Here is a 143,794-nt window from a genome sequence, read left to right as displayed (position 1 = left end):
CTGAAAGACCCTTCATCTATAGAAGCCCCCGTGTTTGTGGCTCTCACTTGCTCCACATGATACTAGCATCTACTACCTTGGGCTTGAATCGGGGGCACCCAAGCAAGGAACGCCTTCTCTGATGGATTGTTGGTGGAGAAGGCCACAGAGGCCTCCCCTCCACTGCAAGGGTTAACTGTGATGGTCTGATTGGGAATCGGCTCGTATTTATCAAGCATCTACTACGTGTCAGGCTCTGTGTCAGGTGCTCCGAGCTCATGTCCTTTGATCCAATTGGTGGTCTTTGCACCACACCATGCAGCTAGCTCCTCACATCACAGGGCTCCAAATACACCCTCTCCTCTCGGGGATCATGCAGAGAAGGCGCTTCACAGACAGGAAGGAAGAAGAAACAAGGCAGGAGGGGAAACTTGGCTTCCAGCCGGACACTTCAAGAGAATGCGAGTCATAAGGCATGGGAGAGCTATTTCTTGGCAACTGTCCACATTAATCTGGGATTATGGGTCTAGGCCTAGAAGCATTTAGCAAGACATTAAAGAAATCAGACTGAAATCAAGAACAGCTATAAGAAAAGTAGAAACTGACTTTTTTTTTTGTGTGTGAGGAAGATCAGCTCTGAGTTAACATCCATGCCAATCCTCCTCTTTTTGCTGAGGAAGACTGGCCCTGGGCTAACATCCATGCCCATCTTCCTCTACTTTATACGAGACGCCACCACAGCACGGCCTGACAGGCGGTGCATCGGTGTGCACCTGGGATCGGAACCCGGGCCGCCAACAGAGGAGTGCGAGCTCTTAACTGCTATGCCACGGGGCCACCCCCCTGACGTATGCTTTCAAGCTGTTGGTGATTCCTGGCACCAAAGTCTCTGTTGGCCAAATGCAGAAGTTGGTGAGCATTAAATAGCCAGAACAGAACAGATAACCTCCATTCCAAGTTAAATCTGATGAAAAGCTGGTTGTAGGACATTGATAATGCCTGGTATAAAGAGTGACGGTTCATCCCAATTTGCCCAGGACAGTTCTAGTTTATGTTTGTTGTCCCAGCATAATTACAAAACACACTCCTCTTTCCACTAAAAAGTGTTCTGTTTTGACAATAAACTGACTATACGGTCACTTTGCTTACGTAGCAGGTTTCAGCTTACTGTTCCGTTGGCCTGCACACAATAAATTGGGCTGAATGTATTTCCAGGGTTCAAAGAAGTTAGTCTGCACAGAAAAGCCATTTCATCAGAAAGAAGCCTGGGCTGCTGATAAAATTTCCACACTGTGTCCTCTCAATCTGCGGCACACACACTCAAACACACACACACACTCACACACAGTGTCTGGTGTTAGTCGGCATTCTTAGAACTGTCTTGCAGTTGTGAATCTCGATTCTATGACAAAGTGTCTACTGGAATCACAGGAAGAAGGTGCAAATATGGAAGCTTTCAGTAGACTTGCTAGTCATGCACCAAATCTCTGCACTGGGCCTCCCGAGTATAAAGTAGTCACAAATTGGGCCATTTGCTGTCAAATGGGGATAGGTTAGCTGTTCTTCTGCCCCTGCCCCGTCCCCCTCCCCCACTGCAGATGACTCATTTCAGGATCGCTTTCCTATTCATTCCAAAGCAGGATATTCAGTTTCCTCAAACAGCCAAGACAAACTGGCCCGATAAACTCTGGCCAAGAAAACGGGTTCCTTGGCGAGTTATTGAGGAGCTCGGCCTGGCAGGAGTCAGAGCTCTGTCGTGGAGATGACAGTGCATTTGGAGTCACACCTTAAGTCTTAGATCAGATCATCTGCAGCTGTGCAGGCCAGTCAGAAGGATTTGGGGTGCTCCTCATTTCCCGTGAATGCGAAATGTCAGATCTTTCGCTGACTACAGAGAATAACAGCAAAAATAAAAGAGAGGAACAACACTGTCACCTAGTGGCAAGAGCACGCTTTCATTCATGTCTTTCAATAAAGTCGGTCCCCAGAGCCCCAGGAACGTGTCCAGTGCGTCCTAAGGATTATTTTATTTCATGTTCTCAACACGGAGGTGCTTTGAAATCAGGAATTTAAAAGGAATGGTCCTGTCCTCAAAGAACCCAGAGTTGATGGAGCGACAATGACATGTAAACACAACATGAGGATAGAGGGTGATAACTGCTGGGTAGAGGTAATGAGGGGTGTTTCGGAAACACAGATGAGGGACACTTTCTAGCGGAGTCAGGGAATATGTTGAGAGGTGCCTTGAGCCCACGAGGAAGCGGGAATTAATTAGCTCCACGCTTGGCTGACTGGTCCCTGCGGCCAACTGCACAAGTGGAAAAACCAAGAGGGTGGAGCTCAGCACCAATCATCCCCCGCCCTCGCTGTCCCGTGATGTGCGTGTCCATTACGGTAGCCTCTCGCCGTGGGTGCTATCGAGCAGCGGAAATATTAAAATGTAGCTAATCCAAACTCAGATGTGCTGTAAGGACAAAATTACACTCCAGATTTCGAAGATTTAAAATTTTAAAAAGGAGTGTAAAAAAAGGCCATTAATAATTTTTTATGTTGGTTACATGTTGGAATGATACTATTTTTGATACACTGGATTAAAAAAGGTGAATTAATAAAATTAATTTTACCTGTTTCTTTTTAGTTTTTTGTTAACATGGCTCTAGAAACCTTAAAATTAAGTATGTAATTCAAATTCTATTTCTCCTGGGCAGGGCTGGTCTAGGTGATTGGTTCACCTCCAGTGGGAATGAGAATGTATTTGTTTTGATGGGATTCCTTTAGAGATGGACTCGTGGCTCTGGCTGTGAGCACGGATTCTGGAGTCAGCCTTGCTCCACCACTCAGTAACTAGGGTAAGCTTGAGCAACTTTACTTAAACTCTCTTAATGTCAATTTTCTTGTTTATAAAATGGGGACCATAATACCTATGTATTGTGAGCATAAATACAGTCTTTTGCTCCACATTTACATATAAGCTCTTAAAAATTTTAAACAGCTTCGTTGAGATGTTATTTACACAAAATAAACTCTTAATGAACAGTATGAAGACTAAAATTTGCTGAGTGCTTCCTACAGCCAGGCCTTTGGTATGAATTCTCTCCTGTAGTTTGTGCGAGTCCTAGTTTTAAACCTTTGGCGAACCACTTCACTTTCTAGATCCCCATTCTCTCTCCTCCACACTGCGATGCCTGGTCAGTCAATGATTTCTAAGGTAATTTCCAGCTTTGACATTCTATGTTTTGCCAGAAATTTAAAAAATTTTTAGCTGTCATATTTGTAATAGCCAAAAGATCTGCCCTCCAATGGCTTCTTTTTCTTTATAGTCACTTGTTCTTGTTTCATGGATATATTTCTTCCTTCATCTCTCTGAAGATATGTAACTTCGTTTTTTAAATTTTCTTCCTCTCCCTTCGTTTTTCTGTTTCCTCTGCGTTCCTTTTCTCTATTTATGTAATAAGTCTGATTCTCTCTTTCGTGTTAGAGGCTTTCTCCTCCCACGCCCGGTGTTCCTTGCTCGTCCATTGAGATTCAAGCATGAGGCACTAAATGTTGATGGGAACTTGTGGGTGGGAGGGGCGTGTTGACTGACAGGTGAGGGATGGAACCTGTCTGTTTTGTTGAGACGCCTCAATGTCAGTATCTATAGGGCTTTATTTGAGGCGAGGGGCTGTTTTCCCGGAGAGGAAGCCTCTTCTTTCCTGCCTGATGCGAATAAGCTCTGGGGACTGACGGAGGGGTCAACCCTGTGGAGTCTCGCCATTCAGGATGGTTCATTACCTCAAGTTGGATGTCAGGTGAGCTGATTCGCTCTTTTTATCTTCCCCTGCTTGCAGCTGAGGTCTCAAGTCTCTGGAACGACAGCAGTAATAACAGTAATAATACATATAATGGCTGTATTTATTGAGCACCAATTCCATCAGGCATTGTCCTAAGCAATTAGCATGGAGTATCACTTACTTCTCACGTCTGTGGGTAGGTACCGTTATTTCCTCCAATTTATTCTTGTGACATGGAGAGTGTGACTTGCTCAAAGTCACAAAGTCGTGGATCTAGCACTTCCACCCAGAGCCGTGCTCAGAGCAGCGTGTCACTTGCCCATCTGCTTTCTACTTCCCAAATACTAACGTCTCTCGTCCACTGTCAGTGCCTCTCCTGTTCTCCTTGTCTTTGAGGACTTAGGCCTCCTTGTTTCTTTACTGTCCATTTAGCAGGGTTTCAGGACAGAGGGGAGACAAATGTGCAGGTTTCATTCACCATATATAACCAAAGATGGGATCCCTTTTTGGATGTAGGTAGCTATCTCATCCGGTCACACTGACTGACAGATGATCAGTGTGAGACAGAGACCCACTGTATTGCCCCAGCTTCTGCTTCTAGCCCCCCGTGGACTCTCTGTAGCCACAGAAGCCCCGGGGAGCCCTAGCCCACATATGTCATGGTGTCATAGTCAAGCTACCTCGAGCTGTGGCTGACCCTCAGCACCCATCACTGGGGAAATGACTGGCCGGGTGGTAAGATCCAGGGCATGAGAGCATCAGCTAAAGAACTGGCAGTGTTGCAGTGTAGGAGTGAAAAATTGCACATTTATATGAGGCCAGAAGGATTAACACCAAAAAGTCAGCAGTGGATTTTGTTGGGTGAGCTGATCACAGGTGATTTACATTTTCTTTTTTATGCCCATCAGTTTTCCAGTTTTTCTATAGTGTATGTTTTTTAACAAAAAATTGTTAAGATATTTAAAAACATTCACTTTGATTCAGCAATTTTACTTTTTGGAAACATCCTAAGGAAATAATTAAGGATGTGTGTTAGGATTTAGCCACAAGAGTGTTCATTCCAGAAACGTTTACACTAGCATTAAATCAGAAAGTGGAACTGTCAAAAGAGGAGATTAAAGTTGGACTATGCAACCATTAAGAATAATGAAATGACATAGATGGTATTACTATGTGGGAAAAGAAAGCTTACAAAGCATTAGGTACAATATAATCCCACTTTTAATAGATGCACAGAATAAATAGTCAAAAGATACACATCATACAGTTGAGTGGTTACTATAGAGCCAGAGAGAGGATTGAGGTGAATCCTGCCCTGCACCCCCCAGCCCCCAAGGGCCCCAAGTGCTTCTACCTTGCCCTTTACTCAGGCGTGAGAGAGGACCGGGGAGGAAAACGCAGGAGGGGAAGAGGAGGTGAGTCCACATGTTGGTGCTCAGGCCAGATTCCCTGTGAGGACATCTGAGCACTGTTCAAGCAGGAGATGAAATGCAATTTCTAGAAAATTTTTCTTGTTTTTTAAGAGCTAGTCTAGACACTGCACTGCCAGCTTTCCATAGTTTCTAAAACATCCAAATAGAGCAAAGGAAGGACATTTCCTGAAGTTAAAAGGCTTTGGTGACAGGGTTTTCAGAGGACGGGAGAAAAAGGTTACACTGTAAAAACTCCTCCTCGTTAGTTATCTTTGTGTTAGGATTATTTTATGTTTTGAGTCTCTGAATATTCTAATTTTCTCACACTACATATACATGCATTAAATTTTAAATATACAGAAAATGTAACCTGAAAAAAAAATGATTGTTTTCAGCTCCAAGCTAAATAGGTGAAAGCTGCTTTCTTGGTCACAAGGGAACCTTTGAACTTGGTATCCACCGGCTGTTTCCAACAGGTCATCTAATCAGGGATGATGGCAAAACAAGTCTCCAAATTCCCCTTTCCTTCGTGATTGATTTTTCTAGCTGTATTTGACCATGTCCTGATCAGATGTTCTATCAACTTGTATATAAACATAACAGCCGTATCATGAAGAGTTGCCTTGTCTCAGGCAGGTTGCTTCTTTCTCCCCCTTCCAACTTGAGGAACACATCCTTCTCAGGATGCAAAAAGCCGACCTAAGTAGACCTCTCCTCTCTTTGTACACACACTGGATGTTTGGTTTTCATCTTTAACATAACATGTATTAGCTTTTTTTGTTTCTTTGGTGAGGAAGATTGGCCCTGAGCTAACATCTGTGCCAACCTACCTCTATTTCATATGTGGGATGCTGCCACAGCATGGCTTGATAGGCAGTGTGTAGATCGGCACCTGGGATCTGAACCCGTGAGCTTAACTGCTACACCACCTGGCGGGCCCCACCTATTAGCTTTTTAAAAGATCTGTCCCATATTGAGTTGCAGGAACTTATGAAGTGTCTTTTGATCTCAACATGAATTTGAAAGCAACTGTGGCTGCAGATGTGGATTTCTGAAAGTACATGACTTTCTTAAAGTACTCGTCGGCAGCTGTATTTGAATTGCCAACATCTGAATCTGGTAGAGCTCTGAATTTAAACACTAATAGTATTGTTACTAGGGACGTAACACACAGTATACTCGGTGGCTGGCTCTCTCCCACCTTGAATGCTGGAAAGAGTTAGGCCTAGGTTTACATGATCCTCTATTGTTCTTTTATGAACAGAAATGACCAGTTGAACATGTTGAAAAGTTCACTCTTTCTCATTTAATGTCATCCATTTGTAAGGTGCCCAGATGAGGTCAGAGTATGATATCTATAGTCTGCGGCTGCAGATAAAGACCAATGATGAAATGAGGCAATGATTCTTAAGCTTTCACTGGCTACTCTAGGCCTGTTTATTATCCTGACAATTGAAAAAGGCCATCCAAATATATTTTCTTGAAAGAAACGTTTATTTATGATCTTTATTGGTCAAAGAGTTTCAAACAAATCCTGAACAGGTTTTTACATTTTGAACCTTGAGTGCAAAGACACTATGTCATGCATAAAAGAAATGCTTACCCAGTGGAGCTCTCCCCCCTGACGCATTTAAATATTGGGATGATCAGGCAGAAGATTTATGTGACAGAAATCTGCTTGAAAAAGAACATGATTTAAACCTCATGAGGTTTTTCACAACATAAATGTGCTTCAACAGCTTAAAATTTCAACTTCTTAATTTCAAAACACAACACCCCAAGAATCAACTATCCCTTTAAATAAAAAAAATAATCAATTTACATTCTTCTTAAAAGAATTCCAACAATGTAAAATAAGTTCCAATTCCATATATATATATGTACATTTATAACTTAGGTGGCTCTTTTGCTCTCTAAACTTTTTTTCATGCAATAGTGACAGAGGACTGGGCGGAGGCTCACAGAGGCCTCTCGGAGAAAGCAGTGTAGCTCCTCACTCGAGCGAAGAACAAGGGGGTGTACATCTTGTCAATCTCAAAAGCAGTGACTGCGGTCTCGCCAGTTGATCTGGAAAGAGAGCACAGAATTACTAGCTACAAGGAAATTTCACTTCACTTAAAATCCTTGCATATTTCTAGGGGGGAGTTTATTTTTTAAAAAGCATAAAGAAAAACCACTCATAATTCCATCACCCAGACATAGCCAGAGGAAGTACTTTCTTCTAGTGTTTCTTCCAAGCACTCGCACCTCTGCTGAGCTTCACTCTGCTAGTCATGCCGCTTTTTCGCATTTAACATTATGACATATGCATTTCTTCACATCATTAAATACTCTTCAGAAGCCATTTTTAGTAGCTGCATAAGATTTCACTGTCTGCTTGTATCACAATTTACTTAATTCCCCTTTTGTTGGAGATTTAGGTTGTTTTCAATATTTGGCAATTAAAAATAACACTGTGAGGGGCTGGCCCGGTGGCGCAGCAGTTAAGTGCGTGTGCTCCACTTCAGCAGCCTGGGATTCACAGGTTTGGATCCCGGGCGCGCAGTGACGCACTGCTCGTCAAGCCATGCTGTGGCGGTGTCCCATATAAAGTAGAGGAAGATGGGCACGGATGTTAGCCCCGGGCCAATCTTCCTCAGTAAAAAAGAAAAAAGAAAAAAAAAAAAACAGGAGGATTGGCAACAGATGGTAACTAAGGGCTAATCTTCCTCACAGAAAAACAAATAAATAAATAACATTATGAAATTTTTTATTATGTCTTTTGAACAGATTCCTAAGAGTAGAATTTCTAAATCAAAGGCTATAGACATTTTAAGATTTTATTAAAATGTATTTTAGAAAGAAGTATAATCCTAGAATCTATTCTAGGATGTAATGATTTAATATTTGCATAACCGACTGCATAATTACAGGTGGGAGGGGAAAGCAGGTGATGAGTTATATTACCACAGCCTTTTATTTTTCCTTAAAAAAGGAGAAATAGACAAAACCAGAAAACTCAAGTGACTTTATAAATATTATAAGGAAGTCAACATGATCATCAGTTCTTACAAATGACGCCTATTATAATGTCCTTTTTCTCTCCTAAAACATAATGCTTTTCATTTGATTGGTCCTACTTTTGGGTTTTGAAAACCACTACTTGTGGTTTGAAAAACTACTTCTTGGGGGGGAGGAAAAAAAAAGTTCCACTTCACAGATCGTTGAGAGAAGCAGGAAGACAGCGGGCCTGGTAAACAAAGATGAGAAGACAGAAAAACGCCCTTTCTCAGCTGTCAGGACCTTCCACACGAGTGGGACAGTTATTTGTAAGGTACAAATGTGACCAAGCAAGTTTTCAACCATGTGGCCAGGATTGTGAAGCAGGTTAACGGAAGGTGACCTCAAAGCTTGTCTCTCAGAATTCTGGATTCAACTGGAACAGAGAGCCCTCAGTCACACACCAACGTTCTTTCAAACCTAACAGCAGCTGACTTCAATTCCACACGAATTGATGTCTCCTTTCCTAATTGCTTTTTTGATTTTATTTCTGTTCTGTTCTTTTCTCACACACACTCTCCTGTTTATTGTTTCATACAAGTAGGTCCTAACTCATAGGACAGAGAGCTTTCAATAGGACCGCCTCACAGATTTGGCTTTGGGATACCTGAGATCTTTTCAGCAGACTCACTTTCCTAACTACAATTTTACTAAAATCAGTGTATAATCCCTGGGGATAAACCAAATGGAACTAAAGTAAAACATGATAAGACTGAAGCATGGGAGAAGAAAGAGGATCTGGCATTTAAAGCTGCTTTGCATAAGGCACTGACTGAGCCACGGCTGGACGGCTGCGAGTGGCCGAGCAGCACCCTACTCGCGGACCGCTGCTTTCACGGCCACAGCGCCAGTGCCCACTCCCATCGCACGCGCACTGAGGGAGACGCCAGCGCTCCGCTTCCTGGGCCACTGTTAGTTTGTTTCAGTTTGGCCATTTTCTGGTCTGTAGTAGTATCACACTATGGTTTTGCTCTGTAATGTAACATTAGCTCTGTGGAGTTCAAAACCTGCGAGTTTCCTAACCTGACAGGAAGTACACATTTATCCTCCAACCTTGGTGTTTTTGTCGTGTTCACCTACTTGTAAGCAATGTGACAAGAATGATGAATCCAGATGAGTTTGTTGAACCTCTGGTGGCCACTGGAACACAGCTGTAGCCCCACGTGAAAACTCTGTTCTGCTTCTTGTACAGGGACACGACGAAAGTATCTGTATTTATAGTCAAGTGGTTTCTGTAAAAGGGTGCATGAACAATAATGAAGCACCACTTCACTGATATTCATATATATAAAAATATTTATAGGTATATATTATGCAAGAGTGACACTAAAAGTAACAATCTCTGCACACAGTAAAGAGTTGTCTTGGATATCAAATTAGAAGGCATAAGAGTGGCACCAGCCCCGTGGCGTGGCAGTTAAGTGCTTGCACTCCACTGCTGGCAGCCTGGGTTCAGATCCTGGGCACGCACCGATGCACTGCTTGTCAGGCCATGCTGTGGCAGCATCCCACATCAAGTGGAGGAAGATGGGCACAGATGCTAGCCCAGGGCCAGTCTTCCTCAGCAAAAAGAGGAGGAATGGCAGATGTTAGCTCAGGGCTGATCTTCCTCACACACACAAAAAAGAAGGCATATGAGTGCCTTAAAAAATGTTAAGTATTCTAAAAATATAACGTTTGTTTCTCCGTCATCATCACAATAACCCCATGTGTTAAATATGATTGCATTATTGCTATTTAATGGCTGAAAGAATGAAGACCCAGGAAGGTTGAAAGGGTTAACTAAAGCTACACAGCAGTTTCAGAGGTAGGAATTACAACTTCTGTCTCCTCTCTCTCAGCCTATTTCCTTCTAATTGAAAACATTTGGGAATTTTTAAAGAGGGAAAGTGATAAACTGATAAAGGCTGCAGAAAAAGCAGAGTACAACTTATCTTTTGCAATAACAGTGTAATAGTCAATGGAGAAACAGATGTGATAAAATTCATTAGAATCACACTTCTCAAATACTGCTGCTAAAAACACAAGAACATCAACGCTGCATATGGTTTCTCTATACCATATTCTGAAGAGAAAACTGGTGCTCAACATGGGAGTTCCTCAACTCTTTTATTAGATAAAGTCTAAACAACTAGGGCCTGACCACTCCCCAGTTCTGACACTCACAGACAAGGTCACAGTCAGAGCAACTATCTGTGCCCCTCAGATGCTGCCCCAGATTCCAGGAGCCTCCCTGAGGGAGGTGGAGAAGCCAGCAACAGATGGCCACATGGTGACAGGACTCCCACAGGAAACCCTGCTATGACTATCTCCATGCGTGGTGGTAGCGAAGAGAGGCAGATTTAACACAAGGGAAACTTCTTTCAAAAACTGTATTAATCAGAAAAGCAATAGGTGAGTATTTATTCCAACTATCTCACAAATGACTTTTGGGTATGTTACGGTTTTTAACCAAGATTGAAAAAAATGTACACGGAGAAAAGTTGTGAAAAAAATTAGGCCCTCAATCTGTTAAGAGAGTTTAAAGTACTCTGGAATGTAATAATTCAGCAATCATGTTTGCTTGGCATTTTTTTCCTTTTGTGAGAAGAGGAAGAAGGAAATTAGCTTACTTTAGTTTATGTCCAGTAGAAACTGAAATTCTCTCTAAGAATATGCTTGTGAAAGAAATATCTATATGAGATAATTTAGGAAGAAAATCTCCTATGATTCAAAATGAGAAAAGCCAAAAACATATTCAGGTATAATTTTACCAGTTATTTCAAAGGAAATTTGGTTTTATATTTTCACATGCAAAAAACCTGGACCAGAAAAGAAAACCATTTGGAGAAAAACAAACAAGCTGATCTTAAAAAAAAACACCCTACATTTTAGAAAACCCTCCAGCTCTCTTCAGAGATATGCTGTAAGTCAACATACATTTTGTGTAATAATATAAATTATGAAATAGTATTTTTTTATCCTTTCTAATCAAGAATGCTTGAATGAGTAGGGCACTGAAATAAAAAGAAAACGAATTCCATCTTGCATACTCACTTCTTCTTTTTTCTTAGTTATCACAGCAAATACTTTGGTCTGATTGTCTGTATCTTGTGACAAGCGATAATGACCCAGTAGAATTGCCTCAGTTCTAAAAATCAAAAAAAAAAAAAAAAAAAAAAAAAAAAAACCACTTTAAATCTAAGTCTACTAATCAGTTTTATGTATTTAAGTCATCTTTAAAGTAATCAGTTATAAGTGTTTACTCAACTTGCCTGAGAAGAGTCAGTTAGGACGTGAGTGAACCTGGTTTCCAAGGCCCCAGAGCCCTACTGAAGCACACTCTCTGGGGAGGGGCCCGGGAATCGTATCTTTCACAAGTGCCCCTGATGATTACTTTTTTAACCATCCAGCAGCAGTAAGTTAAGGAAGCAGTGGCTTACATTCATCTGCACGTTACCACAGGAAATGTGGACTGGATAGAAAACCACACACAAAAACCCACCTGGTGTTCCTCGTTCTCAAACGAGGAACGATGGACTGCGGCTCCTCGGGGGTAGTCAGCATCATCACGTGGCCATCAGGAAAGAACCGTATGTACCTGGGTAAGAGAAAGAGAACACCAAAGAACACCACACACGCACAAGGTATGAAACACGTATGTCCTTTCTCCCCAGTGCCTAAACCTCTTCACAGCTGGGAAGCCAAAACAGAACTACCAAGCACCAAAGAACTGGCCAAACATCATTAAAACAAACGTGACTGACAACCTGTGAGGCCAGTGACAAAGAACTAAAGGACTTTTATTATCTTTCTTAGAGGGAACTGCTGAACTTTTAGTTTCACTGAATAAAAATAAATTAAATATTGCTCTATTAAAGTTCATCTGTTTTTTCTTGAAGCACTAATTAATGACAAACAAAAGTGAGATCCCATGATAATACACAACAGTTAACGTGTCTACTCATTTCTCTATGACAGTAATATCTGATGAACAGGCTGAATAAAAGCACAAGCTATTTATAAAGGCAAATGAGTACACCAAAGGCACAAGACAAGGAAGAGCTCTAAAATACAAAATAATTCTTAGATTTAGAGGCTAGGAGGAATTAAATAATTTGTATTAACCTATTGGCTCTTTGAGTGTAGTTCCTATTATAATAACAGATAAAAATATTGAGGGCCATTTTGTGGGTAAATGCAAAGGCCACAAAGAAAAGATGTCCAATAACTAACCAACTAATACTTGGAGAGAGAGAATTTTCCACTCACTCAGTTCACTACAGTTGTACCTGTAATATTCCACTTGGTGCCAGGCTCTATAGAAACCATCAAGAGACTGTTCCCCTTGGCGAATATATGTGGTTTTACTGATATACACTCCTATAAAAAAAAAACAGATTTTTTTTTGTTTGTGATGAATATCAGCCCTGAGCTAACATCCAATACCAATCCTCCTCTTTCCTGCTGAGGAAGACTGGCCCTGGGCTAACATCCCTACCCATCTTCCTCTACTTTATATGGGATGCTGCCACAGCACGGCTTGACAAGCGGTGCGTCGGTGCGCACACGGGATCCAAACCTGTGAACCCTGGGCTGCCGCAGTGGAGCGCGTGCGCTTAACTGCTGTGCCACTGAGGCGGCCCCAAGAAACAGATTTTTTTAAAGTAACAACATAAAAAACTTTAAAAATTACAATCATATAACACATTTTCAGCTTTATTTTTATTGTGGTTTCCTTTAAATATGCTCAGAGTACTTATCTCTGTTACAGAAAATTAAGACTGTATTTACCAAAATCAGCATGACAAATCACTATTTCTCCCGAGTGCTAACAACTTCAACTTACCATCAAACCGAACACGGGGCCTTTCTAAAAACATCTCTCTCCAGGATGTGTATGGAACAAGTTTAATACAGCTTCTACCCCAAACTTTCAAGCAGGCCAAACGCCATATTTCAGGGTCTCTAGGCAATGAAAGCACATCATCAATTTATATAAAGGCTAAGTGCCTACATGCAGACATAAGAAATACTCCTGCTATGAGCCATCTTTTATCCTGCAAGTGCTTGTGGAGCCCCTGCCAGGCACTGTCCTGGGCACTGGAGATAGACTGATGGATGAGGCAAAGGCCCTACTCTTTTACTGGTGGGAAAGCAAACAAAACTAAGAAAAGAGAGAGAGAAAAGTTCCACGTTGTGTGCTCAGTACAAAAACAAACAGACAAAGCAGAGTACCGAGATAAGGACGATGGTGGTGGGGAATACGAGACTATTTCAGATACGGTGGCTGGGAGAGGCCTCTCTGGGCAGCTGCCTACAGTGATGAGGAAGATGGTATCCTGGGCAGAAGCCACAGCAAGTGCAAGGCCCTCGGATGGGAGTGTGCCTGGTGTGCTCCACAAGGAGCAAGAAGGATCACGTGGCTGCAGCAAAGCAGGGCGAGGTGGAGACGACACAATCTGAGAGGCAGTCAGGCCAGGTGAGGTAGTGCAGGCGGGAGTGGCTACTGAAGTGAGAGGGATGCCCCTGTGGGGTTCTGAGCAGGACTCGTGCTCCTAAAAGATCACTCTGGCAGTTTACAGAGACTACGTTCCAGGGCTCTAGGCGTGGAAGCAGGGAGACCACGCAGGGTGCCGCCGTAATCCAGACCTGGCACGACGGCGGCTGCGGCTCTATAGTGTACTTGGAGAAGTGGCGAGACTGGACGTAGAGTATTGTGAAGGCAACACCAACAAGACTGTTCTGGGATTAGTGCAAAAAGCGAAGCAAAAGATGTATTGAATACTGATACGATTCTGATACAGCTCAAAATATTTTAACTCCATCTGTAGCTTGAAATAGTCAGTTTTAAAGATGTAAAAACTATTTATATCAGAGCCAGACTGTAAAAAAAGATAAACCTGCTCCAGATTTGTTGCAATGTATATTTAAAACTTTTCCTTTTAAGGATTACTTTTATATTATAATAACACATGAAGTTTTTTCCCTGAAAATTTGTTTTCTTAATCAATTCCCTCTTTATAATGTTTTCTCTTGTATAGTTAAAAGAAAAGTTAACAGAATAACAATGCTAGAGACCCCAATTTCAAAAGGTTGGTGGCAATCCACCAGGTGCTTAACAGGTACTTGTTAAATAGAATAGCATAAAGAATCACCAAAAAACGAAGGCTTCAGGCAATTCAAATGTTTCATCCCAAATATAAGACTCCAAATGAAATTAGGTTATTTAAAAATAACCTAATGCATCTGAATTTTAAGAACTACAGTTATAAAAAAGTTCTAGATGCGAAGGACTAAGTAGATATTTTTATAAAAGATACCCATGCAAGATTACCAATTTCAAATAATCTTATACTAACTAAACTATGATTATTCTTCACATAGCAAGATTTTAAAAATACAGAATAACTTTTAATAACTCAAAAGAAAATTCCAGCACAATCTAAATTTAAATCATTACCACTTAATAAGTTTAGAGTTACTGTGAAAATGACTTGAGCATATTTTTCTAACATCATTCTTTTTCCAAATCAGCTAAGCCAGCATGCAAACTACCCTAGGGAAGTAATATGTGTGACTACATCTGACCTACATATTATTCTACACCCTGGAAACCTAGTGCATTCTAGCCTTTAAATGCTAAGCTGTTTGAGAAAATCACATAAGTACAGTGTAGCAAACTGTTCATTCTAAGCTTTTACCCAGAATGTCAATCAAGTTCTTTTATCAAAATTGCCAAAAGACCATAATCTTTTCACCACTGCCTGAGTGCTTTAAAAAAGTACGTACCTAGCACAGATATAGAATCCTCTGCACACCTGTGACAACTGCTCTAATGACCTGAGGTCCAAGTCACTGGACACCACCCATCGGAAGATGTACATCAGGACCTCCATCGGCAGCACTACAAAAGAAAACCATCCTCTCAGCGACTCTCCCAAGTTGCTCTGCTCTCACGTTCTCAGTGCAGATATCTTTATATATCACTAGAAATTTATAAATCACACCCTCAGTATCACTCAGAGCGACAGCATGAGTGTATTTAGCTACCCAAAAGTAATAATGGTTCCTAACATCAAGACGCAAATATCTTTGTTTTTTCAGTACAGAACAGATCTGAAGCTACTTTTGTAAAGCAACCCCTTCCCTCGGAGGATGATTTTACCAGCAAGACAAATTAAAACGAACGTGTTAGGAAAATAGTCTACTATATCTATGTATGTGTGTGATCCTTAGTGCATTTGTTAACACTCAAAAGTTCCTTTCATCTCCTTGAAAATTTTCCATTACCCTTCTCTGAAAAGTCCCATAACTAATTAAACGTTTAACATGTGAAAAGAAAATATATTCGTTTTTAACCCTTCAGCCTATCTCAGGACGACTGTCTAACTTGGCTGAAGTGCCTGATGCTGCCGGTACTCCTCAGTTTTCTGAGGGTCGCCCCAGTAACTCAGACACACACCCTGCCGGACCTCCAGGGAAAAAGGAGGACATCCTGAACAACCGCCCCACAAACTGCTCTACTTCAGGTTCTGAAAGCGCAGCAGTGGACGCGAACTACTTACAGCGAGATCTCCCCCCACTCCGAACTAGACTAATTGGCCGGCAAGTTATCTGACCTTGTAAGTTCGGGAACCTTAAATCTAAGGTTCAAGCATTTCTCACTGGGTGATCACAAGCATGAATTCTCACCTGATATGTGCGTCTGACTGCTCTCGAGTTCAGGCTGACACAGTTTGAGCACAGATTCCTGAAACGTGAGCTGCTGCTGGAAGTAGGACAAGAGATCTGCCATCTTGCTGTCGTCATCATTGTCTTCAATGCTGAACAAAGATGGGGGGGGTGAATCGATTGCGGGCCTCAGTCTACAAACACAGAGCTTAGAAACTGATTTTTCATAGCACTTTCAAATCTGCTTTAGAAAAAGTCATCTACAAGTAAACTTACTAGTTTTATTTTTTTGCTGAGGAAGATTCGCCCCGAGCTAACACCTGTTGCCAGTCTTCCTCTATTTTGTATGTGAGCCCCCAACACAGCACAGCCACTGACGAGTGGTCTAGGTCCCCACCCAGGAACTGAACCCAGGCCGCCGAAGCGGAGGGCACTGAACTTAACCACCAGGCCATCGGAGCCGGCCTCTATTTTTTTTTTGATGTGATAAAAGTTTATCTGCTTTGTAAGGAGTACCATACGAAGTCTTTTGAAGACAAAAGCGTTAGCAATTTTAATTACCACCCAGAAAGAATTAGAATTTTTGGATACAAATGTTGAGATTTAACTAATTAGTTTTATTGTAAAGTAGAGATTTCCTCAGGTATTGGAAAAAATAATTTCAAATAACTTAAAAAAAGTTAGGTAAATATATTCTTTTAAGTGACCTTAATCTATTCAAATTGGATAAAAATCAAATATACAGATGCCATCTGAGGTACTTACTTACTAAGGGGTTTCTAACAGACGTGCATTATCACTCTACCTTTAAAGAGGAAAATATGTAATTTAAAAAATCTTAGCAGGGTCTACAAATCATCTGTCAATATAAACAAACGTGCAGTTAAAGTTCTAGAAAAATATCTAGCTTTCCATTTTTGTTGAAAGTAATCTAAAAAATGATCAGACTTAAAAAAAAAGGCCTGGATGGGGATGAAGTTACAAAACCAGGAAGCGCTTCTTTTAATACAACAAAGGGCAAAGGTGATTGAGGCTGTTCTACCAACCTTTTACAGAACACAAAAAACAGCAAAGAAACTTCTAGGGATCATTAGACCTGATAAGAAAAAAAACACTGTATCCTTCAAGAACTTTCACAGCATCTGGGTTGGTATAAAGGGATGGGAGAGAAAAGATATGCTTCTTTAATGTTTTAATACAATCTTTCTTAACAGCATCTGGTGTCCATTTATAAAACTGGCTAAAAACTGGGTCTAAATGACTCTACTCAAATATAAAGGCTTGGAAAAGCCCAAATGATTCCTTTGGAGCATGAACTACCTCACACTGTTAAATCTAATTTGGTGAACAACACTATCAGCCCAAAAGTTCAAACAGGCAATTAATACTGACTTCACTAGGATGTTTTTAATATGGCTTATCCAAGGCCTAAGTGTTAATACTATAAGCAGTTAAAAAACACTGGCAATAAGCATACTTTATCAATAAAATAACTTAACTATTTCATGACAGAGGTAATATAATAATATAATAGCTAATATAATATCTCATTACCCAAATTCTATTTTTCTATGTATTGCTCATTTTAAACCTGACATTCTCTCATGGGTACAGACTCCCTTCCCTTCTAATATCAGCAAATTGGGCTTGTGGGGATAGGGAGATTAAGCCAAAACAATGTTATAATAGTCTTGCAAATAGTTTCAAAAGTATTGGTTTAACAACACGTTCTCTTACTCTTTGTCCGTATAAATCCATCAGTGCTACTTTGTGACCTGGATGCAAGTGTCATCTATACAATAAAACACGGTTTCTTTTAGGAGTTGGTTATATCCTGAACCTGTGCTTTTAAACAAACGTTACAGTCTTAGTAATGTTCTACCCACAACAAAGTCTTGCTATAGTTCAGTTTTATTTTCCTAAAAAATGGAAAGCCTTTTTTTTTTTTTTTTTAAATGTATAGTTTCAAACATATACAAAAGGAGAAAGACTACCCATCACCCAATTTCAATCATTATTAACATTTTTCAACTTTGGCCTACATTTTTTTTGTGTGTGTGAGGAAGATCAGCCCCGAGCTAACATCCACGCCAATCCTCCTTCTCTTTTTCCTGAGGAAGACTGGCTCTGAGCTAACATCTATTGCCAATCCTCCTCCTTTTTTTCCCTTTTTCTCCCCAAAGCCCCAGTAGACAGCTGTATGTCACAGTTGCACATCCTTCTGGTTGCTGTATGTGGGACGCGGCCTCAGCATGGCCGGAGAAGCAGTGCACCGGTGTGCGCCCGGGATCCGAACCCGGGCCGCCAGTAGCGGAGCGCGTGCACTTAACCGCTAAGCCACGGGGCCGGGTCCTGGCCTACATTTTAATAGTTTTGACTTTAAATAGGTTTAGAAAGCTCAAAGGTGTCCTTTAATTTACTCCTTTCAATAATCAATGCTTTTATTAAACTCTTTCATCACTTCATTTTTGTTAGGTCTGTTTAAAATGTGCAGGTCTATATTTTAACCTTAGAATTTCCCTAATTAAAAATTTCTACGACTTTATAAACAAGTCTTTATACTAAAGACTATAGAACTTAGCAGAACTGGCATAACCTTCTTATCATGTTAAGAGTCAACAGGACAAAGATGCTTCACTTTAACAAGCTCTAGGTATTCCTGTCTATCAAATCATATACGCACTAGCTGTTTCCAACGCCATCACCATCTGGAGACCGCGTATAAGTAATCTTGAACTCTATATCAGGTACCAGTTGCATGGCCCTACGATAAAACTTGATGGCTAAAAGAAGAAATAAAGAGAAATTAGGTACGACCACACATTTTCGTCATTTCCTTTGATTATCCTTAATTGTGGTTTAATTTGGTAACTTTCTTTAAAAACAGGCAAATTCCCTTTTTCTACATGCAACAGTAGTTCAGTGAACAAACTTATTTCCAAACCTTACTACTCAGAAATAATCTTTCTTTTTTCTAAAGCTAACATGTTATAAAGCTTAAGATGCTACATTTTACTCCCATCATTTAGCCCTTCCCATCTTTTTCCTCAGCCTCTTATGCATTGTCAGAAGTGAGCTTATGTGGTTACCTTTCTTCAGGCCTTGAAAATGCTGTAGCCCCAACAAAAACATTTTTAAGCAAACTTTTCTTTCCAGGACAGAGTTGAGGAAAATCAAATGTATCTTACTGGGTGGAATAAAGAGAAGAGGTTTTGGGATTTATCCTTCAAATCCAACTTCCTTTAGTCTGGCTGCCTCGTATTTAGCTAAATAACCTTTAATATCATTTTTTTCCCCATAAATCTGACCAGGTGGTTCAGAGCTATAACGTTTATTCACGTCTCCCACAGAGAGATACCAATAGAACTTGGGGCTGTAGAGGCCCACTAGTTCCTTTTGCCCTAGATGAGGTCTATTCAATTCAATATACACTGCCATGTTCTAGTACTCTGGTGAATCACTGTACACTAAGTGGAGATGGCAATCTCAAAACTAATGAAGACTGTGGAGGAATTTCACCCTTTGGGCCCTTTCAATATGTCAGAGTAAAAATATCACTAGCAGAAACTTGCAAATAAACGCAGTAATTCTGACAATGTTATTTTGGGGGCATTTGCAAATGATTCAAGCACAAGCATTTTTCCCATGCCCCAACTATTAGCTTTACTACCAAAAAATGAAAGCCTAATTACAAAACAGCCCCACCACTTTGTTTACTTACACATTTCTACTGGGCTAATAAAAGAGACAATTAAAGCTGCAGGGTATTCCTTTTCATTAATGCAAATTAGAACTTAGAAAACATATATTTGTCCCTCAATCTATCCTTTATATTCCCCTCCTCTGAAATAATTTTCACCTATAAAAGGAGCATATCCTATTTTTAAACAAGTAACAATATTTTTAATATTTTAATAATGAGGAGTTAATAAATACTAAATCTAAATGTAGAAAATCATCCTACCAATATGATATTTCCCAGCAATATTTTTTGGGGAAGAGAGAGGTTACATAGAAATACAATTTTTATTTTTGATTTTTTTTAAAAAACAATTTCAAATATAGGGAGACATGTTCTATATCACATATATTCTAGTAAAAAAAAATTGGTTAGTAACAAAGAGTGGTTCTTCAGAAATGTCATGACAATAGATGCTGGGCCCTGAGTTTTTACCTTCATAGAGAGCTCCATTTTGTTCTTCTTCTACTGCTTTTAGGAAGAGTTCTCGAGCCTATAAAAATAAACAATGAAAAACAATTTTTGAAAATCTGTATTAAAAATGAGTATGGATGGTGGGAGGACAGCCTTTTTTTTTTTTTTTAATAATTTTATTTATTTATATTTTCCCCCTAAAGCCCAAGTAGATAGTTGTATGTAATAGCTGCACATCCTTCTAGTTGCTGTATGTGGGACGTGGCCTCAGCATGGCCGGAGAAGCGGTGTGTCGGTGCATGCCTGGGGTCCGCATCTGGGCCGCCAATAGCGGAGCACACGCACTTAACCGCTAAGCCACGGGGGTGGCCCGAGGACAGCCTTTTCAACAAACGGTGCTAGAACAATTGGACATCCATAGCCAAAATAATGAACCTCGACCTAAACCTCACGTCTCACATAAAAATTAACTTGACGATGGACCATGAACTTAAATGTAAAATATAAAACTTTTAGGAAAAAAATAAAGAAAATCTTGGAGACCTAGGACTTGGCAAAGAGTTCTTAACACTTGACACCAAAAGCACAATCCATAAAAGGAAAAGTTGATAAATTGGACCTCATCAAAATCAAATACTTTTGCTCCGTGAAATACCCTGTTAAAAGGATGAAAAGACAAGCTGCAAACTGAAAGAATTTACAAGAAAGATTATGAATTTACATGGTCAACAAAGGACTTGTATTTGGAATACATAAAGCGCTCTCCAAACACCACTAAAAACATGAGCAATTCAATTAGAAAAGACAAACAGACATTTCACAGAGATGAAAAGACAGTCAACATCATTAGCCATCAGGGAAATACAAATCAAAATCACAATGAGGTATCACTATACACCTATCAGAATGGCTAAAATTAAAAAGAAAGGACAACACCAAATGCTGATGAGGATGCGTAGGCACCGGACAACTCATACATTGCTCAAGGGAACATAAAATGGTGAGGACACTCTGGAAAAGTTTGGCAGTTTCTTCTAATGAAACATGCACTTACGATATAACCAGCAATTGCATTCTTAGGCCAGAGGAATGAAAATTTATGTTCATGCAAAAACCTGCACATGAACATTCATAGTAGCTCTATTAACAATAGCCCAAAACTGCAAACAACCCAAATGTCCTTCAACCGATGAATAAACTAATTGGGGTATATCCTTACCATGCAACACTACTGAGCAATAAAAAGGAACAAACTACTGATAAAACAACTTAGATGGATCTCAAGCTCATTATGCTGAGTGAAAAAAGCCAATCTTAAAAGCTTACATACTGTATGATTCCATTTATACAACATCTTTGAAATATGAAAATTATAGCAATGGAGAACAGATGAATGGTTGCCAGTGATGAAGAATGGCTGGGGAGAGGGGAGAAAGGGAGAGCACAACTGTAATGTGTAGCAAGAGGGAGTCTCGTGGCGATACAGCAGTCCTGCATCTCGACTGCGGTGGTCATTACATGAAGCTAGACATGCATTAAGAGTGCAGAGATGGGCCAGCCCCGTGGCTTAGTGGTTAAGTGCACGCGCTCCGCTACTGGCAGCCCGGGTTCAGATCCTGGGTGCGCACCGACACACCGCTTCTCCGGCCTTGCTGAGGCCACGTCCCACATACAGCAACTAGAAGGATGTGCAGCTATGACATACAACTACCTACTGGGGCTTTGGGGAAAAAACAAAAAAAAGGAGGAGGATTGGCAATAGATGTTAGCTCAGAGCTGGTCTTCCTCAGCAAAAAAAGAGGAGGATTAGCATGGATGTTAGCTCAGGGCTGATCTTCCTCACCAAAAAAAAAAAAAAAAAAAGAGTGCAGAGAACTATTTATATAACACACACACACAAAAGTGCTGGGAAATCTGAACAAGCTCTGTGCCTTGCACCAATGTCTAATTCCTAGTTTTTAACATTGTACTATAGCTATCTATGCAAGACGTCACCGTCGAGGGAGGATGGGTGAAGGCGGACTTCTCTGTACCTGTGAATCTGTAATTAATTCAAAATTAGAATAAAAATTAAACAAAATGGAGCCAGCCCCGGTGTCCTGGTGGTTGAGCTTGGCACACTCCACTTCAGCGGCCTGGGTTCGGTTCCCGGGCACGGACCTACACCACTTGTCTGTCAGTGGCCATGCTGTGGTGGCAGCTCACAAACAAAACAGAGGAAGATTGGCAACAGATGTTAGCTCCAAGTGAATCTTCCTCAGCAAAAAAAAAAAAAAAAAAAAAAAAAAAAGAATATGGAAGTTTTTAGTTACCATGGTAATGTCAATTATTTAACAGCAAATTGTTTGTAAAGAAAAACTTGGATCTGATGGTGTAAAGACAACAGCCTCCATGGAATAGGAAAATAATGAAAAGTGAAATGGTGTGCTGTGCCTTATTCCTGTAAGTACAAGAAAGAGGTGAATAATTAGCATTCAAAATCTTTTCAGTGTGAGCACTTTCAAAATTTTTCAGAATAAGAAAATGATTAATGCATCATTATAAATTTGTTCAACTCAAAATATAACAAAATATTGCATTAAGACCTTTGGAATGGTGTTAATATTTGAACAATTTTTTCCCCTTTTGGGCTTTTGTTAATAAATCTAGAAGCACTAATCTTTTCAAGACGAACCGAATCTCAGGGGGTCTATAAATTACCAAAGACAGTTCCATGAAGACAGTGCACCTGTAGGAGAGAAGCCTATGAGGATGGTGGTACCATCCAAAGTACCTAGAAGAAGTAGTGAGGGATGGACAGACTGGTACACTTGTCAAAATTCTTCCAATACAATATCCATAACACTTAACTTTTCTTCTTTTGCCAGTTCTTGCTTTCCTCTGGTGTCCGCTGCTTTCAGTAAAGAGCCTCTTGCTGGTCTGCAAGGTCGAGTTTCTGAATTGCTGGAGCCTACGCCCGGGGCAAGTTCAAACATCCACTGAGCTCGGAACATCTGGAGTTGGGCCTAGGGGAGAAAGTGTGTCAGGACTCATCGAGAAAGAGCAGCTCACATCTGGAATAATTTATCAGTAAGTCCACCATCAATTCATATAGATACTTATTCTAAGACCAGAAAACACTGTCTTTTCAATTACTAAATTAATACTCATTAAACACCTATTAGCTTCTAAAATAATTTTCTGCTGAAAACTTTAAAGAAATCATGAAAATTTACCTAAAATAAGTTTGTGTATACAGGAAAAATCTAATGGTATTGGAAAATCAAATTTTAATTACAATTGAAAATATAAGCTATCACTTAAGGGCTCAACTTAGAAGCTTTCCAACATGGGTTTATTTGGAATACATCATCTAGCAGATGTTAAAAGTGCTGCTAAAGGGCAGGCCTGGTGGTGCAGCAGTTAAGTGCATGTGCTCCACTTTGGTGGCCTGGGGTTTGCAGGTTCGGATCTATCAAGCCATGCTGTGGCGGTGTCCCCTATAAAGCAGAGGAAGATGGGCATGGATGTTAGACCAGGGCCAATCTTCCTCAGCAAAAAAAGAGGAGAATTGGCATCAGATGTTAGCTCAGGGCTGATCTTCCTCACAAAAAAACAAAAGAAAGAGTGCTGCTAAAAACTCTGTAGGTGAGCCCAAGTCTTTCTTTTAATAACTATTCATTTTATTTAACAACCAAATTCTTTCCTTTTTTTAAAAGGGAAATACTTTTTCTAACACACATAACTTAAAAATTATACATATAATTAAAAAAATAATTTTTTTTTTTTTTTTTAAAGATTTTATTTATTTTATTTTTTCCCCCCAAAGCCCCAGTAGATAGTTGTATGTCATAGCTGCACATCCTTCTAGTTGCTGTATGTGGGACTCGGCCTCAGGATGGAGGGAGAAGTGGTGCCTCGATGCGCACCCGGGATCCGAACCCGGGCCACCAGCATTGCAGCGCGCGCACTTAACCACCAAGCCACAGGGCCGGCCCTAAAAAAATAATTTTTAAATATAGAAAACGTGAAGTCCCCCTGTGTGGTGGACTCTGCTGAGCTGCCCAGATCCCCCTTCAGGAATAAAGCACTGATTACCCCAACCACCGGGAGTGCAGCTGAAAACAGCCCTCAACTGTCAGTCCTTCTGGGGCTAGTCGCTCCCCTTCCCAGGGGATCTCTATGCAATGACTGATCAGTGAAACTGACCACTGCCTGCTAAGGGCCCGGCTCTGGAAGGTTACCCCAGCCTCAGAACCCCCACAGGACTGGCTACGGTGGCCCATGAAGACTGCAGAGCAGCTTGACTTCTCCCTCTGCCCACTCTGCCTCCCTGCCTTCCTTCGCCAAGAGCATGCCCTAATAAACCTCCCACATGCACTGAACCTCCTGCACCTCGGAACCCAACCTGGGATACCCCTCCTCCCAAAGAAGACCACTGCCAATAGGACTGTGGATATTAGTCCTGGTTTTTTTAAAAAAGGCATATGGAAAATACGTAAGTTTTAAAAATAATTTTCTCTACATTTTTACACTGCATTGGTTCCCACCCTTCTACTTCTAAGACAAAACACATATACCTCTGACCTATAGAATCTCTAGCAGCTCTCAATGTCCACTAGAGGATGCACTCCAAATAAATATGCATCATAAAGCTTATAAATTCAGCAAGACACACTTAACTAATTACAATGAATATTTTTCTATTTCAGTGCACAAAGATTTACCCCATCTCTTTAAATGGCTGCAGCGTATTTACTGTATAGATGCATCATTATTTAACATAAGTGTGGATATTTAGGTTGTATTCCATTTTTCCATATAAATAATGCTACAACAATTTTTGTACATGTATATTTACTCCCTTTCCCTATTATTTCCTTAGGATTAATTTCCTGGAAGTACAATTGCTGGATCAAAGGGAATGTATGTTTTTCATTTTGATCCATATTGCTAATCTGCCCTCCAAAAAAGTTGAAGCAATTTACACTTTCATGTACACCGCCTAAGAGTTCTTATAGCCTGGAAGGCAATGGGCGTTATTCACCAATTTGATTGTTTAAAAAAAAAAAAATCTCGGGGCCAGCTCGGTGGCACAAGTGGTTAAGTGCGCGCGCTCCGCTGCGGTGGCCTGGGGTTTGCCGGTTCGGATCCTGGGTGCGCACCGAAGCACTGCCTGGCAAGCCATGCTATGGCGGCCTCCCATGTGGAGTGGAGGAAGATGGGCACGGATGTTAGCCCAGGGCCAGTCTTCCTCAGCAAAAAGAGGAGGATTGGCAGATGTTAGCACAGGGCTGATCTCCTCACAAAACTCACTGTAGATTTAATTTGTATTTTTTTAATTATTAACGAGGCTAATTATCTCTTCAAATATTTAGTAACCATTTATCTTATTTTTTCCATTAGTTGTCCATTCATATCTATCTTGTGTTCCTCCCGCTAACGTATAAAAATGATATATATACTGAGGATATCAATCCTCTGCCCATATGTGGTATATAGTTTTTCCAGCTGATTATTTCCCTCGGTTTATGATGTTTTTTGCTATACATAGGTTTTAAACTTTTCGGTGGTCAAATCTGTCAATCTTTTTCTTTAAGGTGATGGGTTTTGCGTCATGCTTAAGCCTTGGTCTGAATACTTTACACCCACATATAGAAATACATAGCAGCAATTACTGATATCTCCTTTTACAGAAAAAGAAATCCATAACACAGTTATAATTTAAGTATTCTATAAATAAGCATGAAAATACGGTTAAATGCAATGCAAATAAAAACCTACAAATCGGGGCCAGCCTGGTGGCACAAGTGGTTAAGTGCACACGCTCAGCTGTGGCGGCCTGGGGTTCGCCAGTTCAGTTCCCGGGCACGCACCGATGCACCGCTTGTCAAGCCATGCTGTGGTGGCGTCCCATATAAAGTAGAGGAAGATGGGCATGGATGTTAGCCCAGGGCCAGTCTTCCTCAGCAAAAAAAAAAAAAAAAAAAAAAAAAAAAGAGGAGGATTGGCAGATGTTAGCTCAGGGCCGATCTTCCTCAAAAAAAAAATAAAAAAAAATAAAAACCTACAAATCTTCATAATTAGGATCAATTTCTGCTCATGTATAGAAAGCAATGGAATAAGAATTAAATAGACAACTGCAGAAACCTGCCTGCAGATCGGCTTCAGCAGGGCTTTCATTTTCCTCATCTCCTGCTCTGACAGTATCAGAATGACCATCTTCCTCAGCTTCTGCCTGAGGGGAAAAACCCAAAACAAGGATCAGGAATATGCAAACTTCAGTTCCCCACTGGAATCTACATCTCCTATTCAGCTACTCGCCCAATGAAATATATAGCTGCTTCTCTCCAGATGCCTTCTTCACTGGTAAGCTGCATGATTTCAATCAGATAAAATTTGATACTTTAATTTTTTAATACTGTAGAATAAACAACTTCACTGGCCTCCAGTTTAAAATATTTTAGTAGGTGGTTAAAAAGAACAACTTTGCTTCGGAAAATAACATTTAGTTGTGGTACAGATTCAGCAAACAGTTTTTGTTTCACAGATCACTTAAAAGACCATACATAATCCACATATGGATGCCACTTCTTTTAAGGAACTGGCATGTTATTAATATGCAAACGTATTTTGTCTGTTTATTAATATTTTAAATGTAGTAGGAAAGCTCATTATCAAAGACAAGTAATACTGAACGTTTCTGTAAAGAAGCCTCTTTTATTTTATCTGTTTTATAAGTCTAAGTTTTTATATATTAAATTGACTTAAAGTGGAATACAGCTGGACTGGAATTATTGTGCGTGGCTTGGGACTTAACAAGTCTCAGGTCAGATTCCTTCCATTTTATCCTTTTATTCTCAATAAATGTTAGCTAAATTAAACTGAATCCTACCTTCCAGTGAAATGAAATGTTACCTCAGTCCACTCTGTTAGCTAACAGACTTATTAGCAAATTGGACTTGCTCAATATCTAATGTGTGGCAATCAGGGAAATGATCTTGAAGGTTAGTCAGAAATAAAAACAATAAAATAGTTAATTTTACTCACTCCAAAGATGGTAAGGTTTTACAAATTTTAGTTGTAATTTGTTTCCAGGACATAAATGTTTGTATCAACACAAATTTTTGAATGCAGCAACCAGATATACTTGCACCACTTTACAGCACAACATAAATAAGCCTCACTTCCTATCTTATCTCTGGCACCCAGACTTAGAGCAGAGGCGCCGCTCAGACTTGAACTAGTTAGTAAATGCTGAAGTGCTTGGCACACTGTGGAGGCTAAATTGCTGAAGAAATAAATGAGCAAGGCCAAGACTCTGGATGAATTTCCAGAAAACTGAAAATTTAAGCATTAATGTATTGTCAAATACATTTTTTTTTTAAATCTCTTCAAGCAGGCACTTTTCCTACTAAGAACATCACTAATGCGAAAATACATAATAAAGGATTTTGAATTTATAGATGGCATTGAGAAGTATTTCTCTCTCCTCAAATGAGAGTCTGCTTTACTACTGTAAACTCTAAGTACAGCCAACAGGAGGGACCTGAGTTCCCTGGGGTAGCCTCTTAGTGACTTAACCTTCTAACTCTTGCCTGGCAGTCTGACTACACTGACTTCATTTCAAGAGCTGCCCCCCACTCTCTCCACTGCCCAGCTCTTGCACGTGCTGCTTGCTCTCTCCATTTGGAATGACTTCTTCCTCACTTGGCTACTTCCACTCATCCTTCAAGATTCAGCTCAGGGATCATCCCAGCAAGAAGTATTTTTTGATCCTTTTAATTGCCTCTTTTGTTTTCCCATAACACTTCTGCTTGTATCACAGCACTAAAAACTCGTATTGAGATTCTTTTTGTCCCCTTCCCTCGAGTTAGTGCACTGGGAACATTTCAGTAATCTTCATAAACTTAGGGCCAAACACATTGCTTGATTTGTAGTAAAGAAGAGTCCAGGCCTCAGCTGTCTCATCTATAAAGAGAGGGTGTTGGATTTGGTGACCTCTGATGTCCCTTTTCATATATGACATTCTATGACTAAAAGTTTCCCATAAATCACCTTACAGGTTTGGTTATATTGAAAATCTAGTATTCTACAAGGGTCTAGCACTATGCCAGGTTGATAACAGGTGCTCAAAAAAACTGGGTGAATTAACAAATAAAATGCCACGTGGATATATAATGCATACATATCTCAAGGATAAGGAAAGGAAACCTATAATACAGACGGCACTTTTCCTCTCCCCTGAGTTCCTGTGTTAGAACAGGTATAACCTATTATTACTTTGATTTTGACAGTATGACAAAAACAAGACACAATTAGATTTGGGGTTTTGCTACATTTTGTCAACTCAAATACCACTTGAAATAAGTAGGTCCCCAGCTGTCACCCAGAGATTTTCACTTTATTCTTCACAACTGAGTTTGACCTCAACATCACCTTTTTTTTGAGTAGCCCATGTCATCATTTTACTCCTGTTTTACACATGGGAATAATGAAACAGAAAAAATCAGGTGCTTAATCCTGGTCAGAGAACTACCTCTGAAAGTTTAGCGGTGTAGACAATTAGTGCCTTTTTCTATCCTCCAGATTAACTTAATAAAATAAATTCATTCAGCATTCATTTATTCGATAGATATTTGAGTGCCTACTATGAGTTAATTAGTTTGGTGTCATTCCACCCTTGATTCAGGCAACCCTAGCAAAAGAAAGTCGGCGTAGGGCAGAGACTTCACATTCCAGCATGCAACAGTCTCATGGAACTTGCGTTGGCCATTTCTGGAGCTTAGCTCAGTCCCTCCATTTGGACCGCAGACTCTTCTCGGGCTCTCACTGCTGGAAAGTGAGAGATAATCCCTCCAACCCCACGCCGCCAGGACCGCCTGCCAACATCCTACCCAGGGCAGTGACGCGTCCCGGGGCAGGTGCGTCCTAAACCCAGGACTCCTAAAGGCCAGAACAGCCTCTCCGTGGGCAGGGCTTTGCAGAGGGGGAACAATCAACAAGTGCCTCCACTGGCCACGGCTCCCTCCCGATTTCAGATGCTGCGACGGCTCACCTCCATCTCTGCTCACTGCTTTTGATAAAATCCCTCGAAAGGGGCGAGATTGGTTCCATGTCCTCGGCGAGCTAAGAGGCATTTTCCTCCGCGGTCCTGCAAACTCGCTCTTAGCAGAAAGGAACCCCGGGAGCGGTCAGGGCCGGCACCCCCTCCACTGCCTCTCGGGCCAAGGGCCCCATAATGGGCGGCGGCCATGCAGCTCCTACTCCTCCCAGTCTCCACTCCCGGCTCTCTCGGGGCTCCCCGAGGCCTGGCCCCTCCTGCACACCGCGCCCCCGCCCCGCAGTGTCCCCCGGGCCCCCTCCCCGGTTACCATGCTGGCGGGGTGGCCGGCCGCGGTCGAGGGGCTCTCGGCGCCCTCTGCACCGCCCCCCGAGGAGGTGTGCTGGTGTCCGGTGTCTACTCCTGCCCGTCTGCTGCAGCGGGGCTTAGCAGAGTTCTCGGTCGGAGAAGCGCACCAGGCAGCGGCAGTAACTGCGGGCCCGGCGTACGGCAGCCATCTTCGCGGGGGAGGGGGCCAGACTGGGGCGCGCTGGAGCGGCGGCCGGGGACTCGCGGAGCGAAGGGGCACCCGCTGCCAGCCGAGGCCGAGGACTGTGCGAACACCGGAGCGTCGGCCCTGCTGGAGACCCCGGACGCGGCTGCGGAGCTGCCCGCTCTGCCACGGGAACCTGCGCCGACGCACCGAGCATGCGCAGTGCCGCCGCCGCCGCCGCCGCCGCCGCCGCCCGCATGCGCACACGGCCGCTCGGCCCGGGCGCTGCCCAGCGGAGGACGAGGGGGCGTGGCCCGCTGTGTGCGCAGAGTAGGACCGCGGGTGAGGTCGCCAATTTGCCCAACCCGAAGCTCAACCCACCTATTGGGCTCAGTGAACACTTATGCAGACTCTAACAAGCGTCATCTCAAAAGCGTTTGTAACTCAAATTTAGGATTGAGACCTTAAGGCAAGCGTCGAACTGGGCGCTCGGGACAGTTCCCAGCGACTCTGGCTGGAGTCCCACGCCAGGAATGCAGGGAATCGGTGAAACTCCACTACAGTCACAAGCTGTTATAAAGACTAAACTTTTTTAAAGCACGGGTCCGAAGGTTGAGGAAAAGATGTGCTTAGCAGAGCAGCAGGGGGAAAGAAAACCCAACGCAACCCAAGGCTTGTCTCACTACAGATCCCGTCATGCAACGGGGGAAGGATGTTGCGGCTCCAAGGCCCAGAAACCCGAGTCTTGCGGAGACGGCAGCCGCGAGTCACTCTGGGATTTGTAGTCCTGTGTTCCGCGTAGAGCGCCGGAATTTATACACGGTCGTCGCCCCGCCTTTTAAAGCCCAAACACCCGATTTCATTTCTACAGAAGGCTCCCGTATTTATCGGGCGGTATGTTATTTTTCCACATTTTACAATGTTTTAAATGCGGAATTTTGCGTGCTCTGTGAAAACCTACAGTCTTACAGCCTACCTTCATTCAGCAAACATTTACGTAGTTTCTAAAATTTCTACTAGTTGCCAGGTATTAATAGTCATCAGGATTCCAAGACCTTACGTTCAACGAGTTCACGGAGTTTAAATCTCTTATCCATTATGTTATTCCGGAGATGCAGTACATCTTCGGCAGAAAAATAGAAGCAAAAAAAAAGGGGTGGGGGCAGAATGGTGAGCTACAATAAGGAAGCCCAACTGCTGTCTTTTAATATTAGGGTCTACCCTTGGGATGGGTACATTTTTATTTGCATCCTAAATCAGCTATCTATAAAAAGTACCTTCTTGTTTAACGGAGGCCAAAAATTTAATAGTTTTTTTAGTTTTTAAAGGAGACTCTAGGGCTTAGGTCTTTTAAGGGTGATTTTCCTCCCGATGACCTCTTTAAAATTGGATTTTGAAACTTAAATTGGGAGAAAGAGTAAGATGTAAGGATTTATAATAGAAGAAAATGGTACATGTGACTCAATACAAAATATCAGTTTTGCAAATGAAGAATGAGGTATTGAAATATTTTCAGAACCAGTCTATTTCATTAGATGTGTTGAATGCTAATTTAAGACAGCTTGGTCAGTTAGCCCAGATGATTTCTATTATTCTAGCAAACAAGCTTAATAAAATAATAATTAGATTTGTAACAATAAATTGAGCACCTATTTTATTAAAACGCTATGTTTCACAGCTACTTATTTTCTATTTTAGATCAGCATCCACTAGACCTCTTTACAGGGTTGTATTATCTCATATTTTATTGACAGAATTATAGTTTTCCCCAGGCTAGAGCTACTGACCTAAGCCATTTACTAGCCCAGTGGACCCTTGTTAAAGGTAGACCAAGACAGTCCCTCTATTTGCCAGGTAGACTTGCTTGGACAACTAATTTGACTAAAACTGATAATTTTAGACACCTTAAAAATCACTTTTCATGGGAACAGTATAAGATTTGTTAGACTGCCTCTTGTCTGCTTATGTTTTCATTGACAATGACTTTCAATTTTCATTTGCCATATGGTTTGGGTGTTATATAGGTAAACACAAAGGCAGATAAATGTTATACATTTGCCAAGTGGCCAGATGATTCTTTCCCATTTGGAACAGGAAGTCTAAGGAAGCTTGACTGTCTGGTATGTTGCAGGTTTGTTCAACAGAAACAAGAGGAGAGAGGGATTCAGTCCTTTTTTATAGATTCTTTTAGAAAAAAACTATCTTCAGTTCTTAGAATTCAGAAATGAAAATAGTGAGAGAAAATGGATACGGTGATGAACTGGGGAATTTAAATTTGGAGAAATATCCAGAATGTGTAAAAGAGTTACTGCTTTATTAATTAAAATTGGGTTGCGTAGGGCTGTGGTTCCCCTAACCAGCAGCATCAGCACCAGAATTCTGGGGATGGGGCCCAGCATCTGTTTCAACAAGCCCTGCAAGTGATTCTGACGCCTCCAACTAAAGTTTGAGAAACATTGGCTTGGGGCAATTATGTAAATTTAAGTCAAGGACCTTGAAGCCATTTCTTTTTTTAAAGCACTTCAGAGCCAGTCTCTTATGTGGATGGTTTAAGGTAATGTATAATTTGTGATACAAATGAGTGTGTTTAAAAAGTATTGTGTTTGATTTCATGTAACTAGTTACAATTTTGTGGCTCATAATATAGTTAGTTTCCCGCCTGGATAACAATGCAGTCTTTCAAGCTAAAGTTGCTAACAATATAAAACCTCTTAAAAGTTCAAATGACTGCTAACAGGCAATCAGTTGCGTTTTTATTTTAAATATTTTTTATTGTGGCAAAATATACATAACACCATTTGCCATCTTCACCGTTTTTGAGCGTACAGTTCAGTGGCATTGGTTTCATTCACAGTGTCGTGCAACCTCTGTTAGGTTTTTTAAAGTCAGGAAAAGGTTTTCACCATGATTATCTTTAATGAGATGTTCTCAGAACGTGCATCCACGGCCTCCGTTTCTAAATCTGGATGCCTGATGCAGCTGGTCCGCAATAAGGCGTGCGTTTTGTGGAGCTGGAGGCCGCCTTGGTGGTCAGCTCGGCGCAGGGACCCCAGGGCTGGGTCGGGCTCGGCGCCCCCGGCGGGCTGGCGCGGTGCAGGGACGCGCAGGGCCAGCGAGGGGAGCTGCAGGGTTACTTTTCCCAGGGAAAGCGGCCGGTCGTCCCCACGAGCAGCCGCCTGCCTTTTGTTTGTTTTCCTGCCGGAGGCTGGAGAGCGGCCGGGTCCCTGCTGCTCCACCATGCGCCGCGCGGCCCGTGCCACTCGCCGGACCTCCCGGGCGTCCCTGCACGGCCCCCTCGGGCTGTCCTAGCAGGGATCGCCCCCATCCCCGGTGCCCGAGCGCACAGCTGCGCCCCACTCGCCGAGGAGCTGCGCTCGCCGCAGGGGCGGGCCCCCGCCTGTGTTCGCGGCGCCAGTAAGTGGGGTCAGGGATTTAGGGGCTTCCGCCGGGCGACCTGTCACTCGGGGCGATGGGCTGCAGCGGCAGAGGGACCCCTGTCCGGTGGCCCCGCGAGGGATCGGAGGGGGAGGGAGAGGCTAATGGGCTGTAGTTTCTCTTCGCGGTCATGTGGGTCTCTCCCTCTTGGCGTGAAAACTCCCGTCTCCTCGGAGTCTGGAAGACTTTGAGGGCTGTTTACCTTTCGTGTTAAAGAGGGAAAGATACCTGGCCTGATTTGAAGCCCCTGTCTTGGGATGCGGAGGACTTGCTCTTGGAATTTTCCTGACTAGGCCTTTGGCTGTCCCGCAAGGGGTCTGAGCAAGAATCCTCACACGCTTCTGTGCAACCATTTTTCACTGGGTTTCTTTCTGCTCTGATTTCTTTCTTACTAAGCTGAGTAGATGTTATGAGAGAGATGTTGAAGGATTTTCCAGAACAACCGTTTCTTTTGTAATGTACCTTTTCAAGTTTAACTTGGACACTATCATCTAGGGCTTTTACTTTTACTTTTACATATGAGAGTAGTTGAATGCCTCATTCTGCAGAAAAGAGTATGCATTTCCACTTACAACTGAATACAGATCTGCTGTTGCTAACGCTGGACCGTGCTGAGAGAATACCACCCTGAATTGTGCACGCAGGGCTAGGTTTCTCTGAGGTATTGGCACTTGGGTTTTTTATTTGGGACTGGAGCACTCTTTGTAGTTATAGAAGTTTGATAGCTACAGTTTTCATTTCTCACATTTTCCAGTGAGTGGGCTTTCAGGATTTGCCCCCAAAGTGAATTGCACTATTGCTGAATATAAAATTAAAATGAGCTTTAAATATTTGTAGTTAACATATAAATTATTAAGAAGAATTTGTGTCTCAACCATATGCTGGCTGTGCTTGGAGTTAATATATTCATAAATATGCACATCTGAAATAGTTTCTGAACAAAAGCACTGCGATTTGGTAAAGAATCTTCAAGGCCTTCCTATCTATTTGAGGACAAGTAACTGTAAAACACTAGGAAGTGGGCGTAGAAATGAGAGCAGAGCTGGGAGTCTTTATTTAAAATGATTTCCTGAACCACTGCCCCCTCCCTAAGGTCCAGCGCTCTACAGTGACCCTGCCCACTTTATATTCCCCCCGTCCACTTGGCCTTGCCACTTCCCCAAAGTCAAAACTGGTGGCTGGGCAGGAGTGGGCAGCCACGTTTCTGAAGGAGATTGGTTTAGTTTTAGATGATGGAGGCGTGTGGGAGGGTTGATGGAGCCCTTGTGAGTAGGCAGCATTCTGTCCTCCTTGTCCAGGGAAATGGTTTAGTTCAAAGAAATGGTTTTTCTCAATGAAGAGTCTTACCTCCAAACTATATGTGGATAAGCTTCCAGGATAAAGAAGAGGCCTTTGGGGGGTTTATTTGTTGAGTATTCTACATCTTCCAAGCTCTTTTTATACTTTGGTTTATTCTCATTGCTTTTTGAGGTTCCTAGTAAAGGTGGAAATCATGTCAATCTTGAACCTTTGGAATTATCCTTAACCATCTGTTCTTTCATCCTTTATATCAATGAGTCATCCAGACCTTTGAGATGTGATGTGTATAGATCCCTCCCTCCACATCCTAGTCCGGAAACTCGCTCTTCCTCTCCTGCAGACTGGAGCAGCCTCTGAGCTGGCCTCCCAAGCCTGGCTCTTAGTAAGTCCTCAGTAAATGTTTGATGAATGAATGAATGAATGAATGAATGAGACGCCTCCTTTCTGGTCTCTTCAGTATGTTTTGCCGTCTAATCTTTTTAAACTATCACTTCCTCATGTTTCTCCTTGCTTTGTAACCTTCACTTCCTTGCCATTCTCTACTATCTCAAGTCTGAAATAATTTGCCGGATTTTTCAAGGCCTTTCGTAATCAGGCCTCACCCCTCCTATCTAAATCCTATTTTCAGTTCAGCATACATCTTTTTGCTCTGTGCGGTTTGGTCTTCTTGCTGTCCTGCTAAGGGGGCCAGGCTCGTGCCCACTGCAGTGTCACTGCTCAGATTGCTCTCCTTAGAAACTCCTTCCCTTCTCTCCACTGTCCTGTACAGATCTTACCCATCCTCCGAAGAACAGCCTAGGTCCTACTTCTTTCATAATGTCTTCTCTAACTACTCATTTCTCTCCTCTTTCTTTACAGTCTAAAGTACTTGCTTGCGGGGCCTTCATTATCTTGGCTGTATCGATCTGTAATTGGTTTAGGTTATTTTAGGCCTCTTCAGGGCAGGAGCCATATTTTATGGGTGGTAATGTGGTGTCGTGGGCTTTGGAGTCAGGCAGAATTGGAGTCAGGGCTGACTCCACTTATTACTCACGTGGTCTTGTGGAATCTCCCTGGCATTGGTCCTGTCACATGTGAAATAGGGGCAGTGCCTCCCCCAGCTTGTTGTGTTGTGAAGATGGTCTACAGTGCCTACACAGTGCCTGGCATACGCCTGACAAAGGTCTGCTCATCCCTGGACAATGACTCACAGAGGCTTGAACATGTAGCAAATATTTAGTAGAGGTTTGTTGATTGACTTGTGGTCTACTACAAGTACTCCATGGCTCAGCCTGGAGGCCCAGAGGACAGGGCAACCAGGTGGTGAATCCTCCATGAGTGTTATCCTGCCCTTACTTAAAATGGCCTGGGCTTTGGTTATTCCTGGCTATAGCTCTGCTTCTGGGATCTGTTGCAGTTTTTCCATCTGAACCTTGCCAGGAACAGTACTGCCTTTTAATTTTTTTTTTTTCCCCACTGCTTCTCTTGTGGCAAGCTCCTCCATTACATTTTGCAGGATCTTGTTGAGCTGGAGCTGTACCTAACCCTTCTATTTTTCTTCTTGTGGGGTATGTGTGAATGTGTGTATTTATGGCAGGACTACTTGCCTCACAGTTTCTTGGCAGAATTCCGCGTACAGTGACCTTTCTGTATGTGATGATCTGTCAGCCTGTGAAGAGTGTCTCACTTAACTGTTGGATCTCTCATCAGCAGTCTTTGATGACCACGGCATTCTGAGAAGGGCCTATGACTAGAGTGTCAGAAATCGCCCGTCTGTGGACCTCAGTGTTTGCGGGTGATGTGGTTGACGGGGAGAATGTGCAAACAGAGGTGTGTGCCAGATGACTTACACACAGTGTCGTGTGGGGGTTATAGTGTAACCATGTCTGAGGCTGTGCTTGTGCTCACCTTTGAAACACAGTTTTAACTTCCTTCTCAGTACAGTCATGCGTCGCTTAACGACGAGGATGCGTTGTTAGGTGGTTTTGTCGTTGTGCCAGCATCATAGAGTGACTTACACAAAGCTAGAGGGCGAAGCCTACATAAGGTATGTGGGACCGCTGTTGTATATGCAGCCCGTCATTGACCGAAACATTGTTATGCGGAGCATGACTGTACACGTGTTCTAGAAAATTACCTCCTAAAAGAATTTGGTGAAGCAAATCATTTTCTGGGCAAACTGCATTAAAATGTTAAGAAAGTGTTGTAGCAGGAAGAAATCAGATGCCTTGACTTGCAGCCGAAGAAGGAGTAAAAGAAGCAGGACAGATTCGTCTCAAGATGGTCATGAAGGTTGATGTGGGCATTCACGCTCAGTCTCTGCTCCTGTGAGGTGCTGTCGGATGTTAGGAGAGTATTACTAGAAAAATACTCAGTCCAAAGTGGAAAGCTCCCACTCCTGGTTTCCTTCTAAGGAAACGCAAGCAACCTTGCACATTAAGTGCCTGACTTGCTATGCTTTGCAAGTTGAAACCTTCATAGAAAGAGTGTCTTGTGGTTGGACTCACCTGTGCAGCGGGAAGCAAGTCCTTTGGGCGTTGACTTGTGAAGTTGTTTCAGAGTTTGCAGAAAGCACATCTTCAGCGATCTGCCACTTTTTTTATTACGTGTCGTTCAGGATTAGCAATACTTTCATATATACTTCTTGCAAAAGAGGAAATGGGGAACATTTGATACATCTTTAATAGACTATTAAAACATTTCTTGTATTCACACGTTAAAAAATATGCTGATCCCTGGGGCCGGCCCGGTGGCGCAAGCGGTTAAGTGTGCACGCTCCACTGCGGCGTCTCGGGGTTCGCCGGTTCGGATCCTGGGCGCGCACCAACGCACTGCTTGTCGGGCCATGCTGTGGCGGCGTCCCATATAAAGTGGAGGAAGATGGGCACGGATGTTAGCCCAGGGCCAGTCTTCCTCAGCAAAAAAGAGGAGGATTCTCAGATGTTAGCACAGGACTGATCTCCTCACAAATAAATAAATAAATAAATATGCTGATCTGGAGCTAACAAGGATTCTGTTCCAGTTAGTTGGGTTTCTGGATCTCGTCTGTAAAGTGAGGGTGTTGGATAATCATTAAGGTCCCTTACAGGAAAAAAAAAATCTAGTTCTATAGTCTGGATTCAACATTATGCAACGTTATGCTATGCCCACGTTGAACTTGGGTCCTATTGAACTTAGCATTCGATCTATACGAATTAGCATTAGGTTATATATTATCTTACTTTAAATTTTTCCTATATTTTAACTTGGTCATCCTAACTCAATTTTTTAAAATGGAAGGGCCACAATGGTACCTCACGTTTCATTTGGTGCTTTTTCCACTGGGCTGGTGGCTCTTACTGGCCACTTGGTAAATGTACAGTGATGCCCAAGAGCTTGTGAGAGCCACATATTCTTGAGGAAAGATCGATGTGAGTCATTTTTCACATTTCTATAGGTGTAGTATGACCTGTGATAAAGGACTGATGACGTGTGACTGCCCTTGTGGTGACTATAAAAGATAATGGCCCAGAACCAGAAAGATAAACTATTATGGTGTAATTTCCAACTACATATTTGACAATGTCATGAAAGTTACTATCTGCATGAGCTGTAGTTCCCAGAAGACAACAGTGAATGGTTTTGTCCTCTTGGACACTGCCTTTGCTTTGAAAGAAAATCTATTAAAGATTGATTTAATTCAGACAAAACTGAATGAGAAAAAAAGTAAGAAAGGTATTCCTACATGTTATCTTTGCTGTTAAAAAAAACTTGTTTTCCTAAATTAGTGTCAAAATTTTAGAAGGATCATAATTTCTGTGTCCCAGCCTCCATCTAGTTGGCCAATTTTGTGAAGAAGGGGGGTGTGAGGGGATGGGATGGCAGTGGGAGTGGGGTTGGGGTACAGGAAAATCACCCATAGTCAAAATTACCCTTGACAAAGCCATAAGCTGCTCATTCATTAATTTATTCACCCAACAAATCTTTGTTATGAGCACCTGTTTGTGCCAACTGTATGCAGGTACTCTTCTTGGTGCTGGGAATCCAGTTGTGAATATAACAAAGTTTCTGCCCTCAGAGACCGTATATTCTAGAGATAAACGTACTTTGTGTATGTAACCCTGTAACCTAGGGGTAAATGGGGGTTATGTGGAGAGGGCTGAAATGCATCTTCTGACTTGCAGGGTTTCTTCTGTCTCAGGGGTCGACAGACTGTGCTCTGCAGGCCTATCCTGCCTGCTGCCAGTTTTGGTAAACAGACCGTACTGGAACACAGCCATGCCAGTGTTGTCTGTGACTGCTTTTGTGCTCCAACAGCACAAAGAGTTCAGTAGTTGTCACAGAGACTTATAGCCCTCAAAGCCTAAAATATTTACTGACCCTTCACAGAAGAAGTTTGCTGACCCTGCTCTATTTTATCTTTATGTTAAGCCTTTACTTCTGATAGGTTTATTGATCTGGTGCTGGTTGTACGTGGCCGTGAATCGTCATACGTTGGGTGAGATGAGCTCCTGAGTTAGATGTGCTGTGATATTTGCATAGCGCTTGAATGTGTATGTGCTCATTCACACCCCCATCTTCCCCTCACCCTACCTTGTGCACCTTTGAACCCGGGCTGGCGGTCAGGCAAGCAGCTGGACCCTCAACAGCCCTCAGTAGGCTGGGGACTCTCACCCCAGCGCATCCACAGTTTCACACAAGTCAGGGTAAGTTATTCTTCCTCTCGCTGTTTAACATTTTGCTCTCTCTTCAGTTCTTCACAGCCCACGAAAGCCACACAGAATGATGGGTCCAAGTTTAGAAATAATCTGCAAGAGATAGAAGACGTTTTCCAGGTTCGGGGCATGAGCCCCCTTTGGTATTGCAGCAGAAGCGATGGAAAGTTGTGGACCCTTCTCATGGGATTAAGGACTCGGGTGCATGGGGAGTTCTTTTCTCAGAAGCTGGTGTTGGAGGAGGAGAGAGAGGTAAAGACAGGGAACAGTTTCCGGGGAATAGAAGAGGGCACATGGAGAACTGATTTTCTTCTCCCATCACTCTAGTTGATGCCATAGCCGAGAGCATCTTGACTGCACGCCTTCGTCAATGTAAAGGCAAAGCAAGTTCCACACAGAGAAGGTTCTTTTGGCCCTGTAGCTGCTGCCCTAGTGCAGAAAAAGGCACTCCTCCAAGAGGGATAATAATTAAAGGACATTTTTGCTAAAATGCATATGGGTAGAAGAATTAAGCCCCAGAGAGAAAAATATAAACAAAGGTACTATTTTTAGTACTCTTTAAAAGAAATTAACAGTATTAACTTACTCATGTGAAGGTCTGACAGGTTTGAACCTGGAATACGATGTGTAATCACATGCCAGCTGGGCTAAAGTGGAAGTCGGAAGTGTAGGGAGATGGGCCGATGAATGACTGCACATAATCCGGTTTTCCCATGAGGACAGATGAAAGTCACGGAATCTTCTCAGTGGAAAATGATTAAGGCTAAGGGAGACGAGCTCCTCGTCCAGGTCTGAATGGTGCAAGTGGGGCTGATAAACCATGACTCCCAGAGAAGCCCACAGTTGCACATTTTTCTGTCTCCTATCCTAAAAAATGATTAAATGTGGCATTTATTCAATGGCTATCAAGGTTCCAAAATAAGAGTGGACTACTATTGTCCCTGTACTTGTTGTCTGTTTTCCAGGCTGTGAATGAGCAGGGAGCCCATGTGAGCCACTGAGTGTGAGCAGATGTTCTTTGCTTCCACTGAGGGTCAAAGCTGGGGGGAGGGAATTGGGGCAGATCGTAGGAAGATTTTGCCCAATGTCACCCAGCCAGAAAAACTGTAACATTTATTTCAAAGATTGGCTGGAACTCTTTGAAAGCGAGATAAAGCTGTATTTCTCTATTAGTTGGGTACAGCCATACCCAAAGGCCGAAGGCCTGATCTGACAACATTGAGGGGACCCTGCTGTGATTCCCTGAGACTCAGTAATTCCGGCTCTGCGGTGGGAGGGCCGAGGCAGCCTGCCTGCGTTAGCCTTTCTATGGTATTTACTATTCTTCCATTTGAGAACTTCAGAATGTTTCTGGTCAAGTCCAATGATTTGATTATCATTACTTTGCACATGAAGAAATAGAAGTACCAAGAGTTTTGAGATACTTACCAAGGGTGGTACAGAAAATAAATAGCATAGACTAAAGTTCAAATTTTGACCGTTCAGACAATCTTCCAGTACCTGCCATGTGCAAGTGGAGTGTGAGGTGTGAGAACACAGAGATGAAGGAAGCGTGGTGAGTGTCCTGGCTGATGCAGAGGGAGGCCTACATGTCTCTGACCACCGGGAAGGGCTGGCAGTGAGGTGGGGACAGGGCTCTGTGGCGTCTCGGGGAGAGAGCCGTTAGCTGTGTGTGTCTGTGTGGTTGGGGCGGGAGGCTCTGAAGAGGTGATGTTTGAGCTCGACTGGGAAGGAAGAGAAGGGGTAGATTCTGAACTTTGGTGCCTGGCTGAGGCGGGGGGTGCTTGTCCCTCTCCGAAAGAGAGATGACGTATAGCATACAGGGTTCCTCTGGGGCACTGTCTTCTCTTTGCTAGCTTTGTGCATGTGATGGGAAAAGTGGAAACACAGATCCATTATTTTTCTTAGACAAATGCGAGGTTGATTCCTGACACACAGAGTCACAGAATCACAGAGCAGTAGAGCAGGAATCTGCCTCACTTCATCAAGTCCAACGCCCTAATTTCACAAAAAGTAAACCTGAGGACCCGGAGACACTCTGAGTTGACACTGGGACCATTCCCTCTTCATCTGCATTCCCTTTGCCTCCACTGTAGGCGTTGGTGCTGGCGAGGTCCCTGCTGGGTTCGCTGATGTTGGATTGCAGAATGAGGCCAACTAGAGCATGGCCACATCGCTGGTTTCCATTTTTGGACTTTGAGCTACAAAGTGCTGCTTCCAATTCCTCTCGTTCTCAGATCCTCAAAAGAGTTCGTGATCTTTGGATCTTTTGCAGCCTCTCCCTTAACTTGGGTGCAGTTGGCCTGGCTTCCTGTCTCAATTCCACCACTTATTAGTTGTATAACCTTGGACGAGTAACTTCTGTCTCAGTTACTTATCTATAAAATGAGATTGATGATGAGAACAGTACTGTAGACAAGTTGCCTTGCCTTAGTTTCTTTATCTGTAAAATAGGGATAATAATAATAGTACCTACCTGGTACAGTTGTGACGATTAAATGGATTAATATATGCAAACCACTTATAACAGTACTGTACACATAGTAAGTACTAAAATTATTATTATTACCTTTTGGGCTTATTTGAAATATTAGGAAGCAAAATATGATTAGTTACAGTGAGTGATTTATCCAAGTTAATTCTTGGAGTCAGAGCAGGATTTAGAAATACTGCCCATTAGCATGTTAGCTAATTCCCAAGTTAATGGATAGGTGGCTACATTCCATTCACTTCTTAGGCAGTGTTGACTGCCTGTACCAGGAGCTGTGAATTCAGATGCAGTCAGGGCAGAGGAGGGAATGTAAAAGACTCAAGGAAGCTGGGTATGTGCTTATTAAACAGGAAGGAATTGCTCTTCTCTTTTAAAAAAAGAAGAATTTTTCTTCTAACATGAGGTTTTTTTTCAGGCTGTCTTTTACTTTGTCACTTTTGATAGAGGCATAGGAACAGAGAAATGTTTGTCTTCGGGTAAAACAAGTGGCCATGAAGATGCAAAAATAAATGGCAACTAAAAAAAAAATTGGCACCTGACAAAGAGACCTTTTTGGGAACAACAGTGAGGATGGGGACTGTGATGAGCTGAAGAGCCCATGCTCGGTCCAAAGGGCTGGTGACGACTCTTCTCATTTTTTATTACCAGGGAGGGCTAAGGATCCCAAGTTGTTAGCTCTTCAGTTTTTCCAGGGAAGCCCCAAATCTCGATTTTTATATAAAAGTTCCTATTTTTATATAATTTTTTTTTTGAGGAAGATTGGCCCTGTGCTAACATCTGTTGGCAATCTTACTTTTTTTACTTTTTTCTCCCCAAAGCCCCAGTACATAGTGGTGTAGCATAGTTGTAGAGTTGTAGCTCTTCTATATGGGACACCACCTCACCATGGCTTGATGAGCGGTGAGTAGGTCTGCGCCCAGGATCTAAACTGGCAAACCCCGGGCCGCCGAAATGGAACACGTGAACTTAACCACTATGTCACCGGGCCGGCCCCTGAAGGTTCCTATTTTTAAATATAGACTCAAAGCATACCTCTGAATTCAGTCTTCAGGCTGCCAGTTTGCAACCTCTGGCCCACCCAGTGTGGAATCTCCATATGCTAATGTCATATACTCAGAGATTTCAGCCAGAATTGTGACGTCTTCTCCACTGTGCAAAATTGAAGAGAAATATTCTCTATATTTCAAAAACGAATACCCTTGTTCATTGGGTAAGTAAGCATTGACTTCTGATTTCATTCCTAAAACATTCAACTTTGGATGAATGGAAACCACTGCTGTCATAATTAAGATGATTATATGAAAGTCTTTGGGAAGTTTCATTGGACAGGGGTGGGCTAAATAATATCCCCCAAAGATATTAGGTCCTGGTCCCTGGAACCTGTGAGTGTTGTGTGATATGGCAAAATAGACTTTGCAGATGTGATTAAATTAAGGAATATGAGATGGGGAGATAAACCTGGATTATCCGGGTGGGCCGTAAATGCAAACACATAAAAGAGAAGCAGAGGGAGATTTGACACACATGGAAGAGAAGACAATGTGACTACAGAGGCAGAGGTTGGAGTGATGTGGCTACAAGCCAGCAGCCACCAGAAGCTGGAAGAGACAAGGAGAGGATTCCTCCTAAAGCCTCTGGAGGAAGTGCCTACACCTTGGTCTCAGCCCAGTGATACTGGTTCTGGCCTCTGGTCTCCAGAAACATGAGAGAATAAATTTCTGTTGTTTTAAGCCACCACATTTGTGTTAATTTGTTACAGCAGCCATGGGAAACTAATACAGTTGGTAAAGAAAATTTTTACGTTTTAAAAAAATTATTTTTTGTCGGTGATACATGGAACAGCATATGAGTTAATGACATGTCTTTAACGAGAGAAATTAGCCATTATTTAGAGATTAGTGGCCCAAAGCCTTCCTTGAGATTGCTGGCCAGTGATCCACAAAGTGACTTCTCCTTACTTGTGCACTGTGGATCTCTTGTTGTCTCCACCCCTCTCCAGGAACTTACCCCAGCCACCGTGTCTCCCCGTCATTGTGTGTGTTCCACCTCCCCAGCTAGAGGGGAGGTTCCTAGAGGCCAGATCCACCACCCGCACCTCTTTGGATCTTATGTCTCAGTACTGAGCATAGTGCCTTGTGCGTGAGTTTTCACTTGAGTGATACTTTGTTGATATTTTAACTTCTTGAGCATATTTCATATCTTCCTGTATATCTGAAATAAATATTTTTATACTTCTATAAAAATATATATCTCACTTATTTCTATATTGTACATCCTAAATGTGGGGAAACCTCACAACTGTAGAAAGACAATAGTTGGCTTTATTACCAAACTATAAAGAACTCAGTAATAGAAACTGTCTTCTACTTATGGAGTGAGGTCTCAGTGGAATGACTTATAGGCAAAATGTTGTGGAAAGAAGCAGACACGAGGTACTTGAGAGGAACCACAATGACATGATGGTGATTTGTTTTTATACTGAGTTGAGACTTGAATTAGCAATTAAAGACATGTGATAGCTTAGTGACTGTTGTTTTAAATGAGCATTCTAAAACACTGAGTTAATCAAGTATATTGAAGTACCCAACTTTTTACAAAGGAGTAGCTATTTCACATATGCATTTTACACCTTCAATATTTGGTTGCTTCTTTAATCTTTACAGAACTGACCTGAGGATGTAGATGTCTCTGGTTAAGTATCAAGGAAGAATGTACAATAAAAATAGCATTAGTGTGCTGAAACGTTTTTCCTGCTGAGACTCAGACTGAGAGTTCTGTAATTTTCTTGGTTGCCTTTAATTTAAGCTCTGTTGCTACATGTGGTAAGTTTCACATGTGGTAAGTTTCACACATGGTACGTTTTGTGAATTTGTGGAAAACTTCCAAATCAAGAGACCAAAAAAGAGAGGCATGAATATCCCAATTTCTCACCTTCTCCATGGAAGCCATGCTGGGCGAGGGTGCTCTGTTGAACATGCAGTGTGGGTGTGAGAACGGTCTTGTCTGTGGGGGCATAATCAGACCATTTGCAGAATGGGTTTAGTGCCAGCTGTAGATAGTAGTTGTCTGGGAAGCCATCCACCTAGCATGTGGGAACCTTCAAGGCCCAAGATAAGTGGGGTTTGGATAAACCCTGGGGAGTAGAGGGAAGCCCCAGTCCTAGCTGGCTAGTTGTCCTGGCAGCGTCTGGACACTCATCTGTGTTGCACCACAGTAGATTTGTAGTCAGATGTTCTTCCAAAATGGAAGCAGATAATGGTGGATGGAAAATGAACCTTAGGCTAATAGAATTACTTCTTCTAATTTGTCTCCAGCTATACACCTCTTTCAGTCTCCAAAACCATTCTAATTACAAAAGAACTGTCTGTCTGTCTGACTATCTATCTATCTATCTATCTATCTCACCTCCTATAGAGAATTTTGTATCTAGTCTCTTCAGTCAGTGTAGCCTTAGTCCACTGTATCAGGAATGCTTTCAGTTGTACTTGATAGAATATCTAACAGTGCCTTCAGCAGCAGAAACCTTTAATTAGGTCATATAACAAGAAATCTAAGGCAGTTATTTTCAGGGATCATACAGCAATCCAGTGAGATCATCAAGGACTCAGCCCCTTTCTTTTCGTCCATCTTCAGCGCATAGGGTTCTTATACATTTCGTAGTCCTCAGAAGGCTGTCTCAGCCCTAAATAGTGCAGCTTTATACAGCTATGTTCAAGGCAGAAACATGGGGCAACCTTTTTGTCAACTGCCTTCATCGGGGAGTAGAGTCCTTCTCAGAAGGCTTTCTCCTCCCTCGCCAGCCCACTTTTCTTTCCATCTCGTAAGTTGGAGCGGAGCCATAGTCCCACTCCTAAACAATTTTTAGTAGGAAGTGGAATTGCTTTGCTTGGCTTGGACCGATCATAGTTCATGCCCTGGGGCGGGCTGTAGTGGGTGGCTGCCGTCCCTGCTTATATTGAATCCTGAATAAAATGAGAGTTCTGTTAAGTGGAGCAAGAAGAGGGGCATAGCTATTGGTAGATCAAGAATGGCATCTGTCGTATCTCCCTTCCCTTTTCTAGTGCATTGCCCATCACCCTGTTGTTTTCCCAGAGCAACAAGAAGTTTTTGTTCTTCCCTTTCAGATTGTGACATGAGTCATCATATTCAGGCCACCACAAAAATGATGAACAGCTGAACAATACTGATCTCAAATGAACTGAACCACTTCCTGCTGGGATATGCTCAGAATTGACTGTGTTGAACGATACTCTCGTCTAATGCTAAATTGAATAATACCACTTCATTTTTTCACTATAGGAAATCATTCACTAGAGTAGGGAGTAGAAAGCTCAGACGGTGGTCATGGTTCTGTTCTCTGGATCCCTGCATAGAGTAACTAATCCTTCTCTCTGATACTCCTGTGTATACTGGAAACAATTACCATGGCTTCTTAAGTGTCCTTTGCTTCATCTAGTCTGTGTTTTTTCAACTACTCTTCTTGTGCTTTCATTTAGGCCCATCATTATGTTCTTTAATATCTCTCTTGAAGTTTGTCGTCCAAAGTTGAACAGTAATTCAGGCGTGTATTGAAACTATCACTATTGAAACTATCACACTCCAGTGGGCACTGTTCACATAGTGTTCTGTGTGACTGGGGTACCCAGAGTTGTGCAATGTATCAGCCTTGTCTGAATGCTATGCTCCTAATAAGAACTCCAATAATGCACTATCTTTGGGAAAAAAATACGACAACATTAGAAATACTTGTAGCTGCCTACTGAGCATCTCCAATGAGAGGTTTTATACATACCTCAAATTCAGCACCTTAGAAATCAGAACCCATTGTCTCTGCACACTGTCCAAATAATACATACCCACACATTCCCTGTTCCAAACCTGTGTCTCCTCCTATCTAAAACTCATCCAGTCCAGTGCCTTTGTTCAGGCCTTCGACATATTTCACCTGGACTATTGCAATACCCTCCTAACTAGTCTCTCTGCCTCTAGGCTGTCTATTCTAACCTCTGTTTGGTCTCCAGCGGGACCTTCCTCCTGTCATTTACCTGCTTAAAAACCTTGGAGAGCTCCCCTCTGCATGATAAAGACCAAACTCCTGCACGACAAATATACCCCTTCACAATTGGCCCACCCTACATTTCTAGCCATTTCCTGCCTGCTCTCCATGGGTTTTATGCCCTACCCCTGTACTTCACAACCCTGGTTGTACATTAGAGTCACTTGGAGAGCTTTCAAAACTACTGAAACTCATTCCCCACCCCTGACCTGACTCTTAGAGGTGAAGCCTGGGATTCAGTATTTGTTAAAAGTTCCCTAGGTGATTCTTTTTTTTTTTTGCCTGAGGAAGATTCGCCCTGAGCTAACATCTGTGCCAATCTTCCTCTATTTTGTATGTGGGTCACGACCACAGCATGGCCATCAACAAGCGGTGTAGGTCCACGCCTAGGAACCAAACCTGGGCCACCGAAGCAGAGCACACCGAACTTAACCACTAGGCCGTGGGGCCAGCCCCCCCAAGTGATTCTAATGTTCAGGTACTGAGTACAGGGAACCACTAGGCTTTTGCCCTCTTGTGAACGTACCAAGCTCTTGTACCCACCAACCTTTTGCATACAGTTTCCTCCATCTCTAATTCCTTTCTCTCCCTTTTCTGTACAATAAAACTTTGCTCATTCTTCAGTACCTCAATACTACCTCTTCTCTGAAGGGTTGTCAGATCTCTGCCTTCTCCCACGAGTCCCACAAGCGAGTTACTCTCTACTACGTTCTTACAGCACCTTCTGCATTTTTCACATACCTGTCAATTGTGAGTTATTTAAAGGAAGGACCCTTACTTTATCCATAATGTGCCCCAAAAGCCTTGCATAATGCTTAGCATCTCAGTAGAGGTTGACTAAAATTATACACTGTCAAGCTGACATCAGTGCCTGAAGAGACACTAGTCCGGTCCATTGTACAATCATTATGTAATTACCTGAAATAACAAGATTGAAAAGTAACTACCATGCATGGTGAGAGTCACATCTTGCCAGAGTAATTGAATTTTGTTCTACGATAATATGGCAAACTATAACAAGGAGAAATTGTTAGGGTGACTCTATGTTGAATGAGTGAGCCACTCTATCTTGATTTCAATGAAGTTCTGAATACTTTCACAAATAGCTTTCTCAATGGTAATCTAGCAAAGCATTGTCCCAGTTATACAATTTAAGTAGATGAGGAAGTAGTAGGATATTATCAAAGAAAGGCTTCTGTGATTAATAATAAATAGATATGGATCAGTAGTATAATGCCATTGCAAAAAAAAAAGTGGGGGAGAGCCCCCATGCTACTGGAATGTAGATCGTTATTAAGTTTTGGCCTTCACAGTTCATCAAGGAGATGGAGAACTGTGTGAGGATTCGGAGATGAATGCCAAAGATAATGAAAGGAGTAGAAAACAGGTCCTATGAGGAAAGCTTCTGTAATTAAAGCAAGAGAAGGCTGAGAGACACACGTGTGACTACTAATTTCATGTGCATACGCATTTTTGTGAGTTAGTTTATATCCAAAAAAACTAAGCATGAAGAAATTAGCTTAAATTGGAACAGGTGAGTTTTGGTTGGACATTAAGAAAAATATTCTAACTCACTGGATTACAAAATGCAAATCTGATCATGTTATTCTCTAGTTTAAAACCTTAATTGACTTCCCATTGTCTCTAGGTCAAAGCTTTTTTTTTTTTTTTTTTTTTAAATAAAGCATGTAATTTATTAGTTAGCTGATTTTGACAAATCAAAATCCAGTGATTTTTAGGAAGATGACATACAACAATGGTTTGGGAATTTTAATCTGCTGGAAAATATTATGAGTGATGTAGCAAACATATATGTCCTATCAAAAATAGGTGGAGATAAATATGAAAAAGAGAGGAAAACTAACGCAGAGTCAAAAATTGCTTATGTTGTGGTCCAAATGTTCTTTCTATGTTGAGGCACAGCTAGAGTCCAAAACAGTCAGGGTGTAGTAATCATAAAGTGGGGGAGCCATGATGTATGATAGTGTTCTGTCTTATGAACAAGTTATTATTAGGTTTTATTAATCACATCTACATTTGTATGTTTTAAGCTGAAATAAAATGTTTAAGATATGTATGTATCTTTTTAAAGATTGCCTTCCTTTACCATTTTCAGGAGAATTTTTAAAACTATTAATCTAAAATAATTTCAAACATACAGGAAAGTTGCAAGAATAATACAAAGAATACCCATATACCTTTTCCCAGATTTACCTGTTGTTAACATTTTACCCTATTTGTGTGCACGCTCTCTCTCTCTCAACACACACACACACACGTGCACATGCGCTTTTTGTTCTACCCACTTGAGAATAAATTGCACACGTCATGGCCCTTTACTTATAAATCCTTCAGAGTGTATTTTCTAAGTATAAGACTATGCTATGCTCTTACAGAACCACAGGACAGGCATCAACTTCAGCAAATTTAATACAGGTACAATACTTGAATCTCATCTACCGTCCATATTCCAATTGTTTCCATTGACCCATGATGTCGTTTATAGCGTTTTCTTCTTTAGTACAGGATCCAGTCAAAGCCTGTGTTTTTCAAAATGGCATCTGAGGCCCTTGGCAAACAAAACTCTCAGGTTATCTCTTTCTATTTCCAAGCTCCCCACTTTCCCCTTTACCCCGGGTTCAAGCCCCTGTGCCTCTTTTTCTGCTCCTTGGAGTGCGAGAACTCCTTACCTTGCAAAACACCTCCTTTTCTTTTTCGTTCAAGACTCAGTCTTTTCTGAAGACTTTTCTTACTGCCCTCCTAAGCCCAGATGGAATTGACCCAGCTGGAAACCAGGGGGCTTTCTCCTTAACCCCTCCCAACATCCTGTCTCTTAAGTGTACTTGAAATATCTTAGTGCACATTCATGAGTACATAGCTGGGTCCCCTTCCCACCCACCGTCCTCATCCGATGCCATGAGAAGCTAAGATCTTTGAAAAAAGGGGCCATATTTTATTGGTCTTTATATTGCCAGATGTTAACATAGGGTCTGTCACACAGGAGGTGCTTTATAAATATTTATTAATCAGCAATGAGAGACATCCCTGCAAAGAGCTGCTGAAGGAAGTTGTAGGGAGTCTGATCCTGTGGAGCCTCAAAAGGAAGGAAACTGCCCCGCTAACCAGGGGCCTTAAAATGGCTCTAGGGGGGAGGGGAATGAGTTTGTGTTTGTATGTCAGGGGTGAGGGGAGCTTGATCTCCAAAAGCTCTTCTAGTTACATGATAGAGTATGGTGAGATCAGCCGTAACCTTGCATTTAAGGTTTCTCAAGGTCACGCACAGCTTCACAAGAACATAGACTGGATTTAACTTTTAATTTTGAACTAACTTTAGACCTCCAGAAAAGTTGCAAAGATAGTACAGAAAGTTCCTAGAAATCTTTTACCCAGCTTCCCCTAATATTAACATCTTATAACCGTAGAACAATGATCAAAACCAGGAAGTTAGCGTTGGCACAGCGCTGTTAACTCAACCTCAGACCTTCCTCACATTTCACCAGCTCTTCCAGTAATGGCTGTTTTCTGTTCCAGGTTCCTGTTCAGGATCTCACATTGCACTGAGTTGTCATGTCTCCTTAATTGCCTCCAATCTGTGACCGTTTTCAGTCTGTCCTTGCCTTTTATGATCTTGACCCTTCTGAAGAATATTGGTCAGTTGTTTGTAGGATGTCCCCCATTTTGGGTTTGTCTGAAGTTTTCTCATGAATAGATTGAGGTTCTGCATTTTTGATAAGAACACCACGGAAGTGACGATGTGCCCTTCTCAGAGCATCACGTTCAGGTTCATGATGTCATATGTCTTATCAATGGTGATGTTGAACTCGATCATGGGTTAGGAGGCTTCTGCTGGATTTTTCCCTGTAGAGTTACCATCTTTCCCTTTGAAGTTAATAAATACCTTAGAGATACTTTGAAATTATGCAAATATCTGTTTCTCCTCAAACTTTCATCCACTAGTTTTTGCATCCATCAGTGAATCTTGTCTGCAACAAATCTTACTGTGATGTTTGCTTAATAGTGGATTTCTTATTTCCCTCTTTCCTTCTGCATTTATTGATTGGAATTCTTCTGGAAGGAGAAGCTGCATAGACTGGATTTAGATGCAGAATGTCACATATTTTTAATCATCATTTTCTGATCTTTTGATTCTTCAGATAATTAGTTTGGCAGCTGTATTTTTAAAATATGCCTTTATTCTTACTTAAGCATTTACATTTTATTAATGTTTGCATAAAGGCATTGCAATCACTGAAGTTATTACTACATTTTCTTTATTATAGGCAGACTGAATGACTCCCTCAATTTCAAAAATGAGAAGTCAATGACTTTATTAAAAAAGAAACACAACCAAATGACTTTAAAATGGGCACACCCTATACGCAGGCCTTAAAAAATCACTAGTTCTTTGTTTAGCTTCTCTGTGCCTAGTAGTAGAAGTAATACTGTTGATGCCTAGCCACAGATAGTTCATGGAGCACATGTAAGTAAGTTCTCTATAAAGAGAACTTTAATTTTAGCATTTCTTGGCTTTTGTATGTTTGCATTGTTAATCGGAGCTGAATTACACAGAACACAGTATATTTAGCACAGATTTTTGCAGGTCGGCAATTTTCATCGACCAGGGTTATCATGCAGGGTTTGCCCATGATGGTTAGTCAGCAGAAAAACATTAAATTGCTTCTGATTCATTTCTGAATCAGTGAAAAATTCACTTTCCAAGAATATTATCTCTGGTTTTGTAAAATGTTGGAAAAGAGCATTATTTAGATGAGAGGTTGACAAACTTTTTCTGTAAAGGGCCAGATAATAAATACTCTAGCCTTTGTAGGCCACAGTCTTTGTCACAACTACCCAACTCTGCTGTTTTAGTGTGAAAGCAACCATACACAATATGCAAGTGAGTGGGCGTGGCTGTGTTCCAATAAAACTTTATTTACAAGAACAAGTGGCAGGCTGGGGGTTATAGTTTGCTGATCCCTGATTTAGACTATAAAAATACACCAACTTAAAATGTACATTAGCATTTATCCTCATCTCTCATATTTCTTTACAGGAAGAAGACTGATCTTTGAAAATATGTATTTGGGAGATAGTCACGTTCTATTGAATACCTTGTGCTGGTGCTGCCATCGAAAAATCTGGTTACACTCCGGGGAGGCCTGCTGCCACTGCAGGACTGAACCGCCTCGGCCCTGAGATGAGTGTCCGGCCTGAGCGGGCACACCATGAATAGATACACAACAATCAAGCAACTCGGGGATGGAACCTACGGTTCCGTCCTGCTGGGAAGAAGCATTGAGTCTGGGGAACTGATTGCTATTAAAAAGTAAGTTTTATCCATCACTTTCATGAATTCATCCTCAACTACACGTCGTCAACATATTTTTAACTCTACCCTCTCCATTCCTCGTCTTTGGAAAAGTTCTGAAGGGGAGTGGGTGGGAGGCTTGGAGAAGAATCTTCGACGTTGATTTCTGTGAGTTAGGTGATCATTGACTCTGGAACGCTCATATTAGAGGTCTTAAACACATTCCCACTTAAGATTTACTATTTTGCATACATATTAGTGCTTTTTCAAAGTGTTTTCGTATATTGTGAGGCAGTAACAAGCAAGTTAAGAAACATTATTTTCTAGGAAAGGAAACTGAAACTCTGAGAAATTAAGTGACTTGATTTGGATCATTTACACGTGTGGTGGTCTGGTGACTACTGAGCTTGTTCCCCCGACACCACTTGCCCTTTGCCATCTGGGTCCAGACCCATTGTATTAGTTATCTTTTGCTGCATAACCTTTACCCCCAGAATTAGTGGTTTATAACAACAGACATTATCATCTCACAGTTTCTGTCGGTTAGGAGTCTGGGTGTGGATTAGCTGAGTTCTCCGCTATAAAGTCTGTCATAAGGCTGCAATCAAGGTGTTGGCCAGTGCTGGGGTCTCATCTGAAGACTGGACTCAGAAAGGATCCACTTCCAAGCTCACTCACATGATCATGGGCAGCATTCAGTACCTTGTGTTGGACTGAGGACCTCAGTTCCCTGCTGGCTGTTGGCTGGAGGCCGCCCTCAGTCCCTTGCTCTGTGGGCCTTTCCAAAGAGCAGCTCACAATATGGCAGCCTGCTTCCTCAAGACATGGGAGCCAAGAAGGCAATGAGATAATCTTCTACCAAGACAGAAGTCACATCTTTTTTGCTTTTGTAAACTAATCACAGAAGTGACATCCTCTCAAATTGCTGCATTCTATTGGTTAGAAGCAAGTCATTGAAAGAGGGGGATTATACCAGGTTGTGAATACCAGGAGATGGGGGGTGGTCTTTGGGGGCCATTTTAGAGTCTGCCTGCCACACTCATCTATATCCAGTTGCCTTCTCAGCATCTCCACTTGGATGCCGTGCAGACACTTCGAACTCATCATATCCAAAACTAAACTTATGTCCAACATATTCTCCCTCTCCTGTTTCTCCTTCAGTATTCCCTATCTTGATAAATGATGCTACTGTCCCTTTAAAACCTGGGAGTCCTCCTGACTTCCTTTCGTATGCCCCAGCATTGGTCATCTACCTGTAGATTCCAATGACTAAATAGTTATCTGATCCACCTACTTCTCTATGTTCCCACCGCTAACCTCTCGTGCAACCCTTCCTCATTTACTACCTCTACCACTGGAATAATTTCTTCTGTAGGGTTCCTGGCTTCCATTCTAACGCCTATCCAGTCCAGTCTGAAGGGATTATTATAAACACACAAATCTGATTGTCTAAAACGATTTTTGCTAAACACTGTGTCCCTGCTGCCCCATCTCATCCCACTGTCTCACCTGACTTCAGTGTGCTGTGGTGTATAGTTCTGGCCCACCGCCAGCATCCCACGTCAAGTATACTCAGGAGACTCCCAACCAACACGCCTTCTACACGATCCTTAGAAGGCCCAGCAGGATGGAGTCACAGTTGCCCACCTTGGTATCAGCTAAGTAATGTGCTCTTTACTGGGTTCCCTACCTCCTTTCCCATTTTCCCTGTTCTTGCCCTGGCTTCCTGGAATCACCTGCCAAATAAACTACTGCACCCAAGTCCTTGCCTCAGGCTCTGCTTTCAGGGGAACCCAAACCCAGACAGCTTTCAGTGTCTTCCTTTCAGTTGTAGGATCAAGCTGCCAATTTTTAATGTGACCCACCAATTGCTGCGTCATCTGGCCCTTGCCTGTTTTCTTCAGCCGGATCTCCTATCCTTCTTTGTTCTGCTTTTTGAACTCAGCAAATACCTTCCTGCCCTGAGCCTTCACATGATATTCCCTACCCGATGCCTCCCACGGGCTAAATTCTACTCGTCCTTCAGGTCTTGTTTGAAATATCACTTCACTAGAAGAGTGTTCCCTGATCACCCCAGACTAGATTAGGTCACTTTGAGGTCCACTCGCATAATGCCCTGTACTTTCCTTCATAGCACTTAGTGCTGAAAAGGATTAACTGCCTGCCTTCCTGCTAGGATGTCAGTTTCATGAGGGATGTCTCTCATCATTGTATCTCCTGTGTCTACCAGAGCCTCTGCCACATGGGAGGGACTAAATAATATTTGGGGCATAAATAAAGGAATTGGTTACTGAAGCAGGAGACGGTGCGACATCGGAGAAGAGTGAGGTGGAGAGATGGAAGTTGATCTGTTATTAGCCAGCAGCGAGACCTGGGGGAAATCATGTAACTTCTCTGTTTCTTGGTTTCCTCACCTGTCCCATCTATTTCACCGGGGCTGCTGCACTGTGGTTGAAGTGCGATGAAAGATATAACCTTGAAACTTGGGTTTCTGGCTGGCTAACAGGGTTCTCTTTCTCGCCCCTTAGGTGCTAGACCAGAGGTTGGCAAACTTTTTCCGTAAAGGGCAGATGGTAAAGATTTTAGGCTTTGCAGACCGTATAGTCTCTCTCACAACTCAGTCCTGCTGTCATAGTGTGAAAGCAGCCGTAGACCATCTATAAATGAATGAGTGTGGTTAGATTCCAATAAAAATTTATTTATAGAAACTGAAATTTGAATTTCTTATAATTTTCACATATCACAAAATATTATTTTTCCTTTTATTTTTCCCAATGATTTAAAAATATGAAAGCCATTCTTAGCTTATGATCTGTACAGAAACAGATGGTAGGGTGGAGTTGGCCCATGAGCCATAGTCTGCCAACTCGCATACCAGACATTCTAGAACTGTGCTGTCCAAGATGGTAGTGAGTAACCATATGTGGCATTTAAATTTAAATTTAATTAAAAATTCAGTTTCCATGTTGCACCAGCCACATTTCAAGTGCTCAGTAGCCACACATGTCTCATGGCTACGATAATGGACAGCACAGAACATTTCCACCGATACAGAAAGTTTTATGGGCAACTCTAGTCTAGATAAAATAAGCCCAAGGGATTTCCCTCGAGGGCAGGTTAGTGACAGAGCAAGACAGCAGTCCAGGCCTTCTGCACTGCACTGCACTGCACCACCTATGCTGGGAAATTTTATGATGTAGGATTGATGGCACTGCCCAGTTTTAAAATGTCGTTTTGGATAGTCTGATATTTGGTAGAAATCAAAACCAACTTTAAATACTGTTCATTAGGTTCAGAATGAAAACATTTTTTTAAAAATAAAGTTTAGCCTCTTACTGGGAATAACCATACTATTTGTTTCTTTCTTCTCTTTTAGAATGAAAAGAAAGTTTTATTCCTGGGAGGAATGCATGAACCTTCGGGAGGTTAAGGTATTTATAAATACACTAGGGAACAGTTTGTGTATGGTTGATAAAATAGCTTTATACCTGTGGTATAGTCACTCTGTTTGAATGGTTTCACTGATGCTGACAAAGGGGGCAGATGATAACATTACGCAGCTAATAGCTGAAAGAAGATTCCTGTGCCATTATATTAGTGAATATACTTTATTTTTAACCTTCGTATAGTGCTATTCACTAAACCATTGATTTATTCAGATTTCACTGGTTTCAAACTAATGTCCTTTTTCTTTCAAATTGTGATGAAATAAACATAAGAAAATTTACTGTTTTTAAGTGTACGGTTCAGTGGTATTAAGTACTTTCATAATGTTGTACAACCATCCCCACCATCCATCTCCAGAACTCTTTTCATCTTACAAAACTGAAACTCTGTACCCATCAAATAATAACTCTCCATTACCCCTCCCCCCAGCCCCTGGCCTCCCCCATTCTGTTTTCTGTCCCTGTGAATTTGGCTACTCTAGGTACCTCATGTAAGTGGACTCATCCTTTAGTCCACCTCATAAAGTGGACTTTATCCTTCTGTGACTGGCTTATTTCGCTTAGCTTAATGTCCTTAAGGTTCATCCATGTTGTAGCAGGTGTCAGAGTTTCCTTCCTTTTTAAGGCTGAATAGTATTCCGTTGTATGTATAGACCACATTTTGTTTATCCATTCATCCATCAGTGCACACATGGGTTGCTCCCACCTTTTGGCTATTGTGAACCTTCCCATTTCTTTAAACTCTCCCTTTCCGTGGCTTCTTCTCTGTGGTCTATAAATGTGCTCGCCGTTCCTTCTAGTCTAGGAAAGCCTCAGCCCTCTCTTCCCTTGAGCGTCCACCCCTTTCCTTTCTTTCCCTTCCCTTCCAAATGTCTCCCTTTGCCATCACTTCCCCACCTACTGTTGACTTTGCACTTGATTGAATCAGGCATTGGCCTCTGCAGCTGTACTGAAGCTGCTCTCCTAAAAGTCTCCAGTTGAGAGTCCAGCATCATTGTCTCTGGCACTTTCTTGCCTGCATTGTTGGGTGCTGTTGATCACTTCTTCCTGTCTTCTCCCAGGGCTGTGTGACTCTGCTTTTTCCCAGCTGTCCTACCTTTTTCTTCTCTTTCATCAATTGTTCTATGGTTCACCCCTTACATATTGATGATTTCTCATATTCTGTCCTTAGCAACTTTTCTCTTTGCTCTGACTTCTTCTCCTGAGTGATCTCATTCATCCCCCTTGCATCCAGCAGTCTCATCAAATCTTTTATCTTTCTTATGCATTAGACCAGGGGTCAACAAACAGCTCGCTGCCTGTTTTTGTTAAAAAAAAATGTTGTAACAGCCACATCCATGTGTTTGCATGTTGTCTATGGCTCATTTCATGCTACGAAGCACAGTTGAGTGGTTGCAGCAGGGACCGTGTGACCTAGAAACCCTAAAATATTTACTCTCTGTCCCTTTACAAAAAGTTTGCTGCCCCCTGTTTCAGGCCCATATATCCAACTGCTCAGTGGACATCAGTGTCTGAATTTTCTGGAATGTCTGCCTCCCCCACTGCTCATATTTTCTCCCCTTTCTGTTAATTATCATTTACCCATTCACCCAGAAACCACAGCTTGTTGCAGGTGGCCTATGTGACCCCACTTCCTACACATCTCACCCATCCTGTGTGCTGCTGCCAGATGGTAGAACGACCTCTGTACACTCAGCTGTTCACACACTGGCCACCATTTATTGAGAAGACTATGGGCCAGGCAGCACCTAAGATGCCTTACATGCATATCTTGTTTCATCCCCACAACTGCCTGATGAGGAAAGTGTTAGTATCTTGAGTTTGCTGGTGTGAACAGCTGAGGCCCAGAGACTCAGTAATTTGCTTGAGGTAAACACAACTCTAAGCCACAAAGCTTGGTTTGAAACCCATGTTTGTCAGAAGCTTCAGTGGGTATACACCTGGTGTCTAAACAGTGTCCTCCCTGCCCATTTCTCCAGTTAAAGTCTTCCAGATGAGCTTCCTTCAGCTTCCTGAGGGTGATTCTCCTCCCTCAGACAGGGTGCTACTCCCATGCTCACGCCTCCGGAGGGCTTCCCTCCTGACACACTCTCTCCCTCCCTTGAGTTGGTGTAGATGTTACTCTTCCTTCAAGTCACATTCCAGATGATACTCTCACTGACCACTCAGGGTTTGCCTCTTACTCCTTCTTGAAACATCCCTGATGTTCCTTGTCTCTATCGTTCCTTTAACACTTAATACGATCTTCCTTATTCTGTTACACGTGTTATGTATTCAGGACCTCTTTTCCCGACTGGGTTGTTTGCCTCTTAAGAGCAGGCACTGTGTCTCGTGCCCCAGGGTATCGGACATTGAGTTTTGTTTATAGTTAGGAACCTTCCTCCGTGGGGGTAGACAGTCCCCGTTTGGACTGCTGACCCGGGTTTGATTTGCTGCTTTTTCTTCACTGCTCTGATGCAACTGCCCTGCCTCTACCTCTCCGTGGAGACCTTTCCTGAGCAAAATAAGATGGCTTCTTTCTAGAAATGTGTCTCTGTAAAATGAGTCACGTGCAGTCCCTCACACAAAATTAATTCCTTTTCTATTAAACTAATATAGACTTTAACTTGCCCGTGAGCCTCACTTTGAAACAAGAGCTGTGAGCCGCCCTTAGACTTGGGCCAACAAGTCATGCTCAAAACACACTTCTGGCTCAGAGCGATGGTACCTTACTCCTTGCCTAGAATTCTCTTCTTAACAAGCTTTGAGACCTACTTCATTTTCCTCTCAATGAATTTGCCTGATTCATTCTGCTGCTCGTCCACTGGATGTCTCAGCCGTTGCTTATGATGCATTTTAAGTAAACATGCAGAAAAGATGGCTGCCGTCCGTGAGAGTCCGGTGAATACTTACAAGTTAGGCAATGTTTGTTTGTTACTCATGGAGAACCAAGAATCCAACCCAACTAAAAGAAGTTATTAGCCCAGTTGGTTCATTCTAGAAGGATCTGGCCAGTTGGCCAAAACAGCTGTGGATTTCCTGCCAGAGAAGCTTCTTAGCAGGAGCTTGTCTTTCAGGAAAGAGGCTCCAGAAGGGTCTTATTTTGTTCTCATTCACAGACCATATTTCTTCTTTCTTCCCAGCTGCCTGAAGTAACTCGATCGTATTACACAATCCCAAGCTCTGATCCCTTGGGTACCTTATTACTGAGTGTCCTTCCAGATTGGGGTATTCTTGTTAACATTTTCATCTTCAGACATTGTGTTTGTTGGTTTTATAAAAGGGATGTTCTTTTTAAGGAAATTCAAAGATAAAGAGGGCTTTACAACTTATTATTATTGGACTCACTTCTTTGTGAGGAAAAGGCTCTTTGAATTAAAGGACTCGTCCCACTGGCCAAAGTGACCCTTTGAGGCACCTTTGAAGGAGACAGTCTATCAAATTCTGATCATCTGGTGAGCAGACGAGCAGTTGAGTGTCTCTGGCTGTCGTACGTGAACAAGATTGCTGCTCACTAACACAAAAGTGTTTGTTCACCATCGACAGAACTAAGGATGCAAACAGAAAATAGTTTACAGGTGACTGTACTCAAATGTATGTTCTGGGAAGAGGGAAACTGCATTTGCACAAGGATGAGTAATCAGACGGTCATCCACCGTGTTCTGAGCTACCCTCTTGCTCCTCATCCCCTGCCTGACTTTTTTGCTTTTGCTGTTCGTGGAAGCAGAGGTATTTCTCCTATCTCCCTTCAGGGTCCTTCCAATCAGATTTCTCCTCCTTCTCTCCTTCTTCTCCTTCTTTAAAACTTACATTGTAAGCAGTGCTATACATCTCGTGAACACACCTGAGTCAGCCGAAAGTTGAGAGTATCAGGCTATCAGCCTCAGTCTATTTGAACAATTTCTTGTTCAATGTGTCTGCACACTGTTGGCTGGGGATCTCAGCCTAAAGCAGCTGCCTTCTCCAATGCTAGAACATTCCCAGCCTCAACTTCCAATTCATTCCCCTCTGGCCCCTTTCATGGTGTGAATTCCATCATCTGGAGGTAGGGCACCTAAAACAGCTCTGGCCCACTGCCTGGTGCGGGGGGCAGCCAGAAGTACCAGTTAACGGTCCGGTACTTACCTTCTAGTCTGTTTGTTGAAATGGTTTTCCTGTGTGTAGTTACTATTGACTTTGGAAGAATACTGTTTGTTAAATTGTCAATGAAATAGGAATGGTGGCTTTTCTGTGGTTCTAAAATTAGATGTCCTAAGTATATGTGGGATTACTTTTCTTTTTTAACAATAGATTTTCTCTAATTTTTTGTGTTTTTCTTCCTTGCCTTTCAGTCCTTAAAGAAGCTCAACCATGCCAATGTAGTAAAATTAAAAGAAGTTATCAGGGAAAATGATCATCTTTATTTTATCTTTGAGTACATGAAGGAGAACCTTTACCAGCTCATTAAAGAAAGGTACGGTTTGGTCATCATGATCTGAGAAATAAATGTTGCCATGTGGATGTGTTTTCTCTCTGCTTTTGTTTATGGCAGTCATGCTACTTAGGCTTCGCTGTGTAAAGCTGCCCATTCGATGAGGGGCCAATCCACATGCCTACTTGGAACCTTGTGGTAGCTTCATAGAAGCTACTTTCAATGCAGCCGTTTTCATGTTTTAGTGTGTTATTCACCCAAACGAACTCACAGATTTAACAGAGACTCTCAGCTCTCCATTCCCATAAGGAGGTAGGGGCAGAGCAGCTACAAGTCAAGGGTGTAACAGCTTCATCCGTTTTGAGCCCTCCACTGAAAACTTCTAGGTTTATTTCAGTGCCTTTCTTGCTACAGTGCTCAGGGGTTTGCACGCTGGGAAGAGGAGACTAATAAAAAACTTACCCGCCATGGCCACTTTGTTTATTTATTTTTATTTATTTTATTTTTTTCCCCCAAAGCCCCAGTAGATAGTTGTATGTCATAGCTGCACATCCTTCTAGTTGCTGTATGTGGGATGCGGCCTCAGCATGGCTGGACAATTGGTGTGTCGGTGCGCGGCCGGTATCCGAACCCGGGCCGCCAGCAGCGGAGCGCGCGCACTTAACCGCTAAGCCACGGGGCCAGCCCGCCATGGCCACTTTGAACTTTAAAAGTGAACCATGTAGAACCTCTTGGGCACTTTTTCTTGGTGGCAAATGAATGCCATTCACAGCATCCCTTTGAGTGATTTCAGTGAAGAAATATCGTCTCCATTGTCAGTAACAGCTGTGAAGCCATGTGGTTTGCCCAACCAGGGAGAAATGTCACTGTCTACTGCATCTCACAGGGCCTTCATCTGGAAGACCTCAAATTTTTCCCATTAATTTTTTTTTTTTTTGCTGAGGAAGATTCGCCCTGAGCTAACATCTGTTGCAAATCTTCCTCTTTTTGTATGTGAGCTGCTGCCACAGCATGGCCATTGACAGACAAGTGGTGTAGGTCTGCACCCGGGAACTGAACCCAGTCCGCTGAAGTGGAGCCTGCCAAACTTAACCACTAGGCCACCGGGGCTGGCCCTCTAATTAAAATTTTTTAAAGTTTTAGTTTATTTTATGGAGAGAGGAGATTTTTATATGATATATTGGAGGGAATTTTTTCTTTTTTGGTTTGTTATAAAATGTTTAATCTTTTCTTCTTTGCAACATAACTGAATATATTTGGTGTTTATAAGGTAAGCTCTCATGTATGGATAAGTGGTTGTTTTCCTTTTGTCTTTATTATCAAAGAATCTAGTCAAATTAGCATGAAAGCAAATGTTTTCTTAAATTCTTACTATATAATCAAAAGAACGTGAAAACGGCATCTGTTTTCATATGTAAATCTGGATTTATAACTTTTTTTTCCTCTGCCCCATACAGAAATAAGTTGTTTCCTGAGTCTGCTATAAGGAATATCATGTATCAGATATTGCAAGGACTCGCATTTATTCACAAACACGGTAGGTGATGTGGAGTATTGTGCTTTTGAAGAGCAGTGACATGTTGTCATCAGGTAGAAGATGTAGGAAGCATCAGTGTCCTTTCTAATTGACTCCTAGAAAGGGTTGAAGAGAGGCTGACAGTGGATTTTGGAATATATTATCTTCCATAACTGGATTTCTGAATTTCCCTCATTTATCCTGTCTGCATGCTCCCATTCTTTAGGCTTTAACATTAAGCTTGTTAGTTATTGATCTAAGAATAATTCCTGACCCTTAACTGGTGTATTAATGAGACACCTAAGATAGAATTCAGAGGAATTTCATGTATTATATTTAACCCACTAACACTGCTTTGCCCTGTCTTCTCATTTTCTTAATGTGTTTTTATTTCACTCTGTTCAAAAGGGTTCAAAAATGGTCTAAAATATTTATGCAACACAGGAAAATAAAATAAATTGAAAATAAGCAAAGAAAAAGACAAAGCCAAGCAAGGCCTGGATAGAGCCAGGGGTGAGGTCCATCCGTGAAATGCCTATCAGCAAATTTCATCGCAGTGGAAGAAGCAGACACGGATGTGATTCTGAGCTCACTGTCAGACCGTGCAAAATGTAAAACGTGAGCAGTTACAAGCTACGTAGTTGCCCCGACCTAAAAACAGACCAGCTGCCCAAGAGAAGCACAACTATTCATGGTACTGAGACCAGAGGGGTTTCTCTCATGCATCCTTGTAGAGGGGATAGTATGTAACATGACTTCACGGTGAACACAGTAACTGGTTACGTAGGGCAGTTTCATGTCATATCTCTCAATATAGGCCAATTACATCACCTGATCAGAGAAAACAGTTCTACTGGGGCCCAGTGTGATTTGCTCCAGGGAGGGTCTGGTGAGTCCAAGGAGAGATTTAGAATATCCAGAAGAATGACCACATACCCCTCAGGAAATCCTCCATCTCTATCGTTCTCCTTAGCTGAGCTTCCGAAAGGTATTGAGTAGCAAGGAATTTGAGGTTATATTTTCTAGTAATTACCTTGGGCATTACTAGTCTTTGTTACTAACTGGATGCAGACCCAGCTAGGGTTGGAAACTGCCTTGTGAACACAGAGCCACAGGATGGATGTGTCCACCAGCAGAGCCAGGAGTACCCTCAGGAGGTCATTTGAGGTCGCTTTAACACACAGACGGATGGGGAAAGTGCTGATCTTGCACAGGCAAAAATCCTTTCACCTCCCACTCGAAGGATATCATTGCCATTGCAAACATTGCACCAGCAAAGGAATTCATTGCCCAGTAAGGAAATGGAGTGGAAGCCCTGTCATAATACAGTCAATTCAGATTGGACTCACATTGGCAGTGAGTAGAGAAAACATTGTGACACAGTTGGTGACACAGTACACCTGGGGCCGTTCCCAGTCTGCTCTTTAACCCGTAAGTGGCCCCTCACAAGTAGAGACTAAATGAAATGCAAACAAACAGACTGACAGGGGCTCTCTGTGCAGGTCCTTGGCAGCCTCAGGCACATGCTGCATAAGCAGCAAGTAATATGCAAGACTGAGTCATTTGTGAACCAGTCCAGTAGAAAGTTTTTAGTCAAAAGTATCTCTGATCCCACTGACAGTGAGAGAACTAGCACTGTAGTCTTTATTCACAAGAATTCACGAGGGATGATATGAGTTTGCAAAACACTGAAGACTTCTGTTATGATGTCTTAGGGACAAATAGGAGGAGAAGGTTCACTTACTAAATTTAAGAGCCCAGAAAAAAGAAATGATGGGGCCAGCCCAGTGGCTTAGCGGTTAAGTGTGCGCGCTCCGCTGCTGGCGGCCTGGGTTTGGATACCGGGCTTGCACCGACACACTGCTTCTCCGGCCATGCTGAGGCTATATCCCACATACAGCAACTAGAAGGATGTGCAGCTATGACATACAACTATCTACTGGGGCTTTGGGGGGGAAATAAATAAATAAATAAAATCTTTAAAAAAAAAAAAAGAAATGATGGGAAATCAAAGGGATTCTCAACAGAGAAAGGTCAGCCAGAACATTTTCAAATAGGGATCGGTCCTAGTGTCTCTGTTACCTGGGCTATTTGCTCAGTACTGGAAACTGAGCGGTTGACCTATGAGAAAGTTGATATTCTTTGGCTTTCTCTTCTTTTGCTTTTTGTTGCTTTTCATGAGACTCAGATATTTGTTGCCGGAAAGAACTTGTAGTCTTTTATCCAGGTCTCTCCCTAATCCTATTATATGAGTACACACACACACACACACACACACACACACACACACAATACATGTGCATACACATGCACACATCTGCATGTACACATACCCACATGCACATGTACCTACACATACACTCTTCACATGCACACACCCACACCCACAAATGGACAAGTATGTGCACACACACACAATACATATTTGTATCCAATAATTTAGCATCCATATACTGTTGTGTCAAAACAGCTCTTTGGAACTCTGCACTGTCTGTTTCCCTCGCACGCCTTAGACACCGGATTGTGTATGGGAGCAGGGCAAGGGAAGGCTCAGTTTATGGAGAAGGTCAGACCGCCTTTGCTTTTATAACCCCAGCGCCATTGCTATTGCCAGAGATTCTTGTTGACACTTTTCCCAGCTGTTAAGTGCTCAGTTCTAGTTTGAGCTTCATAACATTTCATCTGTCACCTTATTTATTTCCTTGCCAAATTCTCAGGTAGAAAGGACAGATGGTATCTATTCCTTTCAAAGAAGAGGAAACTGGGATTCAGACCTGCCCACGGCCCCACTGCAATAAAGTGGTAAAGCGGAGATTAGCTCCAATTATCTGTGCCCATTTGTCACGCTTCACTAGAAAAACCTGTCTGTTCTCAAAAAGAACAGAGAATAAGAGGTGAAGAAAATACTGATAATAATTGCAGGTGGGATGGATATTAATTTTGCAGGTCCTTTCTTACTTTCATTGATAAATGATTTTTGGAATCTTTTTAATGGTTTTCATAGGATATTGACTTGACCTTGGTTAAGTGCACATGTAGCTCCATATTGTTCTTTTCCTCCAGTAATGGAAAAAATCTAAAGCACTTCACAGATTTGTCTTGTGCGTTTCAGGCCCTTCCCTGTTAGCTGGTTCTCACCGTGAGAAGGTACGTTCTGTCCCCAGGGAGCAGGCTCCTCTGAGAGGGGAGAAGAGTGCTGGAGGTAGTTGCCATGGCCGTAGTTCATGTCACTGAGTACTTTCCCCCCACGGGGAATGAAAACACCACTCCACTTGGTGCTGATTGAGCAACGCCAAAGCATATGTACTTTGCAGGAATTAAATAATTAATACAGATCATGTTTTATCCTTGACCTGCCCTTACTGATACCCAGCTCACGCTTATCCATGCAGGTAATCAGAAATGCCTTCAGTGGCTTGGAGGACAATGTTCTGCCCCCAGAGGTGGCTGTCTGCTTCTCTTTCCCCACTGTCTTGCTGTGCATGACCTTGAGTCAGCGCTTGGCCTTTCTGTGTGTTGTGTCCTCTTGGCCTTCGGGATAAAAACACTGCGGGTTTAAATGCAGTAATATCTGTGAAATTACAGCTTGCATAGCAGGAAGGTGTGCTGCATAAATTCACAGTGTTTAAGTATTCTCTGGTTATTTCCATGTATTCATATCAGGTTCATCATTAACAGAATGTGGTGGAGAGGAGAAAGCCTTCTTTGTAACCCGATGTTTTCCTTGCCCGGGTTGTTAATGAAAAGTAAGCACAACACATTTTCTGCCAGGATGAAAGAGAAAAATCCCTGTGTTGTTCGACTGGCCTGGGTACCTTGAAATGAAATTAAAAGTCTGTTCCTGTATTCTGAAAGCCAGACAGTTTTGAACAGGAAGATTCTTATCAACAGCACTTTGCTGTTGCATGATCCCTGAATGACCCAGGTATGAGGGTTTCCATTGTGAATCAGAAGCCCCGAGGAAGAAGCGGGCTCACTGTTACAAGTCCCAGTGCACAGAGCAGAGCGTGTACCCAGCCAGGGATCGGATCAGAGCTTAGCGCCACCTCCCCACGGGAGGTGGAGCACATCACTAGCCTCACGAGTCTTAATTCCTATCTGCAAAAAATGGAGCTGTCTGCCTGCCTCCTTTACCAGGTTGTTGGGAAGATGAAATGAGAGGATTCATACCGTGGTAATGACAAGCTCTTGCAAGGTGCCGATGTGCCAAGCACTGTTCTGAAAGCTTTACCAATATTATCGCATTGAATCCTGCAAAACAACCCCGCGAGGTAGATGCTGTTATTTCTCCATTTTACAGATGAGGAAAGTGAGGCACAGAGAGGTTAAGTAATTTGCCAGTCAGTGAACAGAACTGGGATTTGAAATTGGGCGACTTGATTGGTCTGCACACTTAACCACTGTGCAGTATTGCCTCTCATATGGAAACAGTAATGTGTTGTTAAAATTGAGATGAAAGGTCAATGTACATGACATGAGGGTCTTATACTTTTAATGCCAAGGACTAGAACTCATGGGTGTAAGGCTAATAATAGCTATTGCTATTATTCAGTAATGAAGAGAACAGAGGGCTGGATATCCTCCGGACATATTCACGCAAGCTTCCTAGTTATAAAGGCTTATACTTGAATACAGTATAACAGACAACATATGTCAACTGACAAATACACTTTTCATTACTCATTTTTAAGAGTCTGTTTGCAATTAATTTTTTTCCCTAGGTGTTTTCCCTCTGGTAGTTTATTTTGGGCCTGAAATATGATCCATAGAAAGGAAAGCCGCTTAGAGGGATACATGGGGAACCAGAATCTTCATTCTCCTCATTTCATTAGTATACATGTTCTCTGTGGAAGTAGTATTACAGACGAGTTAGCAGTGAGGGCAAGGATAAAACTTGATTGATGAGAGGAACTGGTTGGTGTTTACGGGACCATGACCCAGTGGAAGCGGGGTACAAGGTCTGGAGTTCAAGTATGCTTGTATCTGATGTAACAGGATGAACTGAACAGGGAGAAGATGTGAGTTTGTTGAGGTGGGTATTATAGGTGATGGTAGAGGAGGTTGCAGTGGGGTTTGGGGGCTGGAGGACAAATGATTCCTTATAAGAGAGATGCCTCATACATTTAGAAATAATAATTTAGCCCAACTAGAGGAGAAAAAGGGAGTCTAAGAGGAGAAACAGCATTAGTCTGGACTGAGAGGACCAGAACCACAAATCGAGATTTAGCCATATGGATTGAGAGGGACAGAGGAGAGCTTAATAGTACAACAGCTCGGACACATTTCTTAGTAGGATTGTGAATAATTCATCCCTCCCCCCTCACTTTTCCCATCTGTTCAGTAAGAAAACCATGTCTGCCATTTCTTTTTTCACTGGGATGTTTTTTTTATTTTTTATTTTTTTCCCCCCAAAGCCCCAGTAGATAGTTGTGTGTCATAGCTGCACATCCTTCTAGTTGCTGCATGTGGGATGCGGCCTCAGCATGGCCGGAGAAGCGGTGCGTAGGTGCGCGCCCGAGATCTGAACCCGGGCCGCCAGCAGCGGAGCTCACGCGCTTAACCACTAAGCCACGGGGCCGGCCCTTGTTAAATAATTTAAAAAGGAGCCACAGAAGTTTTGTGTATGTGTGTGGATGGGACAGTGACAAGGGAAAGATAGTGTTTAAATTATCAGGATGTGTGGGGATCCAGAGAAGCTGGAGCGAGGAAGTCCTGCTGGAAAGTGGCAGTGCAGGGATAGCTGATGTGAGCAAGAGTTTGGGAGGGGGCAGTGGGAAAGGGCAGAGGGATAGATATGAGATATTTTGATAAAAATGTGACACAATTCCGTGACTGTCTGGGGAAAAGTGGATCCAGAATAACTGCAAGGTACCTAGATATCTTATCGAAGAGTCGAGAAGGAGAGATGATTTGGGAGGGGAGAAAAGTGGCTTGGGACAGGTTGATGTGGGGATGACAGTCACATTCAGCTGCTATCCTATTAGAGACATAGGTCTAGAGAAGAGCGGAGAAGGCACGTTAGAGATACAGATTTGAGGGCCGGCCCCGTGGCTTAGTGGTTAAGTGCTCGCGCTCCGCTGCTGGCGGCCCGGGTTCGGATCCCGGGCGCGCACCGACGCACTGCTTCTCCGGCCATGCTGAGGCCACGTCCCACATACAGCAACTGGAAGGATGTGCAGCTGTGACATACAACTATCTACTGGGGCTTTGGGGGGAAAATAAATAAATAAATAAAATCTTTAAAAAAAAAAGAGAGATGTAGATTTGAGCATTATCAGCATAGAGGTTGTCAAGGAATAGGGTAGATCTTCAGTGATGGCTATTAATTTCTCCCATAATGTGCTGGTTAGAATCCAACTTGCACAACATGGATAATGATAGCAGATAACAAGTATCACCATCAGCAGCATTAATGGAGTTGATTTCCAGTTTTGGTGTCCCATTGAGATTTAGAGTCACGTAGAATGATGTCTGTGTCGGTGACACCCTCCACAAGTGAGAGGTTTTGGGTTTTCAGAGGCATATATTGCTGAGAAGCGGGCGTTTGGGTGCATCTGGAAGGTTGGCGTGTTGACTGTTTCCTGCCTGCACACCCACAGCTCCGCTGTAGCTGAAACAGGCCTCCCATTGGATGAGTTATCTGTGCCCTTCACAATGTGAGCAGCAGATGTTTCTCTGTGCTTCATTAGGCACAGTAATAAGTATTTAACATTTAAACATTTGTTGCAACACACACCGGAATCTCAGATATGAGTTGGTCATGTTCATAAATCCCTTGTTTCTTAAACAAAAGTTGTAATTGTGTTTCTGCTGTGGTATAAACTCTCAGTACTCATAAGACTTGTCTTTTGAAATGGTTTTAATCTTACATTCTTTCTAGCTGACTGGGGCAGGGTAGGCATGATTTTTTTTTCCTTGAGTGACAATTTCTTTTTGCAAAGTCATCTTGGCCCATGACTGAGTTTTGTTATTTTAACAGAAAACTTCTCTTGGGGAAAAAATACGAAGATCAACTTTTGAATGATTTTACATTTTGAATTCATCAAAGGGAAATGAATGAAGTCTTTTGAGTGGTCCAAAGGACTCTCCTTTATCAGTGGGATGAATGTATAGAGGCTTCAGTGTCATACCAGACTACTTTTCAAATTATAGCTGTTATGAAAAGAGCAATACAGCCGCAAAGAGGAATGCAGAAGCAAGCTTGCATTTGGATTCCTTCTCCACTGTCTCCACAGGCTTCTTCCATCGGGACTTAAAGCCTGAGAACCTCCTCTGCATGGGACCAGAACTTGTGAAAATTGCAGACTTTGGATTGGCCCGAGAAATCCGATCACGACCTCCATACACAGACTATGTATCTACCAGATGGTGAATACGATCTTCCTCAAAATTATTTAATTATAGTTCTTTACAAATATACCATTATTTGTATATTTCTATATATATACATATATATATACAAATATGTATATATGTATATATAATGAGGGTAATATTAATGTCACCAATATTAACTTTTCACCAAGAGAAACAGTGCAGTTCGAAACACGGGTTTGTAGGTGTGTTGGCATTGTCCACGTTTTAAAAGCTTGTGTTGTAAATAATTTTAAAAGGAAGTCCATTATGCTCTTCCATAATATACATAATATTTTATATTTAGACCTTCCTGAAGACCATTTCCTAAAAGAGTTATGTAAAAAATTCTCCAAGACCTGTTTGAAAAACCAGCTAATTGCTATTATTAAAACTTTCAAACCCTAAGAATTTGATTTAAGCAGTTGGCCATGACCAGGACGTGGCCTACAGACAGCACATTTTATGTGCTGTCTGTCCCTTTTTCCCTCCTCTCTCACTCTCTTTTCCTAGCTCTTGCTCTCACTCTCTGTTTTTCTCAAAGATACTGTGGAGAAGAGTCCTGTAGAGAAATGCTCAATAGAGGGCCGGCCCTGTGGCTTGGTGGTTAAGTGCGCGCGCTGCGATGCTGGTGGCCCGGGTTCGGATCCCGGGTGCGTATCGAGGCACCACTTCTCCGTTCATCCTGAGGCCGAGTCCCGCATGCAGCAACTAGAAGGATGTGCAGCTACGACATACAACTATCCACTGGGGCTTTGGGGGGAAAAAATAAAAATAAATAAAATCTTTGAGAAATGCTCAATAGAAAATACCCTGAAATAGAGCAGCACTGATTTTGACAGCAGCCACAGCAGCTGCCAAGGCTTCAGGAGTCCATGTGCCACACTGAACTAGACAGAAAATAGAAATATATCAACTCTCTCAGTGAGAATTGATTATATATTGACTTGACTTCTGGCCGGTGGAAGGAGTGACTAGCAGCTCACCTTTGTCCCTCCAGGTATCGGGCTCCAGAAGTGCTCCTGCGGTCCACCAACTACAGCTCCCCCATTGACATCTGGGCCGTGGGCTGCATCATGGCCGAAGTGTACACCCTCAGGCCACTCTTCCCTGGGGCCAGTGAAATTGATACCATCTTCAAAATTTGCCAGGTGTTGGGGACACCAAAGAAGGTAATGACACAGAACAAAGGCCTGTGGCCCGAAGCCAGCAGCTTCCTGTGCTCCCTCTCCTGCACCCTGTGCAGCACTGCATGCTGATCACCCCCTCTTCTGGTATCTTTTTCTGGAATCCTCCACTGCCCACCTTCTCAGACATGGCCGCTTCACTCTCTCCTTCTGCTCTTAAGTAGAAGAAACGTTTGTCACAGCTCCCTCTGCTTTTCTTTCTATGTCATCTCACCTCCCTTGCAGAGCTTCTCTCTTCTCATGGCTACAACTCTTGTATTTCTTCACGAGTCTCCTAAATGCCAACTGTGGCCCTCACCTCCCTCCTTCATCACTCCGTTCACATATTGACAACTGTCTGTGAGATTTTCTCCTGACGCCCCCCCCATCACCTCAGACTCAGCATGTCTGACACAGTTGCTTTTTGTTTACCCTTCAACTTGCTTCCTTCTTGCATTGCCCATTTCTGTCTGTGGTCCCTTCATAATCCCAGAGCCCCAGCCTGAGGCTGAGTTTCAGTTTTACCCTCTCTCTTTCCCTTGCTCCCCTTTCCCCTGAACAAGCAGTTGGCCCGTAAGTAAATCCTGCTGAATATCTCGGCATGGTATCTCTCACAGCCGCCATCACAGACTTCATCACAGGCTGTGCCGGAGCCACAGTCTGCTGTGACTGGAGGTGACAGTCCAGTCACTGGGACTGTGGTGGTGTCTTCTCAATTTTTCTGCCTTCAAGTCTTTTCCCTCCAGCTTATCTTTCAGTCTGCGGCCAGATTCATCCTCCTAAAGAATAGCTCTGGTACTATCCTCCCCTCCTAAAATATTCGCTGACTCCCATCGCCCAGCCCCCTTAATGCTTATCCCCTGTCCCCCACTTTGTCTCCACACCCCTCCTGGCTGTGTGCCCTGGACTCGCCCCACTTCTGTGCTCTGTGTATACACGCTCTGCCGGAGTGACAGTCCCTCACACACCCGAATCCGGCTCTCCTCCAAGGCCTCTCAGGAATCTTTGCCCTCACGCTTCCTCTCATCTCCGTTCCATCTTCAGCAGTGTTCTGTGTTATTAATAGAATTATATGTGTACATATCTGTTTCTTGGACCATAAACTCACTCAGGACAGAGATTTGTCTTGTGTTTGTGTTTATTTTCTAGGTCTTGGCAACCTTCCTGCTACAAACCAGACCCTTAAAATTTTTTTTAAATCATTTAAATGAATCATTAATACCACCTCTTCAGGAAGATTTCCATAATTCTCTGCTGGAATCTCCTCCTTCTCTGGATAACTGTATCTGTCTCTCTCGTGACCTTTGTTATTTTTTATTCTGTATTATTGTGTTTTTATTTATTTATTTATTTATTTTTGGTGAGGAAGATCAGCCCTGAGCTGACATCCATGCCAATCTTCCTCTTTTTGCCGAAGAAGACTGGCCCCGGGCTAACATCCATGCCCATCTTCCTCTACTTTATTTGGGACACCACCACAGCATGGCTTGACAAGCGGTGCATCGGTGTGCACCCGGGATCCAAACCCACAAACCCTGGGCCACTGAAGCGGAGTGCGCACACCTAACTGCTGTGCCACCAGGCCGGACCCTATTGTGTTTTTAAATAAATATCTTATTTTCTCTTTTGGACAGTAATATCCTTAAGGGCAGGATTCATATTGGATTATTTTTGGATCCTTCACAACACTAGGCATATTGTAGGCACTTGGTGACTGAATGAATGATAAAAGCTATATATCCTGACACTTCACTTTAAAAACATAAAAAGCAATCACATAAGAATGTGTCTTGTAAAATAGTGGTATGTTGGAACTAGAAGGGACCTTAGAGACTATTTGTTCATCATTTTCCGTCACTCGCTCCATCATTTAGTGTCCCATAGGCATGAAGCATGAAAAGTGGAGAGCTGAGACTGGGCGGAATGGCTTTCTTTACTGCTGTACTTCTCAGCATATATATTTTGAATCAAGATGAGGACAGAGTACAATGTAGGGTCTCACAAATTTATTTCACCAAGGTGAAACAAGGTGTTTTGTTTTATTTTTTCCCCCCAAAATTAGCAGTTTCTAAAACCTCTGTCTCATGGAACACAATTGGAAAGACACTAATTTGGTTTAACCCCCAAATCTCAAGAGATGAACTGTCTTGCATTGTTAAGGTTATAAAACAAGTTCATGGCAAATCCAGTGTCTTCTCCACTGTTCCCCAGACCTCATGTTCTTTGTAGTCTCTCCATTAGCGTCCTCCTGTGTTTCATCACACACGTTGCCACCGTCGTGAGTACGGGCGTGGTAATGACATGATTGCCTTTCTGTCATGGACACATGTGCTAGAATATAAACTCCTATCACTGTGATTGGCTGAGCATGATTTTCTGTCTTTTCCTTCTTTCAGACTGACTGGCCTGAAGGCTACCAACTTTCAAGTGCAATGAACTTCCGCTGGCCCCAGTGTGTACCCAATAACTTAAAGACCCTGATTCCAAATGCTAGTAGTGAAGCAATTCAGCTCCTGAGAGACATGCTTCAGTGGGACCCCAAGAAACGGCCAACAGCTAGTCAGGTTTTCTTCCACTTTCTTCTGTTTGATGCGTTTCTTGTGAAGTTTGTATCTAACTCCGAATAATTCCTCTAAGTCTCATGGGAAATATTTTATTTGGTATTACGGGTGAAAAATAGTGTTGAATACCACTAATGGTGAACTATTTCACGTATAAGAACTTAAAATAGTTTGAAATTTTCTGTATAGTTAAAGTAGTGAAGGTTTAAATAATATAGTTGCTTTGAAAATTGGCATGCAATTTATGTGCTATATCACCATATATGTGGAAATGAGAACAAATAGATATATCTACCTGTCTTTGGAGAATGTTTACAAAAATATTTTCTATGAGTTAAGATTATGAAGCAGTTTGTTTATAACGCAGTACTGATTGTTGAAAGGCAGTTTGAAAATATCTTGTAAAATCCAACTCACTCATTTTACTGATGACAGAGAGTGACAGATGAGAGAGAGCTAGGATAATAACTGTAACTAGCATTTTATAGCACTTTTCAGTTTGCAAATGCTTTAGTATGTTTTTATGTGATTTTAACCTCCTGAAGACTCCATGAGGTAGGTGTTACTGTTTTTATTCTATAAATGAGAAAACGGAACCTCAGACAATTTGAGCTATTTGCCAGTAATTAGTACAGATATTGCAACCAACTGCAATTCACTGATGTGGGTGGCAGGTCTTCTGACTCCACACCTCCTGTTTTCTCAACCTGCCTCCCCCAAGCCCCTTGGACTTAGATGATCAAATGCACCCAAAACCCACGTGGTAGTGCTGTGGGCTTTAGCCATGCCCATGCCTCCTGCCAGCTTCCTTTTGCATTAATTGCTTCTAGCCCCTTCTCAGCTTGTCCCATTGACAATTACATTGCTCAGAGGATCAAAAAAGTGACCAATTCTGATCAGAGGCATGATTTGGCTAAGCGAAAATGACAGAGACAGTTGAAGACAGTTTCGATGTGATGTTAGAATTTGTGAGAGCTGGAGAGGTGACAGTTGGGGGAATTAGGGGACTGTGGAAAAGCAGCTTTCCAAAGGCCCAAAGAAGAAAGAGCCATAATTTGGTACCAAAAGACTCTGGATGGCTCGAGAGGGTTAGAAAGTCCTCAGAAATGCCCTTCTGGTGATGCAATTCACAAATGTTGTCAGGGCAGGAAGGAAGCTTTCTGATGAACCCAGTTTTTTGAAGGATACACACAAGAGATGAAGAGAAAAAGATTCTGTAACAAGGAGCCAAGAGAGGAACGTGTACTTCTAAGAATAGTGTCAGAGGGCCGGCCCCGTGGCTTGGTGGTTAAGTGCGCATGCTCTGCTGCTGGCAGCCCGGGTTCAGATCCCAGGTGCGCACTGATGCACCGCTTCTCCGGCCATGCTGAGGCCGCATCCCACGTACAGCAACTAGAAGGATGTGCAGCTATGACAGACAACTATCTACTGGGGCTTTGGGGGAAAATAAATAAATAAATAATTAAAAGAAAAATTAAGAATAGTGTCAGAAAAGCTAAAAACGTCCCCAAATCAGTTGAGACTTGCAGAATGCCTGGGACTACAGAGAAGACGTTTCAAGTTAGCTGTCAGGGTCCAGAATGTCTACGAGAGTATCCACATTATTTGCCCCTGTGTCCACACTTACGAATAACCATTACAGATGTTGATAGCTATGTCCTAGAGTCATTAAGGAAGATTATGTTATATGTTCAATGAGTTCCACTCAGAAAGACTAGGCAATTCAGGGAATATTTCAGAAGGATAAACCCAGCACTCTAAGATTTATCCCTCGGCTACCCAGAAAACTTGATTATCTTGATAGCAAGCTTTAACTGTATCATGCATTACTCTCTTGGCTTTTCAGGGGATATATCTTCAGGCTTTTCAGCAGATATATCTGCTTATTTTACACTTGATTCTTCAGAGTCATCCTGGATCATTCTCTGTGGCTCTCTCAGTTTTATATTATTTTTTTCTGTCTATGGAACCAAGAAATGGGCTTAGAAAGGTGAAATATCATATTCAAAACACGTAGCAAATAAGTTACAAAGCCAGGATCTGCATTGAGCCTGAATACTTTTCAGAAGTAGCGAGGTAGCAGCAGTATAACTGGCTGCTTTATGCAAATAATTTCAAGTGTTGCAACCAGTGCATACATTTTACGCTATTTTAGATATGGAAAATCACAAGGGGTGTTACAGATTCAGGATCCTGTTTCACAGTTGGTTTGGGCTAAGGAACTGTAGTAAGTAGTTACGTGAAATCTTGCCCCGTGATCCTGAATGGTGTTAACCTTCGTGGCCAGATTCTACTCCTAAAGCAGACTCATATGTCATTCTAGGCACTTCGATATCCTTACTTCCAGATTGGGCACCCCCTGGGCAGCACCACACAGAGCCTTCAGGATTCAGGAAAAGCACAGAAGGACATCCTGGAAAAGGCAGGCCCACCTCCTCACATGAAGCCGGTCCCTCCTGCCCAGCCCCCAGCCAAGCCACACACGCGGATTTCTTCCAGGCAGCATCAAGCCAGCCAGCCTCCTCAGCATCTCATCTGTCCCTACAAAGCAGGGGTTTCCAGGGCAGATCACCCGAGCCATCTCCCGGAGGACAAGCCAAGCCCGTTTCTCTTCCCGTCCCTCCACACCAAGAATCCTCAGCCGGTAAGCAGCAAAGAGGTGCTCATGAGCCTTGTGTCTGGCCGCCGCTCTTCTGACCCCACTTATTGTGTGAAATATTTTCTTTTTCAGCATATAAGGTCGAATTATAATAGACTTATCTTTGCAATATCATGGAATTGTAAAAAGAGCCCTGGCTTTGGAGTTAAAGATCTAAATCCAGGTTCCAGCTCTGCCTGTGAATAATGGAGCTGCGTATGGGGGGCGGCTGTGCTGTGGTGGTGCAGAGCTGGACGTGGCAGCCAGATTGCCAGGGGCTCAAATCTTGGCTCTGCTATTTCATAGCTCGATGACCCTCTGAAAGTCACCTAGCCTCTCTGCTCCTCATTTTCTCATCTGTAAAAGAGATAATAATAGCACCTGCCTGATACAATTCTTTTGAGGACAAAATGAGTTAATACTGGCAAGAATTTAGAATAGTACCTGGCACCTGGTTAGAAATTGACAAATATTAGTCATTGTTATTATTAACCCCTGTGGACTCAGTTTCCTCGTCTGTAAAAGGAAGATCCTAATGCCTGTCTTGGCAACCAGACAGAGCTGTTCATGAGGATCAAAGGTCACAATGCTTGAGAAAATGTTTTGAAAATCATAAAGTACCATACTAATATTTTTAGGTTGTTATTCCTATTAATGCCATCAATTGATGTTGTTAACTGAGCCCAGATCTTTCTCCTCTTCTGGGGCTGGTGTTCAAAAGGAAACAATGAGTGTTAGATTCAATAAAATGATAATTTGACAACGGAGTCTAGTTACCATTAACTTTGTAATGCTGTCTCAAGAGTCTTGTTTTCTATCACCTTTATGCAAAAGTAGTACTTTTTCTGTCAACTAGTGTTCACTCGCTGAGCGCTGGCCCCCAGCTAGTGCCATGTGAGATACTGGGTGAGGTCACAAGGCGGGTGTCTCTAGGCTGTTCGCTTTGCCCCAGCCCATGACTTGAAAGCAGTGTGTGTTTAGAAATTTTCTGTTGTAGCTAATTCTGTAGTTAAGAGATAGGATCCAGGTCTACTTGGCAGGGAAGGCATTATTTGCGTAGTTTTCTGTATTGGAGCAGGACCACTGACATCTTAGCTACATTCTCTTCTGTCTCTATTTGTGACAGTATAAATCAGGTTAACTCTTTCAGGGGTGAGGCCTGAATGAGAATCCAGCCATCTTCCTAGTATGTGAGAAGTACCTTAGATTTTTTTTTTTAAGCTTTGTCTTATCCAGCTGAGTGTGCCCATTGGACATAAACCGATGTAATCTGTGCAGGACCGTGAGAGACGGGTCTGGGAATGGGTATTCCCCGGTTCCCTTTCAGATAACTTGCATATTGGGGAATGGTATGCCCCAGAATCCTCCTTTCCATAACCAAGAAAGTTCAGAATGGGGATTACTCGTGGGTGAGCTCCATTAATGCTAAGTATTGCTTTTTCCCCCTCTCCTTGTATTCACAGAAAATCCTAGCTGGCCTGGAGCACAAAAATGGTGAGATCAAGCCAAAGAGTAGGAGGCAGTGGGGTCTCGTTTCTAGGTCAACAAAGGATTCCGATGATTGGGCCAACTTGGATGACCTGGACTTCAGTCCCTCCCTCACCAGGATTGACCTGAAAAACAAGAAGAGACAGAGCGATGAGACTCTCTGCAGGCGAGTGGGTGGCTTCTGTCCATAAATGGACTCATCTGGGATTTGTGGGATGATCTTTCCCGTCTGATGATGCTTCCTGTCTCGTGCTGGCCTAAGCCGCGTTCTCTCCCTTCAGATTTGAGAGTGTTCTGGACCTGAAGCCCTCTGAGCCCGTGGGCACAGGAAACAGTGCCCCAATCCAGACTTCATATCAGAGGCGAGACACGCCAACCCTGCGATCTGCGGCCAAGCAGCTCTACTTGAAGCACTCGCGATACTTGCCTGGTAGTATAAATACTTGCGTTTACTTTGACAGTTGATAAGAAGTCGTGTCCCTGGAATCACATATTCACAAAGATTCCAATTTGGAAGGCAAGTGCTTGGAGCTTCTCTTCAGAACTGGCAGGAACATCGTAAAAATATTTGCTGAAGGGCCAGCCTGGTGGTGTAGCAGTTAAGCTCGCGCACTCCACTTCTGGCGCCCAGGGTTTGCGAGTTTGGATCCCAGGTGCAGACATACACACCGCTTATCAAGCCATGCTGTGGCGGCGTCCCGCATAGAAAGTAGAGGAAGATGGGCACGGATGTTAGCCCAGGGTCAGTCTTCCTCAGCAAAAAGAGGAAGATTGGCAATGGATGTTAGCCCAGGGCTGATCTTCCTCACACACAAAAAAACAAACTATATATACTTGCTGAAGCCCAGGCCTCACATTTTTACTTTATATAGTTGCCTAAGATAAGAAATTTGGTAGAGGAAACTGGGTCCAGCCCCCGGGGAGGGAGGAACTGGAAAGTGCCAGGCAGCAAGGCTGAGGCCCCAGCACCAGTCCAGTTTAGGAGAAATTGCCAGTCCTCTCAGGAAACCAGGGAAGAGCTTAGTCTCACCATCCAGCAGTACTGCAGGGGTTAAGTGTCAAAGCTATAGTTTGGAGGGCCTCTCTCCAGATTCCCAAGGCTCTGTCCAGATTCTCTGGATTCCAAGCTTATAGCATTAGCCAACGATTCATTCACAAATTCATCCAATCAGCAAATAAGTTTGAGCACCTACCGTGTGCCGGGCCCTGGGAATGTTATGGTGAACAAAGTGGCCAAGCGGGGCCACTGGGCTGCCCAGCTCCAGGAGGCTCCACTCACATCACATTGTGTGCGGGGACTTTATACGGCAGCCCCACAGGCAGTACTCTCGCCCTCCTGCAGCGTATTTTCTAGTGCTGGGAGACAGACCTAAACAAACAGACACACAGAGTACAGGTGGTGAGAAGTGATGGTCAGGGTGATGCAATGGGGGGAGGCACTTTAGATAGAGTGGTCAGGAAAGGCCTCTCTGAGCGGGTAACTCCCAGCTAGGCCCCAAAGAAGGGGAAGGAGCTAAGTGTGCAGAGAGCTGAGGGAGGAGCACACCAGGCAGGAAGCAGCAGTGCAGAGGCCTGGGGCGAGAAAGGGCTTGTGAGGAATGGCCGAGAGGCCACTGTGGCCAGAGTATGGTAAGAGGGTGATCTGGTATGTAGTACGAGGCATCTTTTCTGGTTTTGTAAGAAATTTGGATTTTATTTCATAAGCAATGGAAGCTCTTGAAGGGTGTTCATTGGAGAGCATCATGGTTTTACCCACATCTGTGTGCTCAGTGGGTGGGGGCCGGCGAGCTGTAGCTGTTGTCTAGGTGAGGGGACAGGGCTGGGGTCCCAGGGGAAGGAATGAAGGTGGGAAGGGCTGGCCTGCTGATGCATTGATTCCTCACCCTTCAGTGAGGAACAGGGCTTCTAAATACTGCCAGACTTCATCAGGGTTGGCATTGTTGTCTTAGAAGATTGGCCTGACAGTTCCTAGGATGACCTGGAAGAAGAGAGACCAGATGACAGGGTGCATGGGGCAAAGACTCCAACTACAGTGACCCCGGGCAAAAGGGAGCAGGGAGTGAGTTGGAGAGTTGTTTCTCTTTGGCTCTAGGGGAAGAAGGAGAAGGAAGAAGATGAATTCAGTCTTTCAGTTCGGAAAAATAGCTGCCGTGCCTGACATAAGGAGGAAAGTGGGCAGTCCGGAGGGAAGGTGGTTTGGCTTGAGGTTGAGGTCAAGGCAGCCGTGGACGTGAGGGAGTTGGTGAGGATCGTTGGTATAGACCAGAGTCACCAGCATTTGATGATGGTCCAGGTCAGGTGAGAAGATGCAATCTCGGGGGACAGAATGCAGAAAGAGGAGAGCAGATGGGGGGTGGGGGTGAGGGATGAAGGAGAACTTGGAAAGGTGACAGAAAGGCAGCAGTCTGTGAAGGGGGATGAGTAGGAATGTCCAGGAGCACTGAAGCCCAGGACAGCACCAGAGGGGTCAGACATATGACATGGGACAGATCTGTTGGTAGAAGTTTAAGAGACCTCTCTCAGGCCACCCAGCAGTGAGACGACATACTAAACCCAACGATGGTGTCTTTCCTCTACCATCTCTCACACGACATCAGCACAGCCAGTTTTTGCTTAGATCTTGAACCATAGGAAGGTTTTGACAGATTGGTTCTGTGTTAATTTCACCTCTGAAGCCTGGTGCAAGATTAAATATGTATTTTGCATTTTAAAATCATTTCTTCCCTATTAGGAATAAATATAAGAAACGGCATGCTCTCGAATCCAGGCAAGGATTTTATTCCATCTAATCCATGGTCTAGTTCTGGTTTGTCTGGAAAATCTTCAGGAACGGTGTCGGTAATCAGCAAAATAAACTCAGGTGAGTAATGGTTGTTAATTCCTAAATGACAAGAAGCAAATTCTCTGGATGCGGCAGGGTGGGTACAGAGAGATGCGGGCGCAAGCTGTGGAACCAGGAGGGCCTTTCTGGTGTGAAAACCCTGGGCCTCTTTTCCAGGCCTGTGCTCCTCTCTCTCTCCCCCTCTCCCCCCACCTTCTTGCTCGCTCGCTCTCCTGCACTCTCTCTCCCCCTCCCTCTCTCTCCCTCCCTCCCTCTCTGCAGCAGGCCCTGGGAGCTGAACCGCAGGGTCTGCCCTCAAGAGTAGCTGGGGAGGAGAACAGTCTTCCCTGGCTCATGGGAAAAACAAAAATAACTTGACAGAGCCTTACAGAGTCTGACTTCTGAGGCCGGCTCTGAGGTGGGCGGCCTCCTTCTGAGGTGGAAATTGAACTCAGCTCCGGCTGACTTGCTCCGGCTGACTTGCTCCAGCTCGTCCCCTCCGTCTGGTGACCCAGCCATAGCCCATGGCGTCGGAACCCCTTCTGGTTGGAAGGGGTACTCTTTGGAAGGCCCGCTCCACTTCTTTTGAAGAGACGAATGAATTTCGGAAGCCTTCCAGGCTGACTAACCCCGTTCCCAGCAGACTGGTTTCCCACACCATTTTCCCTCGCCTGGGGAGCCCCTACTGTGTGCTGCTTCTGCTTCCACAGGGCCCAGGAAACATCTGGGCCTCACTTCTCCCTGCCTTTATCCATTGTGTGTTCAGTAACTTTAAGGAATACAAAAAGGAAGGAAATGATACGTCAACACCCATACACTCACCACCAGCTCAAGGAGTCAGACTTTGCAAATACACACGAAGCCCAGTGTCTAGTCCTTCCCTCCCTTTTCTCTTCCCCTCCCTCCCCGACCTCCTGCCTGATTTGGGTGTTTATTATTTCCATGCATTTTTTAAAATATACATGAGGGGCCAGCCCAGTGGCGCACTCCGCTGCTGTGGCCTGGGGTTCCCAGGCTCGGATCCCAGGCACGCACTGACGCACCACTTGTCAAGCCACGCTGTGGTGGTGCCCCATGTAAAGTAGAGGAAGATGGGCACGGATGTTAGCCCAGGGCCAATCTTCCTCGCCAAAAAAATAAATAAAAATAAAACAAAATAAAATATACATGAAATACATAGTATGTTTTGCATGTTTTAAAATTTGTATGCGTATAACCCTAGATATCCACTTCACTCATTTTAATAATTGTATTAGGATGTAATAATTATATATATAAGATATACATTGTATAACATATACAATATATGTAACTATACCGTAATTTATTACTTCTACTAGACTATAATTTATTTATCCCTTCTCTTCTTGACGACCTTGTAAGTTGTGTACAGTTTTTGCTGTTAGAAAGAGGGCTGACATGGGGCCGGCCCCGTGGCTTAGCGGTTAAGTGCGCGCGCTCCGCTGCTGGCAGCCCGGGGTTCGGATCCCGGGCGTGCACCGCTTCTTCGGCCATGCTGAGGCCGCGTCCCACATACAGCAACTAGAATGATGTGCAGCTATGACATACAACTATCTACTGGGGCTTTGGGGGGAAAAAAATAAATAAATAAAATCTTTATTAAAAAAAAAAAGAAAAGAGGGCTGACATGAACATCGTCGGCCTCCATTGTTGTGCACCTATGTGAGGGGTTCTCTGGGTGTAATGCAGACATGTTAGGTTAAAGGGTGTGCTCGTCTTGGACTTTACAGATGTTGCCAAATTGCTCTCCAGCAGGGTATGGGAGTTGTGCTGCATCCTTGATGCCACTTGGTACTGTCAAGATTGCGAAATGTGTGCTGATCTGATGGGTGTGGAATGGCATCTTATTATGGCTTAAACTTGCATGTCCTGTTTACTAATGAGGTGGAATGTCTTTTCCTGTGTTTGTTGACTGTATGTTTTTTTCCCTTTTGTGACTTACTTGTTCAATCTCTCTTTTCCCGTTTTTCTTCATATCTATCTGTTCACCAAAAATGCAAAATGTGCTCCAGCCGACAACACAACTCCTCACACGTGCATTCCAGACCATTTGCCCCTCTGCCTTATTCAGTTGCCAAGAATGCTGTGTGTCGTGAAGCACCTCTGCTGTTCATTAACTCTTTTCCTAACGGATGTAACTTCCATTCGAATAATGGCCCATAATAACATTGTTCATCATTCCATGTGTACTGTTAACCCCTCATAATAAGGCCGATTATAGATATTCATTCACCCACCCAATATGTATTGATTACTTGTTATATGTAAGGCATTTCATTAACATCCTAGAATACTAAGATGAGGACATACAGTTCCGGCCCTTAAAGCACTCTCAAGATAGAAATGACATAAAAAGTGAATGGATTTAATATAATTTAATAATGATTAATTTTTCTGATTATGGACAAGAATATTTAGTGTAGAATTACTTGTAAATAATTAAGATAACCTGTGTGCTGATCAATAAGACAATGGTTAAATGAATTACGATTTAGCCATACTCTAGAATTTGTATATACTGACATGGAAGGATAACTATTCTATATTATGGAGTGGAAAAAGCAAATTGCAGAAGAGGATAAACCTATTATTCCAAAAAGAAAGAAAATTCCAGATTTCCTTTTTCTTTAACAAACCGACCAACCAGCCTCCATGTGGGTGCAGGCCACAGGAGCAGCATGGTCTTTGCCCTCCGAGTCTTTCTGACAGTGTGGTGTGGTGGAATGCTCTGCTCAGAATTCACTGTTTCTATCATAATTCTTTTTTCCTCCCTAATAGTCAAAACCTATTCTTTGTTGTTCTGCACCGATGTCCTTTAACCCTGTGATGTCATGTGCATGTGTCCTTGTAGTAATGAGCTTTTCCTTTTGCAAATCAGTTGGTTCTGGCTCTACAAGTTCTAGTGGACTGACTGGAAACTACATCCCTTCCTTTCTGAAAAAAGAAATTGGTTCTGCTATGCAGAGGGTGCACTTGGCACCTATCCCAGACCCTTCGCCTGGTAAGTTCTATTTCGGATATTCATGAATTGACTCGACAAATAGTTACTGGACAACTGCTTTGTGCCTGGCATGTGTAGGCCTAGGGTCCCCCAGGGAAGGAGGCAGACAAAGCTCCCTGTCCTCGTGGAGCTTGCACTCTCTAAACAGTAAGGAAACCGAATAAGATGCTCATAGGTGCTCAGGAGAAAAATAAAGCAGGCAGGAGGTGGGGAGTGTGGGGGTTGGAGTGTGGGGTGCAGAGTGCAGCTTTAGAGAGGGTACCAAGAAGACCGCACTGCAAAGGAGACGTTGAGTAAAGATCTGAAGACAGTGAGGGAGCTAGCCATGCAATATGGGCGAGACTGTTCCAGACGTGTGATTCTTAGTGCGTGGCCTTTGAGGCAGGACAGGCCTGGCATATTCCAGGGCTAGCAGGGAGTGCAGGAGTGGCATGAGTGGGAGGGGGGGAGCAGGGAGAGGAGGTCAGAGAGGCAATAAGATGCCCGACGGGATGAGGCCCTGCAGGCCACCGTAAGCATGTTGTCATTGACTCGGAGTGACATGGGAACCACTGGAGGGTTTTGAGCAGAGGAGTGAGGTGATCTGACCTTCATCTTCCAGGCTCACTCAGTGCTGGTTGTCACTAGATGGAAAGTGGGGAGCAAGGTTGGAAGCAGGGAAACCAATTGGTTTCCTGGATAACCCTTGCAATTATCCAGCAAGGGATGATGCTGGCCTGCGCCGGGCTGGTAATAGTGGAGTTTTCCAAATTCTGGGTATATTTGGAAGGGAAAGCCAATAGGATTTGCTGACAAATTATAAGTAGGATAAGAGAAGAAGAGACAGGACAGGAATGACACCAGTATTTTTGGCTTACAGCCATATAATGGGGTTGTCCTTACTGAAAGAGGGAAGACAGTGAGTAGGAGGCAAATGCTGCTCTTGAGCTCTCATTTTCTGATATTTTTGTTACCAAGATGCATTTGTCTGCACTTTGTTTGCATGGGTCCCATATCAATCAGACCCACCTTTCTCTTTCACTGCAGGTTATTCTTCCCTGAAGGCTGTGAGACCTCATCCTGGGCGACCTTTTTTCCACACCCAGCCTAGAAGCACTCCTGGGTTGATGCCCCGGCCTCCGGCCGCCCAGCCGGTGCACGGACGGACGGACTGGGCCTCCAAGTACGCGTCTCGGCGATGACTGTCATGAAGCCCTTTGTAGGGAAAGCAGGACACTGTCCCTCAGCCCACTGGTTCTACCTGCAAGAAACTTTCAAGTGGTACAAAAGCAAACAAATACTTTACAGTTACCTTCTGAACTAAGACATTTCAATATTCTTTAAAAAATTTGTTTTTAAATATTGATTTGAATGCAATACCCTTTTTTTGTACAAAATTATTTTATTCTAAAACTGGGTCCCATTATTTTCTTAAGCAGTAGCATTTTGTATATATGGATTATGTTTTAGCATTTTATACAGTCAACTTTGTAATGAACTTTTTAAAGATTAATTGGTTTTCTTTTGAGGTTCCAGGTATTTTATACAGATTTTTAAAAATGTAATAATATTGATGCAGTATTGCAACAGGGGTACAATTTAAAGCTATGTGATAAAGGGTTATTTACTCAACGTGTGGGGATATTTGTGAAGTGCTTAAATTTTAAATGTGGCACATCAGGTACTTTCAGCTTTCTGGGACTGATATCAGCACTAGAAAAATGATCTGCTTTTCTCAATATCATGTTATTGGTTTGATTTTTTGATACCACTGTGCTGTTCTAAAAGTACTATTATGTAATTCACTTTCTTCTGTTCTTGTTCCCCAGATGAAAGAACTCTTAAGTAAATACTTTTTGACATTTTTACAATACCCTTTGTGGTGGTTGGAGATATCCAGGAGAAACCTAGAGTTATATGCTATGCCATCACATTCTATTTTCTTCCATTTATGAAATCAAATTGTATAAGTACCCACAAAAGGGAAGCCTTTCAACCAAAAGGTTCTCCACATAAAGGTTAACACAGTCAATTAAACTTATATCCCTACCAAGATGCATGACCAAAAAGCTGTTTCAAAGCAGCAGAAGATTTTTATATAATAACTGATAGAATTTTGCATTCAGCTCAGTTCTCCAGGCCTGGCTGGGAACAGACAATGAATAATCTTCTGTCCTAGCCAAATTCTCAGGGCAATTTGGGAAGCAGAAAAGATGTATGGCAGATGTTCACTTATCTGGGAAGTCACGGTTACCGTGATGTTAGTGTCCATGGAGTGCCACATTTGAACTCTTAACCCTTGTGTAGTTTCTTTCAACAGTGAGAACTCTGTTGGGCAGAGGCTGTCCCATTGAGAGGAATGTTTACAGCAATTCTGAAAATGACAAAGCTAGTTTGGAGATAGAAAAAAACAAAAGGTCCACTTTCATCCATCTCTTTGGGGCACAAATTTGCCTCCACTCATGGTTACCTGAAAGGCAAGGGGAAGGTCACCACTGGTGAATATGATATAATCGCAATAGTGTATTGACTCACATTCTCTCAAGGCATTTGGTTCCAGGTTCCAGGATAGAGCAAGTTGACCCATATGAAATTGTCATTTTTGTAGGTTAAAATGAATATTGGCACTTGGACATGGTTCAGCGTAATAAAGTTGGTAAATTATTGCTTTGAGGTATTAATAATACGTTGCAGCCTGAACAAATCGCTGTGGCTCCCAGAGAGCCTGAACCTAAAATCAGGGAGTATTTCTGCTTTGGAGAATCTGGCTCAAAAATGTATTTGACCAAGCACTAGAGGCATGAGGAAAGCACATAATGGATGTGGATTTGATAAGTAATATTTTCCTGTTAACAAACTGGCGGCAAAGCTTCAGAAAATAAATATGTATATGTACGCACAACTTGAAGTTGAATTCATTTCTGTATTATATTCTCAACTCATTATCTAAAGCAACAGAAAATGTGTTTTCAGAGATGAGTCCTTTACTGAGGTTAATATTTATTTTCCCTTTCTGTATTGTGTATAAAGAATAATTTAACCTGTAACCTTAGCCAGCTTGCTGGAAAGCTGGTTTTAAATTGTAAATACCCTTTAGGGAAGCAAATGGATTGTGAATACCATATTCTTGGCACTCTAGCTTATGTTAAGGTCATTACATATTTTTTTAATTGAAAAACCTAGTTACCTGGTTATTACACATTATAAAATTGTTTCTTAATACTTTTATAGGGCCCAAATTCAGAAAATATTGTACTTTTCTTCCTTTTCCTCTTTCCTTTGTTTATTAGCAAACAACTTCCCTTGGGAAGCCAAACATATTTATTCATATGAAAGTCAAGAAGCTAATGCACAGTTGAGAAAACTAGAAGACTGAAAAAACAACGTCAATTCTAAAGAACTAGCAAAATCCTGATGTTCTCTGTTTTTTCCCCCAGATGGGTAAAGGACACATTGTGTGTACAAGCTGTTTACTGTAGAAGGGAATAGTGACCATTTTTTGTTAAGTGAAAATAAAATCTACCTGTTGCATATATTTTTTAGTTACTATAGCATTATGAAATGTACTGCAAGACACCAAGAGGAATGATGAGTTTCACTGCACCTACCCGTGACTGTGCCTCATTTCAGAGTCAGAAAGCTTTCCGGGACATCAGGAGATGGTGCAGGGCTGGTTCTCATTCAGTGACAGTCGTGTGCCAGGGGGTCCATGTGTAAACTGCAGGGAAACTGCATGAGTGTAAAAGCTACTCTTGGTGTCATTGTTCGTTTTACAATAAAATTCCATTCATTACCAAGCCCTCCCCCAGCTCATGTATGATAGGATTTAAGTAGGAAGAAAATTGATTTTCAAACAATTTTTAGACACATCTCTTGTCTAAAGGACCATGTACATCTAATAAATTGACACTATGTCATCTTCCAGAGTTATCAAAAATTGAATACAATCAAGGAAAGACATGTAAAACAAAACAAGAGTTGTTTTGTTTTTAAGTACCAATACCAGTACCATTGGAGTTCACGGGCACCATGTTTTCTCATGAAGTAGCATTTCCCTACCATCAAGCCATTGTTTTGTGCCATTTAAGAGAGAAAAAAAATACAGGCTGTATGTTTCAGCTCGGTGTATAACCAAAAGCAATATGTTTATAAGAAAATATTTGACATACTAATTATTTTATCTCATTTAAAGCACACTGTAGCAACTTGTTTGTTTAATATATATGGTTAACTTTTAGAATTATTTTTTAAATTTCCAACCAAAGTACTGTATTTTATATAATTTATTGTGAAGACGTTCTCATGGAAACCATTAAGAAGACAAACTGGAGGCAAATGTCACATTGATCTGTATTATCAGTTTCTTAAAGACGCTGTGCTAATGTGAATTTAAAATGATCTGAAAAGTCTTCTGATATCAGATTTCTCAGTACTGAGAGCAGTTTAGTCCCCTGATTGGATTACAAGGGAGTCACTGAGAATATTTATTTATAAAGCAAATATTCATAATGATGAGAAGATAGGAGGACAGAAAACCACTTATGCAAGCCTCCTCTGAAATAAGATGTTGCTTCTTGAATAGTTTGTCCTGAGGTGTTGAAAAACGTTAACTTGACGTAAGGAAAATTCTGCTGCAAATAAAGTTACAGTTTAAGAAAAATTGATTGGAGTGTTGGGGTTTTGTTTTCGTGCTCTGCCATCAAAAGATCACAGTAGTATTTCCTAATTTGGAATTTTGAGATTTTATAACTTCTCCTTAGTGCATACTACAGTGTTACTGCCGTGGAGTTGGAAGCACACACTAGAGCCGCAGTAGGAAGTTATCCTGCAAAGTGGAGGTTTTCTAAATTTAGCTTTTAGCAAGTTAGGTGACTAAGGATAGTTAAAAAAAAAAAAAAAAAACAGGTCAAAACTATTTCTTGTTGCCGATGTCATCACGATTAATACCTACCTTGTATGTTGTTACCTTTCAAGGCACACTCATGTGTACAATGTAAACCTTCAAAAGAAGCTCATAACTTCATGAATTATATACAGGATTCCACAGGAAATTCATTTCCCAAACATTCTTTGAATCCCTGAAAGAAGTGTGCAGGAACACGTTTTACCAATCGGACTTGTATTGGTGAATCCCTAGATGTGCCCCTCACCCTCAGAACACGGCTGAGCTGACTGTGTGACCTTATGGCATATGGGCCCACCGTGCCCCTTCAGAAGCCCCACAGATTCAAGCCCTCAGCCATCCTTCTTGCTATAAAAACGCATTGTTAGAATAGGGTCTGATACCAGTCATTTATGGCTAAGGCTGAATTTAAGCCAATTGTTTCCCTCTCCCTGGAGTACTTACGTATAAAGCTTCTCTTAAACTGAGATTTACAGCTGTTGATTTTTAAGGCAATCTTACCTGCTACTGAGTAGGTTGGTGAAGGGTTAAAGGCTGAGAGGCTCTCCCTGGGCCTCTGAAAATACATTAGGTAAATTGATAGACACTGTGAATAAGACTGTCTGAGACGGAGAGCAACTCGAAGGTTTCCAAGAATAGCAGGATTTCAGGGGCTTCCAGGGAATAACATGACCTGAGGGTACCTGTCATAGAATGGCAGAATTATAACAGGACTTTTTATTTCTGCACAAGCATGGTAATAATAGAGTCATATGATAATGCCTTAGTTTCTCTTTCAGGTAAACAAGATTGCTAGGATAGTTTGACCCCTGTAATGTTAGGTTGGACATATGAAGTTGCCATTTTTGTGGGTTAGAAAGAAATAGTAAAGTATCAGCAATTTGATAAGGTTCAAACAATTAGAAATAAGGAAATGGAGATAAATGTTTGGTTTATGAACAAAATTGAATAATCATGTTTGTCCTAACTAGTTTAATTAAAGTGAATCCTTGTAGAAAGATGGGTTGGAAAAAATGAATGATCAGTTTCAGCAGGGTTGGAAAATAATGACTTCCTACCCAGGTTAAATTGAGTAATCCGTGTTAGGTCAGAATTAGAAAGATGAAATTGAACATATACTGTTATTCGTGTTTGAAAGTGTGGCTTTTCTGACTCCTGGGGTGCCCAGCTGTTGTAGATTTTTTTCTCTTCTTACTTTACATCCTTTCTCTGGATCAGCTCATCCTGTTGCTGGCAGTTTGATCCATCTTAGTCTTCTCTTCTGAGTCATCACTGGCTTGTTCAACTGTCTAGTGGACATTTCCAGTCGGATGGCTCATAGGAATGAAAGACAAATCCACTGATTATTATTTCCCCCAAACCTCTCTCCCTCCCTCCCCTGTTTTCCTTCTTTCTTTTCCTTCCTTCTTTCCTTCCACAAGTATTCTCTGAATGCCTACTCTGTGCTAAGCATTATTCTAGGAGCAGGATATACCAAAGTATGTTTTAAAAATATGAAAATCTCTAACCTCAAGGAATTTACCTTCTATCAAATCTACAGACAGATAACAAAATAAATAAAATATCTAGTATGTTAGAGGACAATAAATGTTATGAAAAGAGATGAGGATGGAAAAGGAAATGTGTGTGTGGCTGTGTGTGTGTGTTTGGAGCGGCATCATTCTAGACTTTTCTCTTCCTCCTCTCCCCTACTCCTTAATATCTCACCTTTTCTTACCCATGTTCTTCAGACTCACGGTGCTGCTTGAACTCACACGGATATTTAACAGGTCTCTCATTCTCGACCCTGCGCTGTCCCAATTCATTCTCCACACTTATGTCAGAAATCTACTGAAAATAGTATATGACTGTGTTAGCTACTGCGATTGATCAGCACCACAGTCTTCTCAAGCCAGGTAGTCTCAAGAGCCCCTCCTGGGTGAAAACAATAATCAACAAATGTACAGTCTGAGAGCAGAAACCGCCTCTAAAAACAAGAAATAGTTTTGAAGTCCTTTTGAAGGTATATATTTTTAAGTTTAAAATTCATGTGAATTTTGCATCCTACTCTATAATATAGCCTTGATGGTTTTAAAATATGTTTAAAAGTTTCAACTTATTTACCAGCCAAATTACTTGTTTAGCCCCACTGACACCTTCACCCCAATGCCCCCACCTTCCTCCCATCCAGGAAGGTGCTATGTATAGTAAAAATAATAATAAAAAAATATATACATATGTATATACACAAAATGAGAGAAATTAAGTTCTACTGTTTAATAAAATATGCGTTAACAGCACTTTTATGTTATATATGGTACTTTGCCTACATAACACCTTTCAAAAATTCGCTGTATGTACCTTACACAAGTTACCTTACAACTGGTATTTACAAGTCGTTCAGTGTGCTGAGCCTTCACGTTGATGCCTGCTGTATTTTGCCTCCCAACAAAAGTTTCTTAATTACACTGTCAAAAGATTTCTTAGTTACATTGTCAAAAGAAAGGCAGACTGCCACATGCAGCGCCTCATTTGGATGTGTCTGGAGTCTTGGAAGCTTGACTACCCTACGTTCTCCTACAAATGGACCTTGAGAGCTTGTTTGGAGGTTCTAGCAGGGGAGCGCAGCTACTCGTATACCCTTGACCGAAGAACGGTCCTCCTCTATCGGGGAAGGTCGTCCTCTTCGACCGAGCGCGCAGCTTCGGGAGGGACGCACATGGAGCGGTGAGGGAGGAAGGGGACACCCGCCTAGCCAGCCAGATCAGCCGAATCAACCCTGGCGATCAATGGGGTGACAGATGTCGCAGCCAGATCGCCCTCACATCCGAGGTACCACGCTTGAGCACGAGGTATATAAACCCTGTAGAGAATGCTCTCTTTTCGCATAGGTCGAGTTGTTTACCACATGCCTGAGCGCTAATAGGAACTTTTAACACAAGTTCAAATCTAACTAACATTTTACAGGTTATTTCACCCTTCAAAATGCTAAAATTGCTGTTGAAATTGGCTTAAATTGGACCTGTTTTTATATTATCTAGAATGCCTTGCAGATGGGTGGGGCATGCTAAATACTGCCGTCTCTATTGGTGAAATCTTCCCGCAGCCTCGCCCACCGTGAGTGCCGTCTGGCCGCCCGCTGCTCCCGCCTCGCCGCAGAGCACTTGTGGTGGGCTTTGTGCGGCTCCAGGTGCTCCGAGCGGCCTCCAGGTCTGTCTCCCCTGCTGCCCCCACCAGCCCCTTCTCCTCTTCTTTCTCCTCCCCTTTACTCTCCCGGCTTCGAGCTTCTAACTCTCCCATCCATCCCGTAACCACTCTTCCATTCAATCCTTCTCTAGTCTCCCTCCCTCTTGTCTTTGGCGCCTCTGCCCCCATCTGGGCATACGTGGGCCCTTGGCTGGGGTTGGGGTCATTCTTGGCTCAGCGTGCGTATTTTTATGAACCCGCTCTGCAGAGTCTGAATCCATTGATGGAAGGCAGGCTCGGATCCTCCCCGGGCCGAGCCCAGCGGGGGCTGAGCGGGGGCGCGGAGTCCCCGGGAGTCTCGTCTCGGGTGGCCGACTGCGTGGCGTGGGAGCATTCGCAAGTCTGGGGGCTCATCTCCCAGCGGGGGCGGGGGACGTGCGGGACCCGGGGGCGGCTACCGCAGGCGTGGCGAGGGACGCACATTTTGCAGACAATAGTAATACTTAGCCTATCCACCTCCCAGTTGCTGTGATAATCAAATATGATGATGCATGTGAAAGTACGAATACTTGCATAGGTTCCAGTGGGTGTGTAATTCTTCTCCGCGTCTGGCCTCTCCAGGCCGAATTTGTAAAATCTAAGATTTTCAAGGTCAAAGTATATGATGTTCTGAATCTGTGAAGTACCGTACTGCTAGCACAGATGTCTTTACAACAAATGGCCCCAGCTTCCTAAGATCCAGAATAAGAAATCAGAAATAGAAACAATATGAAAGCCAAGGTGGTTCGTTTTTTGTTTTTTTAAATGTTTTAAAATGGTGGCATGTTTTTATTGAGTGAGAGAGAACGCAGTAATAATTTAAAAAAACCAGTTTCCTGTGCCAAAATCCTGAATATTCGTTTAGCTCCTGAGCACTGGGTTGAGGACACGAAATTAAGACTGTTCGTGTGCGAGGAGCTGCTGGATTTGTTTTTCAGAAAACCTGAAAGGCCATCATGGCAGCGCAGCCCAAGCTCCACTATCCAAACGGGAGAGGCCGGATGGAATCCGTAAGATGGGTTTTAGCTGCTGCTGGAGTTGAGGTACCCTATATGCTGTTTCTTCACAGATTTGTCGTACAGCCTTGAGACTATTGAGGAAAACATAAATGGCGGAGCCTTGTGGAGTCCTCTCCCACTAACATTACAGACATGCTTCATTGAGTCAGAAGACTCCTTCCTTTCAAGGGGTTTTTTCTTTATAAATGGAATGTCGTTGATGGAATTCTGTTTTACTTTTGACTATTACTTAATCGTTGGCTTCCGATCTACTACCAATAAATTAATAAGGAGAAAAGCAATGAACCTGAAATTTGCCAGTTACTCCCAGAACTTTTAATCATACAATCTCTAGGTAAATTGTGTGTTTATTTCAGTGGCTTCAAACTGGCAGCCTTCTACTTTTGTCTGCCTACGTGTATGCTTCGGCCCACAGTCTTTTTGTTTTTCTTTTGGTTCTGTTCTTTTACCTTCTTATTTATGGAAATTTTCAAATGCGAACAGTGGTAGACAGAACATTACCGTGAATTCCATGTACCCTTCGCCAGCTTCAACAATCATTAGCTCTATGCTAATCTTATTTCTTCTCTCTCCTCCCCTCCACTTGTTTTGTGGGAGTAGGTACTTCAAAGCAAAATCCATACATATTGTTTCATCTGTGAGTACTTCAGTTTGTATCTTGAAAAGATGAGGATTTTAAAACATAACCACAATACCGTCATCACACCCAACAAAATTAACAATTTCTTGTTAGCATCTAACACTCAGTCTGATTGTCTCAAACAGGTCTTTTTATAGTTGGCTTGTTCCAGGCTGGATCAAAATCAGGTCCACGCATTGTGTTTCGTTATGTTTCAATATTTTAAAAATCTCTAACATTTTCTCTGCATTTAAAAAAAATAAACCTTGTATTTGGAAATAATTTTAGATTAATAGGAAAGTTATAAAGATAGTGCAGAGCGTTCCCACATAACTGTCACTCAGTCTCCCCTAATAACATCTTACATAACCATGTCAAAACTAAGAAATTAACATTGGTGCGTAAACTATGGACTTCATTCAAATTTAATTAGTTTTTCCACTAATGTCCTTTTACTGTTCCAGGATCTGACATTATATTTAGTTATTATGTTTCCTTAGTCTCCCTCAATCTGTGGTAGTTGCTCAGTCTTTCCTTTATTTCACAACCTTGACAGTTTTGGAAAGCATTGTTCAGGTTTTTTGTAGAATCCTCCACAGTTTGGGTTTCTCTGATGTTTTTCTCATGATTATACTGGGCTTTGGGGTTTTGGGGGGAAGAATACCACAGAGGTGAAGTGCCCTTCTCATTGTATCATGTTAGGGGTTCCATGATATTAACATGAGTTATCATGGGTGCTGTTAACCTTGGTCACTTGGTGAAGGTGGTGTCTGCCAGGTTTCTTCATTGTAAAGTGGCTATTTTTCCTTCTGTTCTTTGGAAGCGAAATCATTAAGTTCAGCCCACGCTCAAAAGGATGGGAATTAAGCTCCGCCTCCTGAGGGGAGAGTATCTGCATTTAGAATTCTTATGTAAGGAAGATTTATCTTTTTCTCTCCATTTATTTATTTATTCAATCATTTGTTTATATCAGTATGGACTTAAGTATATTTATTTTATACTTTGGGTTAAAAATCCAATAGTACTTTATTTTCTTACTCAAATTGTTCCAGCTCTGGCCTTTGTGGCTCTGTCAGGTGGCTCTTGTGTCCTTTCCACAAAGCCCCCGTTCCCTTTTTTCCTTTTAGCGCTTTCTTACTTGCTGACACTACAGGATGCTCCAGGCTCACCTTGTATTTTCCTTGCCCCGGCCTTAGAATCCTGTATTTCTCCAATGAGCCCTGGTCCCTTTTATTAGAACACGGTATTAACAGCCAAGATCTGGATGATAAGTGTCTGCATTTGTTTCTAGTGCCATTTATTTGTGGAAGAAACTGCCCTGTAGAATTTCCCCTTTTCTGGATTTGGCTGATTTACCCTCATTTTAATATGTTCCTTTATTCTCCATATTTCCTGTAAACTGATGGTGGGACCCAGAGGTCTGATCAAATCCAGGCTCCTTTTTTTCTTTCTGTCTCTGAATTTTTTTCCTGCCAGACTACATCAGAGGTGATGCTCTGAACACATTTCTATTGTATGACATCTGGGGTGCATGATGTCTGACTGTCTCGTTTTCAGCAACACTGAGCGTGATCAGTGTGTTCCGGTGACGTCAGCCTGAACCACACGTTATAAAGTTTCCTCCATTACCCTTGCAACTAGTGGTTTTAGCAGCTGTTGATCATTGCCATTGTTAGGGATTACAAAATGGCTATTTTTCTATTTCTGTCACTTCACCTGAATTTATTAGCCGTAATTCTCTTATAAAGAGTAATGTTTCATTTGTTAACTATTTAATTACCTTGAAGTACAGTTCATATAGGAAGGGCAAGATAAATGCTTGATTCTGTCTCTTTATGAATTTTCAGACTAGTGAGTCGTTACCTTAGCAACCTCCAAAGATGAGAAATGAAGGTTGTTGGCTTTGGGGTTTTGTTTGTTTGGTTTGGTTTTGTTACAGGATACATACCCAGGTTCTTTACCCGCCACACAAGAGGGGCCAAATAAAACTGGAACACCAGGCTCACGGCAAGGAAAGAGTTTTATTTCAGGTGACGTCAGCAGGGAGATGAGAGCTCTCAGATTTGTCCCATCTCCCCGAAAGATGGGAGGCAAGGGGTTTTAAAGGTTGTGAGGGGGAGCATCTACTGGGGTTTTAGGTAGGGGAGGGGGAGCATGTGGACCTGCTGGTTGGCACCTTCCCACCAGCTTATGTTTGGCCTTGAAGACTGAATTTCTCTCCCTTGACTGTCTGGACTTTTCTGGTTAGTTTTCATCTTCAGCCTGCGTTTGGCCTTGTGAGGCTGAATCTTTTTTTTTTTTTTTTTTTTTTTTTTTGTTTATTGCGGTAACATTGGTTTATAACATTGTAAAAATTTCAGGTGTACATCATTGTACTTCTATTTCTGCATGGACTACATCATGTTCACCACCAAAATACTAATTACAACCCATCACCACACACATGTACCGAATCATCCCTTTCACCCTCCTCCTCCCCCCTTCCCCTCTGGCAACCACCAATCCAATCTCTGTCCCTATGTGCCTGTTTATTGTTCTTATTATCTACTACTTAATGAAGGAAATCATACGGTATTTGACCCTCTCCCTCTGACTTACTTCACTTTGCATTATACCCTCAAGGTCCATCCATGTTGTCACAAATGGCCGGATTTCGTCGTTTCTTATGGCTGAGTAGTATTCCATTGTGTATATATACCACAGCTTCTTTATCCATTCGTCCCTTGATGGGCACTTAGGTTGCTTCCAAGTCTTGGCTATTGTGAACAACACTGCAATGAACACAGGGCTGCATATATCTTTACGCATTTGTGTTTTCGTGTTCTTTGGATAAATACCCATCAGTGGAATAGCTGGATCATATGGTAATTCTATCGTTGATTTTTTGAGGAATCTCCATACTGTTTTCCATAGTGGCTGCACCAGTTTGCACTCCCACCAGCAGTGTATGAGAGTTCCCTTCTCTCCACATCCTCTCCAACACATGTTGTTTCCTGTCTTGTTAATTATAGCCATTCTGACGGGCATGAGGTGATATCTCATTGTAGTTTTGATTTGCATTTCCCTGATAGTTAGTGATTTTGAACATCTTTTCATGTGTCTGTTGGCCATCTGTATATCTTCTTTGGAGAAATGTCTGTTCAGGTCTTTTGTGAGGCTGAATCTTGATGTCTGTACCTGGATTTCCTGAGGAAGACAGCTCACTCCTATACTGAGGAGGGACAGAAAGACCTGGTTAGTTTTAAACAACAGTTGATTATGCAGAGTATGCACAGCTGCGGTTAGCAAAGCTTATCTCAAAGTTTTTGCTCTCTTCTTCTAGCCCAGGGAAGATTTTTTAACCTCTTCTTGCTCGGTTTCAGTTTTGGTTTCTTTGCAGATTATTATAACTTGCCACACAGTGTTTTACAATTTTCTAAATTTTTATATAGAAATTCTGATTTCTGACTTCTCTTGAGAAATAGGAAGATCTGATGATACTGGGCCCTGATTTCCACAGGGCAGCAATTGCTGAATCTGAGTAAGGACCACCACTGTAGATGGATCTTTCTAGTTCAACACAGTCCGCATCACTCCCAGTTGTCTCAGGACATATTATCTGATTTGTTAAGAGGAGGGTGAAAAAATTCTTGGTCCCATCAACTAAACCTGGTCAGCTTATTTATGTCAGCTGTCTAACCCCTGTATGCTTCTGAGTTTGCAATTCCAATTTATTTAATAGCTTTTGTAGTGGGTGTCTTACATGTGTATGTAATATAGTCCTTTGTCAAATCCCCTCTCATCCCTGACTTCCATCTACCCTGTCTCTCCTACTCTCTTGTGAGTCAAGATTCTTGGTTACAGTAATAGAAACCCAACCCTAGATGAGTTAAACAAAAAAGAACATGGGTCTTATGACCCACCTACCCTAGACCAGGCAGGCAAGTGGGGTAGCATAATTAGCCCAGCTTGGGTCTCGGGCCCACCCCACTGACCAGGGTGGAGGGAGCTAGACTAGATTCTCTCACTGGGGCTGACCACATGGTTTACAGGAGCAATTCCCAAAAGGTGGTTTTGGGGGTGGGGGGTCCCTGCCCATTTCTTTGCCAAAAGACATTTTTAGCTAAGTCTGTGCTTGTGTAGATGTGAAATGCTTGGGAGGGCAGGCTGGCAGCCCCTGGATGAGCTCGTGATTCCCAGGGTCACAGTGTTGGGTTGACCCTGTTGTGTAAAGCACACACATCTGAGTAACTAGGTAACTGAAACCCTCTGAAAGGCAGCCTGTCCTCCTTCAGGGAGTCGGTGTCCTCAGTCTCAGCCACTTGGTTTGAGTCCTTAGACATTGTTCTGAGCTGGATGTTGCTTCTTTGCTGCTTGAGGCTTCATTTGCCTGAAGACCCCCCAGAAACCCAGTCAGATCCTCCTTGTTAAGAGGGAGATTAACACATGTAAAAGAAAAGATTTAAGCCCACAAAATATTAATTCAGGACTTCTGGGCAATTCACTTAGAAGAACTGAAAAAGCAAGCAAAAGTGGGTGCTGTGGTGTCGACAGGGCAGTGCTCCAAAGACCCCCACGTAGGAATAGTACCCTGCTTGTGCAGACAGAAATGGAGACGCTGCCTCTGTCCCATCGCCTTGAGCCGTGCTCAGACTAGAGTTGCTCAGACTAGAGTCGCCAAGCTCCCTCCCACCGCTGCCTTTTGATCTTTCTCCTTCCTCTCTGTCCCACCCTCTCATCTCCCATTCCCGTACCAGTTTCTTACTGCCCAGTAGTTTTATAAAGCTTGACATGAGAGAGTTGCTCTAGAAAGAACACACACATTTTGCATGGGCGTTCCCAGAAGTCAAAAATCAGAATCAGAACCATTTGGAAGGACTTGTTTTTAAAAATGTAACTTTCTGGTCTCTGCCAGCTACTGCATTGCCTATCTGAGGGGTGGGCGTGGGTCTAACACTCCCCCCACCCCCACTTCCTTGTGTGCTTTAAGTGGTCATGGTCATAGAAGTTTGAGAGCAGTAGCGTGGAGGGAGCACCACCTGCATCACATCTGAGCAGCTGGGCGTTTGGACAAATGCCTGGAACGTTCTTACTCTGTGGCTACTGGTCCGTGGGCAGGAGATAGAGGGCCTCCAGTGGCCCTGAGACCCCTCTCCTCACACCACGAGGACCCTGGCGAGTAGGAGAAGCCATGCTTACAACCCATCATCCCGATTCCCACCCCCCAGGTCAGCTGGTTGGGACGGAGGAGGGGAGAACTGCTAATTGTGTGCTGGTCAGCTCTGCCCCCCCTCAGATGACTTGGGCAGCAGCGCAGGGCAGACACGGCTCTGGATTCTGTGGAGGCGGCCTCCTCTTCCTGATGTGAGGTGCATTAGTGCCTTAGAATGCTTTTTTCATGTCTCAGAAGAGGAACCTGTTTTCAGTGTTTCCTTTTTCCCCCCAACTTTTTAGTTTGAAAACTTTCAGACCTACAGAAAAGTTCTAATCGTACAATGGACACCTTTCAAGTAAATTCACTAGCTGTTAACATTTTGCTACATTTGCTTTCTCCCTTCCTCCCTCTGCTTTTTTTTCTCAGTCCGTTGAAAATAAGTTGCAGACATCAACATGTATCTTCCTCCTAAGAAAGAGTAAATAATTGTGCTAATAAACACAGTATCATTGTCACAACTAAGAAAGTTAATACTAATTTTATATCTACTATGCAATCCGTATTCAGAAGTTCTCTATTGCCTCCCAAATGTCTGTATAACTGTTATATATCTATTTAGCAGTTGTGACTGTGTCGTGTACCCCCCACTGCCCGCTCGCCCCTCCTTCCAGGATCTAATCAAGATTCAGGCATTTGGTTATGTCTCTTTAGTCTCTTTTCATCTGGAACTGTATCGTATCTGTTTTTTTCCCCCCATGCCCTTGACTCTTTGAGAGTCCAGGCCATTTATGTTGCAGAATGTCCCACATTCTGGATATGCCTGATTTTCACCTTGCAATGAGATCCAGGTTAAATGTTTTTGACAATGTTTTTACAGTGTTCCTGTGCCCTTCTCATTGTGTGACAGCAGGAAACACACGATGTCTCGGAGTGGCCCCCAGTGGGGAGCTAAATTTGACCACTTGTTTAGACAGATGGTGAGATCTCCAGATCTCTCCATTGTGGAGATAGTTCTCCTTTGTTGTAATTAAGTAACTTGTGGGGTGATACTTTGAGGTTGTGTGAATATTCTGTGCCCCATAACCCAAGGATTTCAGCATCCATTATGGTCCTTATGAGAATCAGTCACTGCATTGTAGATTGCAAATTGATGACTTGCTAATTTTATCATTAATGAGCAATAGTCTACATGAATTAGCACTAATTCATCTGTAAAAAAGAGCTTTTCCTTCTCCCTTCCTTTATTTTGGTATCATCATTTATGGACACAGGGATTTTTTTGTTGGTGTGTGTTATAACCCATAACTGACATTACTCTTTGATGCTTAAATTGTCCTAGATTCGGCTAGGGAATCCCCCTCGAGTAGGCTCCCATGTGCCTTTGTCTTTGCTGTCTCTCATTAGTGCTTCAGCACTTCCTTGCTTTCTGAGAAAACAGAATCAACTTTTTCTCCCAGGAGCCCTGGTTTCCATCCTGGTAGGCAGTGATATTTGGAAACCAAGATATGGGTGTTAGGGCCGACCCTGTGGCTTAGCGGTTAGGTGCGCGCGCTCCGCTGCTGGCGGCCCGGGTTTGGATACCAGGCGCGCACTGACGCACCACTTCTCTGGCCATGCTGAGGCCATGTCCCACATACAGCAACTAGAAGGATGTGCAGCGGTGACATACAACTATCTACTGGGGCTTTGGGGGGAAAAAAATTAAAAAAACAATTAAAAAAAAAAGATATGGGTGTTAAGTGTGCTCTTTCTCTTTGCTTCTGAGGTGATTTAACTTGGTATTTTCAGTCCTGAACCTGTAATAACATTTCCCTTCTTTTGGGGGGTTATCTTTTTTAAATTTAGTTTGATGAAGAATTTTTAGAAACAAAAGAACAGTTGCAGAAGTTGCAGGATGGTAAGTATGGAAATGAGACAACGGTCAGTAATACTGAATTTTTTTTTTTTTAAGAACTGATATGTACATGGAAGGGCAAAGATGCTGCTTACACCAGACCTTCAGAACAGTATCCTAAAACCAGACAAGCAGGAGGGAATAACGGCTGAAATTGCCAAGAAATCGCTCCTTTTTAAGTAGTTCTTTAAGAACTAGCTAAAGGGAGGGAGCAGTTCCTTCCTCCATCCAAGTGCCCTTCTCCATCCCTTTCTCCTCCCTCTGCCCTCCTCTGGCCTCTCTTTCCCCCCTTTCTTCCTCTCCCTCATCCCTTCCCTCCTCCTCATCTTCCCCGTCTTGCCCCCTCCAAATTGTCTGAGGCATCAGCACCTGCTTGAAGTATGCAGATAAAAATCGTCGTTTATACTGGGCTGCATTTCTGAAGTAAATACCAAAGAGAAACAAAATCAGTGAAAGGCCCCCCCTTTAACTCCTGGTCAGTCTTTCTCCCTCCACGCCCAGGGCCCAGAAGAAACACCTGCCAACCCTGTAAGCAGCCTCCCTCCCAGCCATCAGCAGGGTCCCCAGGCCCAACTCAAGGCTCCCTTGAGAGGGACCAGCTCTACAGGGCTGTAATGCCGCCTGTCATGCGTGACACTGCCTGGCGTCACCAGGCGTGTGCTGAGTACTCATGTCCCCTCTGCGCTCACGTGCCCACAGACCCTGAGCCCCTCGAGGGCTGGGCTGTATCCTGTACTTGCATCCCTCCCCGGGATTTGGAGTGTGGAAGGTGTTTGATACAAGTTTGTTGAAAGTAATGGCTTACTTTTGGACCAGTGACAGCATACTTGATAGTAAGTGGTCTGTGGCTGTGGAAGAGAAAAACTGAGTCGACATGAGTAAGTATCAGCTGGTGACTTAGGTTTCATGATCAGATTGTCTAAAATAAGTGCAGTCAGTAGAACATGTTACAGTGATGGAAATGTTCTATTCTACACAGTCCAGTGTAGTAGCCACTAGCCATATGTGCCTACGGAGTACTTGAAATGTGTCTACTGTGACTAAGGAATTGAATTTGAAATTTTTAAAGTTTTAATTTAAATTTAGGTTTAACTAGACACATGCAGCTACTGCCCACTGTTGGCCAGTAGAGCTCTGAAGAAATATCTTCACTGCATTTCCCCCCACCCTTTATCACGGTGGGTAGGTATTTTTTCCTGGGGTGAAAATGAAAAAGGAAGGTTTAGAACGATGCTAGCGCTGGGGCTTCTTTTATGGCTAAATCCTCTTCCCCGAATGAGGTCGAGGTTATCTGTCATCAGGGAGCTTTCCACTATTTCCTAAGGCTGTCACCTCACTGGCCCTTTTCATTCAGTAGAGCACTTTTCTAGGGGATGGGGGACAGGGAAGAGATTACTTCTAACTCTGGGCTTCCACGCTCAGGTAACCACCTGCTGTTCCAACAAGTGCCGATGGTTGAAATTGACGGGATGAAGCTGGTGCAGACCCGGAGCATCCTCCACTACATCGCGGACAAGCACCACCTCTTTGGCAGGGACCTGAAGGAGAGAACCCTGTACTGTGGCCCCTCTTGAGTGCTGTCGTTGTCAGCTTGCTGGCGCCCTAGCTGATTAGCAGTCCTCTGCAGCGCACCCTGGCTACTTTATGTCTCGTGTTGTTAGTGTGACAGAGTCTGAGTAAAACAATAGAAAACAATTGAATTCAGATATTGGATCCTGACTCTGGCATGTGGTGATTTCAGGTTTCAGCATCTTTAAAAGCTTTGATACTGCTTTTTACCTTTCTTGCAAACTTATCATCATGGAGTATTAGGAACAGAAAGCCGCTGTGACATTCAAGGCCTGGGATACTGTGCATTGGATTATACTTTGAGCTCAAAGCCAGGTCCTTGTATCTCCTAGAAGGCCTGATACTGGGAAAAATGCTGAGTTCCAGGGTTCTGATGAGTTTCCTGTGCAATGGGATAATAATGGCACATTCCTCACAGTGTCGTAGGATTCAGTGAAATGTTGGATATAGAGTGTTTAGCACCATGCCTGGTACACACCAAGCATTCCATAAATGATATGCACTCTTTTTATAAATGTGAAGTTCCACCCACATTGAGGGTGGTGGCTGGTTGCGGGTGGAGGAGGAGGGCCGGGGAGAGACTGTTGTGCTTTCTGATTTGTGACAGATTTTTCTGAAGGACTTTTCTGAATTATAACTGGAATTGACTTTGCATCTTTGCCCTTAAGAGTCAGATGTAGGTAAATGCTTCTTGGTACTTAAGTTGGGGGAGCCTTAAGAGAAAAGCACTCTGAATGCTTAGCGGTGGAAGCCGTTGAGTTTAAAGAGAGAGGAAACTGAGAAAGCTGCTTTTTTTGTTTTTAGGATTGACATGTACGTGGAGGGGACGCTGGATCTGCTGGAACTGATCATCATGCATCCTTTCCTAAAACCAGATGATCAACAGAAGGAAGTGGTTAACATGGCCCAGAAGGCTATCATTAGATACTTCCCTGTGTTTGAAAAGGTAGGTGGCAGAGAAGCCCGTGACCACAGCATAACCTGACCACAAAGGAGCTGCCACTATGCCCCTTTCTGCTCAGGGCAGTGTAAAGCTGATGGACTGACGTCGCCAGACACCTGAGAGTGACAGTAGCCATCAGCACAAAGCCAGGATGTCTTAGAGCCCCTCACACTCCACTAGGACCACATTACTGGAAAATGTGGGCTCACCCCATGTGTGCATTATTGTTCCTTCACATTCCCCAGGGGCCCAACTGTGTAAGATGCAGAAAAACAGAAACTCCCTAATTCCTTCCTTCTTCCATTCCATTGTGTTTCAGATACCCTGTTTGGAGAGAAGAACCGTTACTGTTTTATTTTTCTTCCCTTTGCTCTTTTTGTTCTCTGTTTTCTTATTTTCCTTGTCTTATTGCTATCTCTGCTTTTCTGAGCTTCAAACTCCTTTTTTCCTGAACTGAGAGGAAGTTTTTTAACTGTTTCGCTTAAAAAACAAAAGAAGAGAATGTGAAAATATGGAATTGGCAAACTGCCTCTGGTCATCCTGGTGGAATTAGATTTCAGACAAAGGAGAGGTATTTTCTGGGTTTTTCTGTCACTTGGTTTCATGGTCTTCTGCCCACAGGCACTTTGTGAATATAAAATATAATGCAGAAATGTGGTGTGACAAGGGGGTCAGGTACCTCGGTGACAGGTCACTGCTGGTTCTTCTGTCCCTATGGCCCAGACTGCATCAGGCCTCCTCCCAACACATGAGCTAAAAACTGTTACCCCCTCTTACACAGAACGAAACAGAGTCACAGAGAGATTGAGTGACGTGCCCAAGGTGGGGAGCTGGGATTGGAACCCTGGCCTCTGATTACAAATTCTGGATTCATTGTACTATCCCACTCTGGCTCCAGAGTCCTGTTTAATTTGGCGTTATACACAGAATCCCTGTCAGACACACACACCACATATATACACACACACACAAACACATGTGTGCACACAGACTCACTTTCGTGGGCATCCAAGAATTCACTGCAAAGGGATCTCCCTTCTACCACTGTTCTCGCCTCCCCCTGATCATCACCTGTTCCTGTGAATCTCTGCACCTATAGGTTGCTCTCAAAATGGGAGTCAAGGTGAACTCGCGTGCTTTTAATTTTCTCTGTCTTGGGAGATGTGAAAGAAAGTCTGCTTTTTTATAGTCACGTCTAGTTTATGACCATGAGTCCCGATGTTCATAGAAACGCAGCTAGCAACAAGATTGGGCTCCCTGGAGAGGACCTATCGTTTATTTCTTACATCACGTGCCCCCCAGCCTCCTGAGTTCATCAGGGCTAATTCATTTCTGTAGATACATTTATGGAATAGATGCATTCCTTTAAAGCACTGGATGCTAAATCCAAAATTAATGTTTCCTTCCCCTTTTCAGTATCTCCTTCTGCTGTAAAGCAGATATTTAATGATGCTTTCATTCCTTCACCTTTTGTTTCTCTCTCTCTGGTACAGGGAGCTTCCTCTTAGTTGATGTTATTCATAAAAGGATGAAAGGGCAAGGCCTAGTTTCACCCCTTCTCAGACCCTGCACTGACTCAGGAGCTTCCTCAGTTTCTCCATGTGGAGGATCGTAACCAGTGCAGCATGTTTCTATCCTGCAGGTTTTAAGGGATCACGGACAAAGGTTTCTCGTTGGCAATCAGCTGAGCCTTGCAGACATAATTCTGCTCCAAACCATTTTGGCTTTAGAAGAGAAAATTCCTAATATCCTGTCTGCATTTCCCCACCTCCAGGTAAATAAAACCACGTCTTAGAAGATTAGCCCGGAACTCTTAGACCTTCCTTCAATGTCTGTTGATTGGTTGGCTGGGGGCGGTGTGTGTGTGTGTGTGTGTGCGTACAATTTGTTTAGATTCTAGTTAGTGAAATGAAATGAAGATACAGACTTGAAATTGTTTTTCTGGTCCCCAGATTCTTAGAGCTGAAAGATCATTTCCAGCTGAGAGAAGTTTTACCTTAGTAACTGCTCTCCTGGAACGAACTCCACACAGTTTGCCAGTAGAGACTTGCCTTGGGGGTAATCCTGGGGACAGGCATTCCTCATCTCTTTGGGCTGTGTGTACTGACCGAGGGCCTGAGAGTCAGTGTCACAAGTCTCATGGTCAGGGGGTGGCTCCCATTCTCAGAAGAACGTGCTCTCCAGTTAGAAACGTCCGAGCCTGAGTTCTAAGAACTAAGAGGCACCCTAAACATTACCCCAAAGAGTTCCCGCCTTCCCAGAAATTCCGAGGAGAGACTGTGTGTGACTTAGCTTATTCCTTAGTATTATTCTGACAGGATTGATCATACAATTTTGAAGCAGAAAAGGGCTTTAAAAAAACGAATCTCTTCCGATGCCTTAGATATCTGTATGAGGAAATAGAGACCCAGGGTAAAGAAGTCAGCAGCTAAGATGGCCTGGTGAGTGGGTGCCTCAATTTTGTCTAGAACCTTAGCCTTTTCTCTCTAAATCCAATGGGCTTTCATCTATACTGGGGGGGGGGGGCAGTTGGCAAACTATGCCCCCCCCAGGTCAAATTGGGCCTGCTCCCTGTTTTTGTACAGCTCTTGAGCTAAGGATGGTTTTTACATTTTTAAATGGTTGAAAAAATACCAAAAGAATAATAATATTTCATGACATGAAATGATGTGAAATTTAAATTTCAGTGTCCATAAAGAAGTTTTATTGGCACAAAGCCACAACCATCCATTTATGCATTGTCTAAGGCTGCTTTTGTGCTACTGCAGCAGAGCCGAGTGGTTCTGATACAGCCCGTGTGGCCTGCAGAGCCTAAAATATTTACTAACTGGTCCTTTATAGAAAGAGGTTGTCAATCCCCAATATAGACCAGATCAACACATCTTTGACCAAGTTATCAAAAGCCAAAAGAGACACACAATTTCCAAAGAGTAAAGACGCATACTTTTTTAAGAAACTAATTTTTCCAAGTCTAGTAAACATCATTTTGATATGCTGATAAGGACAACAACCACCAGTTAAATGCATACACCCAGAAAATGAGAACCAGAATGTTTGATGAGGCAAATACTCAATATATAGTTTAGCTATCTGTTCATTTTTTTCTTGTAGACGCAGAGATGGACTTTTTTTTTTTCTTAAATGTCGCTTTTTTTGTGTGTGTGAGGAAGATTAGCCCTGAGCTAACATTCGGGCCCATCTTCCTCCACTTTATATGGGATGCCGCCACACCATGGCTTGACAAGCGGTGCGTCAGTCTGTGCCTGGGATCCGAACCTGTGAACCCCGGGCTGCCGAAACAAGAGTGCTCGAACCTAACCGCTACGCCACGGCGTTGGCCCAAGATGGACGTTTTTTAATTTGACTTTAATACCAGTAGGTCCCTGAAATAGCCCAGGGACCTACTGGTATTTTCCATCCATGATGCTAACAATTTGTTTTTAAACCCCAGGCACATCTGTGTAAATACAATTTTAATCTCTGTTCAGATCGAACATCAATATTAAAGGACTTCAGAATCTAACACCAGATCTGAGTTGAATTAAAGGGTCATTCCTGTATTGAATAATGGGTAAAAAAAAAAAAAATTGTCGGGAGTCAAAAAGCTTTATTATACATGACAAGTATGAACCCCAGGTAAAACTTGAAATGATAAATCCTATGGAACAAACTTCTAAACAGTGCTATAATATTCAAACTTAGATAATACAAGTAGTTCAAATAGGTAATAAGAGAAGATTGTCATATTTGTAAAGCATTAATTGACGTAATTATTAGTTTTGTTGATATTAGTGACATATATACATACGTATGTATATACATATATATGTGTGTGTATGTGTGTTTGTGTATATGCTTAATTAAGGCTGTGCTTTGTATATAATAGACATTTAATAAATAGCAGCTTTTTAAATAAATTACCTCTTTACTTTGAAAGATTTTATTAGAATAATTATCTATGATGGATATGCACTTTGCATAATTCAAAATTTTCACTAAATCAGTTAGACTTTTCTTCTCAATTACTGAGAATTGGTAAGATTTGACTCTGTGAATGAAAAATATAATTTTTTTCCTTCCATTCCAGTTTACATAAATATCTGGTATCTGAGCCCTAGGTTACAAAAAGTGCAACTGGCCGTCTCCCACGCATAGCCAGAAAGACGATTCATTTGTTAATAGCAGTAAAAAAGTCCAAGGAAGGGGCCGACCTGGTGATGTAGTGGTTAAGTTCGTACACTACGCTTTGGCGGCCCAGGGTTCACAGGTTTGGATGCTGGGCATAGACCTATGCACCACTTATCAAGCCAAGCTGTGGTGGTGTCCCACATAAAATAGAAGAAGATGGGCATGGATGTTAGCCCAGGGCCGGTTTTCCTCAGCAAAAAGAGGAGGATTGGCAACAGAGGTTAGTTAGCTCAGGGCTGATCTTCCTCACACAAAAAAAAAGAAGTCCAAGAAAGCTGAATTGTAAAATGTACATTGTACCATCTGATGACTTTTTAAAGCACTTTATTTATATGATTCATTCATTTTCTCTGAGCAGATCGATATATTTAAGGTACTTCCCCTGTCTTTCTTTTTCCTTCCTTTTTTCTCTTTAAGCAAGTATCAGAATCCTAATCATAATTCTAAGTATCTTTTTCATTTTGCTATCTCTGAAGAGGACTCACATCTCTGTGTGAACCCTGAGGTTTGCATGAAGCCTGATCCAGATGCCAGCCATGGTTGGCAGAGATTGTAAATAATCGTACCAAGAGATCAGACGCTAAACAGATGCTGGATTACAGTTCTGGTTGGATCCCTGCGACTAATATTTATTGAACAGAGTTTGATGGGCCATTTTGCACAACCGTATTTTCAGAGTAAATAATACCTCTGCCGTTAACCTTGAACTTCTGTGTTTTTCCTTTTTTAGGAGTTCACAGTGAAAATCAGTAATATCCCGACAATTAAGAAATTCCTTGAACCTGGCAGCAAGAAGAAACCTCCTCCGGATGACATCTATGTGAGAACCGTCTACAATATCTTTATGCCGTAAAACAACTCATGCATCTGTGAGTGAGAGCCAGCCCCTAGAGATTGCTGTGTCCACAATAGTATCTCCATCGATGCCAGGCTGCCGTGATGCCAGCTCTGTTGTAGTGCTATGTATGGTTGTTCCCAAGTTGGGTCTTTCAAGTCAAGGCGATCTCTTCTAGAAACATCGACATTTATGTGTCCAGTGAATAATCATTACGGGATTTTTTTTTCCTGAAAACCTTTTCAGAGAGGCTGGCATTCAAGTTAGATCTGATCTGAACTCATTTCCTGATAACAAGGATGGGAAGGCCTCATGTTCCCCCCTGAGCGTCTTTTCTCCTCTTCTTATCCCATTCTAAACCCCCTCCAGTCTCTTCCTAATTTTTAGTGTCTAATAAAACAGAATATCTAGTGAATAACTCTCCTCTGAGCTATTATAAATCCCTGGTAGCAATGAATGCAGTCGATATTAGCCAAAATAAAGAATTTACAAATCATTGCCCTGTTGCTAAAATTTTTAAATTAAATTGTTTGGAATATATAATACATTCACATGGTTCAAAATCAAAAACGTATTAAAGGGGTGAACAGTTAGAAGTGTTCTTTTCGGGCCGGCCCCGTGGCTTAGCGGTTAAGTGCGCGCGCTCCACTGCTGGCGGCCCGAGTTCGGATCCCAGGCGTGCACCGACGCACCGCTTCTCCAGCCACACTGAGGCCGCGTCCCACATACAGCAACTGGAAGGATGTTCAGCTATGACATACAACTATCTACTGGGGCTTTGGGGGGAAAAAATAAATAAATAAAATCTTTAAAAAAAAAAGAAGTGTTCTTTTCACACTGCCACCCAGCTACTAGGTTCTGCTCCCCACAGGCAACATAGTTATCATTTGTATATCCTTCCAGTTATATTTGACACATGTATAAGAAAATATAAATATGTATTACATTTAACCTCTCACCACCCAATTGGTTATTTGTAGGCTTCTAATTTTTTGTACTTCAGAACTAAAAGTATGATTTATTAATACTGCTTTAAACATGTGTTGATCTGTATCTTAAATATTAATTAAGCACCTATTATGTACCAGGTAGGGTACCAGGAGGTGGAACCCTAGAACAGAGCCCCTGCTCTAGAAAAATTCATCACCGTAGGGGAGATAGATGTGTAAACAGCAGAAGTAAATTTGGAAAAGGAAGAATTGCTGCTTTGGGACTATCTAGTACTCAGAAATTTAAAAACCAAGGAAAGGCAAGTGTTTGGTGAGAGTCTCGTAGAGAGGACACCCTCATCCTTGACTGCAGGAGGGAACTTGTGCTCGGATGTAAAAAACAAAGAAGTAGTCGTGAGGTGATCGTGATGCCTGTCACAGTCAGTGCCAGTGCCTCAGTGTTGTGTTAGGGGAAAGTCAAGCGCAGTTATACAGGTAGTGATTTGTCTTCACACCGTCACAGTGTGAGTCACTCTAATATTTAGAAGTGCTGGAGGAGCAAAGGCTTGGTGGCAGGTGCCGCACGGGGGCTGGCCTGAGGAGCAGTGACGGCCTAGGCTCTGCTCCTGAGGGGGAGGCCCAGTCCGGCCAGGCTCCTGAGAGCAGGAGCCAACAAAAAGAAGAGGATGAGGGAGTATGGAGTAGAGTCTCACCTTGCCGCAAGGCTGATCTGCCTTTGCTTCTGGGAGGTGATGCCTAAGCCCTTGGAATGTCATGCTGATAGGAACAGCTTTGTTTGCTGGAGGCCTTGGGCCAGCCAGGCAATAACAGAGTGATTTAGGGTGAGAGCTTTGAGCCACACCAACAATGTGATGTAGGGTTGGGGCTTGGGGGCATGTGGTGTCCGCTCAACGCTGGAGGGGCTGGAGACAGATCTGCCACGTGGGCAGTCAGTCATGCCCACATAGTGGAGCCCCAGTAAAAACTCTGGACTCAAGGCTTGGGTGGGCTTCCCTGGTTGACAATACTCTATTGTCACCCGTGGTTGCTAGGAGGATCTAATGCTGTCCACGACTCCGCAGGAAGAGGGCATCTGGAAGCCCCGTGTTTGGAACCCTCCTGGAGTCTGCCCTGTGCATCTCTTCCCCTGGCTGATGTTCCTCTGTATCCTCTCCCTGTGATAAACCATAGCCGTGAGTACCACAGCTCTCAGTGAGTTCTGTGAGTCTTCGAGCGGATTGTCGAACCTGAGGGTGTTTTTTGGGCACCTGCTGAACTTGCAGATGGTGTCAGAAGTGAGGGCCGTCTTCTGGCCCGCTCCTTCTAAACTCTGCGGAAGAGAAACGACTTACACTCATATGGAAACTAATTTACATGTGGGAACCAGATACTGATTTGATGATGCCCAGGGACCTGTATTATTGAGTTTTGTAGATGGCAGCAAATTTGGGCTATTTTGTATTACCATTTCGGTGTGATTTTACTATCCAGTTCCAGTGCCTGATAATATTAATTGAGGGCCTGCTATGTAGACCTTAAGCCATTTTGCAAACATTGCTCCTTGGGTTTTAATTCTCTTAGACACAAGGGGGCCCTCGAGAGAAAACAACCAGGGAGGAAGGTTGGCTTCTGCATGCACTGAATGACAGGATGAGAGAAAATAAATACAAGAGAGAGAGCAAGCTGTCTCCGAAGAAGACAGGTTCCCATGTCTCCTGCTCATAGTTATATACCTTAAATTGTGCAGGTCACTTCCCGTATTGGAAACAGGTTCCCCTCCTTCCCCATCCTGTCTCAGGCGGCATTACTGTACTTTTGTCACAAGCCCTTTTGGCCCAGACTCCCACCCTTTAGTCTGACATCCCCCCCCCCCCCAACCTATTTTCATGAGCCAGCGAACTCTGGCCATAGAGTAAGAAGTCAGGCACTGGATCATTTATCCTCAAAAACATCAGTGTGCTAGAATGTTCGGGGCTGAACCTAAACACATGAGACAGGGAGCAGAGCAGAAGGGGGGTCAGGAGGCTCACCGACCGGAAGCCATGGCAGGTGCGCCAGTGGGTTTAAAGTGCACAGCCATGTGTAAATGGGGCAGTTGCAGAGGCTCTGGTGTCTGGGACAAAAGGGGAAACCTGGATGGTGTGGCTTTCTGGTGTCTGGGACAGAAGAAAGAGGTGCAGCACTTAAGGAGCCAGGGACCCAGCAGAAGCCACTCAGAGAGGCTCTGGCAGACTGGGTGCCCAAAGAAACACCTGACTCTCCTCCTGCCCTTCGCCTGGCCGGGGCAGTCTGTCAGGGCAGCCTCCTGGCATATGGAGCAGAGCAGAAAGTGAATTCCAGGGGGCAGGGTCTGCAACAAGCCACAGCCAGCAGGGGATTTTGTATTATTTGCTGCTGTTCCCTCTTTGTTGAATGAGCTTTTTATTCCTTTAACGCAAATTGTCTGCCCTGGAAGATTGCGTGGTGGGCTCGTTCTTATTCTGTCAGTCAGACATCCCCACCTAAGGGAATCCTCCTCTGACCGTGAGGTCTTAGCACCCCCACAGCCCCCATACCACTTTCTCACCATCCGATTTTGTTTTCTTCATAGCATTGACACCTTCTGGCAGTCTTAGCTGTGTCTTTATATTTAAAGTGGGTTTCCTGTAGAAAACACACCTGGGTCTTGTTTGTTTTAATCCACTCACGATAGTCTCTGTCTTTTAATTGGTGTATTTGAGACCATTCACATTGACAATCATGATTGATGTGGTTGGATTAATATCTACCATGTTTGTAACTGTTTTCTATTTGTTGCTCTTGTTATTTTCTTTTTCTTTTTCTTTTTGTCTTCCTCTCTTTTTCTGCCATCTCTGGTTTTAATTGAGCATGTTGTGTGATTCTATTTTCTCTCCTCTCTTAGCATGTCAGTTCTTTTTTTAAAAAAACATTTTAGTGGTTGCCCTAGAGTTTACAATATATATTTACAACTAAGCTGAGACCACTTTCAAATAACACTATACTGCTTCACGGGTAGTGCAGGAACTTAGAGTATTCCCAGTTCCTCCTGCCACCCTTACAACGTTATGGTCATAGAGTTCGCATATCCATAAGCTATGATCATCTGATACATTGTCGCTTTTATTATTTTAAACACACTGCATTTATTTCCTTATATGTTTATACTGCCTACCTTCCCCCTCTAGAATGTAAGCACCAGGGGTGCAGGAATGGGTCTGTCGTGCCCACCTGTGTGGAGCCGGGGCCTAAAACAGCACCTGGCACAGAGTGGTGGTACTCAGGAAATACTTGTTCAGTGGGTCAGTGGAATCTTCCTTTCTTCCTACTTCTGTAACTTGATGCGCTATCAAATACACAAACAGGGGATGTGAAGTGAAGCCTCAGAGATGTACAGACTGGAATGCCGGTTGGCTAATCTCATGAGTGGGCAGAGCTTTCAACTGGAAAGAAAAAGTTTATAAACCCTCACTTAATCCACCCAGAGCACCCCAGACAAGAGCCAGGACGAGACAAGGTGAGTAGTGAAGTTCTTGTATACTCTTCTTGGGCTTGGTGAGATAGTTATATTTTGTGACCAAATTTGCAGGTTGTAGTTAACAATTGTTTTAATTTTGTGATTAATTTAATGCCTATTATTTCTCAGCTTGCGTATATCAAGTAGAAGGAACAGGTATTTTTTCTGCAGAGTAAATGAAAACGAGACAGCAAGTCTAGACAAAGCCTTTTGGAGATGTTCTTTGCCTATGCATGATTTACATAACAGCAGACATTAAAATGCCCCCACACCCATATCACACACTAAATGTAATTTGAAAAAAAAGTATATAAGAGTCAAACAGTGTTTCAGTTGATTGATTGATATAACATGCTTAGTAGAATTTAAACATTTATAATTTTTGGGCCAATACATTTTTTTCCTCCTGAGGCAAATCTCATATTTTTGTACACCGTTGAAAAGAACACAGGCACTGCCCACTCTCTGCCATGGTGCCTAACAGGTAAACTAAATCTCCTACATCTAGTATCTTCTAGTATCTTCTCCATGCATGCTTGGAGGATTTAATCCAAATCATTTGACACTGGGGTCTTCCTCTGGGGTCCTACATCTCTGGGGGACTGCGCCAAGTTGAAAAGCAGGAGTCTCTCAGTCAAACCCTGAGGTAGATTTTTCTAGGACTTGCCCCAATCTTTAAACAGCAATGGGCCATGTGGTGACTCACTTTGTTTTCTCTAGACAGCCTCAGTGACATGCGTAGATGAAAGTCTCTTTCTTGGCTCAGGTATATTTTTCATTTAAGTAAGTTTATAAGCCTTTGGGGAATAAGTCAACCTCTTGTGAGTTTTGGGAACATGAATCAATCCATTAGACCCTAATGGAAAGGAAATTCAGTTTCTGAAACTGAAATATAGGGATCTCTGGAGAAAATGCCTCGCCTATGAGCTTGGAATAGAGCAACCTCCTTAATCATCTTATTACATAAGTAACTCTCACCCACTCCCCACCCAGGAATATTGTTTAGGCTGTTAACCTATAATCCCGTGGGGCAGGGAGGGGCGGGGCTCAGACAAACAAACATATTTACATACAGTCATGAGTTGCTTTACAACGGGGGCAGTTCTCAGAAATGCATCATTAGGCGATTTTGTCATTGTAAAAACACCATGGAGTGTACTTACCCAAATGTAGATGGTGTAGCCTATTACACACCTAGGTTATATGGTACTAATCTTATGGGACCGCAATCCTATATGCGGTACCTCATTGACCGAAACATCGTTAGGTGGTGGACGACTGTATACCCATTCTGTAAGGCTCTGTTCAATTTGTGTAATACCATATTGTACTTTTAATAAGCACATTTCACTCTGACTTACCTCTTGGTAGTCTGGATGTTTCCATCACTAGATATAAGGTTTGAAAGTTTTTTGATGGCAGAAACTACAGCTTATTTATTTTTGTATGCCTGGAGTGCCTTAGTACTGTATCCATAGTAGGAGCTCAATAAATGTTTGATATTGAAAGAAAGAATGAAAGATTGAATACAGAAATCTTAACAAGCATAGGCACTGGTATCTCAGAGTGGCACACTGAGGTAACAGCCACCATGTGTCCGGGATAGCACTGGGTTGGTTCCATAGGAGACAGAAGAACTAAGACATGACTCCTGCCTTCTGGGAGTTTGCCACCTCAGAGTTTTGCAGTGTGGAATCCAGGGGGAGCAGTTGTTTCTTGGGGTGTGATACTATGAGAGGTATTGGGCTCCTTCTCTGTGCTCAGCTATTCTAGAAGGAACAGCTCCTCTTGGGGGGGTTAGGAGTGGGGACCAGCCCCTACTGAGGATCTTTTAACAACCTCCAGTTCGGTCCTCCATCATCCACCTGAGAGCCGAATTTAGAAGACCACGGAGCTGAGGCTGAGAGATGAGGAATGGTGGCTGGTTGACCAAAGCCAGCTGTTTATGGGGCACACAAACAATTGTTGGGATTTTTACAAGAAGTGGTGTCTGCTTATCATTCAAGTGGCTGGTTATTAACAACTGGAGAAAAAAGTTTCCTTCTTTTGGACTGGAAAGGGAGAGTTGCAGATCACAGTCCTGTTGATCTGGGGTGGGGTCTCCTTCATTCTAACTCTGGGCTCCTAGGGCTCCCTCAGCACCAGGGAAGGCTTGCAGGTGGTGGCGGGGAGGGGGGCGATCCTGTCCCTTGTGATCCAGATCTGGATTCACAGAAATGGAGCACATAAATGCTCCATTTATGCTGATAATCACAAAATGAAGGCAAAAGCCACACCAGATTTTACTTTTTAAATATTTTGTATTGCAAGATTGAGTCAAAGTCAAATTACCAAAGTTTTAGCTCCCTTTTACAAATATCAATTGCATTTGCAACAATCACTTATAAATCACATGAGACGAATAGACAAGCCAATCAGCATAAAAAACTCTAAGAAAACACTAAAGCCGCTCGTTGTTTACAGAAGCGTGGAGGACTCTACTTGATATGGGTCAGATATTGTGATATGTATTTTATGTATTACTTTATTCCATCCTGAGCCGTTAACAATGACCCTCGAAGGTGGGCAGTACAACCATCCCTTTATTTCAAGGATTAGGAGACTGGGGCGTAGAGAGATGGAATACGGTTGTACAATAGAGAGGACTCACAACTCTAAAGCCCAGAGCCCCCTGCCTTTGAACGATGAGGATAGTCATACCCCCTTATTTCCATTTGAGGATGGACATAATGTAGGTACCATGCCTGGCACAAAGTAGGCTGTAAGTGAACAGGGCCAGATCCACACCTGTGCCCTCAGCTTTCTCAGTGTTCATTCCCTCAGCTATTAATCCACATCCAGGAGGTTATACCCCAAGGAGCACAGGTTTCCCCTCTCACCTGGAGACTCTGCCCCTCCCAAAGGAAAATACTACCTTCCATCCCCGGTCCACAGACTCCTGTCCACTTGTCTGATTTAGTCCCACCCCTCCAAGGGCCCATAGCACTGCCTCCGTTTGAGTGTTGATTCCGCCATACCAGCAAGAAACTTGCCCCATTCTTGATCACTTTAGGACAGCATCTTGCTGCCACTTCTTGTGTCTGAGAGATTTCACTATCATTGGTACCAGGCACAGCATTGGTTCTTCACTCTTGAGTGGGTCTTGGGGACAAATATATTAATATTGGGAGCCTCCAAGTTATGACGGTGGCCATGCGATGTACCCATCTCCCGGAGGCAATCCAGAAGTGACAGTTTTAATCTCTTTAGGTTTCAAAGCACCAAGAGAATAACCAGGCAGAAGAAAGACAATTCAGCCTGCATTTGAGGTGACCACTGCTTGGAAACAGCTTTCTGTAGGCTACCAGAGATGATGGTCTAAATCAAAGTCTAGCTTTCAGCTTTAGTTACCTGGGGAGCAGAATAGAATCACTATAAAAAGGTTTTTAGCAGTATTTCCTATGTTCCACGTTCTTTCACCCTAGGATTTACTTCAAACAGAATTTGATCTGGTTAAAAGCTTCAGGAAGACAGGACAATAGGAATGAACTTCAGTCCAGCCCCAGCCAGACTGACAGCCTCATCCCCATCTCTCAGAGCAGGTGGAGCTCTGTGCACTAAAAGGAGGATGGAGAGATGGAGCTCCCCCAAGCTAGATGCCGCTATTCAACTTCACGAGTATTGCTTTATTTTTGTCTGAAGGCAGCAGGATGGATGGAGACCTAGAGGGGGTCCTCTGAGGAAGGGCTTGAATTTCGTGTGAATTGCCCAGATTCTCTTGTCATGCTGCCTTCCTGACACCTGGAACATGGACCATCTGGAGTGTGAATTTCACCAGGGCTGGAACCCACTCTGTGTGCTATGCCTTTGGCATGTCGGTGAATTCCTATGCCCTCCTCCTTTTGACTTCTAAGAGCGCGAGGGGACTGCTTGTATTTGCACCTTAACCATCCTCCTTGGGACACTCTACGAGACCAGAGAATTCAGTAGTAATCTTGCTGGGGAGAAGGCACAGTCTCCCTTCTTCCTCTTCTCATATTTTCTCCACATTCATTTTATCATAAGGTTCATTTTAAGGTTTGTTAGCAGTGAGTTACTGGACTGAAACACAGTTTCTCTAATCAGAGAATTTTGGTTAGCAAAGTGCCTTTTTAATCACTGTGTCTCCCAAGATAATCAAGTGATGTGTTTTTAACATACTCCTGACACTTTCAACATGCGGTAGCCAAAGAGTCAATTTAAAAGGAATGAGTCTTTTCTTTTTTTTTAGGTTAGGTTCAGTTTTATTTTATTTTATTGTTTTTTCTGTTTCTTTTTTAAAAATTTATTTTTATTTTTTTATTGCAGTAACACTGGTTTATAACATTGCATGTATTTCAGGTGTACATCATTATACTTCTATTTATGCACAGATTACATCGTGTTCTCATGTTGACTACCCAAATACTAATTACAATCCATCACCACACATATGTGCCTAATTATCCCTTGTGCCCTCCTCCCTCCCATCTTCCCCTGTGGTAACAACCAATCCAATCTCTGACTCGATGTGTTTGTTTCTTGTTGTTTTTATCTACTACTTGTGAGTGAGATCATACGGTATTTGACTTTCTCCGTCTGACTTATTTCACTTAGCATAATACCCCCAATGTCCATCCATGTTGTCACAAATGCCTGGAATTCATTGTTTCTTATGGCTGAGTAGTATTCCATTGTGTATATATACCACATCTTCTTCATCCATTTGTCCCTTGATGGGCACTTAGGTTGCTTCCAAGTCTTGGCTATTGTGAATAATGTTGCAATGAACATAGGGGTGCATGTATCTTTATGCATTAATGTTTTCACATTCTTTGGATAAATACCCAGCAGTGGAATAGCTGGATCATATGGTAGTTCTAGCTTCAATTTTTTTTTGTTGTTGTTGAGGAAGATCAGCCCTGAGCTAACATCCATGCCAATCCTCCTCTTTTTGCTGAGGAAGACCGGCCCTGAGCTAACATCTATTGCCAATCCTCCTCCTTTTTTCTTCCCCCCTTTTTCTCCCCAAAGCCCCAGTAGACAGTTGTATGTCATAGTTACACATCCTTCTAGTTGCTGTGTGTGGGATGCCACCTCAGCTTGGCCGGACAAGCGTGCATCGGTGCGGGCCCGAGATCTGAACCTGGGCCGCCGGTAGCGGAGTGTGGGCACTTAACTGCTAAGCCCTAGGGCCGGCCCCTTTAATTTTTGGAGGAATCTCCATACTGTGTTCCATAGTGGCTGCACCAGTTTGCACTCCCACCAGCAGTGTATGAGAGTTTCCTTCTCTCCACATCCTCTCCAACACTTGTTTCCCATCTTGTTAATTATAGTCATTCTGACAGGGGTGAGGTGATAGCTCATTTTAGTTTTGATTTGCATTTCCTTGATAGTTAATGACGTTGAACATCTTTTCATGTGTCTGTTGGCCATCTGTATATCTTCTTTGGAGAAACGTCTGTTCAGGTCTTTTGCCCATTTTTTAATTGGGTTGTTAGTTTTTTTGTTGTTGAGATGCATGAGTTCTTTATATATTTTGGAGATTAAGCCCTTATCAGATGTATGGTTTGCAAATATCTTCTCCCAATTGTTAGGTTGTCTTTTTGTTTTGTTGATGGTTTCCTTTGCCGTGCAGAAGCTTTTTAGTTTGATGTAGTCCCATTTGTTTATTTTTTCTGTTGTTTCTCTTGCCCGATCAGACATGGTACTTCAAAATATGGTGCTAAGACCAATGTCAAAGAGCATACTGCCTATGTTTTCTTCTAGAAGTTTCATGGTTTCAGGTCTTACATTCAAGTCTTTAATCCATTTGGAGTTAATTTTTGTGTATGGTGTAAGGTAAGGGTCTACTTTCATTTTTTTGCATGTGGCTGTCCAGTTTTCCCAACACCATTTGTTGAAGAGACTTTCCTTTCTCCCTTGTGTGTTCTTTGCTCCTTTGTCAAAAATTAGGTGTCCATACTCCAAAGAAGATATACAGATGGCCAACAGGCACATGAAAAGATGTTCAAAATCACTAACTATCAGGGAAATGCAAATCAAAACTACAATGAGATATCACCTCACACCTGTCAGGATGGCTATAATTAACAAGACAGGAAACAACATGTGTTGGAGAGGATGTGGAGAGAAGGGAACTCTCATACACTGCTGGTGGGAGTGCAAACTGGTGCAGCCACTATGGAAAACAGTATGGAGATTCCTCAAAAAATCAAGGATAGAACTACCATATGATCCAGCTATTCCACTGTTGGGTATTTATCCAAAGAACTTGAAAACTCCAATTTGTAAAGGTATATGCTCCCCTGTGTTCATTGCAGCATTATTCACAATAGCCAACCAAGACTTGGAAGCAACCTAAGTGCCCATCAAGGGACGAATGGATAAAGAAGCTGTGGTATATATACACAATGGAATACTACTCAACCATAAGAAACGATGAAATCCAGCCATTTTTGACAACGTGGATAGACATTGAGGGTATAATGCAAAGTGAAATAAGTCAGAAGGAGAAGGTCAAAAACCGTATGATTTCCTTCATTAAGTAGTACATAATAACAACAATAAACAAACACATAGAGACAGAGATTGGATTGGTGGTTACCAGAGGGGAAGGGGGGAGGGAGGAGGGTGAAAGGGATAATTCGGTACGTGTGTGTGGTGATGGGTTGTAATTAGTATTTTGGTGGTGAATATGATGTAATCTACGCAGAAATAGAAGTATAATGATGTACACCTGAAATTTTTACAATGTTATAAACCAATGTTACTGCAATAAACAAAAAATTGAAAAAAATAAAAATAAAAATAACCTCACACACAAAAAATAAATAAATAAACCTTCTGATGAAGAATAAAAAAAAAAAAAAAGAAAATTAGCTGTCCATAGATGTGTGAGTTTATTTCTGGGCTTTCGATTCTATTCCATTGATCTCTGTGTCTGTTTTTGTGCCAGTACCATGCTGTTTTGGTTACTATAGCTTTGTAGTATATTTTGAAATCAGGGAGTGTGATACCTCCAGCTTTGTTCTTTTTTCTCAGGATTCCTTTGGCTATTCGAGGTCTTTTGTTGTTCCATATAAATTTTAGGATTCTTTGTTCTATTTCTGTGAAAAATGTTGTTGGAACTTTGATAGGGATTGCATTGAATCTATAGATGGCTTTAGGAAGTATGGACATCTTAACTATGTTAATTCTTCCAATCCAAGAGCACGGAATATCTTTCCATTTCTTTGTGTCTTCTTCAATTTCTTTCAGCAAAGTTGTATAGTTTTCACTGTACAGATCTTTCGCCTCTTTGGTTAAGTTTATTCCTAGGTATTTTATTCTTTTTGTTGCAATTGTAAATGGGATTATATTCTTAATTTCTCTTTCTGCTACTTCATTGTTATTGTAAAGAAATGCAACTGATTTTTGTATATTGATTTTGTATCCTGCAACTTTACTGTATTCATTTATTACTTCTTAAAGTTTTTTGGTGGATTCTTTAGGGTTTTCTGTATATAAAATCATGTCATCTGCAAATAGTGACAGTTTCACTTCTTCATTTCCAATTTGGATACTTTTATTTCTTTCTCGCTTGATTGCTCTGGCTAGGACTTCCAGTACTACGTTAAATAGGAGTGGTGAGCATGGGCATCCTTGTCTGGTTCCTGTTCTTAGAGGGATAGCTTTCAGTTTTTGAACATTGACGATGATATTAGCTGTGGGTTTGTCATATATGGCCTTTATAATGTTGAGGTACTTTCCTTCCATACCCATTTTATTCAGCGTTTTTATCATAAATGGATGCTGTACCTTGTCAAATGCTTTCTCTGTATCTATTGAGATGATCATGTGATTTTTATTCTTCATTCTGTTAATGTGGTGTATCACGTTGATTGATTTGTGGATGTAGAACCATCCCTGCATCCCTGGAATAAATCCCACTTGATCATGGTGTATAATCTTTTTAATGTATTGTTGTATGCAATTTGCTAGTATTTTGTTGAGGATTTTTGCATTGATGTTCATCAGTGATATTGGCCTGTAATTTTCTTTTTTTGTGTTGTCCTTCTCTGGTTTTGGTATCAGGGTAATGTTGGCTTCGTAGAATGAGTTAAGGAGCTTCCTCTCCTCTTCAATTTTTTGGAGGAGTTTGAGAAGGATAGGTGTTAAGTGTTCTTTGAATGTTTGGTAGAATTCACCAGGGAAGCCGTCTGGTCCTGGACTTTTATTTTTGGGGAGGTTCTTGATTACTGTTTTGATCTCCTTACTGGTGATTAGTCTATTCAAATTCTCTATTTCTTCTTGATTCAGTTTTGGAAGGTTGTATGATTCTAAGAATTTATCCATTTCTTCTAGATTGCTCAATTTGTTGGCGTATAGCTTTTCATAGTATTCTCTTATAATCTTTTGTATTTCTGAGGTGTAGGCTGTAATTTCTCCTCTTTCGTTTCTGATTTTACTTATTTGAGCCTTCTCTCTTTTTTTATTGATGAGCCTAACTAAAGGTTTGTCAATTTTGTTGATCTTTTCAAAGAACCAGCTCTTGGTTTTATTAATTTTTCTATTGTTTTTTTAGTCTTTATTTCATTTACTTCTGCTCTAATTTTTATTGTTTCCCTTCTTCTACTGATTTTGGGCTTTGTTTGTTCTTCTTTTTCCAGTTCCTTTAGGTGCACTGTTAGATTGCTTATTTGAGATTTTTCTTGTTTGTTGAGATAGGCCTGTATTGCTATAAACTTCCCTCTTAGAACTGCTTTTGCTGTATCCCATAAATTCTGGCATGTCGTATTTTCATTTTCATTTGTCTCCAGGTATTTTTTGATTTCTCCTTTGATTTCTTCATTGACCCAATCGTCGTTCAGTAGCATTTTGTTTAATTTCCACATATTTGTGGCTTTTCTGATTTTCTTTCTATAGTTGATTTCTAGTTTCATACTGTTGTGGTCAGAAAAGATGCTTGGTATCATTTCAATCTTCTTAAATTTATGGAGACTTGTTTTGTGGCCTAATCTGTGATCGATCCTGGAGAATGTTCCATGTGCATTTGAAAAGAATGCGTATTCTTCAGTTTTTGGATGGAATGTTCTGTATATATCTACTAGGTCCATCTGTTCTAGTGTATCATTTAAGGCCAATGTTTCCTTATTAATCTTCTGTTTGGATGATCTATCCATTGGTGTAAGTGGAGTGTTAAAGTCCCCTACTATTAGTGTGTTACTGTCTATTTCTCCTTTTATTTCTGTTAATAATTGCTTTATATATTTAGGTGCTCCTATATTGAGTGCATAGATATTTACAAGTGTTATATCCTCTTGTTGGATTGTTCCCTTGATCATTATGTAATGCCCTTCTTTGTCTCTTATTACAGTTTTTGTTTTAAAGTTTATTTTGCCTAATATGAGTATTGCTACCCTAGCTTTCTTTTCATTACCATTTGCATGGAGTATCTTTTTCCATCCCTTCACTTTCAGTTTGTGAGTGTCTTTAGGTCTGAAGTGTGTCTCTTATATGCAGCATATATGTGGGTCTTGTTTTTTTATCCAGTCGGCCACCTATGCCTTTTAATTGGAACATTTAGTCCATTGACATCTAAAGTAGCTGTTGATGAGTATGTACTTATTGCCATTTTTTAACTTTTTTTTCTGGGTGTTTTAGTTGTTCTTCTCTGTTCCTTTCTTCTTCACTTGCTCTCTTCCCTTGTGGCTTGATCGCTTTCTTTAGTATTATGTTTGGGTTCCTTTCTCTTAGTTTTTTGTGTATTTATTATAGGTTTCTGGTTTGTGATTACCATGGGGTTCATATACAGTAACCTATGTATATAGCAATCTATATTAAGTTGATGGTCTCTTTAGTTTAACCTCTATCTGAAAGCGCTCCTCTAACTCCCAGCCTCCCACATTTTATGTTTTCAATATCATATCTAACCTCTTTTTTGTACCCATTACCCTCTTATCATGGAAATAGATAATTTTTCCTATTTGTGGTCTTCTCTTTCCCCCTTAAATAAGTCCCTTTAGCATTTCTTCTAAAACTGGTTTCTTGGTGACAAACTCCTTTAATTTTTGCTTGTGGGAGACTTTTTATCTCCTTCCATTTTGAATGATAACCTTGCTGGGTAGAGTATTCTTGGCTGTAGGTTTTTTCCTTTTAGCACTTTAAATATATTGTACCACTCTCTTCTAGCCTGTAAGGTCTCTGCAGAGAAGTCAGTCAATCCTTATGGGATTTCCTTTGTATGTACCTTGTCTTTCTCTTGCGGCTTTTAGGATTCTCTCTTTATCTTTAATTCTTGACATTTTAATTATGATGTGTCTTTGTGAGGGCCTCTTTGGGTTTATCTTGTTTGGTGCTCTCTGTGCTTCCTGTACCTGGATATCTGTTTCCTTCCTTAGGTTAGGAAAGTTTTCAGCTATTATTTCTTCAAATAGATTCTCTGCCCCTTTGTCTTGTTCTTCTCCTTCTGGGACACCTATAATACGGATGTTGGTGTGCTTGATGTTGTCCCAGAGGTCCCTTAGACTGTCCTCACTCTTTTTAATTCTTTTTTCTTTTATCTGTTCAGCTTGGGTTATTTCTTCTAGTCTTTCGTCCAGCTCGCAGATCCATTCCTCTGTATCCTTTACGCTGCTTTTGAGTTCCTCTAGTGAATTTTCCATTTCCAGTATTGTATTCTTCATTTCTGATTGGTTCTTTTTTATATCTTCCATTTCTTTGTTGACGTTCTCACTGAGTTCATCCATTCTTCTCCCAAGATCTGTGAGCATCCTTAACACTCTTTGTTTGAATCTCTGTCAGGTAGGTTGCTCATTTCTGTTTCTTTTAGTTCCTTTTCTGGGGTTTTGTCCTGTTCCTTTACTTGGAATGTATTCCTTTGCCTCCTCATTTTTCCTCTTTCCCTGTGCTTGTGTCTATGTATTAGGTAGGTCCACTATGTCTCCTGATCTTGGAGAGGTGACCTTATATAAGTGATGCCTTATGAGGTCTGCAGTGTGCTTCCTTCAGTTCCAAATGTTCCAAGAGTGAACCCTGTGTGGCTATGTGTCTCCTTCTGTTGTGGCTGGGTTGCTCTTCCCGTAGGTGCCCAGGGAGGCTGAGCTGTCCCCCTGGCCAGCTGTTGTAACTCTCAGCTGCTTGTAGTTTTTGTGGGATCTCACAGTCTCTTTATCAGATGTGGGGAGCCCCAGCACAGTTGGCTGCAAGGTCTAATAGCACATTCCTGTTGCAGTTTTTCTACTAAGTGAATAGGCCCCCAGCATGGCTGGTTGTTAGGCCCAGGGGCTACAACTGCTGTAAGCCTCTGGACTTTAAGTCTCTTTTCAGCTCTCTGAGGATTGCAGCTGGGTGTGGCTGGCCTTAGGCATGGGACCACCCAATTGTTTCAGGCTTTGGAAGGTGGGGCCAATCCCTTATGTGGTTGTTTGAGAAGCACAAGTCTACTGCAGCTGCCAAGCCCTGCCGCCCACAGGTCCACACACATAGTCAACACAGTCCTGTCCTGTGCACATGCCTGACCTCCTGAAGTGGACCCAGTCTCTCCACGGCAGGAGCCCCACACACTCCACCACTGCACCACACTCTCCACCCGCTCCTTATGCACGCCCCGCCCCACAGAGGTGGACCCACTCCCCAGGCTGAAGAGAATCCAGGCAGTTCACTTAGCAGGCCCACAAGTTGCCCAAGGGCTTGTTGTTGGGTGGGGCCAGTTGGGGTAGGCTGCCTTCCCTGGCTGAGCTGGATTACATCGCTGCTGTAGTGGGTGGGGCAGACCCTGGGCTAGCAGGCCAGGGGAAGAACTCCACTGATGTCTGCCAGTGTCTGTGTCAGCACGCCCAAACCAGATCAAAACAATGGTGGCCGCCAATGTCCCAGTCCCCGGAGGGGTCTCACCTCTCACCGAGATGCACTCAGAGCCTATCAGGTGAGTCTCTTTTCACTGAAGGACTGTGCACCTTTCTTTCTGGTGATTTTAGGTTGCTTTCTGAAATGGGTGAATTTGTGCATGGGCTTTTTAAGAGCTGGCTTTAATTTCTTTGTGACCCAGATTTTCTGGGGGTACTCCCCAATGTTGTTAGTAGCAAGCAAAGTCAGATATTATGCCACTCATCTTGGTTGTCCCGTGTCCAAAAAATGCCTATAGCGGGCATGCTCCCTGGCTCAGGTCCCCACTCCTCCAGGGAAGGCTGCGTACCTTTGGGCTGCTCCCTGGTGGCTGTGAAGTGCTGTGGCTTGTGAAGGTGGTGTTTTTTCTCTCCAGACGGGAGTTTCTGCCTCTTCCACCTCAATTAGGATTGTTGTTTGTTGCAGGGGTTCCTCTTACCCAGTTTTCAGTTCTTTCTCAGGGGCAATTTTTCCAAGAGTAGTTGTAAATTGGCTGTGTCTGTGGGAGGAGGTGAGTTCAGAGTCCACCTACGCTGCCATCTTGACTTCTCTCCCCTAAAAGGAATGACTCTTGACAGCAACCCAACAGAGGAATGCTTGGGGAGTGATGAGACCACTGCAAGGAAGGAATTAACCTTCTCCAAAGTTAAACTGTAAATCCAACATATAGGGAAATAGGATGGTTGTGGGGAAAACGGCTTTGAAACACCTGCAAGACTTCGTGAACCTGAGTGACTTTATGGCCAGGTGATTGTGGGTAGTAACAGTTAAATTTCTCAGCATTACCTGAGCTACTGACATTCTGCTTTATTACTTTCTTGTGGGTTTCCTTAGTGCAGGCAGCATCCTCAAGTGGAATCCAGCTAGGGCATGACGTTTGGCAGTTTGGGGCTTACCTGGTGGAGGACCACGGTAAGCACGGCCTCGGAAGCTGGCATCGGTCTCTCCATCCAGGTGTGGCCCTGACACTTCCCATGCACCCTCCTAGCCACAGCACCTCATGCACTGTGCCAGCAGTCAACATTTTTTGCAGTCCCCTTGAAGCATGCATTATTGTATATGGGGTCAGGGGGCAAATGTGAGAAAAGGAAACCCAACAATCCTCTACATTGATATAAAGCTTTAGTATTTTAAAAGCACTTTACTTTTATTTTATCTCATTTGATCATCTCAATAATCCTGTGCGATAGACAGGAGGCACTAACGTAATTGCCACTGTGGCTCTTGTGACAATGGAGCAGAAAGTGCTATTAGTATGCTTCATTATTGCTGTACTTGCCTTCAAAAGACTTCAAGTCGCCGAGGGTAATTCTCTCCAGTTACAGATGAGGACATGAAGACACACAGAGGTTCAATGAACTGGGCCTAAGGTCACCCGGCTTCTTGGTGGTGGGTGGTCCTCTCTAGGGCTGCATCTGTGCTAGTCCCAGCTCTCAGAAAAGTTTTGTGATGGAAATGAAAGAGTCCCCAATTCCCACCGAACATTTCCATCCCAACAGGCCCAGCTCCTTGCCGCTGTTAGAAAAGATTTTCTTTGGCAAGGTCATCCATGAAACCATCATATTAAATCCTGCTTCCTTTCTCAAAATACCAGAGGCAATCTCTCAAATCTATAGAACACTTGGATATATGTAGTGTGTTCTTTCTTTTTTCTTAAATTGTGAGATAGAGCAAAACCATTTATATACAGTTTAATTACAAATTGTAAAGACTAATTACTAATTCTGTTTAAGAAATAGAACACTGTTAGCATCCCAGAACCCCCCAAGTCCCTCCCCAATCACAACCCTCATTCTCCTCCCTAGAGGTAACCACCATCCTCCTTCTGTGGTAATTATTTTCTTGCCTTTCTGCATAGTTGTACCTCTTCTGTAGGTATCCCTAAATAATAGTTTTGTTTTGCTTGGTTTTGAATTGTTATAAGTGGAGACATACCATACAGTGCATGTCAGTTTGTTCTTAATATATTCTTATTTTGCCCTTCAGAAACCCTGAGCCAGGAGTCATGGCAGCCAAACCCAAGCTCTACTACTTTCGTGGCAGGGGCAGAATGGAGTCAATCCACTGGCTGCTGGCTGCAGCTGGAGTGGAGGTTGGTTCCCGATTGGGAAAAGGAAGGAGGGAATTTGCTGCGTGGTATTGAAGCGATCCTCTTCCCCCTTCAAAATTCAGGGTGGTGCCTTCGGGCTATACCCACTCTTTCCCTTTCTAACTGTCTTCCTTTGTGAGAGGTGAAGGAGGGATCATAGTCTTCTGTTTAAGGAGGGGTCAGAGGTGGAAGCCTAGGGAGGTGTTCTGGAAGCTTTGTAGCAGCTGAAAAGATCATGGTGGATCATAAGATGGGGGAAAGAGAGGAGACCCATATCTGAATGATTCTCTTCAGTGGGACCGGCTGATTTCCCGGGGTCTTTTCATCTCTGCCTTGGCACCTCAGTCTTGTTCTACTCATGGATGCCAACTGGAAACTTAGGTTCAGCCGATGTCTGGTCTCCTCTTGAACCCTCCTCTGAAAGGTCTGCCACATGGAGATCTTTCCTTAACTCTGAATTCCCTCTCCACTGGCTTTTCCATAGATTTTCACAAGTGCTTTGGAATTGTTTTGTTTCGTGCAGGTGTAGATCCCTTTTCCTGTTTGAACGTCATGTCCTCCAGGACAAGGATTCATTACCTTCTTTTTTTGCTCACCTCATCCTACCCCCATCCCAAGGTTTGAGGGACAAAAAAAGTCACTCTTGGGGGCCAGCCCATTGGCGTAGCAGTTAAGTGCACGTGTTCCGCTGCTGGCGGCCCAGGTTCGGATCCTGGGCACACACCGATGCACCACTTGTCAGGCCATGCTGTGGCGGTGTCCCATATAAAAAAGTGAAGGAAGATGAGCACAGATGTTAGCCCAGGACCAGTCTTCCACAGCAAAAAAAGAGGAGGATTGGCATGGATGTTGGCTCAGGGCTGATCTTCCTCACACACACACACAAAAGTCACTCTTTCACACAAAAGCTTTACAAACTCCATCAATAATAAATTATGAGAATCCCACCTGGGTAATGATCCTTGGATCCCTTTCATTGAACATGTGAGCATCAAAGAGAAATTTAATTTGTCTTGATATGGAAGGAGAACAATACAGAACAAAGAGGAGAAAGAAAAGAGAGGAAAGGGAAGAGGAGAAATCGCTGGGGAAGTTGGAGAAAAAATGAGTTTGGAGAGAGGAAAGAGCTGAGGTGAAGAAAAGGAGAAATGTGGGTGGGGGCTTAGAGATATCCTATAAGTTGGCAAAAACCAAAAAGGGGTGCCCGTCTCATGCTAGTCTAACCAATCTACACACATACTCGGTCAGAATTTTCAGCTATGTGGTAGTTGACAGCTTTGTGATTCCTTTTCAAATTTTCGTTCTGGAAGCCATTGGGCATTTTATACTGTGAGCATTTCTCTCTCTCTCTTTTTTTGAGGACCTTAAAGTTATAACAATGTCTTTATCCTTTGTCTAGTTTGAAGAAGAATTTCTTGAAACAAGAGAACAATATGAGAAGTTGCAGAAGGGTAAGCCTAGATTTATTCAATGTCGCCTTATTGGAAAAAAATGAAATTTGTTTCTGGAAATACTCACTTCGATATAGAACACAGAGCTCTAGAGTGACAACTATTAGAAAAGGTGGATAGCGTGACTGCTGACATCAACTGTTCACTGTGTCCCTGGCACAGAGCTGAATTTGTCGTCTGCATTGCGTCCTTAGCCTTTGTCAAAGCTTATCAAGCAGGTTATGACCCTGACATCAACTAGATACGATGGCATGAGTTGACCCAGTGCCAATTGGTTCCATCCTCTCCATCCCACTGAAGAAACCTTTAAAAATTCTTAAATAATGAACCGCTTGTTCTTGATGGTTTTAACAGATTACCAGAAAACATTTTGTCAGGTCACAGTTGTAGAATCAAAACTGTAGAAAAGACCCAAATTTGATGAACTTTGGATCCAAGAAGTAGTTCTTAATCTTTGCATTCCCCAGAAGAATTTCTCACACTGAGAGAAAAGACTAGTACTTTCATGGTACTTAAATTTCTAACAGCCATAATGTTATTTTCCTTATCTAAGGAGACCTGGGTGTCCCCATTGTTGCTGATTAAGAGTCATGAAATTAACACAAATTATTTTTTAAGACATTCAACTAGTAGTCAGCAGATCTGCCATTTACAAACTGTATGACTTTGGGCAAGGCCTTTAACTTCTCTGCATCCTGCCTCCTTACCATAAAGTAAAAACAGTCTTTATATTCCTGGATTGCAAGGTACCAGTAGATCATATTGAGTGGGGGTGGCCCACTTAACTGCTTTCCCAATTCTTGTCCAGGAACTTTATTATCTGGAATCCCTTGAAGCTCTTTGTCCTCTTCATTTCTGTCCCACTCCATCCCAAACAAGGACAGTCACTGGTACCTGGTAGAGGTTAAATACATACGTATTGAGTCAATAAATGAATGTATCTCCATAAACTCTTTTTCATGATCATTCCAGCAGGAAGTGCTGTCTAACAGCCTCTGAGGTCCTCCATCCCTCCCTGAGTCTCTGATGCTGCTATTGTGCTTGAGACACCCTCCTGGGTGTCACTGTTGTTTGTGAACAGGAGGCAGAGAGGGACAGCGAGAGGGCACTGGCCCAGGAGCCAGGAGGCCCACTTCTGTCGGCTTGGATCTCCCCTGACAGTGTGAGTTTGGGCAAGCCACCTTTGCCGCCCTTGGCCTCCCCAGTACTATCATCTATAATATGAACAAACTGAACTAAACGATCTCAAAGATCTTTTCCTGCACTCTTGACCTGAGATTTTTTTTAATCCTTCTGAAGAAGATCATCAGCTCCTAGAAGCAGGGATCATTTCTAATGGAGGTTTGCATCACTCATAAGCAGCAGCACAGAGCTCAGCTTTCGATGCTCATTTAATATGGAACAAATGTAGAAATACCTTTAGGAAATGGAGGTTTTACAGTCTCTCTGTTAATAATAGTACTGGTATTTCCAAAGCATGGTCACAAGTTTGATCTTATTCTTACTCAAAGAAACCCAGTAAAATGAGCAGGATAGATACTGTTGCAGATCAGAAAAGAGGCTCAGAAAAGTCAGAGACTTGCCTAAAGTCACCCAGCTAGACAGGGACACGGGCTCCCTGGAAAGCTGTCACTGGTTCCTCAGCAATATTCTCCCCCCATCCTCTACTGCCTCGCATTAAGTCAGATAGGAACAGTAGTGGATGTTGGGGAAATTAACTGTGGCCTTTGCCAATGCTCTAGCGAGGTCTGGTTCCTATCCTGGGTAAAGTTCCTTATTCTCAGCAATGTACAGGTGTTAATGAAATGTAAAGGCTGTTAATTTCTTCAAGACCCCATGAAAGAGCACTATTTGTAGGATGTCTTTAAATGCATTATTCATATAGGCAGTCACAAAGAAGAGAATTTGACTTTACTAAACATTGGCTATTGACAGTATGCAGTGTTTTACTTATGTTATCTCATTTCATCCTTTCAAAATCCTACTGGATAGATATTATTACCACTTTGGAGAAAAGGAAGTGGAAGCTCAAATAAGTCATTTGCTTCAAGTCACACGGCTGGAAAGGGCTAAATTTGGCATTCAGACCCAAGTCTGCCAGGGTTCTTGCTGTTATGTCGTCCAGTGTATGTTGTCCTTGCTGTGTAGACTTAGACTGATACTTTTGTACTTTTTAAAGAATTCAGATCCCAGACTCCACCCCTGAATCAGAATATCTGGGAGGTGGGGTATTTTTAACAACCTACCTCCCCCAGGTGATTCTTATACATCCTAAACTTTGAGAACCAGAGCACTTATACTATAACATAATCATAGTAAATGGAGACAGTCTTAAATATCATGATTAACCAACACACAAAAATTCATGAAACCATCAAGTAAATCTCAAATTTTCCATGAAGCAAATGATAGGCATTTCCTCAAGGACTGGGGTCTTTAACTCACCACTTTGGATGAAAACTAGAAATCACTCAACGAAATTAGAAGTGAACCCTCCTCCAGGCTTACCACAACCATGGAGGGAGAGTGTCTTAACCTCTTTTTGCTCAAACCACAGATGGACACCTGCTTTTTGGCCAAGTGCCTCTGGTTGAAATTGATGGAATGATGCTGACGCAGACTACAGCCATACTTAGCTACCTTGCTGCCAAGGAAGGACCTGAAGGAGAAAGTCAGGTACTAGAGTGTTCGTGCCTATACTTGATTCTTTTCCAAGCTTTGTAGTCCTGCACCAACTAAGACCCAGCCCAGGTATAGCCTTTCAGCCTGGACTGAGGGGAGAAGGCAAGAGGAATAAAGGGGAGATGACCTTGTTACATCCGGCATGTCTTGTGCATAACTCTGAATAAATACTCCAGGTCTCCCCTCATAGTGGTCTGCATTCAACATTCTCTTAGTCTCTCCTCACTCCTAACAAAATATCTTCTCATAAAATGACCTGGTAAACTATTCTACGTGAAGCCGGAAATGACTGACTCAGCAAATAAATACATATTGAGCATTGTAGCAATGATCTATTACCACAAATAATGCTGGTATAACATATCATCTTGAAATACAGTGACTTGAATCAGCAAGCATTAAACATTGCTCACCAGTCTATGAGTCATCTGAGTGGCCAGCACATCTGGGCCAGCCTTGACTTATCTGGGCTAGACTCACTCATATTTCTGTGTTCAACCAGTAGTCAGCCGGGAGGCTCTGGTTTTGGGTGTTGGCTGACTATTGGTTGGGAGGCAAATGGGCCACGTGTCTCTCATCCTCTCATCCTGAGCTTGTTCTCATGGCAAGTGGGCAGGGTTCTAAGAGAGAGAGTGAAAGCACACAAGGCCTCTTAAGTTCTAGGCTCAGATCTAGTAGCTCATCAATTCCACCTCATTTTATTAGTGAAAGCAAGTCATGAGGTCAGCCTGGGGAACAGACCCCATCTATTGATGGAAGAAGCTGCCAGGCTTTATCACAAATACTAGAGGGTGAAAATTCGTGGCCATTTTTTGGCATCTATATACCACAAGCGCCTACTCTGCACTGTGCTAGGCCTGGCTGAGGATGATTGGGTTATTACTCCCAGGAATAGTTTAGTTTCACAGGAGATAAATAGACTTAAGACAAAACAAAGACTTGCAACTATAAATTTTATCTGGACTTGGGGTCAAGGGGCCTTTTCAGTGGTCCCTGAAATCTCATCACCATAAGCATGGACACGGTGGGATGGTCAATATACACCAAAGATGTGGTGGGAGAAAGGCCCATCGCTCCATCTTTAAAACTTAGTTATTCTAACCTGCCATCGCAAAGGAGTATGGCAAGCGAAGCAATTTCAAATACAGTCTGTGAACAGAATCCTCTTATAACAATGTAAACAAGCAGTAATATGCAGAAGCAGTCTGTTGCTCATTTGTTTTGGTGCATGTTTTTAATTGTTTTTTAAATCCCCGTGATTTTTTCCAAGATGTGTGTGCTAAGCTATAGGACACCATTAATATTTTTTTCTCCACGTTAGATATAAACTGTAATGGACTAAAGCAAGCAGGCTAGGTGACAATCTAACATGGAAGAAAAATGATTTGTAATTCAGATAAGACAATAAAAGTAAATTATTCTTTTATATGTGTTAAAAGGGAAGACAAAGAAGTTCATTAAATCAAATTTGATGTGCAATTAGCACATAGTTGGGGATACAAGACTCACAATTCCTAACGAGTTGCAAACTAGTTGTAGATAACTGGCACAGCATGATTGCACCAAGGGCCAATATATAATAGTAACATATCTACCATCATTAGTTTTTTTAATAACGTTTTTTAAAAAAGTGTTTGTCAATAAAAAGAATATTTTAAAGAGAATGAAATAGAACTATTTGTCTGACCTGACTAGGAAAGTAAACTTTTCTGTCTCAGTTGCCAGGTCAACGGAAGACATGATAAATTATATATCTTTCTAAATAAGTGAAAAGGTTCTAGTACTAATTTTGGGTAAACTTCATTCAGTTTGGTTTTTAAAACCATAGTAATCTAATTATTTGTTTATGGCAGATTTCAACTTAGAGGCACTCAATTCTTTCACGCATCCCTTTATTCAATAAACTTTTCCAGAGACTCTACTGTACTGTGGTCACATGGCTGGTACTGGTTTCAGAAATCATTCCTGAGCTTGGAAGCCTACGGGAGGGAGAATCAAAAGTCACTTGCCCCAATATCCATTTACACCATAGGAGTGGCAGATTAGGAAACTCCATACTCAAAGGTTCCTCTCGGAATGAGAGTCAGGTGGTGTTTTTTCAGGATCGACATGTACGCCGATGGCACCCTGGATCTCATGATGATGATTGCGCTGGCTGCGTTTAAACCCCGTGAGGAGAAAGAGGAGAATATTGCTTTAGTTGTGAGGAAAGCTAAAACCCGTTACTTCCCTGTCTTTGAAAAGGTAGGCTACAAGGATCTGGGACTTTTACATTTCCTGTTGCTGATAGGAATATTTGAAGAAACAGAAGCGATGTTAGAGCTTTACTGCATTTGGACCAAAACTTTATTAATAAGGATTCCAAAACAAATAACATGTATAATTATGGAACCCCCAACAAAACAGGATTGAAATAAACCAAGTGCAGTGAAAGGGTACAGTGTTTCTGTTCTGATTTTAAAAATAAGCCATCAGCCCAAGGCGTCACCACCTCGAATTCACTGTGTCAGTCAGATATTTCTTTAGATTTAATGCTATTGGCTAATCATGCCTCACTCAAAGGACAAAGTCTCTTAAACTTACAATTTTTCTGAAGTCGTTTTGGAGTGAATACGAATTACAAAAATCCTCTCAGTACATCTGGCAAGGTTCCAAACCTAAAGGACAGCATGTGACGTGATGAGAAAGTCTTGTTAGCACAGGGTTCCATAGATAGATGTTTGCAGGCCAAAAGAATTCTGTGGTGTTTATCTTCAGTCTTAGCCTTGGGAAAGAATGATTCCTTGATGACTAAACTATAATTAAGGGTTCTGCTTGTACCTCAGACTGCTAGTCAAGAAAGTTCCTGTTTATTTGGGAACAATGTACAATGTTGTTGAAATAATTAATATGGGTAATTTAAAAAAATTACTATGGTTATTTGAGTCGTATAGTTTAAGTTATAGAGTCAAAGAGTGCTTTATCAGACCACAGATTTTGAAATCTATGTTGCCTGATGTGGTACTTCCCAAAACATTTAAAATCGTTTTTTTCTTCAAATCAGGATCAAATTCAAGTTCATTTGTTGTAATTAGTCAATTACATTTCTTAAGTCTCTTTTAATCTATACGATTTCCCCTTTTCCTCTTTTTTTCCTCCTGCATTTGTCTTGCCCAGTTTCCCACAGTCTGGATTTTAGTAACTGCAGCACACTCCTTTATTTCCTAGGTTTCCTGTCAAATGGAAATTAGAATTTGAAGCTTGATCAGATTCAAGTTTGATTATGTTGGCCAGACTCCTTCCCAGGTGGTGGTGTGTAGGTCATTGGGAAGCACATGTTGTCTGGTTGTCACTCTTCTTATGACGTTAATGTGATTGATGATCAATGCCTAGACCCCGGATTTATTAGTGGATGCAAAATGTTGACATCCCAATCTTGTTAGTTTCTCTTCACTTATTAGCTGGAATACTTTCTATACAATGAATCTTCCCATCATAATATATTTGGTCACCCTGGGGTATGGTTTATGTAGGAAAGGAAGATCAATGCTTGATTCTTTCTTTTTATTCACCACTTTTCAAAATGAGTTAGTTACCCAGCATCTTCAAAGGAGACCAATGAGTTTATTAATGTTTTGGTGCTTTAAGTAACATTAGAATACTACTTACTGTCGTGGATTTAAACATATTTTCTATGTTTTGGTCAGTTTCAGAGCTCTTATTCTTAATGGGGCTCAAATATCCTATCTTTTGACCAGTGCTATCTTCTTCAAGTTTGCTCCTCGTCCTGTTGACATGACCCCAGAAATCTTTGATGCTTCCTTGCTCTGTGGTACGACAGGATGCTCCAGGCTTAGCTTGTACATTTCCTTCTCCAGACTTTCAATCAGCCATCTCTCCAAGAGGTCTGGTTACTTTCATGTTTCCTAAGTTTTTCATATCGTAGTAGTCATACAATGATAATATTTGTAGGACTCCAGTGCAACCAGACAAAGCAATTGGCAGAGACTGCTCTGGGGGCTCCATCACTCCAAGCCCTGCTCAACAATCTCAAGGGCTTGGGGTTCAAATTCTTAGACACTTACATACAGCAGTGAAACCTGCCACCCTGGATGATGTGTTCTGGCCCACTCAATCTTCATTAATCAGATGCTGGATTATTCAGAACATTCAAATATAAAACTGTTGTATTTAACTTGGAGTTGGATATAATAGTTTTTTTTTTTTTTTTAATGTGCCTAGTGTCTAATTTGTTCCTAGAGAATCCTTTGGTAAAATGGAACTACATGATTCATTAATATCCGGGTTGCTCTTTCTGAAACAAGTAGATGCTAAATACTTCTTGAGTCTACTCTTTGCCCAGGACTGTGTCACTTCTACTCTGTAAGACAAGGATGTATTAAATAATTTTGATTGTGTTTTGAATTGAAATGCAAAGTTACTATCTTCCTTATGTTGAGTTAAAGAGCAAGAAACTGTTTTAAAATAATATGTCACCCTGATATGTCACTGGGTCTTGGCTTGTGTTATTTTTTTGTTGCCAAGCCATCTTTCTTGATATCCCTTCTGATCAAGAGCATCTATTCTGGAGGCTGCTGGCTGGAATAAGGCATTCTCCCTGGGGCTTCGGGATAAGGTTTTCTCTGTGTGAAGATATGAGCCTGAGCAGAAAACAAACCCTGATTCTCTGATTCATCCAGATAACCAACTGCTTTTGTTAAATCAAAGAATGTTATCTACTTGAACTCAATGACTTAGATGCTGTTTTGTAAAATCATGTTAAGTCCAACTTTTTGCACTCAGAGATTAAATTTTATTTCTGAAAATAAGGCGAGTTTTAAAAATTATTTTATGAGAAGTAGATGCTCCTCATATAAAAAATGGGACAATACAGAAATGTAGAACATAAAAGAAATTAGTCACTACTACCCTCACCACCAAAAGATAAATGTCAGTTATTTTCGTGTATTTCCTTCCAGTCTTTACACTATAAATAAGTTTTTATTTACTTTCAGATTTTTATATAATTGTAATTATACTGAAGATAATTTCACATGTTATTCTATTATTTTAAATGTTTTCAAAAGCAGAACCTACCACTCGGCATTAACAAATGTCAGTACTTTTATTTTCTCGCTTAAGAACTTTTTCTTTCTCCTTAAAACAAATCTATACAGATAGTTGAACTCTCCTTTGCACTGTACCCAAGTATTATATTCCTTCCTTTCTCCCTTTCTAGAGGCTACCACTGTAAGCAATTTGATGCAGATTCTTTCTGTCCTTTTTAAAAATAGAGACTTGGCTTTGGGTTGTTTAAAAAATTTTTACACAAGTGTGTCTTAAAATATTTTTATATACACAATACCATACTATAAGTTTATTCTCCAACTTCCTTTTTTCAATCTACTCTATACTTTGGAGTCATCTAGACAAATGTTTTATTATTACTAATATAGTCACATTTACTTCTTTCATTTTATTTTGTTTTCCATTTGCAAATACAAAGTTTTTCTTTGCCTTTCCTTCCCTCCTTTTCTATGTCCTGTTAGATTGATCAAGATTTTCTTTATTCCCAATTTTTCTTCTGATAGTTTGGAAGATAAACATTTTTTTCTTAAACTATTAGTGACTATCCTCTTCTCAATAAGCCAAGGCTTTGACTTCCCTCCAACCTTCTCTCTCCTCCCTTCTCCCTTTTTTGTTGAGTAATATTTTAGATCCAACTTGATTTTACACTCCCCCAATTAGTCTTTTTTTTTTAACAGTCAAAATTTATGTTGATTTTTCTTTTTCTTTTTTTTGTTTTTTTGTGAGGAAGATCAGCCCTGAGCTAACATCCATGCCAACCCTCCTCTTTTTGCTGAGGAAGACTGGCCCTGGGCTAACAATCCGTGCCCATCTTCCTCTACTTTATATGGGACGCTGCCACAGCATGGCCTGACAAGCGGTGTGTCCGTATGCGCCCGGGATCTGAATCCCAGGCCGCTAGCAGCGGAAAGTGTGCACTTAACCGCTAAGCCACAGGGCCGGCCCCAAAGCTTACATTGATTGATCAACATGTTTAAGGGATTTCTTTGCTTACCATTGCTCCTTGCCTCTCGTGCCTTTCTTTTCGGTATATTTTCCTTCTACATGAAGAACGTTTTTTTAGAGTTCTTTCAGGAAGAATCTGTAAGTGGTTAGCTCTTTCAGTATTTGCCAGAAAATATCTTTACTTTACCTTTACTCTTAAATAATTATTTAGATGGTTATAGAATCCTAGATTAATAATTATTTTCTGTAACACTTTGAAGATATTATTACAATGTCTTCTGGCCTTGATTGCAGATATTTAGAAGTCTGCTATTAGTGTGGTTATTTTTCCTTTGGTGGTACTGTATTTATCTTTTTTAGATTTTTATCTGATATACTTTCAATACTGTGTTTACTTCTGGATTTTTTTTTTATTAGTCTCCTTGGTGTTCCTTTTCAATCTGAAGATTCTTTCTCTTTTTAAAAAATTTCTGGAAAATCCTCTACCAAATAACTCTTGAAAAAGGTTTCTTCCCTGTTTTCTCTACTCTGTCCTTCTGGGCTCCTGTTAGATACACGTTGGAGCTCCATTCTGTTTTCCATGTGTCTTAATTTCTCTTTCATATTTTCAGTATCTTTATTTCCGTGAGTTCTTCAGCTCTATGTGCCAAATGACTGATTTTTTTTTCAACTTCTCCACTAAGTATTTTTATATTGTTTATATATTTCATTTCACAATTTTTATTTGTATTCTGTTCAAACTCATATGCTCTTTTTTTTCTACATGCCTTTCTTTTCATTATCTCTTGGAACATTTTAAACATTTTTAACTCCTTAAAGAGTTCACTCTTATTTTTGGCTCTGTAGCTCAAAATTCTCCTTTTTTCCTAAGTCTATTTCCTCTGTCTCATGGAGGAGTTGTCACATGTAATTTGTAAGCTTGTCTTCGGCAGGAATCACCATATATTTGACATATTTGGTATATTCCATTGACTTTTTATCTTCACAATTATTAGAGTATTCCTTGGCTGGGATACTCCAGAACTCGTTGATTCTTGGACATTTTTTTCATCCATACTAGCGTTTATTTTTATTCTTGTATGTATCACAGGAAGAAATGTCCTGCCTGAATTTATCTTTGTTCCTTATTTATGGAGTCAACCCATATTAGTACATCTACTCAAAGCAGTGCCTGAGGAATTTTTATATTCACTTTTCACTGCATAGTAAAAAGGCTCAGGTTTGGGCTTCCAGTACCCCAATGGTGACTTATTTCTACTTGTGGTATAGTAGCCAGATTCTAGCTAATGATGACCTTTGTGTCTCCCTTACTGGTGAGTACAGTTTTGCTTAACCAGCTCCGGGTTTATAAATGAGAACTCCATACCAGTACTTCACCACTCAAGAAAATCACTAACAAATTTCCAAAAAGATTGTGCCAATTTACAGCAGTGTGTAAGAGTATTGGTTTTATCCTATCCTTGACAGCATTCTTGGAGATTATCAAGAAAAAGATTCTTTAGTGAATTTGATCTGTTCAAAAGATTCCATGCTTTTGTGTTTAGCCAGGCAAAATAGTCTTTACTTTTGTTTGATACCCTTTGTTATTTTCCTTTCTGTAGATTTTGAAAGACCATGGAGAGGATTTTCTCGTTGGCAACAAATTCAGTTGGGCAGACATACAACTATTGGAAGCTATTTTAATGGTGGAAGAACTCAGTGCTTCTGTTCTTTCCGACTTCCCTCTGCTAAAGGTAATGTTTTAACATCCACACAAAACCCAGGAAACAGTGAATAGAGACAAAGACTGAAGCAAAATATGTGTCTGGGTCAATCTCAAAAGAAACTTAAGAAGACTATTTTAAGAATCATTATTTTCATTCATTTTGGTAATTTTCTCCTGCTTACGCTATAGGATCGTTAGGAAATAAAACCTTATGAAGGGAGAAAGAATAGGTTATTTTGATTTCTAGCACAAACATTTAGCGTTTTCCATATTTTTTAGTGCTTTGAGTGTTTTTTCCTGAAGAAGCAAGGCTGACAAATTTGTCCTTGTTTCTTTTCTCCCCAGCTCCTACCAGACGACTCTGCCCCCCTTAATCCCTCTGATGCCAAAGCCCCCTCGAAATCTCTTGATTGTTCAGAGCTCCTGCTTGGATGGTGCTGCCTGTGTCCCGCTGAGATGCCTGTCTTCAGACCCCTCTGTCTCTGAACCCCGCCACTGTCAGTCTTCACCGGCCTCCATTCTAGTTCCTTAGAAACATTTTATCTAATAGGTGACCATAGGTTTTGTCGTTTAAGAATAGCGTAAATTAGACATTTGTATGAACCAAAAAAAGAAAAGAAAAAAAAAAGACCTAACTAGCCAAATGTGGCTACATTAGGCACTCTGACCTATTATTTTATATTTTCCCCCAAAGAGGATCATAGTCAATATTGTTGTGTGGCCTGCTTTTAACATTTTTTCCAATTATCTTAAATATTTTGCATGTCAACAAATATTCTTCTGCAATATCATTTTATTCGATTTTATTTTCCTTAGGCAGTAGTCACATCATTCTGAAAAATCAGAACTATATAAAAAGGGTGTAAATTGAGAAATATCATTCCCACCACTGCTCTCCCACCTTGCCAACCCTATAATCACTTTTATTGGTTTCCTGTATATCCTTCCAGTGTTCCTATTTATGCAGATATAAGAAAATATGAGTATATATTTATCCCCTCCCTTTTCTTACACAAAACAGAAAATAGTATATATTCTCTTTTGCCCTGGGCTTCTTTTTTAACTAGACAATGCATTCTAGAAATCTTTCCCTGTCAATATAGGGACCTTCCTCTTTGCTTTTATATATAACATTTTATTTTTTTAATTTTATTTATTTATTTTTTTCCCCCAAAGCCCCAGTAGATAGTTGTATGTCATAGCTGCACATCCTTCTAGTTGCTGTATGTGGGACGCGGCCTCAGCATGGCCAGAGAAGCGGTGCATCGGTGCACACCCGGGATCTGAACCCGGGCTGCCAGCAGCAGATCGCACGCACTTAACCGCTAAGCCACGGGGCCGGCCCTGTATATGACATTTTAAATTTCTTGTTTATATTTCTTGCAGGGATGTACCATAAAATACATAACAAATTTTCTTTTCTTGAAAACATAGGTTATTTCCAATTTTTCACTCTGCAAACATTCTTACAGTTGTGTCTTTTCTCACAGCTTATTTATTTCCTTATAATAAATCCCTAGAATAGGAATTGATAGATCACAGGATACGAATTTTTTATTTTTTTTATTTTCATTTATTTATTTTTGTGACGAAGATCAGCCCTGAGCTAACATCTGATGCCAATCCTCCTCTTTTTTGCTGAGGAAGATTGACCCTGGGCTAACATCCATGCCCATCCTCCTCTACTTTATATGGGATGCTGCCACAGCATGGCTTGATAAGCGGTACATAAGTGTGCGCCTGGGATCTGAACCTGCAAACCCTGGGCTGCCAAAGTGGAGTGCACGCATTTACCTACCGTACCACTGGGCCGGCCCCCAAGATATGAATTTTTTTTAGAGTGTTTAATATACACTGCCTAATTGTGACAATTTTTTTTTCTGAGGAAGATTCACCCTGAGCTAACATCTGTTGCCAATCTTCCTCTTTTTGCTGGAGGAAGATTTGCCCTGAGCTAATATCTGTGCCAATCTTCTTCTATTTTGTATGTGGATCGTAGCCACAGCATGGCTGCCGAGTGGTGTAGGTCTGCACTCAGGAACTGAACCCAGGCCGCCAAAGCAGAGCATGCCGAACTTAACCACTACACCACCTGGCCGGGCCCAATGACAATGATCCTTTAATAAGATGATTTAACTCATGCTAAACATACCAGCAATTGTATTCCCCTTCCCAAGAACATCCAGCCGACGTGCTGAGGGATTAACTCAGATTCAACACACTGGGCTCCATAAGCTGCCAGTCTAAGCATCCTCCCCCCATGATGAAGTTTTGATTTTTCTTAAAGGTTGTGACTTCTATTGAGGCCCTGATTTTACTGTTTCTCATTTCAGACCTTTAAAATAAGAATCAGCAACATCCCTACAATTAAGAAGTTCCTGCAGCCTGGGAGTCAGAGGAAGCCACCCCTGGATAGCCACTATGTTGAAGCAGTCAAGACTGTTCTGCAGTTCTCATGGCAGCGCCAATCAGAGCAAACCATAGATTCTAGGAGTAAAGTGTTTGAAAAGAGCAAAACCATAACGCCATCAACAGCAAACGCTGATTAAAGGCAATAGGAAACCATTCTGATGTGTGAAATTTTTTTAAGCTTGTCAATTGTGGATGATGGTTACAACTTTTACGAAATCATTGTTCTGTGTAAATAAATAGGAGGCTGATACATTTAGGGCAGTGGCCTACATAGGGCACTGTTCTTGCTGCCTGCATCAAGATCGGGACCACTGGGGGAAGAATGAGCAGAGATTTGGGCGGCAGGTTCTCTCCAACACCCACATTGATGCTGATAGAAAAAAAGTGGCAGACGACCAATCGGGAGCACGATGATGGCTGATGCTAGTAAATCCTAAGGGGAAATGTGGGGGACAGAGAATGTCCAGTGAACACCATTTCGAGATCTGAAAAAAAATCTTGGACAGTTAGGCAACCCTATTCCGCCTACCATGGCTGCCAAGAGTGGGTTTTGCTTTGATGAAACAACTCCAAGCAACACAGATGATACCGAGGAAGGGCTCGATCTGCTCGCCACAAGATAAAAGGCCAAACAGGCAGTGGTAGAGAAAGAACTTTAATAAGCGATAAGCTAGCATGTCAGAAGATGGCGGACTTTGTCCTAAACACCCCATCTTAAAGGGGAATTGATCTGGAAATGACTTATTTAAGGTGAACGGGATTGGAGAGGGGCTGAGAAATGTCAGGTGATGGATGACAGCAGAACATTGAGTGCTTCTCTGTAGCACATCTGCTGAGTGCAACCTTCCTGAAGAATCTAAGAAAACCTCAGTTACTTCTTTATCTGGGACAGAGGGACAGTTTGGGCAGAGGACAAGTTATTCTTTCTACCGGTCACAGATTCGTTTGCCTACGTACAGTTCTAAGTGTTTTTCCAAAGCACGTTGTGAGAATAAGATGGGGAGGGGAGCATGTGGCCTTGGGGGCCGAAGTTCTGAGTCCTTTGCGCAGGGACGACTGCCTTTCATATTTCTTATGACAGGTGAAGCTTACAATCGGTCATTTTAGCTTCTCAGTGCTCCTGCGTGATGCTTAGTCAGGCGGAGGGCTGTCAGCAAGTTACTCTCTTATCAGCAGTCCTCCTGCTGTTCTGCAAGGCAAGCTCAGAAACTTCGGTTACTTTGTTCCCACATTAACCTTGTGATACAGGCACGGTTTCATCCTAATCCAGGAAAACTTTAACCCCTTCATCCTTGGTTTCACCGAGATAAGATATAACAACTGAATATTTATACAAATTGACCCAGGATTCCCTAGCCTTGGTATACTTTCTTTAAGGATAACTGGTGTGTTCCCAAGTTGTGTAATTTGGAGCTAGGCTCCAAATGGGGGCTCTGTTTGGTGGGGGATGGAGGAGCTGACTTGCTGATAAGGTGGCTATCCAGGGCGATGTTACAGGCACAGCTGTGGTTCCCAGTGGTCTCCGGTCTGGAGCATGGCTCCTGCCAATGGCTTGGGGTACATGACTCTCCCAGCTCTACCCTGCTGCTGGGACGTCCTGCCCAGGCTGCTGGCTGAGGACGTATCCACGCACATGTCCTTACTGGTGAACTGACTCAATGACTCACCAGACTTGATGCTATTTTCCCAGGGCCGACACAGGGAGTGATCATTCCTGCACCACACCCTGCCCCTCCATTCCTCCTCCCCTCCTTAGATGATGGACTGATCACAGAGTTATGACAACTGGGCCATTCAGCACCCAGCACCCCCACCCATGCGGGACCTGAGCTCCTGCTCCCAGGGTGGTCAAATCCCAACTTGGGAATCAGCACATAGCTAATCATCCCATTTCATCTCCCACCCTGGGAAAGCCATGGCCAGCCACCACACAACGGATAAGACAGAGTGGGAGAAAAGGCTTGTCAGAGGAAACCCTGCCTTCTCCGTGTGGGATGACTTTTTCCTCTGACTTCCATCAAAGCGGAGAGTCTGACCTGATAGAAATTAAGTGGAAAAAGAAATGACTTTTTAATGATTCAAAACTGTAAGCCAATTTCCTTTTGTTACAATCACATGGTCTTGTAAATAACTCCAACAGATCAGAAGGCTATACAGGAAAAACTAAATTCTGCCCCTCCCTGGATTGTTTTCTAAAACAGCCACTTCCTGGGTCCTCACTCCTTGCCCCAGTGCCTCCTTTGAGACTCCAAGGGCTGTATGGTTGAATTCCCAAAGTTCCACGCCAGTTTGCCAGGGTTCTATTTCATGGGTTTTGAAAAGAAGCCATAGGTCTGGCACGTTCTAGGAGCACACCACAAAGGCACCTGACAACAGAGGCAGCCAGCCAATGCCAGAGCATGTTTCGTTGCCCGGTAATCCCATAAATACAACTTGCTCTCTTTCTTGTAATAGTCTTTATCTCTTCGTTCTTCCCTATAAGGTTCTCTTTGGGCCCACTGCCTAGCTACCCAAACTAGTAGAGGCAACTCTGGGGGCCCAAAGAGTGAGCTTCAGAGACCCCAATAGCACCCAGCAGCATTCAAAGCCCCACTTCTACTTCCGCAACACCAGAGAGTCTTAGCTTTGGACCGAGAAAGCAGGACAAGTGAAGGCAGTCACCCTGATACCAGCTCAAGACAAGGCTGACATGAGGGAAGCCACGCTGTAGAAAAGAAACCCTATTGTAACTTTGAATGACCTCTGACAAACTAAACTAGCTGGATATGCACCCTCCAGGAGATCTAACTGCTCTGTAGATTTTATGACCCCTGCTTGCACATGTACCTCTCAGCTGCAATAAGATGATAACTTTGTTCTTTTGAGTTCTTTAGGAATGTGATGACTCCCAAACAGAGATTCTATGCTGATAGCCATCATCAATGAAAACTAAAAGATCTAGTGTGGCACTCCCAGTCTGTAACACCAGAAGGTCAACATTCCTAACCCCCTCCCCTATAACCCACTGCTGTAAGATGTTGTGCCCCTTAAGATGGTTCTTTCAGACGTGAGCCAGTGTGGGAGATCAAGATTTGGCCACCCTGAAATATATCTCTTTACCTTGATTGTTTTCTCTGAAGGACATTTGACCTCCCCCACTAACTGCCTAAAGAATTTGACATGGTGGCTCCTTCCTGGAACAGATCTTCTATCATGATGGCTATAAAGATAATGTAAAATAGATGTTACAATGGCAGGGGCACCAAGCCCCTTTTATCAAAAACTCTGTCTCTCACTGACCACATTATGTATAGATGACCCTGAAAAGAATTGTCCTCCTGCCCTCTGAAGTCCCAGGCCACTACCCACCCCCAACACGCTGTTCGCCTTTAGCTGCAATACTTAAGCAAGCAGCTTAGACAGAGGGACGAGTTGCTCATTTCTGAGTTTCTCCCATGTATACATGTTATTAAACTTGGTATTATTTTCTCCTGCTAACCTGTCTTGTTGATTATTTGGCCAGCCATAAGAACCTTAAGGAAAAGGGCAGAGGGAGATTCTCACTCTTCCCCCGACACCAGCCATCTTCCCCCTTGCTAGCAAGCTGTAATAAAAAAGTCCTTTCTTTCCTACCACATTGCCTCTTGACTATTGGCATGTCTTGCAACGGGTAGGTCACAAGCTCAACACACCCATAGAAATTGAGGGGTGAGGGAGCTTGGAGGTCCCTGGTCCTCACTTCCAGAAGATACTGGGATGGAGAGCCTGTTACCGGCCTTGTTCTCCCATTTCAGGAGTTTAGCACTCAGGCAAGTGGGAATTTCTTTTCTTGGTGACTATAAATATCCCCTGTTTCAGTTAAAGACTATTTTTGTTTATTTGTTTTGACCTCAGTATACAAAGATTTAAGGGGGGCAGTGGCCCCCCTAAAGACTCCTCCTAACTTGATGCCAATAATTAATCCTCCCTTTAGACTCCAACCTGAATAGTAAGATGTGTGATTGCTGCATGAGTTTCCCAGCACAGGCTAAAGGGAGAAAAGTTAGGACCAAGTCAGAGATGGTTGCTCCCACTGGATGGCCAGCTCTGAGAAAACTGAGAGAAAAGGTGTTGTTTTTGTCTTTTGATACCAGACCAAGTGGGCTCGCCTCCTCGTGAGTTAAATAAGATTCCACACCAGTGGAAGTTGTCTCACAAAGTAAAGTGTATTTGCAGCAAATAGGAGGGCATGAGAAATCATTTCCAAAGTCATGGCATCCCTGAAGAAAGGGAAGTAGGAACTTTTACTTTGGTTGGGGAATGAATATTCAAAAGGGAGAGGCAGGTATTTGCTTGCACAGGCTCAGCTGGAAAATATGCTTCTGCATACTCTTCAGATTATAGTAATGAGGCTTAATCTCCTCCTGGAGAGATCTTTGTACAAAAATTAAGGCAAGGTCATGGGTGTGGCTCTTGTACGGAGGCTTGGTTAGCTTCAGGGTGGTTGCTGGTTGTGTCTCTTTAACATATAAACAGTTAAATGCTTCCAAACCCACCCTTGAGTTCCTTGGGCGGTGAAATTTGATCTTTGATTTTTTGGGGGAGTTTGGGTGGGGGTTGGAGTTGTTGCTTTTAAGCAAGAAAGGGGACTTATTAGCACATACGTTGAAAGAACAGTGTGAACTCAGGGACTTTCAGACTGT

At 42.4% G+C, this 143,794-nt stretch overlaps 5 protein-coding genes across 9 annotated transcripts; 4 read left to right on the top strand and 1 right to left on the bottom strand.

The window, feature by feature from the left end:
• Nucleotides 1-6,637: 6,637 nt before the first annotated feature.
• On the bottom strand, nt 6,638-29,731 carry FBXO9 (F-box protein 9). Of its 3 annotated transcripts, XM_087438720.1 has the most exons (13): nt 29,363-29,729; nt 26,143-26,226; nt 22,861-23,014; nt 20,031-20,090; nt 18,540-18,639; nt 15,878-16,008; nt 14,975-15,089; nt 13,032-13,150; nt 12,475-12,565; nt 11,688-11,783; nt 11,240-11,333; nt 9,284-9,435; nt 6,638-7,231 (listed from the first exon to the last, which is right to left on the bottom strand). In XM_087438720.1, exons 1-13 carry the CDS (start codon nt 29,363-29,365, stop codon nt 7,123-7,125), a joined length of 1,308 nt encoding a protein of 435 aa, XP_087294846.1. In that variant the 5' UTR covers nt 29,366-29,729; the 3' UTR covers nt 6,638-7,122. The 3 variants fall into 3 exon arrangements, with proteins under 3 accessions (XP_087294846.1, XP_087294848.1, XP_087294847.1); XM_087438722.1 differs by lacking the exon at nt 11,240-11,333 and having other exon boundaries at nt 29,363-29,731; XM_087438721.1 differs by lacking the exon at nt 26,143-26,226 and having other exon boundaries at nt 29,363-29,730.
• A 2,981-nt stretch (nt 29,732-32,712) lies between these two features.
• Nucleotides 32,713-51,674, top strand: LOC147915730 (uncharacterized). The gene is made up of 2 exons (XM_087438719.1): nt 32,713-32,938; nt 51,532-51,674. Exon 2 carries the CDS (start codon nt 51,555-51,557, stop codon nt 51,672-51,674), a length of 120 nt encoding a protein of 39 aa, XP_087294845.1. The 5' UTR covers nt 32,713-32,938; nt 51,532-51,554.
• CILK1 (ciliogenesis associated kinase 1) lies at nt 51,669-85,068 on the top strand. 3 transcript variants are annotated; one of them, XM_087438718.1, is made up of 14 exons: nt 51,669-51,804; nt 55,163-55,217; nt 59,543-59,664; nt 61,080-61,159; nt 68,374-68,506; nt 69,492-69,663; nt 72,054-72,221; nt 74,542-74,862; nt 76,320-76,510; nt 76,626-76,774; nt 79,076-79,204; nt 80,917-81,015; nt 82,065-82,187; nt 83,214-85,068. In XM_087438718.1, the coding sequence occupies exons 1-14, from the start codon at nt 51,704-51,706 to the stop codon at nt 83,366-83,368; spliced, it is 1,998 nt and encodes a 665-aa protein (XP_087294844.1). In that variant the 5' UTR covers nt 51,669-51,703; the 3' UTR covers nt 83,369-85,068. The 3 variants fall into 3 exon arrangements, with proteins under 3 accessions (XP_087294844.1, XP_087294843.1, XP_004424073.1); XM_087438717.1 differs by lacking the exon at nt 80,917-81,015 and having other exon boundaries at nt 74,566-74,862; XM_004424016.3 differs by lacking the exon at nt 80,917-81,015.
• Nucleotides 85,069-90,152: 5,084 nt separating this feature from the next.
• LOC101404622 (glutathione S-transferase A4) lies at nt 90,153-106,971 on the top strand. Its single transcript, XM_004424018.2, has 7 exons — nt 90,153-90,258; nt 91,212-91,316; nt 98,891-98,942; nt 100,362-100,494; nt 101,313-101,454; nt 103,094-103,225; nt 106,370-106,971. Exons 2-7 carry the CDS (start codon nt 91,230-91,232, stop codon nt 106,490-106,492), a joined length of 669 nt encoding a protein of 222 aa, XP_004424075.1. The 5' UTR covers nt 90,153-90,258; nt 91,212-91,229; the 3' UTR covers nt 106,493-106,971.
• Nucleotides 106,972-122,523: 15,552 nt separating this feature from the next.
• On the top strand, nt 122,524-139,305 carry LOC101393877 (glutathione S-transferase A4-like). The gene is given in 8 exon segments (XM_087438716.1): nt 122,524-122,822; nt 124,769-124,874; nt 126,271-126,322; nt 128,880-128,973; nt 128,975-128,998; nt 131,107-131,248; nt 136,618-136,749; nt 139,055-139,305. Coding segments are annotated over 8 exon segments (837 nt in total). The 5' UTR covers nt 122,524-122,751; the 3' UTR covers nt 139,271-139,305.
• Nucleotides 139,306-143,794: the final 4,489 nt, after the last annotated feature.

The sequence above is a fragment of the Ceratotherium simum genome, chromosome 13 (genome assembly GCF_057802395.1).
Source record: "Ceratotherium simum simum isolate JZ-2026a chromosome 13, ASM5780239v1, whole genome shotgun sequence".
NCBI classification, from domain to species: domain Eukaryota; kingdom Metazoa; phylum Chordata; class Mammalia; order Perissodactyla; family Rhinocerotidae; genus Ceratotherium; species Ceratotherium simum.
The sequence above is the reverse complement of the archived record's forward strand: the minus strand, read 5'-3'. Positions and strand labels throughout refer to the sequence as shown.

Coding starts and splice junctions, on each gene's coding strand:
- CILK1 (XM_087438718.1), top strand. CDS start 51,704: ATGAATAGATACACAACAATCAAGCAACTCGGGGATGGAACCTACGGT. Junction 55,218..59,542: donor TGAACCTTCGGGAGGTTAAG/GTATTTATAAAT, acceptor CTTGCCTTTCAG/TCCTTAAAGAAGCTCAACCA. Junction 82,188..83,213: donor TATCCCAGACCCTTCGCCTG/GTAAGTTCTATT, acceptor CTTTCACTGCAG/GTTATTCTTCCCTGAAGGCT.
- LOC101404622 (XM_004424018.2), top strand. CDS start 91,230: ATGGCAGCGCAGCCCAAGCTCCACTATCCAAACGGGAGAGGCCGGATG. Junction 101,455..103,093: donor ACTTCCCTGTGTTTGAAAAG/GTAGGTGGCAGA, acceptor TCTATCCTGCAG/GTTTTAAGGGATCACGGACA. Junction 103,226..106,369: donor CTGCATTTCCCCACCTCCAG/GTAAATAAAACC, acceptor TTCCTTTTTTAG/GAGTTCACAGTGAAAATCAG.
- FBXO9 (XM_087438720.1), bottom strand. Junction 11,334..11,687: donor TTGAGAACGAGGAACACCAG/GTGGGTTTTTGT, acceptor TTTGATTTTTAG/AACTGAGGCAATTCTACTGG. Junction 9,436..11,239: donor TAACTAAGAAAAAAGAAGAA/GTGAGTATGCAA, acceptor ACCCTTTTACAG/AAACCACTTGACTATAAATA.
- LOC147915730 (XM_087438719.1), top strand. CDS start 51,555: ATGTATTTGGGAGATAGTCACGTTCTATTGAATACCTTGTGCTGGTGC.